The sequence below is a fragment of the Rhinatrema bivittatum genome, chromosome 2, assembly GCF_901001135.1.
Source record: "Rhinatrema bivittatum chromosome 2, aRhiBiv1.1, whole genome shotgun sequence".
NCBI classification, from domain to species: Eukaryota; Metazoa; Chordata; class Amphibia; order Gymnophiona; family Rhinatrematidae; genus Rhinatrema; species Rhinatrema bivittatum.
This window is the reverse complement of record NC_042616.1, coordinates 710,704,798-710,848,976: the sequence shown is the minus strand read 5'-3', so window position 1 is coordinate 710,848,976 and position 144,179 is coordinate 710,704,798. Positions and strand designations below refer to the sequence as shown.

Genomic DNA, 144,179 nt, shown 5'->3' with positions numbered 1-144,179 from the left:
AACAAGAGATCATTGGTTCCCAATAGTAACAGGAGAAGATGTTAACCTCTTATGAGCCTCAATAAAAGATTTCAACTGTTCTGGAGAAAAAAAAAGAAAACTTTCAGTACAATATTTTACAAAACATTTACAAGGGTAACGCAAAACAAATGAAACTCCTAAAGACAAAGGCCCAGATTTTCAAAAGCCTACACACGTAAATCCGGTGCATTAACACGCGTAGGAGGGCTTACGTGCACTGGGCCTATTTTAAAAAGGCCCAGCCACGGGACGCAAGTAATCCCCAGGGCTTCGGAAAAGTGGTGGGGAGGGGCAGGGCGGGGGCGGGGGCGGGGCGTGATTAGAGGCTCCCGGCACAGTGGCCATTTGCTGCTGTGCTGGGGGATCGCGTGCCGGCAGGCTGCCGGCAGACACAAAAGGTAAGACACAGGTCGGGGGGTCTAGGTTAGGGCTAGGAGGCTGGTAGGGCCTTTTCTCATGCGATAAACCTTTGATAAATGACCCCCTTAATTAGGTACAGATCACCCTAGGCACAGGGCTTTTCTATCAGGGTTTTGTTAAAATAGTGGAGACCCATTAATGAAGGAATTTGTAATTCGTGTTAACTTTCTTTTTCCACTCACTAATCTTCCTTTCACAAAATAATAAATAATCTGACTCAAATCACGGGGATCAGCTGCATTTAAGTTTATTTTTATTACTCTCAACCCTTACTTGTTGAGGAAATATCATTAATTAAATCACACTCATTCACTAGACATATTCACGCTAAAATGTGTTTTACTAGTTTTCCTGAATCAAAAGAAGCCTCAAACAGAGCTTAGAAGCAACTCTTCTGACAAAGCTTCTCCGCAGTATTTTAAAACTGTCTTTAGCCTTTCCCTGCAAGAGATATCCTTATATTAGTGATGTCAGAGATAAAATACTTCCTACCTTCAGTAGTTTCCTCATAAAGCAATAATTACCCAATTTCTAAACTCCCTTTTATAAGTAGGATGATAGCAGGACATTTTTAATAACTTGGTTTTGGAAAATTTATAAAGTTATTATCTAAACATTCTGTGCTTTGACTGAATACTATATAACTATGCAAATCTCTTAGCATGTTGTTTTCCCTGTAAACATTCTGTTGCTATGGTGTTACTATGGTAATGGATTTGGACTGTTGTCATTTCTGACATGTGCTGAGATGCACAGACCTCATTTTAAAGGGTTTAGCTAAGGAAAACCTGAAATAGACCACTAAAAATCACTGGATGGGAGTAAAATGTTGCAGGAAACTTTAATTTTAAAATCCAAAAATGTTCCTAACATGTTTCTACAATGATGAAAGATCGCCCAATGATATTTAAAGCCATTTTGAAACTTCTTAAGCACCCATAAAATCTATGGAAACCACCTCATAGTACCAATGCTCAAATTTTAAAATTTACAATATTTTTGCCCAAAATAAAAATTAAATAAAAATTATCAATCTCTCTTCTGATATTCTCATGCCTTAATTAACTTTTTCCCAAAATTACTTTGTGGAAATGGATTAATTTTCAGTTTTCAAACTGAATTTCTTTTTAGCAAGACATGGGCTTATTACAGATCCCCAGTCTCTTCTGATATGGCCCCACCCATATTTTAATCTAATTATATTTAATTTCAGTATTTTTAAACCCATTGGTGCTGGGATTACCAGGGTGTTTCCAAAACACTAGACTTTGATGGGAGCCTCCCGTAGGACCCCTCACCTCATATCAAGGCTTATTTTATTTTTATTTTGTATAATTCCCTTTTTAAACATTTTTTACTTGCTCTCAGCTGAGAGCCACAACCACCCTGCTGACCTTATCAATGACATCAGCAGTTCACAGCCTACAAATTTACATCATGCCGGTGTTTTCCCAAGTCTCCCAATGCCTTGGGATACTTTTCCCAACCTTCCAAAGCCTATGCACACTTTGATTTTTCACTGCTGTGAGCCCAAAAAATGGCAGCAGGCATAGCGGTAACAGTAGCTTCCCCAATGCTATTCTGTTTTCTCTACCCAGCTGGCCTGGATTTTCCATGCCTCAGGGAGCTCCCCATGCTCCCATGGCAACTCTCAACCACCACTGTGACACTCCAAAAGCCATGGAGAGCCTTTGATTTCTCCAGTGTTTCTCCCACACATGTGGCTCACAGCCTCAATTGGCAGCTCTGCTACTGCCCAGACCAGGTCTCCAGTGGAGCATTCTGGAAGGCCTTGCCACTTCCCCATGGCAGCTCCAGAACCTCAGCCCCACTTCTTTCCTGAACCCTGAGCCTTCCAGGCCCACCATTCCCAGCAGCCACCCCAGGGAACCAGGCAATTTTTATTTAATTTTTCAACCCCCTATTAGCACTTGTTTGTGTGTGAAAGGGAAAGAAATCGTGACTTATTTTTTCTGTTTTGCTTTTTTTTTTTTTTGCTGTGGAAGTGTACCTTTGGACTTTGTGTTTTGTCACCAGTTCATATAGAAATGATTTCATTTGGAACCAAAATAGGGATGTGCATTCGTTTTGAACAAATGCACAATCCGCAACGTATAGGTCCCATTTCGTTGCATTCGTGGAGTTCCAAAACGATTGGTGAACCCCCACGAATGCAACGTATCACTAACGAATAAAACCCCCACCCTCCTGATTCCCCCAAGACTTACCAAATGTCCCTGGTGATCCAGTGGGAATCCTGGAGCGATCTCTTGCACTTGTGCCGTCGGCTGCCAGTATTCAAAATGGCGCCAATAGCCTTTGCCCTTACTATGTCACAGGGGCTACCGGTGCCATTGGTCGTCCCCTGACACATGGTAGGAGCAATGGACGGCCAGTGCCATCTTGTGCTTCTACCATGTGACAGGGGCCGACCAATAGCACCGGTAGCCCCTGTGACATAGTAAGGACAAAGGCTATCAGCGCCATTTTGAATACTGGTAGCTGATGGCCCAAGTGCAAGAGATTGCTCCAGGACACCCGCTGGACCACCAGGGACTTTTGGCAAGTCTTGGGGGGGTCAAGAGGGTGGGGGGTTGTAGTTAATTAAATTTAAAGGGTTGGAATGGGGTTTTTTTTAACTTTAATGGGAAATGAATACCATACATAACTAATGGATGAATCGGGGTCCCCGAAAAATGGATGTAATGGATTTGGGTCCCGACGAATACAAATACCGAATCGAACGTATCTGTCCCTGCTGCACATCCCTAACAAAAGAGCTGAAGTGAAGAGAGATTTTTGGTGCGACTGACTGGTGTTCAGAAGAATCCCCGAGAGACAAAACCCTTGAAAAGTTATTTCTCCTGTATAGGAACCCCAGGATGGTCATGTGTCCTTGCGTGGTCTGTGTCCCTTCCCATGTGCCCAAGAGCTAACCAGTACAAGAGGATACATATACTTATAGGTGAACTTTAATAGCCCAGCGTGTGCCAAAATTGGGAGACACATGCACAAGAAAGGCCAGTGCACGCCAAACAGATTTTAAAAGATGCCCGAATATGCATGTATCTCCCACTACACACCCAAAAGTTTTTTTGAAAAATGGGGTGGGGCATGGACATTCCTGGATTTCTCAATGAAATTAGCACATAAATACTTATGCACCAAAGTGTACGCCAGGGTCCCTTGCCGCGTCACTTTACTTCTGCTATGGATGGCATGTAGGTCATAAAATAAAAATATCTAGGCATGTTAGCTGCGTTTTAAGGGTTGGGGCTAATGAGGGTGTTACAATTCGGCCTGTGGCAGGAGCCACAGACCGCCTCTCCACCTCTCTTCCTTCTTCTTCTCCATGGCTGGAGCCACGCTGTGCCCTCCACGTGGCCCGGAGGCCGCCGATGTACTTCTCTCGCAGCCGGAGCCGCGCTGCTGCCAGCAATGCGGCCAGGAGGCCACCGACACACTTCACAAGTGGCAGGAGCTGCGTTTCCGCTCCTCAAGTGGCCTGGAGGCCACCGACGCATTCCTCACACGGCCGGAGCCACGTTTCTACTACCTATGCGGCACGGAATCTGCCCTTGCTCAATCTTGCGGCAGGAGCCACACTGCTACTTCCCCTGCAGCTGGGGAGCCACCGACAGTGTCTCTCTGTGGCCTGGAGGCCACTGACCTTTACCTCAGGCCCTCCGTGGGAGAGGGCCATCATCCCTGGTCTTGTCTGGCGCCTGGAGCCGTCCTCGGTCCACCTTCAGCGACCTGGAGGCCGTCTTCCAACTCAGGGCCTGATTCGAGGGCTGGTTTCTGCTCCAGCTCAGCTTCAGTGTCTTCTTCACAGCAGGGCCGCTCTCCAGGGTCCTGCACTGCTTCCTGCTTCCTCCTAGGAGGCAAGGCCGGCTCTCTCTTCAGCATTTAAAGCTACAGCGAAGGAGTGGTCCACTTCTGATGTCATCGTGGGAGTCGTCTCTTCAGCCCTACAAAGGGGCTCGTCGTCATTCCTTCCTCGCCTTTGCAAGGAGCCAGTCCTCCTTAGGACTCTGTTATCCAGCTTCTTGTTGGTACTATATTTCCTGTGGCATTCCATGTCTTGTCCTCATCGTCCATGGTCTCATGTCTTCGTCTTCACGCATCCTGACCATCTTCGTCTTCAGATGTTGTCTCATCCCTTCATCGACTTCTCTACGTTGGACTCTTCTTACCCTGCACCTCGGCTGTCCCCTTGTCTTGCCTTCATTGGCCATGCAAGGCTCACCTCGGCCCAGGCTTCGTTCAAGCCTTCATGGACTTTTTCTATCAACCTGTTTGGGGAACCACTAACGTGGTCCGCGACCAGCCATGACAGTCTGTGTAGGGCGCGCCGGCTGGCATGTTCTGCGACCAGCTCTCATCGGTTGTTTAGGGCGCATGACATGGCAGTACCTATCCAGGATGGGTGACCATGTGACTCTTCATGAAGTCCTCACATACCTTGAGTCATCCTTTTTAATTCTTCACGCAACTCTGTCTCCGTGATGTCATGTATCCTATGTATCATCTCATCCCTTGAGTCTTCGTCTCAAGTCTTCAAGTAACTTCATCTGTGAAGCCCTCATGTATCTTGAGTGTTGTCTCATTCCTTTCGTCTTCATCTGATGTCTTCATCTTTCAACCACTATCTGCCCTGTCGCAGTTGCAGCTCCCTGCAGCAGGTCTGAAAGGGCTAGGAGTAGTCGAAGGACTACTCATGAGACCAAACATTGCGTTGTCTGGGTCTCTCTACTGTGCGCAGGTGCGGCAGTGGTCAAGGTCCATCCTCACCAGCCTACACTCGGATGCCTCTCACCTGCCTCGGCACTTGCTGGAGCTCCTCTGCAGCTGCATCATGGCCCAGGGGTACACATATACCACCAGAGATGGGTCCGCTACCCGCGTTCCCACAACAGGGGAAAGAAAGGCTATTAAACCTAAGGGGTTTAGAAGTCCTATCCCTTGCCGGGGTGAACTGGGAACAAACTGGGAAAACCTTTAATTGTATTGGCACATATGTCTACTAAACTCCCCTTACTTACATGGTAGAAATGGCATTTGAGTGCACATTCGCATGTCCTTTTAAAATTCTGCACACATGTGCATGCATTCGGCCTATTTTATATCATGCAGGCATATATGCGCATATGTTATAAAATGGATGCATTTCTGGACATGAGTTGCCATACGCGTGTATATGTGAGCCCACGTGGCTGTTTCAAAATTACCATCCCTGTCTCAGATAGCTTGTAGTCAGTGGAGGGTGGGGTAAAGAGCAGGACAATCACTACATGCTGTTTTCATATCCTGGCTTGTCTTTTTTTTTGTACTTGAAATTGACACAAAAAGTTAAGTTTGTCCAGACATGATTTTCAGTCAGTTATGGGATTTGGTTTTTAGATTTCATTACAAAACTTTTCCAAATCCAAGCGAGTTAGAATCCAGGTACTGCAGTTATTTTCCTGCCCAAGAGAATTCATAATCTAAATTGTACCTAAAGCAATGGAGAGTAAAGCAGGATTTAAACCCAGGGTTGCCTTGTTTTCAACCTGCTGCTCTGCTCACCAGGCTACTCTTCCACAAGCTACAAAGTTCTTTGCTTGAGAATTAAAAGTTCCAGGAAATCTTGTAAAAATGAAATGTTCATAAAAACGTGGAGCAATGCTCTACCCCCTTCCTACACTCTTCCCTAATTGTCAAAATCACCCCCTGCTCCAAGCACAACCCCCTCCCTTCCAATAATCCCTTCCAATAATCCCCTGGTCAAAATTAAAAAACAAACAAACCCTGGGGTCTAGTAGCCCCCTGCCTCTCTCCTCACCCACCAACCCGAAACAAAAGACTTTGGTGGTCTAGGAGGAGGATACCATACCCCTATCCCACCCATGCACCTCTGCAGCCCTTGTATCTAATAATAGCATTGGTGCATAGTGGGGACCTGGGCACCCCTAGCTCCAGGCCTGGTTGACACCATTTTCCAAAATGGCTTCGACCTGAATTTGCCCTTATTATGTGATAGGGTCAAAATCCAGGGACCAGCCATTGCAGGTGGCCTAAGGCCAGTACCTGGACTTTGACCCTATCATATTATAGGGGCATAGTTGGGTCGACACCATTCTGAAACAGGGTGTCATCGGACCTGGAGCTAGGGGGCACTCTGGGCCTCCACTATACACCAGTGCTACTTCTTGGGTGAGGGGGCAGAAGCATCCTGCCTTCTGAAAAGTTAATTACAAACCCACGCCCAAGATGGTGGCAACTGTTAAAGCACACCATGTCAATTTCCAGCATGGGGAAGCCAAAACCCACAACTACTGAAAATTACATCACTCTGCTCCCCTCTAAAAGAATTGGAGTAGTAGAGGATCCTCTATACTTGGATAGAAAGCAACAGAGTCAAAACTAGGATCCCTCCCTTACTTCCCCAATGGAAATGAAATAAACTACCTTACTTGTGAAACAAAATAACTGAAACAAACACAAAACGGCAAACAAAATGAAATAATGACACAAAAGAAAAGTTTTTTCTATGAACACCCCTAACAGAGATAGATGAAAGAGAAAGGAGACAAAAAGAGAAACTAAAGAAATGAGAAGTCAGAAAAATGCAAAACATTTGAAAAGGAATAAGGAAACTCAATAGAGAGGAAGAAGACACAAGAAAAGAAAAAACAGACAATGGATATTCCAAAGCCAAGACACAGAAAATTTGGAAAAGAATATATTTTCATTTTGGCCATGATTCCCTGCTGGGTTTTTTTTCCTGTGCTAATGAATTTGACTTGGCTCATGTTTGGCTCTTAGAGCCAAGCCAGACTCTTTGGTTTGGCTCTTTTTCTACTTGCCATAAAGATTTTCTTACGCCCCTATCAGCCTGCAGCAGTGACAGGTTAGCAATGGCAGTCATCAACCTGTATCCTTTGCAGCTCTTCTGCTGCTTCCAGAGCAGGAGGGAAAGTTGAGGGAGAGAGAAAAAGGAGGAAAAGTAAAGTGTCCCAGCTTCTGTCTTCATTATTAATGAAAGTGGACCAGAAGCAGTATTCTGGTATAACATTATCAACTAAATCAGTATATCAGTTTAAGGCTGCTTCAGCCTGAACCACTTCTGTTACTCTTTAAACTAGCTAGCACCGTCTACGAAGTCTGGGCCTCTGGCACTATACCCTCCCCTTCCCTCCACTCCCTGCAGTCAGGGCCGGTGTAAGAGTATTTGACACCCTAGGTGAACCTTCCACCATGCACCCCCTCTCCAACTTACCTACTGGTGGCAGCTCCAGCAGCAGCACTCCTTCCTAGCAGTAGCAATGGCTCCAGCACAGCACTCCTTCCTAGCAGTGGCAATGGCTCCAGAACAGCGCTCCCTCCCAGCAGTGTCAGTGGCTCCAGCAGCAGCACTCCTTCCTAGCAGTGGCAATGGCTCCAGAACAGCGCTCCCTCCTAGCAGTGGCAGTGGCTCCAGAACAGCGCTCCCTCCCAGCAGTGTCAGTGGCTCCAGCAGCAGCACTCCTTCCTAGCAGTGGCAATGGCTCCAGAACAGCGCTTCCTCCTAGCAGTGGCAGTGGCTCCAGCACAGCGCTCCCTCCTAGCAGTGGCAGTGGCTCCAGCACAGCACTCCCCCCCAGCAGTGGCAGTGGCTCCAGAACAGCGCTCCCTCCTAGCAGTGGCAGAGGCTCCAGCACAGTACTCCTTTTTTTTTTTTTAGAAGTATTAGATCTGGCACAACGCCCTTCTTGCCTTATGCTGGCATGATTTTGCCGCTCCTGAAATTTTGGCGCCCTAGGTGACAGCCTAGTTTGCCTAATGGAAGCCCTGGCCCTGCCTGTAGTAGCAGTAGTTGGAATCAGACAACGAAGCCGCAGGGACCGACTGTAAGAGAAGAGTTCCAACAAAACATCTGATTCACATTCATCATGGATGGTGCCTAATTTGTAGTCTTCCTTCCGTCCATTTCACTTCCTTTCCCCCCTTCATAAATAGTAAAAGATAGAATTATAGCAGATTCTGATTGGGCTAAGAGTCCTAGGAACTGGAAGAGACAGGCCAACTCAAAACAATAAATTAAGTTTAGAGAGGAAGGTATAGATTAGGGAACTTTGATAAATTTGAAGATGAGCCTTGAAAGATGTCCATAAACCAATTTGACAAATCTGTAGAAAATTTGCAGAGATGGAATGGAAAAGACAAACATTTAAAATATTCTTACTCTAGAAAGCTACTTTAAAAGCCATAATTTTATCTTACACACCCAAACCAAACATAGATTCAGTTATAACATCACAGAACTTGTGATTAAAGAATCTAATAATGCTACTTCTGAATGTACCACTTTGGAGATTTGGTTTCAAAATGGCTTCACATTTGATGGCCTTTTTCTTTCTCAGATTCATTTCAGCAAAAACAAAGCTCATCTCCTGCCCAAACAAAAATGTTTTCATAGCTTTGTTGTTGAAATCCTTAGAGCAGGGCAAACTTGGTTGCTCAGTGGCAAATGCTTCACATTGCCATACAGAGAACATGCACAAAAAAAAAGTATGTTATGCGCAGGGACAGTAACTTTCAAATGGGCATACAGGCACACATATATTTATTTATTTAAAACTAGCTGTACCCGTCCACGCGTTGCTGTGGCTCAGTCTGGTTTAATTTCACAATGCGCATTAGCTCTGCTCCGGCCGTCCCAACTCCCTCCCCCCCTTCCCCGGCGGTGGACGGACTGGCTCGGCGACTCTTTTACCCTTTCCTCTTCCTGTGTGTAACTGTCCGGCAGTCCCTACTCCCACCCCCCTTCCTCAGCGGCAGAGGAACGGGCTGAGCCGTTTCTCGGAGCGAGTTGTCGTGGCTCAGTCTGGTTTAATTTCACAATGCGCATTAGCTCTGCTCCGGCCGTCCCAACTCCCTCCCCCCCTTCCCCGGCGGTGGACGGACTGGCTCGGCGACTCTTTTACCCTTTCCTCCTCCTGTGTGTAACTGTCCAGCAGTCCCTACTCCCTCCCCCCTTCCCCAGCAGCGGAGGAACGGGCTGAGCCGTTTCTCGGAGTGGCGACTAGTCTGCCCTTTTCTCCTCCCCTCTGTGACACCCAGCACGTAGCGCAGAGCTCTATGGTCTGCACATGCGCGGTAGAGCTGCTCTCTATTGCGCATTTGCGGTCCGTCGGTCAGAGCCCATTTATATTGTAGATAGCGTGTGTTGCTTTTATGTCCAACAGATGGCGATGTTTTTCCCAAAACGCATGTTTTTACCTGTCACAGGTATGACATCTATATAATATAGGTATATAAAAACACGTGTAAATCGAATGCAACGTTGTGTCAAAATTTCAAAGCAATCGATGAAGAACTTTTGGAGATTTAAGATTTTGAACAAACGAACATTTACATTTTTATTTATATAGATTATTTCTAACCTGCACCCTCCAGAGTTTGGTTGGGTAACAGCATTACATATACATCTGTATATGGGCACAGGGGCAGATAAGCAGCAATTTTATATCCTATAAAATAGCCCTGGCACACATATGTGTGCTCCTAATTTTAGAAGTGTGCATGCCCAGCCGCATAATGTTGGCTTTGAGCTGTGCAAGTGAGGTAATTATCTAAAAGGCATACGTCCACACCATGACAAGTTTCACCAGTTAGTCCACCAGTTTGCCTAGTCTGCAGCTAGGTCCAGCAAGTTTATTAGCTTGCACTCCCTCCAGTTAACTCAGACCCCCTCAAACACTTCAAAGATGCCTGCAAATAGTTTTATTAAGATTTTCACCTCGCTTGAGGGGTGCTCTTGAGCAGAGACCAAGATGGCTGCCTTATCCATTTGCTCTTCAAGATCCTTCTTGAATATAACCGCGTCCTTTACCATTTTTTAGTTCCTCTTCAGAATTCTTTACTCTTCTAGTATCTGATCATGTCTAGCCCCAAATTAGGGAAGATTGAGGCAGCCTTCACATTCAAAACAGGACCCTCTGTCACCGGAAAAATCAACGCACTCAAAAAATATGGCATCTGCTGAGCTGGTCCTCAAGGAGCTTAAGCAATTGAAAGAAATGCTGCAGATTAATATTGAAACCACATCAGCAATCAGGATGGATTTGTCGGCAATGGCTCAGCATTTTTTTTTTTGTCAAATGTTTGTATGGGCATAGCCTCATTTTATTTATTTATTTATTTAAAACTTTTATATACCGACATTCATGAAAAAAGATCATATCATATCGGTTTACAGGGAATGAAATATTTTTCTGTTCCATATTTTTCTGTTCCAATTCTACTTGCTCAGGTTCTGGTTCTTTCCTGAGACTCATTCTATTCTTGTTGCCAATTTTTGGCTTTGTTGTTATCTCATGTCTTCTTTTTGCTATTTGCTCTTTTCTTACCATTGTATAATGTCTTGTTGGGCTGCCTTGATGATTCTTGTAATTTTCACTGTGTATAGTATGTCTCTCTACTGTGCAAATTGTGCATCTTTTTTCATTGTTAAGCTGTTCTATGGTGCTAGCTTCCTTACTGCAAGTAATTTCTTTTAATGCCAACGGTCTTTCACACCCTATAAAGGGCATGAAAATATTATCCTACCTACAATCTTTACCTGCCGATGTGACTATGCTTCAGGAGATATATCTCTGCCTCTGTGGAATCACTTAAATTGAAACAAGCTTGGGTTGGGAGGTGTTTTTTTAGTCCTGTGCAACATAAGAAGAATGGGGTGGCTATCTTGTTTCATAAAATGCTGGGAGTTCAGGTTTCTCAACACTCTGCAGACCAAGAGGGTAGAGGATCTCTGTACATGCCACTCTGGGATCTGAATGCTTTTTGTTTTTTAATCTTTATGCACCTAACACTGATGATCTTGGGGTTTTTTTCGGAATACCTTTTCTCAGATTTTGGGAATGGGTTCTTCCCAATGGGTTATAGGTGGCGATTTTGTTTTTAACCATTTTTTTTAGACAAGCAATCTAGTGCAAAAATTTCCTATACTAAGGCGTATAAAGTCCTGCATAATCAAATTGACACCTCTGGTTTAGCTGATCCGTGGAGACTATTATATCCCACTGATAAAGATTACGCCTTTTTTTTCCCCTCCTATCTCCACGTACTCTCATATTGATTATTTTTTCATTTCTAGTTCCCTAATTCCTGGTATTCATGCAGCTCATATACACCCCATTTTGGTTTCAGATCATGCTGCTGTTTCCTTGAGTATTACTCTTAATTCTCCCTCAATAGAAGACCACATTTGGCGGTTTAATTCTGTGTTACTGGAAGATCCCTCTTTTTCTAATTTTCTACAGGATAAAATAGCTGAATATTTTTTGCATAATGTTACTCCTGATGTCACTTCTCCCATAGTGTGGGCCTCCTTCAAGGCAACCAACAGAGTGAATTATTAGTTACAGTATTCGTTCTCGGGAGGCACAACTAGCTGTTCTCTTATCATTACAATCTTCTGTGGCCCAATTGGTATGGGAACACATATCTCGCCCATCTTCCTTGACTGACCTTAATGTGCTTACAGAAGGTGTGTTATGAGTGCAATAAGTTAATGAGCTCCCATGCTGATAAGTCTCTGTTTGCTAAACAGGCTGAATAATATGCGGAGAATAATAAATGTGGTCACCTTTTAGCTAATTATTTACAAAAGAAAAGAGAAAAGAAGTACATTCAAGTGATTAAGTCCCTGTCTGGTACTGTATTGTTGACTGATCTTGATATTTTGAATGCCTTTCTTGATTATTACTCTGTTTTGTATCAATCTAAATCCTCCTTCTCTGTATCTGATATTAATCAGTTCCTTTCACAGATTCCACATCTGTTTCTCTCTGTGGAACAATGAATGACTCTGGACAGTCCCATTACTTTTGCAGAAATAGTTAAAGCTTTGTCTATATTGTCCAGTTGGAAAACACCTGGACCGGATGGATACAATGTGGATTTATATCGAGCATTTCAGAAGTTACTTGTTCCGAGATTTCTCACCTTTTACGCTGACTTGGTGTCTTATCCCTCCTTCCTTTTTGACTGAAGCTTGTGTTGTAGTGCTTCCAAATCTAGGGAGGGATCCTCACCTACTGTCTAATTATCGCCCAATTTCTCTTTTGAATACTGATTACAAACTATTCACCAAGATTTTGGCATCTAGGATGGTAGACATGGGGATTCTCATTCACCCTCACCAATCTGGCTTTATTAAAAATAGGCTTATTTCCAATAATTCTTTTTTCTCTGCATTTTTGCAACTCAATAATAGGATGTTCCCCTTTTTTGTTTTACATAGGGGCACCCAGCAGGGTTGCCCCTTGTCACCCTTTCTCTTTAATCTGGCTTTGGAACCTTTACTTCTGGCCATAACACATGACTCCAGAATTGACGTTGTCCCCTGTGGTTCAGAAACTTACAAACTCTCGGCTTATGTAGATGATGTTATATTGCTTCTTGCAAATCCTGTTTCTTCCCTTCCTCATTTGTTTTCTCTCATTTCTAATAATTCTTCTTTTTCTGGCTATTGCATTAACTGGCATAAAACTGAGCTTCTTCCCTTGATTCAGAATCGGGAGGTGGTTGACATGTCTGGTTCTCCATTCATAAACCAGTTCAGGGTCTTAAATATTTGGGTATTCATTTCTATGCTACATTGTCTCTTATAATGACACACTGTGAAGTTTCTGTTCTGCAGATGGTGCAAGACTTTATACTGCAATGGAGGTGGCGGACCTCACGCGTCACCTAGATAGGATTTTAGACAGTGCTGGGGAGGAGCCGGCTGTCATGGTACATGTGGGCTTCAACAACATACGAAAATGTGGGAGGGAGGTTCTGGAAGCCAAATTTAGGCTCTTAGGTAGAAAGCTTAAATCCAGAACCTCCAGGGTAGCATTCTCTGAAATGCTCCCTGTTCCACGCGCAGGTCACCAGAGGCAGGCAGAGCTCCGGAGTCTCAATGCGTGGATGAGACGATGGTGCAAGGAAGAGGGATTCAGTTTTGTTAGGAACTGGGGAACCTTTTGGGAAAGGGGGAGTCTCTTCCGAAGGGATGGGATCCACCTTAACCAGGGTGGAACCAGACTACTGGCACTAACCTTTAAAAAGGAGATAGAGCAGCTTTTAAACTAGAACAAAGGGGAAAGCCGACAGTCGCTCAGCAGCGCATGCTTCGGAGAGAGGTATCTTTAAAGGATACTAATGATGCATTAGAATTAGGGCATCCCAACAGTGAGGTTCCAATAATTAGAAAAGTAGTCCAAGTGCTTGTAACTAAAACTCACCTGAGCTAAAAAATTCTAACTTATCCCTATCAATTAAAAAGCAGAATGAAAATACAAACAAAAAACAAACTTTGAAATGTTTGTATGCTAATCCAGAAGTCTAAGAAGTAAGATGGGAAAATTAGAATGTATAGCAGTGAATGATGACATAGACTTAATTGGCATCTCAGAGACATGGTGGAAAGAGGATAACCAATGGGACAGTGCTATACCGGGGTACAAATTATATCGCAATGACAGAGAGGAGCACTCGGGAGGAGGTGTGGTGCTTTATGTCCGGGATGGCATAGAGTCCAACAGGATAAACATCCTGCATGAGACTAAATACAAAATTGAATCTTTATGGGTAGAAATCCCTTGTGTGTCGGGGAAAACTATAGTGATAGGGGTATACTACCGTCCACCTGGTCAAGATGGTGAGACGGACAGTGAAATGCTAAGAGAAATTAGGGAAGCTAACCAAATTGGTAGTGTGGTAATAATGGGAAACTTCAATTACCCCAATATTGACTGGGTAAATGTATCATCGGGTCACGCTAGAGAGATAACGTTCCTGGATGGAATAAATGATAGCTTTATGGAGCAATTGGTTCAGGAACCGATGAGAGAGGGTGCAATTTTAGATCTAATTCTCAGTGGAGCACAGGACTTGGTGAGAGAGGTAATGGTGGTGGGGCTGCGTGGCAATAGTGATCATAATATGATCAAATTTGATTTAATGACTGGAAGAGGAACAGTGTACAAATCCAAGGCTCTCGTGCTAAACTTTCAAAAGGGAAACTTTGATAAAATGAGAAAAATTGTTAGAAAAAAACTGAAAGGAGCAGCTACAAAAGTAAAAAATGTCCAAGAGGCGTGGTCATTGTTAAAAAATACCATTCTAGAAGCACAGTCGAGATGTATTCCATGCATTAAGAAAGGTGGAAAGAAGGCAAAACGATTACCGGCATGGTTAAAAGGGGAGGTGAAAGAAGCTATTTTAGCCAAAAGATCTTCATTCAAAAATTGGAAGAAGGATCCAACAGAAGAAAATAGGATAAAGCATAAACATTGGCAAGTTAAATGTAAGACATTGATAAAACAGGCTAAGAGAGAATTTGAAAAGAAGTTGGCTGTAGAGGCAAAAACTCACAGTAAAAACTTTTTAAAATATATCCGAAGCAGAAAGCCTGTGAGGGAGTCAGTTGGACCATTAGATGATCGAGGGGTTAAAGGGGCACTTAGAGAAGATAAGGCCATTGCAGAAAGATTAAATGATTTCTTTGCTTTGGTGTTTACTGAAGAGGATGTTGGGGAAGTACCCGTAATGGAGAAGGTTTTCATGGGTAATGATTCAGATGGACTGAATCAAATCACAGTGAATCTAGAAGATGTGGTAGGCCTGATTGACAAACTGAAGAGTAGTAAATCACCCGGACTGGATGGTATACACCCCAGAGTTCTGAAGGAACTAAAAAATGAAATTTCAGACCTGATTATCTCACTCGTCGTATTTCTTTCCAGATCTGGAAAGAAATACGACGAGTGAGATAATCAAATTTGCAGATGACACAAAATTGTTCAGAGTAGTTAAATCACAAGCAGATTGTGATAAACTGCAGGAAGAACTTGTGAGACTGGAAAACTGGGCATCCAAATGGCAGATGAAATTTAATGTGGATAAGTGCAAGGTGATGCATATAGGGAAAAATAACCCATGCTATAATTACACAATGTTGGGTTCCATATTAGGTGCTACAACCCAAGAAAGAGATCTAGGTGTCATAGTGGATAACACATTGAAATCGTCGGTTCAGTGTGTGCGGCAGTCAAAAAAGCAAACCGAATGTTGGGAATTATTAGAAAGGGGATGGTGAATAAAACGGAAAATGTCATAATGCCTCTGTATCGCTCCATGGTGAGACCGCACCTTGAATACTGTGTACAATTCTGGTCGCCGCATCTCAAAAAAGATATAATTGCAATGGAGAAGGTACAGAGAAGGGCTACCAAAATGATAAGGGGAATGGAACAACTCCCCTATGAGGAAAGGCTAAAGAGGTTAGGACTTTTCAGCTTGGAGAAGAGATGGCTGAGGGGAATATGATAGAGGTGTTTAAAATCATGAGATGTCTAGAACAGGTAGATGTGAATCGGTTATTTACTCTTTTGGATAGTAGAAAGACTAGGGGGCACTTCATGAAGTTAGCATGGGGCACATTTAAAATTAATCGGAGAAAGTTCTTTTTTACTCAACGCACAATTAAACTCTGGAATTTGTTGCCAGAGGATGTGATTAGTGCAGTTAGTATAGCTGTGTTTAAAAAAGGATTGGATAAGTTCTTGGAGGAGAAATCCATTACCTGCTATTAAGTTCACTTAGAGAATAGCCACTGCCATTAGCAATGGTAACATAGAATACACTTAGTTTTTGGGTACTTGCCAGGTTCTTTTGGCCTGGATTGGCCACTGTTGGAAACAGGATGCTGGGCTTGATGGACCCTTGGTCTGACCCAGTATGACATTTTCTTATGTTCTTATGTTCCTAAAATTGGACACTATTAAGATAGTGTTGACATCTCATTTAAACTTCATATTTCCTATGATCCCGCTTTTTTTTATAAGCAAATTGATCGCTTGCTCTCTCAATTTTTATGGCGGTACAAAGCCCTTTGTATTGTTCTCACTAAATTAAAGGCCGACAAAAGTAGTGTGGGGCTTAAATTCCCTGATTTCTATAGTTACCACAAAGCATTTATTCTATAGCAAGGTTATCACTGTTGATCAAATTCCTTTGTTGTTCTGACAATCCCCAATGGGTCTCTATAGAACGGGATTTGTTTTTCCCTTACCCCCTAGAAGGAACTCCTGGTATATCTAGCCCAAGCTCTATTAAATCCAACCTGATCTTGTGTTCCACACTTCGAGCCTTTTCCGAATTTGAATGTTTCGCTGCTTCCTCAGACCCTCCTTGGAAGTTCTCATGATTGGCACCCATATGGCATCATAGGGCCATTTCTATTTGTGGCACCCCTATTAATTGAAAGAGTTGGCAAGCTTGTAATATTTGGTTTCTTTCCTCTCTCATACACGAAGCCTCTCTTCTTCCCTTTTCTGAAATACGAGATACATATTCCCTACCTAAATCCCAGTTTTATGCCTGGCTGCAACTTAGACATTGTTTAAAACCCTCTCTTCGCTCTCAATTTCGTCTTTCCTACTTTCCTCATCTATATATACTTTATCGAGATTTTGGCTCTCTTGGCCATATAGCTTCTAGAATTAACAAAATTTTAAAGGCTTCTCTTTAGCCAGTGCAGAGTGTGCTACAAAAGTTTTGGCTTGTGGAAACTAAGTTAAGTTGATGCATAACCTGTATTTACATTGCTTTACTGAACATAAGAACATAAGAAATACAATACTGGGTCAAACCAAGTGTCTATCAAGCCCAGAATCCTGTTTCCAACAGTGGCCAATCCAAGTCACAAGTGCCTGGCAAGTACCCAAACATTAGATAGATTACAAGCTACTATTGCTTATTAATTACTGTAATAGCAGTTTATGGATTTATCCTCTAGGAACCTATCCAAACCTTTTTTAAACCCAGTTACACTAACTGCTGTAACCACATCCTCTGGCAATGAATACCAGAGCTTAACTATGTGCCAAGTGAAAAAGAATTTTCTTCGATTTGTTTTAAATGAGCTACTTGCTAACTTCATGGCATACCCCCCGGTCCTTCTATTATATGAGAGAGTAAATAACCAATTTACATTAACTTGTTCAAGTCCTTTCATGATTTTGAAGACTTCTATCATATCCCCCCTCAGTTGTCTCTTCTCCAAACTGAACAGCCCTAACTTCTCACTTGTTTTTCATTTTGGCTAATCTGATTTTGTGGTCTTGTTACATACTTTCTTTTTCTTCTTTTTGTACTTTTGTTTATCAAACTCCTAATAAAAAATGTTGAACTATAAAAAAAAGACATAACTCATCCATAGCACAAGTAAATTTACGCTAAAATATACCTGGGAACACACCCAGGCATGTAGGTAGTTACGCACATCTCTTGGCTCCCATCCTGGAATGCCCACACCACTCATGCCCTGCCCACATTCCACCCTTTTTTCCCCTGATTTAAGATATTCGCATATCAGGACTTGCATGGACATGTGGGTGGCTTCTAAAATCAGGTGGACACCAGGATTGCCAACTGGCTCCATATTTTCAGGACAGACTGATCCAGTCCTGGTTTTACCCCATTGCATGCTGGGACTTGTTCTGATTTCCTTATTGCATTCCCAAGGAAAAGCAAGATTATAAGTACTTGCATGCAGAAGAGAAAAACGAGGACTGGATAAACCTGTCCTGAAAATCTGGAGCCAGTTGCTAACCCTATAGGACACATGCATGTGCTACATGCATGCATATCTCCCAATTTTGGCATGTACCCAACTTTTAGAATTCACATTTTAGTCTCTAAAATGCATGCTATACCCATCTAAGAAGACGCTAGTGGATATACATGGAAAATAAGCAAACCCATGTGTAGATAAAGGAATGTGATGTGCAAATTAATTTTTAGCAGGAGCAAACAAAATAACATCATGTACTCTTCTCTACTACAGTTAGTAGGAAGTAGGTAACAGGGGAGCGATGGAGGAGCTTGAGAGAAAAATAGAGACAGAAAAGGAAGTGACAAAGGAGAGACAAAAACACACATTTGAGCACTTCAGAAATAACTTTGCATTTGTTTACTCAATGCAACTTATTTTCTAATCCAAATCCTCACAAAGGACAATGGCTTTTTTTTTTTACATTGTTGTACATTTCTATATGTAAAGAACAATGCTGTTACAAATGCAAATAAAGGGCCATCCCACAAGTTTTTAGTCATTGCCGTGACTGGGCACAGACATTTCACTGCATGTGGTCTGCATGGCCTCAGATGATTCCCACACTCTGCAAGATAGGTGTCACAGCAGAGACAATGCTGTAGCTTGTGAAGGCTAAATCTGCCACTGAAACCATCAAGAGATATTAGAAGGGATGATCAAGGGGAAACTTCTTCCCACCAAACTTAGATGTCTTTTTGTAACTTTTCCACCTCTGATCAAGGGCCCTCTGAGATGGCCGTTCCTACGTGAAGCAAGGAGTTGCTTTGGTGGATGGGGCACATACAATGCCGGTGTTGATCTCTTGGAATCAGTTAGCTGTCAATGGTTATTCCTGTCATTCATTAGTTAGTCTGTGCAATGATTACAGCAGGCATTTGGACACTTCAGCATGAACAGCTCTCAGGACATCTATGGCTTCCTTCACTGGCGAAGTTGGGCACTCAACGTTCTTTTGAAAATTGGCCCCAAAGCTCTGAGATGACATGCCTGGCTAGTGAAAACCTAGCAGTCACTTCTTGGTGAGCTTTTCCAGATTCATTCTGGGTGAGTAGATTCTCCTCTGTGCTGCTTGGCATTGCTTCAGTCTTGTTTCCAAAATAAGGGTCAGTCACACAGTCAAACAAGGATCCATCTGGCAAATCAGAAGTAAGATGTGAGCAGATATTCATGAATATGCCTTTTCCATATTTTGGTCTTAATATGAACTCATTTTTAAAAAATGTTCCTGTACTCAGTCAGTCAAACATAGAAAACTGCCAAAAACATCAAAAGTGTGCTGGAAACCTGCATGTTCTGGCAAAGCCGCTTAAAGATAAATATAAATTAGTTGGAGGTAGCAGAAGATAAAAAATGTTTAAATAAATTAACAAACAAACAAACAAGAAAACATACCAGCCCTCCTGGGTTCCGAGATAACTTATAACTTTTACTGCCAGAATCTTGCTCCCATGCTGGGATTTCCAACAGATAACATATATAGAAAACATGCACAGCTTTTATACCTTTCTTTTAAACTGATCAAAGAATGACTTCATCAAGTCAGCATGTAGGTGGCCCCTCCCTCTCTTCCATTCCACCCCTCCCCCACAAACACAGCACCATCACAGGCAGAACTAGATTCAGTTTGATCACTTTGAAAGAAAAGCATAAAATTACAGAGGGAAGGAGCAGGCATTGTGTATACGTAACAACATGAAAATCTCTGCATGACAATAAATGTTACCACTTCGACCCTGACCTGAGGAACACTGATCTATTTTTATGTTTATGTGATAGGCAATAAAAAAAAGTATGAGTTAAATAAATAATTATCTGGGGCATCTGGAGGCTGGAGAAGGCCTGAGGAAATGGTGCTCAGGGGGGGACCTTGGGGCCTGTTATGCTGGGGTCTGGAGATGCCAAGTTGGAGGGGGCCTAGAGGAGAGCAGTAATGTCGAGTTGCTACAACAGTAGAAAGCCACCATCAATCAGTGAGCCGCAGGAGCCATGCCAATGCACCCCATAGCTGGCAGAAGGTAGCAGGAGTGAGTTAGAAGTGCCATAGGAACATGCCAACTCCTGCCACCCCAGCAGCATGGAGGCTGCTGGGGTGGCTGGAATTGGTAGTGGCAGTTTTAGGGAAGCTGCTGCTGTGGATTGGAGGCAAACAAAGGCATTAGGGGCCTTGGGAAAGCTCCTGGAATGATTACACTGTACAGGCCTAGTCATCATAAGAACATAAGAAATTGCCATGCTGGGTCAGATCAAGGGTCCATCAAGCCCAGCATCCTGTTTCCAACAGAGGCCAAACCAGGCCACAAGGACCTGGCAAGTACTCAAACACCAAGAAGATCCCATGCTACTGATGCAATTAATAGCAGTGGCTATGCCCTAAGTAAACTTGATTAATAGCAGTTAATAGACTTCTCCTCCAAGAACTTATCCAAACCTTTTTTGAACCCAGCTACACTAACTGCACTAACCACATCCTCTGGCAACAAATTCCAGAGCTTAATTCTGCTTTGAGTGAAAAAGAATTTTCTCCGATTAGTCAATGACATCAATGGGCACCTGCAATCCCAGCCCGAGGAAAATTTTAAAAGTATTTAAAAAATGGAAAAGTCAATAAATATAAATGTTTAAACCCCCAAATTTAGGTGGGGAGGCTCTGGAAAGACTTCCCATGAAGTTTTATCATCCAGGAAGCACCCTGGCATCCTGGCACCATTAAGTTTAACAACTATTAAAAGACCTTAAATTTAAACAAAATAAGCTTTGGGGGCATATAAGGAGAGGTTGAGGATCTATATTTAGTTTCTACTGTGACTTAAAAGTGAATTTTAAAAGCAAAGTCCTAGATGTATCATTTTGTTTTATAGCAAGCATAGCACCTGTGTTAAAAAAGGGGGTGTGGCTAGGAAAATGTCCTATCTATAGGTCACCGTTCCTTCTCACTGTTAGGGTAACTCTAATTATCCTTTGTTTTAATTAGATGCTAAAGTACAACAAACCGCTGTGACATATATTGAGAATGACAATAGTTGTCAGAAGATTATGTGGGTTGAGGGAGATAGTTTCTATATTTGGTTTATTAAAGATAGGATAGTAAGTAGTGTCTGAGTTCTGAGAGAGAGAGAGAGCATCAAGATTAAGAATATTTGATGTTACTGTCTCCACTATCAAGCTTCAAACTCAAGCTCCAATTACAAGCCACCAAAGCATCTAATCCTTGGTGTACATAGAATCCTCACACCCAACCGGTGCTAACAAGCTGCTGCATCTATGAAAAATTAAACTACCGGTAAGTGTAGACAAATACAAAAAGCAAATACAGTGAAAAGTAGTGATCAGGCAGTAAAATGTACTAGAGAAAAAAAAAATCTAGGTGGAGGAGAAGGAAACACCTAATAGAAAGACACACAAGAAAGTATAGTAAGAAAATACAGAATACTTATCTGTAGGAAGACAGTCCTTTATTATGTCTGAATATCTCAGAAGTACATGTAAACAAGAAAGCACAAAGAATCAATTCTTAAATCTGAAATAAAGATAATCAATCAGGTATAAACCCTAAGCCCTCCAGGATAGGGAAATATCTACAGTTCCTGAATGTAATCCACTTTGAAATGTCTAAAATAAAATAAATTAACATAGTTAAGATAATAGAGGAAAGGAAATTTTGGAAAATTTATTTATCTGATAATAGTATGCAAAGGAACCAGTTCCAAAGTAATAGTAACTGGAAAATAAAATACATAGCCCTAGATTCATCAAGTCACGGTATATATAGCAGAAATATGGCATGTTAGCATCCCATGATAAAAAGATGATCATGATTAGGGAAATTAACAAAATACTGCACTGTGTATGTCAGTGGCGTAGCCAGAATTGATTTTTTGGGTGGGCACAAGGTTAACATGGGTGGGCTGTAGGCATGCAGGTCTACTAGTTGTTTTGTTACTGATAAATAATGCCAAATTATGCAGCATAGCATTCACATCTACGCCTAAGTATGAGGTTTACTTAATGATACAAACATAATTCACGGTGATTTGTGGTACTTTAGCCTTCTTATTATTACGATTTTATACACGGCTCCTACCTGTCCATAAATTTTGAGAGAGCGGTTGTGTTGCTTATATTTAAATTGCTAACATCTCAAAATATAGATATATATTTTACCTTTGTTGTCTGATCTTTGTATTTTTCTAATCAGTTGGTCCTGGTCTCTTTTTCCCATTTTTTCCCTTATAGCTCATTTCCTAATTCCTTTTCAGTGTCTTTCTTCTATTACTGTCTTCTTCCCTTCCACACACACACACACACATACACGCTTTCTCTCACAGACTCCCTCTCACACACTCAAGCTGTCACTCTCATATGCTCTCCCCCACCCCCCCACAAGCTCACATTCAAGTTCTCACTTTCTCACCCCTCCCCAGGCTTATATTCTTATGCACACACAGACGCACATCCAGGCACCCATTCTCACCCACACACATAAACCCAGACTCCCATTCTCACCCACAAACCCATGCTCCCAGTCTCACCCACACATATTCAAGCTCCCATTCTCATCCATACATATACACATTTAAGGTACTATTCTCACCCACACATACACACATTCAAGCACCCATTCTGATCCACATATTCAAGCTTCCATTCTCACCCACCCACACAAACCCAGGCTCTCATTCTCACCCATATATACACACATTCAAGCTCCCATTCACCCACATATTCAAGCTTCCATTCTCACCCACATACACACCCAGGCTCCAGTTTTCACCCACACACACTCCCATTCTCATCCACACATACACATTCAAGCACGTGCACAGCTTCCGCTTCCTCCCCCCAATGCAGGAAGATCAGCTGCCTCTCCTGCTGCCACCCGTTCTCCTGCTATCTTCGGGTCAAACGGTGAGCCGAACTTCCTGTTTGGGGGTGGGGGAGCGCTGCGCAGAGCTTCCGCTTTCTCCCCCAAAGCAGGAAGATCAGCTGCCTCTCCTGCTGCCACCGGCCTCCTGCTATCTTCTTCGGGCGTCGGGCCCTATGGCCCGCCGACCTTCCTGTCGGGGGGGGGGGAGCGGAAGCGCAGCGCACAACGTCCGCTTCCTCCCTCCCCCCCCCAAGCAGGAAGATCGGCGGGCCATAGGGCCCGACGCCCGAAGAAGATAGCAGGAGGCCGGTGGCAGCAGGAGAGGCAGCTGATCTTCCTGCTTTGGGGGAGAAAGCGGAAGCTCTGCGCAGCGCTTCCGCTCCCCCAAACAGGAAGTTCGGCGGGCCGTTTGACCCGAAGATAGCAGGAGAACGGGTGGCAGCAGGAGAGGCAGCTGATCTTCCTGCATTGGGGGGAGGAAGCGGAAGCTGCGCGCGCGCTTCCGCTCCCCCCCCCCCCCCCCGAACAGGAAGACCGGTTGGCCATACGGCCGCAGCAGCGCTTCCCCACGTGTGCCGTGATGGCGCGCGAGGCGTGGGTTCTCTTGTTCGCTGTCGCGGGGATGGGATCCCGCGACAGCCTTGCAGTTCCGGTGCTAGTTGGGTGGGCCTGGGTCTAAGATGGGTGGGCACCTGCCCACCCAGGCCCACCCGTGGCTACGCCACTGGTGTATGTAAGAATCATACCATGCAATTCACAACTGCGTTGCGCTTCATTTTACATGTGGCACATTATTTTCTTTGTTTATATATACCGACTTCCTGCAGCAGCCTCTTTGAGGGTATGTCAAGCATTGGAGAGAAAGGAGAGGAGTTTAGTCGGTGGTTCGATGGAGTTTTGGAGGAGATTACCTGAGTGAGTTATCCTGGTGGGGGGTTTCTCATCTGTTTACCTTTACCTTTGTCTATTGTGTTTATCTGTATGTGAAAGTTTTTGTGCATTTTTCTTGTTTGTCTGTCTGCTCTTCTGTGTGTCAGAGTGATGGTGGTGGTGTGGAGGAGGAAGGGTGGTGGGGGAGTGGTGAGCAGTGATGGAGGAGAGGTGAGGAACAGGAAAAGATGGAGCATGGAAGGTTTGGGGGAGAGGAGGAGGGGAGGAGGAGGGCAGGGGTGGTAGGAGGAGGAGTAGGAGTAGGGACAGGAGTAGAGATAAGGAAGAGGGAAGGGTTAAGAGGAGGCAGGAGGGGGAAAGGGCTAGGCAGGTGTGTGGGAAGGGAGGAAGACAGCAAGATAGGGCTAGATAGAGAAAACAGAGGATGGGGAGTTGTCAGGGCAAGTGCAAGAGGGGAGGAGGAAAGGAGGAGAGCGAGGAGTAGAAGTGAGAGTCAGGAAAATGAGACCACCTCTCCAGAAGAGGAAGTGGCAACCCGATCCTCTGGCAGCCAAGAAGCAGCTCGTCCGCTCTACGCAGCTACAAGTTCAGCATGAAGGACAACAAACAGCTCATCGTTGGTGTCTTTGACAATTACCACCTGCTGTTCGGAAACTGGGCTGTGATGACCTCCAGGGCTTCCAAGGGCCAAATATGGCAGACCATCACATAGGCCATATCCCAACGCAGCAGCATCAAGAGGATCGGAGAGCAGGTGACCCACCACCACTGGGATATCAAGGCACAGTTAAAGAATAAGGTGGCAAGCTGGAACAAATACATGTGCCAGACTGGATGAGGAGCCCCTTGCCCAATCATCCTGACGCCAATGGAGGAGCAGCTGATTCAACAGCTGGGACCGGATGTGTTTGAGAGAATGGACGAGGTCCTAGAAATGACACAAGCCAAGGCCACGAAGTCACATCACTTGTTAATGTCTGCTACAGATGTCCACACATTTTTACATAGGATGATCACATTGAATGATCCAAAGTGCACATCTTTTACAAAACAGTACATGATTTGTTCTTAGCATTCATACTTATACAGGGCCAGCATTTATCCCTGTGATTGTAAGGACAATCCGTGGCTGATATCATGGCTTGACAGAGCACTACCAGGGCACACCTGACCTGGGAGTCCCTTCACTGTGGACACAAGAAGGTTTTGGTTGACAAGTGACATTTCAACAGCTCCAAGAGGGAGGATTTGAACAGCCACTTGCTTAAAGTTAGCAAGTTGAAACTCTATAGTGCTTGGTGACACACAGGGCTTTGTGGCAAGTGCATTGTTTGGGCATGCAACATTAGCAGGCCTCTATAGCATGGAGAGAGAATCCTGGGCCCTGGCACTATGGCTTGCAGACCGATCTGTGCAAAGCCACTTGTCATATAACTGACGCAGTCACATTTCTGACAGCTCCCCACGTCAATGTCGTTTGCTGTAAACAGTCACATAGCCAGAGAGGGACTATAGAGAGAAGCAGCGATCTTACTTTTAAGCCAAAATTTTCAAACAGGCCAGATTGGCTAAGTATAAAGGAATCATGCATAGCTCTCGTATACCTGTCAACCACGTCGAGGATGCAAAGTGGAGCTTAACAGACAACTTGCACATTGATGGAGTGAAAGCGTTTTCTGATGTGGTAGATCTCCTCCCTGCCGTGGGGTGGGATGATGGCTATATGAGTGTAGTCAATAGCTCCCAGAACATTAGGAAAGTTGGCAATGGCATAATAACCTCTCTTCAAGTCCAGCAAGTCCTGCCTTTCACGAGGGAATCTTATGTAATGATTAATGCAGCACAGACAGCGGGAGGGAAAGATGTTTGGGACATTCTCCCGACGTTCCACGACTGTTCTTTGGAAAGAGCCAGATGCCATAAAATGTAGGGTGCACAATATTTTGGTGAGGCCTGGTATAGAGTGGGACCAGGTCCTTTCTGAGTTATTGATGTAATTCCATGATACCCTGAAAGCTCTGGTGATACCTCTTAACCACCTAGTCCTCCAGAATCCCCACAAAATGTACCACCTGCATGCCCTCCTGCATGGCAATCCCTGACGGGGGCCATCCTGCTCCACCGGCAGGGCTTGCAGCTCTGGCTCTGGTGCGGGTACTTCCCTAGGAGGCGTTTGAAGCACCCTTCCCTGTTGTGGATGTGGTTGATGAGCAGCCAAAAGCAGCCAGTGTCCCACTACTAGTACACTTCCACCTGACATTCTGGCTATGGGAAGACAGGGCAGGGCAATTTATTAAAACTGCATTAACTAGGAAATGTATTAAAAACAATAAAACTCCTTAAACAGGGAGGGACATTGTCACATTTTTTCATACTGGAATATTTACACTTTCAATGTTTTGAGAAATGTTGTATTCTTCTGGTATTCATCTTTCATGGGGTTGGTGATGATCTGAGTAGAGAAAATTAAAGTTAAAGTTAGAATCCCGCACAATCCTACTTCCAAGGTAGTCAGCAACGACCTTGCGACGGACTTCTTCTCCCTTGCTTTGCTGTCTCTGTCTCTGGCAAGAGCAAACATTTCTTGCTCTGGTGCCAGGTCCGGATGAAGATCTTGATTGATACCATGCTGGAGGGCAATATTGTGCAGCATGCAGCCCACCACTACAATATCCTCCACTTTCTCTGGCGAATACTGCAGCGTATCTGCAGAATGCTCGAGGCAGCGGAGCCTGCTTTTCACAATCCCCAATGTCCGTTCAACAACCGCTCTGGTTTTCACATCTGCCTCATTGCAACAAATTTCCGCAGGTGTATATGGCGCAGACAAGGGAGGGAGCAGCCATAACCAGCATCTCCTATAAAGAGAAAGGAAAGTGAGTTCTATTGTTTTAGAATTTGAGTACTAATTTTCAGAAAATGTCCTGCCTTTGGTACCCTCCCCACGAGCTGACACGTGTAGCACCCACGTACCAGAAAGCACGTACTATTCTGCTTTTGGTACCCAGCCCAGTGAGTTCACCTTTTTACCTAATCTTTTGGTTGTTTTTTGTACCTGCCCCAACCCGCTTGATTCTATAGTGGAATAGTATGCACTTCTTGCACCTCAAAGTGCCCACTAATCTGTTTTGGGTACCTACTCCAGAGAGCTTATTGCAACTTTTAAGTATGCACATTATTTTGACTTGCATTTAAAACTTACCAAGCTACCAGCATTTGCAGTATTTCCCTTTAGTGAAATTTTGGGCCAGTGCCGACTGCGCGAGGATGAAGGAGTCATGATTGCTTCCAGCAAATTTGGAGACAATGCTGAGGATCTTCGTGTGCGCATTGCAGACAACTTGTATGTTCAGGGAGTGGAATTGCTTCCTATTCCGGTATGCCATTTCTTACCCATGTGGGGTGGGGGGTGGGGAGCTTGAGAGCAATAGGGGTTCAATGAATTGTGTCCATTACGCTCGGCATGCCAGTTATGTCATAGAAAGTTTGCTTCATCTCCTGCCACTTCATAAACTGTGGGTACTCGATGTACTTGCCTAACCTGTTTCATTATAGCCCCCAGTTAACTGGTCCATACCGGCCTCCTCAGCCACGGTGTTCTGGAATGAGCCTGTGGCAAGAAAACGCAAAGCACCGAGAAGCTTGACCAGGCCCGGAATTGCATGTCTATACTCTGTTAGAGGATCTATATCATCCTTGATTCCTTCATAGAAACCGAGAATAGCCCTGCAGCTCAATCTATAGGTATGCATCGCATCAGTCTCTGGCATCCCCAGAAGCATTGTCCTCAGGCAGAATATCTACTGCCTGTTGTCCCTTCTGCGAGCAGCTTGAACCAGGGCAACCTGCTCCTTTCGGGCCCTCCTCTCTTCTTCAGCAAGAAACCGGCTTAGCCTGTTCCCTCTCTCTTCTGTCATGCTGTAAGACTTCTGCCACTGTTATTCTTCAGCTGACCTGCAAAATGTACCAGAGCATCTGAAAAAAATTGCACGAAATCAATGATTACAGCAGAGCTGCATGGCCATACAACCACACAAATGCCAGCAATGGAATAAAATGGCCACCAGACGTGTGCTTTAACTTTTATTCCTGCCCTGACCCAGGCGATAAAAAACCCATGCAAAAACAACTGGTTTCTCTGCTAGCAGGGCTCTCTATATTGCCCATAGAAAGCTAATAGCCTTCTTTATATGTAATTTGCATGGGCCCATGCTAAACCAGCTGCAGGTTCTTGCGTAGGTGTTTTCAGCACTAAACGCTTTACTACATACAGGAGTAGGATTGGCACGGGGAAACCCGATCAAAAACCCATGGATGGTTTAGTGGGGCTTCTTAGATCAGCCCTATTGTGATTTCTTGTCTGTTAGCCACGAGTGTCATTCTTTAGTACCCCTATACATAGGTCAGTATTCAAAAAGATTTGTCCAGTTAAGTCCCAAACTTAGCTGGACAAACCTGGGTGTAAATATGTACACACACACACACACACACACACACACACACACACACACCCCCGCCTTCCCACTGACTGGCCAGTTTTAGCCGGATTGTCATTATCCTGCTAAAATTTAGCTTGATGGGAAAAAAAAGGCGGTCGAGATAAGTTAACCAAATAACCTCTAGAAATGCCTCAGAGTAGCCCTAAAGTTATCCGGCAGCATGTAGCGGGATAACTTCATATTGTAACTGACTGTCACAGCAACGTTATTATTGCATGTTTGTAATGTTGCTGCTGTCAGAGCAATATTGAAATGCTGCTGGAAGCGGGTATAAGACACGGCGACACTCCTGGCTGGGGTTTCAGGGATCCAGGGGCTGGGGAGGGTGGAATAGAGGTAATGGTAGGTGAGAAAGGTGGGGAAGTGAGATGGTTGGCAGGAAGGGCTCAAGATTTTCCAGAAAATATCAGGGAAGGGGGATGGGGGGGGTGGTAGTGGCTGGCCATGGGGCAGTAGTGCCCACTGCTTTTTTTTTGTAATTTGGTGGGTTGGGGTGGGAGTGGGAATCAAGTGTTTAATGGGAAACAGCCAGAAAGAATATATCCAAGGGACACCTTGCCTCACAAATCTGCTACATTGTTTAAAGGGGTGAATAAGTATGAGGATAAAGATGAGCCAGTAGATTTGGTATATTTGGATTTTCGGAAGGCGTTTGACAAAGTCTCCCATGAGAGATTCCTAAGAAGATTAAAAAGTCATGGGATAAAAAGCAATGTCCTTTTGTGAATTGCAAACTGGCTAAAAGACTGGAAACAGAGAGGAGGATTAAATGGTCAGTTTTCTCAGTGGAGAGAAGTAAACAGTGGAGTGCCTCAGGGATCTGTACTTGGACCGGTGCTTTTTAATATATTTATAAATATTCTGGAAAGGGTACGATGAGTGAGGTGATCAAATTTGCAGATGACCAAAAATTATTTAGAGTTGTTAAATCACAAGGGGATTGTGATAAATTGCAGGAGGAACTTACAAAACTGGAAGATTGGGCATCCAAATGGTAGATGAAATTTAATGTGGACAAGTGCAAGGTGATACACATAAGGAAAAGTAACCCATGCTGTAGTTACACGATGTTAGGTACCATATTAGGAGTTATCATCCAGGAAAAATATCTGAGCATCATAGTGGACAATACATTGAAATCATTGGCACAGTGTGCTGCAGTGATCAAAAAAGCAAACTGAACATTAGGAATTCTTAGGAAAGGAATGGTGAATAAAATGGAGTATGTCATAATGCCTTTGTATCACACCATGGTGAGACCTCACCTTGAGAACCATGTACAATTTTGGTCACTGCAACTCAAAAAAGATATAGTTGCACTGGAAAATATTCAAAGAAGGGTGACCAAAATGATAAAGGGAATGGAATGGCTCCCCCATGAAGAAAGGCTAAAGAGGTTAGGGCTGGTCTGCCTGGAGAAAAGACGACTGAAGGGGAGGGAGATATGATAGGGTCTATAAAATAACGAGAGGACTAAAATGGGTAAATGTGAATCAGTTATTTACTCTTTCAGATAATATAAGAAATAGAGGGCACTCCATGAAGTTAGCAAGTAGCACATTTAAAACAAATCAGAGAAAATTCTTTTCACTTGAAGCTCTGTAATTCATTTCTGGGGTGGGAATTTCTGGGGTGGGAAGCTGGAGGATCAGAGCTGAAAGCCCCTAAGTTTGTTTTTTTTTTTATGGTTTTATTTTACAGCCACTTTATTGGCTATATTTTGAATATAGCCAGTTAAGTAGCAAGTTAACCATCTACAGTCAGCCGGATAGTTTTCAAATTAACGTGTTCTATTCAAACATAATTGGTTAGGATTGAACATTATCTGGCTAAAGATATCAGAATAACTTTAGGTAGGTTTATTCAGTGGGACATTCATTATGCTGAATACTCGGACAAGATGGATAACGTCTGCTTGCTGGCTTTCTGAATATTACCCTCAAGATATTTGGAAGGTATTTATATGATCTCCACTAGATGTCCTCCTGTGTTTATATAACCTTTCTCAATGATAATAAACCAATGAAACTGCTGGATACTTTTTCATTTTTATAACAAAAAGTGTTTTCTCTTGTATATTCTTAGATTCTTATACCAACAGAAAGAAAAAGAGAAGAGAGATAATGAAATAGAAATAACAATTTGTTTCCTTGAAACTTTGTTTAAATATAGCTAATTCTATAACGTAAATATTTAGTTTGGAAATATATTCTATGCTCGTCATATAACTGAAACCAGAATTATGAAAACTACTGTTCCAGCTGGTTTCAAACATAACTGGTTCTTTAAGATTGTTTATAACAGCATGCTAACATACTAGAGCATAGAGAAAGGCCCCCAAATTGATCAACTCTAATAATTAAGAAATGTAAAACTTCTAGAAATTGTTTATAAAGCCTATAGTGAAAACGTGATGAATTTTTTTCTATGGCCTTTCCTTTTTTCCATTTCATTTCCATTTTAAGTCACAGAGCGTGTTGCTGTCTGAAGTCTAAAGTGTCTGTCAGTTACATCTGTGAAGACCTGGGATTCCCCAGATTTGGTTATTTTCCAGTTAAATTGAAAACTAATCAGGAATAGGATAACTGTAATTGCTTACCATGTCTATAAAGTACTATAATACTATGATGGGTCTCCCAATAAACTGCCATTTTCTGTCATAAATGAACCTCTGGAGAGGATTCTGGGTGGGATAGGCTACCTGGCCCCATTTTGGAATTGGAATTACTGTTGAGGAAAGTCAAGAGATTGTGAAGAAATTTAAGGGACAGCAGAAGCTGTTTGTCCTGCTAACTGCAGTCAGAGGGCGTGGTATTCTGAATGGCCACTAGTAGATAGCATTCATTTGGTAAATTTACACAATGCATTTGCTCTGTGTTAATGGGGGGAGTGATTGATGCTCTATATGGGAAGGTTCCCTTTAAGAGGAATGGGAAGCATGAGAGAGTGTTTCACCCTTTATGAGGGGTGGTTGAGGATTTGGGGGGCAGTAGTTGGAGTAAACTCATCTGGGTAGTGGGTTCTGCTGGGGATGGTCTCTCAATTGAGAGGCCTCTGAAGGGGCTTTTCCTCCTTAAGGGGGAAGGCCTGAGTCATGAGCTGTTTCTCCTAAGGGGAAGCAGCCAAAGGGACTGGGTTAATCCCAGTAAGTGAAGGAGAGTTGGGAGATCCCATAAGTGTGGGCCTTGGGAGTTGGACAGCCTCAGATGGGTGAGAGTCGAAGACACAATAGAATATGCTTGGCTATCTACTTGAACGGGAGCTGTGGAGAAATTATTTCTGAAACTGAACAGAGCGCGCTAGTTTACCAAGAGCTACAATGTGTCGAAAAGTGAGTACTGAAGTATGTATATGTGGCATTTTTGGTGTTGAGACTGTGATACCAAAGTCTTTTGAGGAAAAAGGGAACTAGAGTTGTAAAGGATTGGAAGTGGGATTCACGAAGTGCATTGACAAATCATTGGGGGTGGAAAAGGAATGATAAATAAATCTAATTAACTTCTCCTAACTTGTGGAAGGTGTAAACAACCTATTAGTGACTTAGTAGGTTTACATTTTTCTATATTGTTCTGTAACCATCTCAGCTTAACTGAGCAAGCCTATTTACCCTGATATAATCGGTGTTATTTCACTTTCTTCCGTTATACACTCTGATAGCTGGTACCACCAGAAAATCAAAGTTTGTTGTTTGAATTTATTACTAGAGTGAGCTCCATCTTTCCGGTGAGGTGGTATCTGGCTAAGGGAAAAAATGGTTAGGGGAGGGTCAGAGAGGGGATATTCTGGAGTTTGAGATTTCTATTCGTCTCAGGCCTATTTGTCACCTTCCTTACCCCTGGAACTCTGCTTGACCTGCATTCCCAGTGAATCCTTATCGAGAGATTAGCACTTGGCTCATTCAGGTTCTAAACCCTTTCACATTTTATGTGCCCCATCAAGGTTGTGGGTTACACTACTAATAAGAAGAAATAATTAGAAATTTCACTAGAGAGGATGTGAAAAGCTTGTTGATGCATTCATTTTAAGTTGTTGTGTCCCTGGACTGACAGAGGAACTGAATCACAGTTTTAGCACTTTCAATCCTGGTTGAAAATCAATAAAAATGAGTTCCACAATGAATAGGCATTACTTTGGCTACTCATGGAAGGTGGTAGACTGAGAAACCCACTTTTACTATTGTTAAAAGGAAAATAGATGCTTCATTTCTAATTTCTTAAGATTCTGAGAAAACTGGCATTAAAAATATTTATTTATTTATAGTTTTTATATACCGACATTAGTGTGCAACATCATACTGGTTTACATTAGACCTGACAGGTGGAAAATACAAAAAACCGGAGCAGGGAGTGGAATAAAAGGAACAACAGAGAAAGCCAGGCGAAGAAGAAAATAAATAAGAAACACAACTAATAAGTTATATATTGCAGTATAGGAACAACTTAGTAAAAATTATTTACAATATAATATACATAATTGAATGTAGCGGCTCATACTGGCATCGTCAACAAGGGTGGATAAGGGTTGCATGGGAGAGAGAGGCAGGGTCTAATCCGGGTAGAATAGGATGGCAGATTAGGACTGTAAGACCCATCTAGTCTGCTCCATTTAAGTCCTCCTGCATTGCCATGGGTCCCATTCGATCTCTGTTGTCATCTTCATGATTAAAGATCTTGTCTGCTTATCCCTTGCCTTCTCAATGTCAGTTACTATTTTTTATCTCCACCACCTCCACTGACAGACTGTTCCTTGCATCTACTGCCCTTTCTGTGAAGAAATATTTTCTAATGTTACTCCTGATTATTCCTGATTACTATTATTAGTACTATTATTTATCATTTCTGTATTGCTGTTAGATGCATGTAGAACTGCACTAGTTTGAGTCTACCCTTTTTGAGTCTCTATCATGTCTTCTTCTTGAAACTGAAAAATGTTTGTTCTTTGTACATTATTTGAGCCTTTGTGGTATTTAAATGTCTCCATCATATCCTCTCAGTCCTCTCCTTTAGGGTCTCATCTCATAAGGCTTTTAGGGGTTTATTTTGGTAGTCCTTTTTTGGACCATCTTTACTTTGTCTATATCCTTTCAAAGATAAGGCCTCCAGAGTCGGAGACAAAACTCTAAAAGGTGGTTACGGCCCGGGCGGTCCGGGGGCGTGGCCGCGCCCTCCAGACCCGCCCCCAGGTCGCGTCCCGGCGCGCTAGCGGCCCACTGGCGCGCGGGGATTTACGTCTCCCTCCGGGAGGCGTAAATCCCCCGACAAAGGTAAGGGGGGGTTTAGACAGAGCCGGGCGGGTGGGTTAGGTAGGGGAAGGGAGGGGAAGGTGAGGGGAGGGCAAAAGAAAGTTCCCTCCGAGGCCGCTCCGATTTCGGAGCAGCCTCGGAGGGAACGGGGGTAGGCTGCGCAGCTCGGCGCGCGCCAGCTATACGGAATTGATAGCCTTGCGCGCGCCGATCCAGGATTTTAGCGAATACGCGCGGCTACGCGCGTATCTACTAAAATCCCGCGTACTTTTGCTTGCGCCTGATGCGCCAGCAAAAGTACGCCAAATCGCGCGGTTTGAAAATCTACCCCTTAGGATTTTTTCACGTGAATGATACAAATCAAACAATTCATGAAATGAAATTCATAGGAAAAAAAACCTCCCAAAAATGAACCAAAAACAAAAACAACATTTTTTCCCCTGCACATCCCTAGCTAACTTAGCCGAATATTGCATATATCCGGCAAGGTTAGCTGGATAACTTTAGGCCTGTTTCAGAGCAACCTAAAGTTATCCTGCCTTGTGTGGCCAGATAACTTTCTACTTACCCAGATATCTTTAAATAATATCCTCTGTGTTTAACCCACACCTTTTTGAATTCCATTAGCATTCTTGTCTTCACCACTTCTTCTCGAAGAGCATTCCATGAAGAAGGAAGGCCACTTATACAACCTGACAATATATACATAAACCTATTGTAAGTCTTTGTGAAGTGGCCATTTACTTTTGTACCTGCTTTTCTCTGGACTGCTGATCAGAAGTAAAATAATACGTGTAGTTTTGAAAATTAAATGTTTGCTTGCTGTTTTCCCCTCATGACTTAAACACACCATGGGAATGTCTTTTTAATGTATAAAACTGTTTATTGAAGCAAAGCATAATGACAAACAGAAACTTAAGCTTCCAGTGCTTTTCTTATCAGATCAGCTCTGGAAGCGCCAGGAGAATATAGGATGTTAACTCGCTCTCGCTGGGTTTCTAAGGTCTAGGGGGATGGAAGTGGGTGGTAGATAATATTTTGATTACAGGTGGGGAGAGGGTGGGAAAGAGGAGACAGGAAAGCTTTTTTTATGCTTATCAAAACAGGAAAGGAGGGGGTAGGAACGCTCAGTGCCCCCTCCCAAAAGCACAGTATCTTGGTTAAGAGGGATTGAAGGGGTTTGCAGTAGTTTGGCCCAGTGCATTAGACAGACTTTACCTTCTATCCCCAGGTTGCTCACAAAGATATTGAAAATAATCGGTCCCAAAACCAATCCCTGTGGCACTCCACTTAACACCATTCTTTCATCAGAGTAGATTCCATTTACCATTACACACTTTCTCCTGTCAGTCAACCAGTTTGCAATCCATGCTACTACCTTGGCCCCCACTCCCAAACTTCTCATTTTGTTCACGAGTCTCCTATGTCGGTCTGTATCAAAAGTTTTACTAAAATCCAAGTAAATCACATCGAGCACTCTTTCCTGATCCAATTCTCTAGTCACCCAATCAAAAAAATCAATCAGATTTGTCTGACAGGACCTTCCCCTGGAGAATCCATGCTGCCTCAAGTCAAGCAACCCACCGGATTGTAGATATTTCACTATCCTTTCCTTTAGCAGAGTCTCCATTAATTTTCCCACCACCGAGGTGAGACTAACTGGCCTGTAGTTTCCAGCTTCCTCTCTGCTCCCACTTTTGTGAAGGGGGACCACCACTGCTCTTCTCCAATCTTGCAGTACCACTCCTGTTTCCAGGGATCTATTGAACAGGTCCTTCAACGGACCCACCAGCACATCTCTGAGCAACCTTAGTATCCTGGGATATACCTCATCTGGCCCCATGGCCTTGTCCGCTTTCGTTTTTCCTAGCTCTTCATATACATTCTCTTCTGTAAACCGAGTTTTGTCTACTCCAACCCCATCCACAGTCTTGTTAACTAGTAACAGTCCTTCTTCAGGGTCTTCTTTAGTGAACACCAAACTGAAGTATTTGTTTAATATTCCCACCATTTCTTCATCTCTCTCCACTCATTGATTTTTGTCACCTTTCATTTTCACTATACCACTTTGGACCTTTCTCCTTTCTCTGATATATCTGAAAAATGTTTTGCCATCTTGCTTTACCTCTTTGGCAATCCTTTCTTCTGCCTGACTTTTTGCTTTCTTGATTTCTTTCTTCATCTACATCAGTTTTACCAGATATTCTTTCCTATGTTCCTCTTTTGGGTTCCTTTATATTTCTTGAACGCTGCTCTTTTTGCTTTTATTTTATCAGCCACCCCCTTTGAGAACCAGATTGGTTTCTTATTTCTCTTACTTTTGTTTACTTTTCTAACATATAGATTTGTTGCCTTTGTAATTACTCCTTTTAGACTGGCCCACTCTTGTTCCACCTCTCTCATTTTCTTCCAATCTTCCAGTTCTTCCTCCAGATACGTCCCCATTTCAACAAAGTCCATATTTTAGAAATTCAAAACTCAGGTCTTCGTGTGACTTCTCTGTATCCTATTTGCAATATCAAACCATACTGTATGATGATCCCTGGTGCTGACGTGAGCACCGACCTGGATATTAGAGACTTTATCCTTGTTAGTAAGCACTAGCTCGAGTATAACTTCCTCCCTCGTGGGTTCCATTACCATTTGTTTGAACAAAGTCCCTTGCAGGACATCCACTGGTAGATTCTGCAGAAGGGATTCTCCAGTTTACGTCCGTCCGGTAGATTAAAAGCTCCAACAATCAACACTTCTCCCTTCTTTCCCACTTTTTGGATGTCTTTGACCAGATCTCTGTCTAGTTCTTCTGTTTGAGTTGGAGGCCTGTAAACCACTCCAGTAAAAGTGGATGCACCATCATCTTTTTTTAGGATGGCACATAATGCTACTTCTCTACCCCACCTTCCTTGCAGTTCAGTTGCTTGGATATTGTTTTTGACATAAAGAGCTACTCCTCCACCTTTTCTGTCCTCTCTGTTCTTCCTTAACAAATTATAGCCTGGTATGGCCATATCCCAATCATGAGAATTTGTGAACCATCTCTCTGTAATAGCAACAATGTCCAAGTCCGCCTCCTCCATTAGGGCCTGCAGGTCTGGGATTTTATTGCCCAAACTACGAGCATTTGTAGTCATAGCTTTCCAATTTTTCTCCCTTGATTTGTTGCATTTCCTAGATACCTTTTCTGCTTTTTTGAGCTGATTGATTTTGTTATTTTCTCCTTTCACTTCCTGTATTTGCTTGGGGGTGACATGTCAATGTCATTGGCCATCTCCTGCCACCCCCATTCTTTAGTTTAAATGTCTGATAATATATGATCTGATTTCTCACTTAGCATCCTCCTTTCTGCTACAGACAATTGTAGGCCATCCTTACTATGTAGCCTTTTAATGCTCCACACAAGACCCCAGCCTCCAAAGTATCCAAAACCACTTTCTGTACACCAGGTTTTGAGCCAGGAATTAAACTTATCTATATGGCATAGCTTCTCATTTCCCTTTCCATGAACAGGTAATACTTTAGAAAAGGCAATAGTCTTTGCAGTGTGTCTTATCATCTTTCCTAGATTTTGGAAATCTTTTTGTACTAATCTAGGCCCATTTCTGGAGAAATTCCAATAATCAACCGCTTATCCTTTTCTCCAGAGACTAGACCCCTACGCCTTCATTGGGAGCTTTGGGAAATCCTGTAGTTTCCGAATTCTCAACATTTTCCACTCTCCTGGAACTTCAAAAGGACTAAAATCTACCATATAACCCAGACGTTTGAGATCCCGAAGGCTTCTAGAAAGCAACTGACTAGATGATCCTTGCTGTTCATCCTCTGGGAGCCTGGGAACTTTAGATTGTTGGACATAATCCAGTCTGTTGGACTGGTCTGGCAAGATGAAGAGAGTATTAAATTCTCAAGCACTCTTTATCTCCCCTATTCCTAACAATAATACTCCCCACCCTCCCCCTCCCCCACTACCCATCCCTCTCTTCCCATCCCACCATCTCAAAATAGGAAAGGAAAGATCAAGTCTAACTTGGGCTTCCATTAATGGTTTACAAATTATTATTCAAAAACAGGTTCCCATAATGTCTTTCCTTTTCTGACTTCCCCCTAACAGATCCTCCATTTCCATCATCGCACTACCACATATCACTACTTCATCATAGGAGGATCTTTACATTTACAATTACCCCAAATAACCTTTCTACCCACCAAACATACCAGGTAATTTATCAAATTGCATTAGAGTCTGAACGCGCATTAAATGGGGATTAACACAAATTGTGCATGTGCTAAATAGCACACTGCAAGCTAGCAAGCAAATTTTAATTTTAGTATGCAAGTGGGAGGAGTTAATGCAAATTAAGGTGTCCTACCGCATTCTGCGATAGAATAATGTAGGTTATAATGTGAGAAATAACTGCACCTTTTTTTTAATGTGGTACCAGGAGAAACAATTTTTTATTGTGTGTCAGCGGCCGTTATCGCGGATCACGGCTATTAATGCGGCGATTATCACAGGCGATAAAAAGAGGTATTTTATCAGACACACCTACCTGGCCCTTCATGGGCCAATAAAAATAACTGTTCATAGCTGGCCTGTCTTCCTAAACCCATTATGTTTGTGGTACATTTAGTGGTTGGGGGTTATTGGATGCTTCAAGAGGCTCACCGCAGTCAACAAGAGGAATAACAACCACAAGAACAGGTAAGGGAATTTCCATGACCCCCCTCCTCAGGGAGAGGGTCATGGGCCACGGCAGCACCTGGCACACAAGCAGGCATGGCAGAGTAGATAGAGGGAGCGTATCTTTCCTCCACGAGCCTCATTGCAGGGCATGCCAGAGGATTATGTGGTTAGCAGGTATCACTTCAGCTCTTGGGCTATCCTGGAATTATATGAAGAAATCCAAGAGGTTCTGGCCACAAAAAGGTCCCACACTGTGCTGGGCCTCGTCAAACTATTGGCCATCCAGCATTTCATGGCAAGCGACTCCTTCCAAACAACAGTAAGGGTCATGGGGGAATGTCCAAAATCACTTTTTCCCACTGCTTGGACCAGATAATACCAGCTTTATCTGACCGTCTGAATCGCTACATAGCATTTCCTCAAGACAGGCAGGACATGATGGAATTGAAGAGAGGCTTTTATGCCATCACAAACCAATGTTCTGGGAGCTATCAACTTCACTCATGTAGCCATCATCCCACCCCATGACAGGGAAAAGATCTTCCGCAACAGAAAGCTCTTCCACTCAGTCAATGTGCAAGTGGTCTTGATGCTTGAATGCATATCCTCGACATGGCGGCCAGGTTCCCAGGAGCTGCTCATGATTCCTTTATACCTAGGAAATCGGGCCTCTTTGAAAATTTTGAGGATGGCCTTTATGGTTACAGTTGGCTCATAGGTAAGACAGATACTTCTTTCTCTATTCTATCTCTGGCTATGTGTTAGCAGCAAATGGCACAGACATGGGGTAGGGGGGCTGTGGGGGATATAACAGCATCGCTGACATGATAAGTGGCTTGCACCAGGGCCTGCCTTTTCAACCATATTCGAGAGGGCTGCTAATCTTGTGGGGCCAAACACTGCATTGGCCCTAACACTTAGGGGCGATGCAAAAAAAAGAACGCTGAAAGGGGATGCTGAGTATTCAGCACCTCTCCTGGGGCGCCATGCAGTATTTAAATTAGGGGGCGTGTTGTCAAGGAGGTGCTAGGGTCGATTGTGCATCCCTAGCGCCTCCTTGACAGTGGGAGCCCACGAGCGGTTGGCTGTCAGCAGCCGTCTGCCAGTTATGAAAACAGATGCTGAATTTATCGTTGTCAGTTTTCCTAACTGGCGCACAGCCATGGGTTCGGGAAATGGATGCTTGTTAACTGAGCGTCCGTTTCCCAAACCTGACCACCAACACTTTTTTTTTAAAATCTTTAGTTCCTCCTACTTAATATCACAATGATATCACAATGATATTAAATAGGAGGATGTACAGAAAAGCAGTATGTTCTACTTTTCAGTACAACTTTTGGGAGTGCTCAGAAATTAACGCCTGCTCTAGGACCCCCATTCTGTCTTTGCCACAGGAGATTTGGGATACAGTTGCAGGACCCAGCTTCTCACCCCCATTGCTATTCCTAACATGCCGATGGAGACGAGGTACATAGAGGCCTTATGTTCTACCTGCTTTGTCATAGAATGCATCTTCAGATTTCTCAAAAGTAGATTTTGCTGTTTGGAAAATGGGTGGAGCTTTAATGTATGCTCTTCCCAAAGTAGCAGATATAGTACTGCTCTGCTGTATATTCCTTAATCTCACTCTATGCCATGGCATACCAATGGAAATACTTCTGGATCTATCCCCAGATCCCCCATGTGCACCCCCCCCCCCCCCCCCAAGCTGAGGACATCACGCTCAGTGACAGCCAGCTTTGGCAAAGCCTCATGAAATGCTACTTTGCATGTTAGGCCTCAACTACCCCTTCCCCTTCTATGGAAGGGAGGCCAGTAGAGTGTTTGCAGCTGCTCTCCTCTCTTTCTTTCAGTCATTGCTTCTCTGTCTGGGTCAGTGTGGACTATACCTGAAAGATTGTATTCAAGAGTCAAGTGTCGCAAGACAGTTCATGTAGGACTGCCAACACAGTGTACGTAGCTTGGCCTAGCTTGTGACATTTGCTTGGTGGGCCTCCCCCTAGGACGTCACATGTGGGTGAGATAGTGGCATAGGTGTGATGGGCCTCCAGCTGGGCCTTGAATATGCAAAGCAACAGCTCTAGAAATCCTATACATTATATATATATAATTTCCTAAAATCCCTTTACTTTCCAGCTCTGTTTAACTCAGCTCAGTTAATCCTAAACGATAGTTCTGTTTTAAAAGATTCTACTTGTTTTATGTTCAAATATATATATTCTTACTTTTGTTAAATGTATAATGCTTATTTAATCCTGTTAAATGTATAACGCTCCGGCGTAAGTTCCTGTTCATTGTACACCGACGTGATATCTTTGATGAGCGGCGGGATAAAAAAAAAACTATAAATAAATAAATAAATAAATATACATCACAAGTAGCTCAGAAGCTTAATGGCCCAGCCTAAAGCTACAGGTAGATGGTTTAAGGTATCAGTCACAGAGTTTCCATTTTACTGCCTCATCTCATAGCTGACAAAAGTCTGCATTTCGAGTTATACACCTGTACTTAGGATGTTTTCTGTCACATAGGCGTGCAAAGACACTGCTGACAGCACTCTTCAGCTTTTTCAGAGGCACTGCTGATGTTAGAGTGATCGCCTAGCAGGCCTTCACTTTCAGCCTTTGGTAAAACACCTGTTCTACATTGTTGCATTCCCACAATGGTCACAGGCCCTTACAAGCTAGCATACCTCTTTGTGGTTGCATGCACTCATACACAGATGCTGCATGCTACATCTACCTCGGCTAATTGTCAACTATCATGTTTAGATGATGAGGTCCTTGGGCATTGGATGTCACGTAGATGAAGTAAGCTTCTCAGAGAGGTGACATAAGGATGCTGGGCAGACAGTGTGAAGGCAGGATTGGTAATCAGATGGTGTCATGCCTTTACTTGTATTTGCAAGTCCCCTCAGAAATGTCAACATCACATTATAGATTCTAATGACTTTAACAGCACCCACATGTCTGCTAAGAAAAGGTTCACGTCATAGAGGTGTGCATCCGTTTTCCACGTATTTGTAATCCGCAACTTATTTTTTGCTATCTGTTAAATACATGGGGAGGCGAAACGCATCGCGACTCCCCACATATTAAACAGATTTCTGTTTTATTCAGCCTAAATAAAAATTTAAAACCCCCCCACCCTCCTGACCCCCCCCCAGAGACTTACCAAAACTCCCTGGTGGTCCAGCAGTGGGGTCCGGGAACTCACTCACACCCTCAGTGCTAGTTTCATCATGGCGCCGATAGCCTTTGTCACAGGGGCTACCGGTGCCATTGGTCAGCCCCTGTCACATGGCCATCGGCGCCATCTTGTGCTCCTACCATGTGACAGGGGCTGACCAATGGCACCGGTAGCCCCTGTGACATAGTATGGGCAAAGGCTATCGGCGCCATTTTGAGTCCTGGCATCGGACGGCAGGTCGCTCCGGGACCCCCGTTGGACCCACAGGGACTTTTGGCCAGCTTGGGGGGGCCTCCTGACCCCCACAAGACTTGCCAAAACTCCAGCTGGGGTCCGGGAGCGACCTCCTTTCACGCCGGCCGTCCAATCCCAATACTCAAAATGGCGCCGATCGCCTTTGCCCTCACTATGACGGCAATCGGCGCCATTTTGAGTATTGGCGGGACGGCGATTTTGAGTCTCAAAATGGCGCCGATCGCCATCATAGTGAGGGCAAAGGCGATCGGCGCGATTTTGAGTATTGGGATTGGACGGCCAGCATGCGTGCTCTGATTGCCAATTCCTTTTGTTTAATGAACCTGAAGCACCAAGATGGACCAGCTGCAAAGCCAACCACATTTGTTTCTTTTTCTAGTATCTGGGCCTTCAGACGTATCTGTATCGCTGATAGCCCTCTACCTTCTGCTCACTGCTCCAGGACCCACCTGTGCAGACAATCCTCCAGCTGTGGCCAGCACGCTTTCTTTCCATGATCTGCTTTCTTTGTTTTCTTCATTCATCTGATCACGTTTTTAGCTTTGCGCTAGTCACAAATTATTTTCTCACTGATGTCGAAGTGCCTGCCTGCTTCCTGATTTCTGTTTTCTGCTGCAAATGCAATAGTGCGCATTTTTACGTGTTACAGTTTGTGGCATTCTTACAAAAGTAGCAATGCTTTAATTGCTAGTTTATATGATTATAAATGATTAGCAACATTGTTGCTAGAATTTCGGTATATTAAAAATGTTAAATAAATAAATAAATAAATATGAATAGCACTAACAACTTTTTCCCAAATGAGGTTAACACCACAGCCTTAAGGATCACTACAGCAGTGTGTATAAAGTTTTGACTTTTGAAGAAGCTGCAGTGACCACTATTGCCAAGTGAAGTTATCACCACAGTCTGAACAATCACTACTATGGTAGTATATATTAAGTATTATTTCTTGAAAATACTGCACTTACCAGTTTTTAGCAAGCGACTAATAACTACAGTGGTGAGAATTAAGTTTTGCTTCTCGCAGAAGCAGCTGATATCCAGAAGAACAGCCAGTGCGGTGAGCATGTGGAGGCACAGTTCTGGTGCAGATACCACGCAGTGAAGATGTCTGTGAAGAGAGAGAGATCCGAGTGGCGTGCGATGCCTCCGTAGTGAGCACTCCCACATATAGCACCTCTGAGAATGCCCCGGGCCGAGGTAAAGAACGAGCATGCGAGGGGGTCTCTGCTTTTCTTTATATTTATTTCATATCAGTACTCCTTCCGTTTTTACTTGGGGTGGCTGTGTGGTAATATGCAGCTTTGGATGTGGTGCATGCTGTCAGTTTTAAAGAGTACAACCAGAGCCGCCCACAGCAGTATCATTAGTAATGTAAACAACAACTTTTGAAAGGTCCAAATGTTATTGTTTATGTTTCCAATTGCTGCAACATTACAGTCAGGAGCTATGGCATGGGCTCCGGCTGCTTGGCTTTTGTTTTGTTTTTTATTTTGCTGGCGAGAATATGTCAATACATAGGTTGCACCGGTGTATAAGTCCCAGTCATTGAAATCGCTGAAAAAAGCGTGACTTATACACTGGAAAATTCAGTATCTGCAAATCTCCCCTAAATTGAGCTGCCAATGACTGGAAGGAAGACAATATGTAAATCTACAGTTCTAACTCTAAATTTTCAAAAGGAAAACTTTGATAAAATGAGGAAAATAATTAAAAAATAACTGAAAGGTGCAGCTGCAGAGGTTAAAAGTGTACAACAGGCATGGACATTGCTTAAAAATACAATCTTAGAAGCACAGTCCAGATGTATTCCACGCATTAAGAAAGGTGGAAGGAAGGCAAAACGACATGGTTAAAAGGTGTTGCGACCATTGCTGCCCAACGTCTCCACTCCGCCCTCCTTACCTCTTTGGCGACTCCCTCCTTGGTTGATGGAAGTTTGGCTGCCGCGGCGTCATCTTGCCGACCTCCTCCGGTGTCCCCGGTCTGGCTAGATGCTGCCTTCCGCCATGTTTTCCTGAGGCCTAAGGGCGCGCGCACGGCGCGGCCCCGACTCAAGTACCAGCTGTGGCACAAACGTCATCTTCAAGGTCTTCGTTTTTGCTAGCTATTCGAGTTAGCAAGGCGTAGATATTCCTCCAGGTATCGCTGCGGATGGGATTAGCTCTCTGCATACCTTGCTACTCTGCCTCCTCGGACTTTACCAGGGGTACCCGCTCCTCGGGGGCCTCGCTCTCTCTTTTGCTTTTCAGGTCACAGTCTGGAACCAGTACTCGCTCCTTGAGGGCCCACATTCCCGGACCTGCTACTGAATACTACTTCTGCCAGAAAGTCACCGCTGCCTACAACACCAGTGAGTTACCATCTCTCTCTCAGAGCTTTCCCTGGAACCAGGTACTCGCTCCTCGAGGGCCTACTTCATTCCAGCCTCTTGGCTGCCTCAAGAGTCTATTGTATGAGTGTTACCATCCAGGTTCTGTTCCTGAACTCTGCATACTCTGCCTACTCACTATATTTCAGTTTCTCTACAGCTCAGCCATCCTGGGATCGCTGTTCCAGTGCCTGAGGGATTACAGCCCAGCCAGGCCCTTCCAGCTCACTACTGCCACCTCTGGTGGTTCACTTCGCTCTAAGGTACATCGGACCTTTTTTGGTCACCCGACGCATTGGACCAGTTACATACCAGCTCCGGCTGCCACCTACGCTGGGAATACACAATATGTTTCATATTCATATTCAGTTATTCACATTGTTAATTGTAAACCGGGTTGATGTGATTCATATCATGAAACTCGGTATAATAAAAATAATTAATAAATAAATAAATAAATGTCTTTCCCTGACTAACTAATTTCTACCAGCTGATAATTCAATGGAGAATCTAAGAATGTGAATTCAAATAAGAACGCAGTTGTTCTGGTTGATTGAATATATATTTTACATCTTTGAAATATAACAATACATGGGCAAGGAAACCTCAAGAAAAGTTTAGCCCCTCTTTGTAATACCTCTGTTCTCATTTGTAGAAACTCCTTTCTTCTAACTTGGGTGTCTCGGGCAATGTCTGGAAATATCCTGACATTCTGACCATGAAAATTGATATTTTGATATCTAAAGTATGATCTTAGGACATGATCTCTCTCTCCGATACAAATGGAAATTTTACTATAAGGGTAGCGCATGTACTAATATTCACCTCAAAATATTTTTCTATTCATTCTGTAAGGTTCAGATTACTAACCAATTGACTTGCCTGTCCTTGATCTTGAATGTTATCTTCTTTCTGAAGTGGAGAAGTATAATATATTCTAGAGACTGCAGGTATTGCAGTCTCTGCATATCTTAATATATTTATCATATAACTTTTGAATAAATCCCTAGGGGAAATCAAATGTGACCTAGGAAAATTCAGTATCCTAAGATTAGGTTTCTTGATTTGATTTTCTAACTGTTCAATCTTATCTAAATGCAGTTTTTTCTGATCTGATTAAATTACCCTGTATTTTTTCTACTTCAACAATTTTAACCTCTAAGGTATTTACTGAATTATCTAATTTTTCAACCCTAGTCTGCAAAACCTTATTGTTATTCAAAAGCCTCTTGCACAATCGTTGTTAAATTATTAATAGACTTTTGCATTGATATTATCATGACTCCAAGTTCTTCCATAGAAAACTTCTTAGGTGTAATAAATGATAAATCTGTCATGGTTCTTACTTGATTTCTTTCACTTCTTTCCTCCATTGGAGCTTTCCCGGGTTCATCATATTGTAATAAAGACTCACCACCTTGTTCTCTGGAACCCAACCTTTCAGGGTTCTCCGAGGAGCAAGATGACCTTACTGCTCCCCTCTGATTACAAGGTGATGTGAAATCCATACTTAATTTGGGGTCCTCGAACAAAAGTTCCCCCTCTCTTTTTCCGGTTGGAGGCTCTGGTGTTGCTGGTGCACCAGGGCTTAAAGATGTTTCATATGTCTGGAGGTTTATCCCTTGCTCCTCGTTTAAACCTCCTGCAACATCACTTCCTGGTGTTATCAAGGGAGCCTTTGCAAAGCAGTCTTGAATAGTTGGCTGATTTGAATTTGCATTAGGAGCAATGGATGGCCGGCGCCATCTTGTGCTCCTACCATGTGACAGGGGTCAACCAATGGCACCGGTAGCCCCTGTGACATAGTAAGGGCAAAGGCTATCGGCGCCATTTTGATTACTGGCAACCGACGGTCCGAGTGCAGGAGGTTGCTCCCGGACCCCCGCTGGACTTTTGGCAAGTCTTGTGGGGGTCAGGAGGGTCCCCCAAGACTTGCCAAAAGTCCCTGGTGGTCCAGCGGGGGTCCGGGAGCAATCTCCTGCACTCGGACCGTCGGCTGCCAGTAATCAAAATGGCACCGATAGCCTTTGCCCATACTGTGTCACAGGGGCTACCGGTGCCATTGGTCAGCCCCTGTCACATGGCCATCGGTGCCATCTTGTGCTCCTACCATGTGACAGGGGCTGACTAATGGCACCGGTAGCCCCTGTGACATAGTATGGGCAAAGGCTATCGGCGCCATTTTGATCGAGGCAGGCCCGAAAGTCAGATGGCACGGAGAGAGAAATCCCTCGCGGGACCCCGCTGGACCACCAGGGATGTTAGTAAGTCTTGGGGAGGGATCGGGATGGTGGGGGGGGGGTGTATTTAATGTATTAAAGTAAATTTTAATGCTTGGGTTGGGTTTTTTTTTACCTTCGTTTTCCCGCGTCGTTTTTTGGGCCGGTTTCGTTTTTCCCCATTTAGTTTTTGTTCATTTTTTTCAAAAAACTAACCGAGGAAAAACGAACTTTACCCCGAAGCGTCCGACTCAAAAATCGACCCAGTAGAAAAAAACGAAGCTCATCTCTACATTGGACAAGTAATGAGGTGGTTTCTGGCACTCCAACCATTTGACTTTAAAGTTCGACACATGCTTCCAGCATAATTTCCAGCGTTGAAAGCTGTGGAATCTACATTTTAAGAATAAATAAATTTATTTTTGTGGCAGGGGACAGAAAATATAAAAACCAAACAAAGGCCTGGTCCTGGTAAAAAAAAGAAATCAGGTGGTGCTTCCAGATATTTCCAGCAAGAGAAAACAAATGCTGTCAATATCATTAATATTTGGAAGCGCACTAGTAGAGTCAAAAGAAGAACATTTTTTACCTGATCAGTTTGTACTGCCAATACAGTTAGATTCCTTTTGAGCAGACGCTGAAGCTGACTACTGTGTTCTCCTTCCTGCTCTACCTCCATGCCAATGACTATAGGATTCATAGGAGGAATATAAACTGAGAACACAGTGGTATAGCAGAGCAGAGCAGAGCTGCAGAAAACACAAATATATTTCATTTAAAAAGAGCTGTTTCTGCTGAGGGACCTGGTTCAATTTACAGTTCAAATCATCTGTTTATCTCTCACACACACAAAAAAAAACATTGAAAAAATTCTAGTATTGAAACCTCATTTTTCATTAAGGCTCTCCGCAGTAAACAGTGATGTCTTAAATACGGACTATAGCCAGCTTTGCTTTTTGTGAAACCTGCTGCAGATTTGCAGTTTATTTTATAGCGGTGGCACTGAACTGTGCTGGAGACAGTTCTATAAAAGGGACTGTACATCTGTGCAGAGGCTGGCCAAACACTTCAGATCCTGTCACATGCGAATCTGGGACCTCCAAGATGAAGAGAAGGAAACTATTTATTGATACTGTAGAAAGTGACAGAAGAAATAATGGAAGGTTGGGGTATACAGTATATATGTACTCAAAATCAAGAAGTATATTGAACATTTACCAATCAACTAACATTTTGTTAAACAAAAATTATATGTTGGCTAATAATACTATGATTAATAATATAATCATTTACTGGGACTATGATTAATTACTTAACCATTTACTGTGATGGAAAAGCCAGTTCATAACTTGTTGCATAAGACAGTGAACAAATGTCTTTTCTTATAATGCCTTCAGGCTTTGCAAATGATTGCAATCAGAGCTGAGATTAAAAAAAAACATCCCTTAGGATTTTATAAAGAAAGCATTTGTGAAAAAAACATGTGCAATTAAGATCATGTACTATGTGTCCATATCCAACCAACACAGATTTTTTGTTCATGTTAGCCCCAAGCTTTAACCCTATCTTCTGCAGGTCAAACAAACATAGTCAGTTGATCCTTTAAATTTGTATATCCTCGTTCAACCACCACAACTGTTTGTCTGTTTATATTTCCCTTACACGAAGCCTCAGCTTTACTACATAAATAGCTTCATCAGGGGTTTATATAAATTATTAAAAAGTGCATTGAGTATCTGCTCAAAGCTGCAACCTGTATAGAATAAATATGGAAAACAAAGTTATCGTTGGTCGATTTACTATTCTAAAAACAATAAGTGGCTCAAAATACTTTCTTTAACTTCAAATTGTGCAGATGTCATGAATGGATATTTTTAGATTCTTCTTGATGTCATAAATCTGAAAAAAGCCAAAAACAGAGTTAATGAGAGTGTCTTGAACCTTATAAATTAAAAATCCACACGCACATACCTGCCCCATCCTAGTGACGGCATTCAGCCGTTAAAGAGTAATGGCCACAAATCAATATTCTTTATATACATCTCCACTCTCTGAAATCAATCAACAGAAAATGCTGCAATGCTACCGCAAAATTCAAAACTGTCCATCATATAATGAAAACTTGAATGTGAATGGACTGGTTTATAGCCACTACATCTTGAATGGGAGGCCATATAATTGATCGCATGTCTAAAAAAAATGCTTCCCATTAGGCTACATGATTCAATCCATGTGGACTAATAGTATTCCATGAAAAAATAAACTGTTGTTCATGTCTATATAGAAGTAAGGAGATGTTGCCTCCACAAAATGAAGCCAGATGTTGAAGTACAAAAACCTGAAGTTGCTCAATTGAATGTTTGGCTTCCAACCAATGGTTCACCAACTGTGCTTCAGTCTTGTACATTCTAATGCAGCTTGTATGCTGGATAATGTGTATTTTTATTGGACTTTTGGTGTGTCCAATATATCATTTTCTGCATGGGCAAACAACTTCATAAATCACTTGATTTGTATTGCAATCAGATCTGCACTGTAATGAATAGTGAATGGACAGATTCATGGTTGATTCATGGGTTTAGTGGACCCTTGGCCCGAGGTGAGTGTTGTTACAGCCTGAGGGGAGGAGCCCCACAGGTCCTCACCATCTGGAGGCGTGGTCAGCAGTAGTAGGAGACACAACTGAAGTATAGCATAGTAACAGAGTCTCTGGTATGATGAAGTAGGGACTGCCCCGAGGAGCGGGGAAGCACAGAGTCAGGCCTAGCAGCAGCGACGTAGGCTGCCCCGAGGAGCGGGGAAATGCAGAGTCAGATTAGCAGTAGTAAAGGAGACTGCCCTGAGAAGCGGGGAAGCAGGAGCAAAGTCACTCGAGTAGAGATGTAGATGCTGCCCCGAGGAGCGGGGAGGCATGGAGCCAGTTGCTGCAGTAGCGATGTAGGCCCCACCCCGAGGAGAGGGGAAGCGTGGAGCAAGTCGCTGACGTGGAGTCGTAGGCACTACCCCAAGGAGTGGAGGAGTGCAGAGCCAGTTGCAGTGTAGAGATGTAGACACTGCCCCGAGGAGCAGGGAAGTGCGGAGCAAACAACTGGTGTAGAGATGTAGACATGGCCCCTAGGAGCGGGGAAGTGTGGAGCAAGAGTCTCTGTAAGGTAGTTTCAGGACGACCCCCAAGGAGCGAGGAGGCCAATAGGCAGGACCTCTGGAGAGGCGCAGGGATCACCCCAAGGAGCGGCGCAGTCTGGAGACAAGTCTCCCGAGAAGCGCACACAGGCCCCTGAGGAGCAGTTACCCGAGCCAGAGTCCAGGAACCGAAGTAGAGATCTAAGCAGGAACAGATGTCCAGGCAGACAGGCACAAGCACCAGTAGTGAAGGAACTCGTTGCCAAGTCGATTAGTGCAGGGTCAGGGCAGTGGTTATGAATCCCGGCTGGTGATGTCATCAATAGGAGACACCCCTGAGGTTCCCGCCATAGCGTCCTTAAAGGTAGACTTAATGGCGCACACACCTAGGCAGGCCCGGAGTAGGCATGGAGGTCGGCGGCGTCCCAGTTCCATGAGACGTCCTGGAAGAAAGATGGCATGCGTCGAGAGCAGCTGGCCACAGCTGCGAGTTTGCCTGGAGAGGAGAGCAGGGCAGCACAAGATGTGAGTTGGGCTGGCCGCGGGCGGCCACGACCGACAGTCATAACACCCAGCAATCAACTTTTATATGGTATAAGTATTGCACAAACCCTTGATGATTACTGTGATGTTTAACACTGGCATAAACACTCAAGTTGTTTAGTATATAAGCCCCTTAATTTCATCTTATTCATGCAAAGCTAGGATTCAAAGAAAATTGACTACCACACTAAATTATCAAAAAACATTCTCTATAGGGTGTAAAGCTACATCCAACTTTGAACTATTTGACTTTGTTACATCACACATGGTACCACTAATCCTACTGTTATGTTTCCCCTTAGCGAGGAATAGACCAAATCTACCTTTCCACCAAGGAGTAATATGTTTTCCCAACATTTGTTTTTAGTAATGGAAATATCTACAGGGCATTTGAAAGAGGTACCAATAAATGTTAAGGTACAGATGATGTCAAAGTTTGGCCATCATGCTGAAAGACACAGCAAAAATTACCCTCAAGACCTTAGTTACACAACAAACCAGCCTTGATCTTTATTTCATATGGGAAAACATAAAAAATAGATCAATAAGAAAATCTGTCTTAGAAATGTATTCAGAATAAAAGTTCCATTTTAATTTAACATGAATATGTTTTATTTTCACTTGCAACATTAAGTTCAGGTTTCCCAAGGAATTTACTCCAGCTGTCTTTATTTGTGAAAATGTGGACAGGGAATAGGCATTAAAAATCACATTTATTCATATTACAGAAACATTAGTGATTTGTCATCAAGTTTAGATGAAAAGATGCCCTCATTTTTTTAGAAATGTTGAAATATCTATTATGTTAATGTTATTTGATTTTGAAAGGTAAGGCAATAATAGATGTATTTGCTTAAGAACAGAGTTAATCATGCATACAACAAATGATGAAGTTCACATAGTCCCACAACAAACTTAAAATCATTGCAGAAGCATAAAGCTATTATTTTGTTTGGCATTCTGCGGGCCTACCCTGCAGACTGTAGTACTTACCACCAGCACAGAGCCATAATTGCCATTTCCCAATGCTGCCCCAGTTGCTCTAGGTCATGATCGGCAGGCTGCTGCACTCGGCCTGACGCCACACATGGCTGGACACCACCAACTCTTCTCTGTATGGCTCCCGACTTCCCACAAAAATCAAATTTTCATTTAGATCTCTTAGCAATTTGAAATGTTTTATGTGGCCCTTTTCCTTAGAAGTGTGGAGACCCTGCTTGTGCTATAGTATATTTGGAAGGCAATACAGAATCTGGAGCTCTCAATATTCTCTTAGAGTTAACAAATTTTGCATTCTTCTAACAATACAGAGGTCCATATTCACTGCCATTTGTTCAGCTAAGTTTGGACTTAGCTGGAGAAATGGCAGGATTAGTCAGATAAATCTTTCCTTATCTTTATCTTTATTAAGAATTATGCATCGCTTATACACCAAGGACTAAGCAAAGTACAATGGTAACATACATAGAATCAAATAAAAATAGTACAATATATCACTTTAAAATAATCAACTAAATGAATTTACAAAAGACATGCTTAAATAAAACAATAAAAATTAAAATAAAAAAAAATACATAAAATAAACCAAGCAGCTTAATTTTGATTTTAAAAGTAGTTAACATTAAAAATAATTAAAAATTGCTTAAATGACAATGTTAATGATAAACAGGCCGATACAGTACAGTGCGCGCCGACGGAGCGTACTGTTAGCCTGCTCTTGGATGCACGTTTTCCCTTACCCCTTATTCAGTAAGGGGAGGAAAACGCGTGTCCAACCTGCGGCACCTAATAGCGCCTTCAACATGCAAATGCATGTTGATGGCCCTATTAGGTATGCACGCGGGATACAGAAAGTAAAATGTGCAGCCAAGCCGTACATTTTACTTTCAGAAATTAGCGCCGACCCAAAGGTTGGCGCTAATTTCTTCCGGCACCGGGAAAGTGCACAGAAAAGCAGTAAAAACTGGTTTTCTGTGCACCCTCCGACTTAATATCATGGCGATATTAAGTCAGAGGTCCCGAAGAGTAAAAAAAGTTTAAAAAAAAAAATTTGAATTCAGCCCACGGCTTTCGGGCCGAAAACCGGACGCTCAATTTTGCTGGCGTCCGGTTCCCGAGCCCGTGGCTGTCAGCGGGCTCGAGAACCGATGCCGGCAAAATTGAGCGTCGGCTGTCAAACCCGCTGACAGCCGCCGCTCCAGGCTAAAAGAAAGTGCTATGGACGCGCTAGTGTCCCTAGCGCCTCCTTTTCCCCGTTTCTACCGCAACACCTAATTTGAATACTGAATCGCGTGCACCGGTGAGTGGCCGGTGCGCGCGCCGGAAGAGCGGGCGTTCGTCTGCTCTCCCGTGGACTTTACTGAATCGGCCTGAAAGAAATTCAATTTTTTTTTTTTTTTACTTTTTTTACTCTTCGGGATGGAGAAAGAAATTCAGGCCGATTTAGTAAAGTCCGCAGGCCGAATTCAATTTTTTTTTTTACTTTTTTTACTCTTTGGGACGGAGAAAGAAATTCAGGCCGATTCAGTAAAGTCCGCGGGAGAGCGGACGAATGCCCGCTCTCCCGGCGCGTGCACCGGCCTCTCGCCGGTGTGCACTGTACTGTATCGGCCTGAATGTTATTTGGCTAATATAGCTGGACAACTTTAGGACAGTCAAAGAGCTATCCGTAAGTTAGTTGGATAAACTTGTCCAGGTAACTTTAAGATAGCCAGAGATATTTAACAGCATCTCTGCAGATAAGATTATCTGGTTAACTTTGCTTGCCAGACAGTGGCTGAATGTGGATATATGGACTTTACAGAGTCCAAAGTTGCAATCCAGAAAGTTACATTACAGCAGTTCACATATAAAGTTGAGAATTTACAAAGTCGGGTTGCTGCTCCACAAACAGTGAATTTTTCTTTTCTTAACAAAATAAAGGTGCTGCATGACGAACCTGAAGCCCTGAAAAATTCTGTCAGGGATGGTTCTATAATAAGGCAGCATGAAACAGCCTCCTCAGGCAGCAAAATTATGCAGTGTCAGCAAATGTCCCCCAAAATATGCCCTATGGCAAAAAGTAACTCACTCTGTAGTTATACAATCCATATTAGAAGTTACTACTCAAGAAAAGGATCTGGGTATCATAGTGAACAATACTTTGAAATCCTTAGTTGAGTGTGTGACGGTGATCAAAAAAGGAAATAGAATGTAAGGAATTATTAGGAAAGCAATGTAGAATAAAATGGTGAATGTCAAAATGCCTTTGTATTGCTCCATGGTGAGGTAGCACCTGAAGTACTGTGCGCAGTACTGGCTGCCGCATCTCGAAAAAGATATAGTTCCATTGGAAAAGATACAGAGAAGGGCGACCAAAATAATAAAAGGGATGGAACCACTCCCCTATAAGGAAAGGCTAAAGAGGTTAGGGCTGTCCAGTTTGGAGAAAAGACAGCTGAAAGGGGATATGATAGAGGTTTATAAAATCATGAGAGGAATAGAATGGGTAAATGTAAATCTGTTATTTACTCTTTCAAAAAAATACAAAAATTAGGGGACATTCAATGAAGTTAGTAAGTAGCACATTCAAAACAAATTGTAGAAAATTCTTTTTCACCCAATACCAGTTCATTGCTGGAGGATGTGATTAAGGCAGTTAGTATAGCAGTGTTTTAAAAAAGTTTGGACAAGTTTCTGAAGAAGTCCATAATCTGTTATTAACCAAGTAGACAGGGACGGTAATTGTTAACAGTCATGCATGTGTACATGTATGTGTGTATGCCAGCTTGCGCAAAGGACGTAGTCATTTTATAACATATGCGCGTATATGCATGCATGGTATAAAATAACTGTATGCACGCACATGTGCGCGCAATTTTATATGGAGGCGCACATGAGCATGCAAATGCTGCTTCTACTTAGGAAATGGGGGGATTTCAATAGACACGCATGCCGACACAATTTCCAATTAAACCAGTTTGTTGCCAGTTCACCCAGATAAGGGATCGGACTTCCTAACACCCCCCCCCCCTTTTTTTAATTAGCCTCCCTTTTACTGTTAGCCCTGACCCTTAAAACTCTGCTCACCTCTTTAGTTTTTTTTGTTTTCTGACTTACACGCCATCCATTGCAGAAGTAAAGTTATGTGGTAGGGAACCCTGGTGCATGCTTCTGCACATAAGTATTTATGCACTGGATTCACTGAGAAATCCTAGAATGGCCATGCCCTACCCAGACCATACTTATGCTATGCCCTTTTTTGGTAAAAAAAAATGTTGTGCGCATTTCTTAAAATCCACACAGTGCACGCCAGCCCGACGTCTCTGCATATCTCCCGGCTTTGGTGCGCATTGAGCTTTGAACCTATTAGAGGATAACTTTCAAAACTGAACACATTCGCCCATTTAAACATGAATATGGGCGCATGCAAAGTTGCTACTGTATTTTATAACCTGCATGGATATGATATTCCAGATTATAAAATACAAGTACACGTGCACAATAGGAATGTGCAGCAGCGACGGATTCGTCCCATTTGGTATTCGTATTCATGGGGAGCCAAATCCGTTGCATCCATTCTTGGGGGACCCCGATCCGTTCATTAGTTACGTATGTATTCGTTTCCCAAAACAAAAACCCATCCCAACCCTTTACATTTAATTAACTACAACCCCCCACCCTCCTGACCCCCCCAAGACTTACCAAAAGTCCCTGGTGGTCCAGCAGGGGTTCTAGTGTGATCTCCTGCACTCGGGCTGTCGGCTGCCGGTATTCAAAATGGTGCCGATAGCCTTTGCCCTCACTATGTCACAGGGGTTACCGGTGCCATTGGTCGGCCCCTGGCACATAGTAGGAGCAATGGATGGCCGGTGCAATCTTGTGCTCCTACCATGTGACAGGGGCTGACTATTGGCATCGATAGCCCCTGTGACATAGTGAGGGCAAAGGCTAATGGCGCCATTTTGAATACCGGCAGCCGACAGCCCGAGTGCAGGAGATCGTGCCAGGACTCCCGCTGGACCACCAGGGACTTTTGGTAAGTCTTGGGGGGGTCAGGAGGGTGGGGGGTTTATTCGTTAGATACATTGTATTCGTGGGGGTTCGCCATACATTGCAAATTGCCAATACGTCAAAAACAAATGCACACCCCTAGTGTACAAATGCTCATGTATGTAAAAACCACGAGCCACGCAAGTTCGGATTTACATGAAAAAACACTGCACTCATCCGAATAAATTCTGATCTATCCAGCTAATTAATGTCACTTAGGTCAATAAGTGAAAAGCGGTACTTGTCCATCTAAGTAGTGCTTTTGAACTTATTTGAATATGTAAAATAAGTCTAAAAAAAAGCACTACTTATCCAGGTAAGTTAAAATTTGTCCATCTAAATAGCGGCAAAGGCGCTACTTAGCCAGATAAATCTGAATTTAAACGGATAAGTGTGTGCAAATGGTATAACCGTGTGTTTGTACTTCAAATCTTAAAGGGATACAAGAGTAGATTTTATTTGCATTTTTTTTTTTTGAATTCTTTATTTATCAAGTTTCACTATATATTACAATACACGTTTCTCATTACATAGTTATGGAAATGACAATGTATGGTTAATGCAATTCATTGATACTTATTACTAATTTTAAAAAAAAAAGAATTTAACCACCACATTTTTATTATCAACCATAATGGAGGGTTATTATTCCTATATAAATTGGGAGCATATCAAGAAACAAATTTATAAGAATATTTGCATATCCTATACCTTTTTTCCTTTTTTAACCTTAGTTTAACTAGAAAGTGGGGTAGAGGTCGGCACCCTAGCTTGATCTAAGAACATTTTTAATTGGTCAGGAACAAAAAATATATATGTATTCTCTTGTTTTTGTATTATACATTTACACGGATAGCGTAATGTATAGGAATAACCTAGCGAAATTACTTCTTGCCGAAACACCAAGAAAGCTTTGCGTCTCAATTGAGTAGAAGGAGCTAAATCAGGGAAAATTTTAATAGATTTTTCATAATAAGTAATTGGATACTTACTAAAATATTTCTTCATTATAATGTTAATATCTGTGGTGGCATAAAAGGTAACCAACAAAGTTCCCCAACTTATTATATTTGCTGTGGAGTCCTCCAAAAAATTGGTAAGGTCTCCTTGGAAATTCTCAACTCTAGGCAATTCATTTCTTGTGGGCAGAAAATAACAATTGTTAATAGTAGGGGACCTCTCTAAGGTAAATCCTAATTGTTCAACAAAAAACTTCTTTAAGGATATTATTGGTTCTTCCCCAACAATTCTGGGGAAGTTTAAGAATCTTAAGTTTAATCTTTTTGTATTATTTTCCAACATTTCTAGTCTCCTATTAATAGCAATCCTATCCTTCACCACAGCTACATTGAACTCCAATAACTTTTTTCCCTGATCTTCCAATTGTTTTACTCTTTCATTGGTATCTTTTATTTGCTTTTGGGTCTCTAGATGTTCCTGTTCTTGTTTTCCATTTAACAAATCCATTTTCCTTTCCAAATCTTTAATATTAGTTGACATGCCTGCCATCAAGTCCCACAATGTTTCTAGCGTCACTTGCGCTGGGCGGGTTGGTGGACCTGGTAACTGGACATTTGGCACGATGATTTTCCCCTCCATTTCTGGAGTTGCCAATGACAAACTTTCTTTCCCCCCTACAGCATGCCTCCAAAACGTAAAGGCAGAGTAAGAGTATTTCCTACTCTTCCTATGCCGACTCTGCTGCAACAAGATATTCCCAGCTTCATGGCTTCTCCTATTCCAGTAGATGGAGAGGCCAGGGACTTTGATGTGCCAGTGGGTCAGGGAGGGCCCACTGCGCCTACAGAGGAGGCCTCTCTTAGCCCCAACATCGGGCTACCACCGGAGCAAAGGGAAAAGGGAATTGCCCCTGGATTAACTGTGAAAGACCAAGAAGATCTTGGGCTTACTGTGGGGAATGTTCAACCCCACATTAATAATTATTTGCATTTTTAAGATACATTTATGCCCTGTAAGTCAGCTTTTACACATACAAATCAGGGGATTTTCTAACATGTGCACAGCAATAAAATAACCGGTTTTACCGATTAATCTACCAGTTCACCCAGTCCATCTGAGGCTCGTAAAAACCCTCTTGTTTCTTTAGCCAGAAGTGCTCCCATTTCACCCAAAACTCCCCACCCCGACATTTTTTCACTTTTAAGACGTTGGTGATGACTAACACCAGATAATGACCAGGTGTAATCATATACAAGTAAAAGAAAAACACGCATCACTTTGGCAGGGTGTAAAATAGCAACTTACTCATGCAAATGGTGGCCCCACCCTGGTACACCCCTGGCCCTCCCCTATTTTACACATGCAAATTTAATCACCCTGATTTAGACCAGTATGTAGCAGTTTTTAAAATAGTGTATTCTCGCGTATATGCTTGTGAATAAAATCAGAAGCTTGGGAGTGAGTGCCAAGGTGGTGACATAGATTACAAACTGCTTGACTGATAGCACACAGAGTGTAATGGTAAATGGAACCTACTCTGAAGAGAAAACTGTATTAGGTGGAATGCCACAGGGTTTGATTTTGGGACCGGTTCTGTTCAATATCTCTGTAAGCGACATTGCAGAAGGGAGAGAAGGTAAAATTTGTCTATTTGGAGATGATACTAAGACCAGCAATAAAGTGGACACACCTGAAGGAATAAAGAGAATGAAAAGAGATTTAAGAAAGTTGGAAGAGTGATCAAGGATTTGGCACCTGGGATTCAATGCCAAGAAGTGCAGAGTCATGCATCTGGAGTACAGTAATCCAAAAGAGCTGTATGTGACAGGGCATGAAAGACTGATATGCATAGACCAAGAGAAGGATCTTGTGGTACTAATGTCTGGAGATCTGAAGGTGGCAAAGCAATGTGACAAGGCAATAGCTAAAGCCAGAAGAATGCTGGGCTGCATAGAGAGAGGAATAACCAATAAAAAAAAGGAGGTGATAATGCCTTTGTATAGATCCTTGTTTGTATGCTAATGCCAGAAGTCTAAGAAGTAAGATGGGAGAGTTAGAATGTATAACAGTGAATGATGACATAGACTTAATTGGCATCTCAGAGACATGGTGGAAGAAGGACAACCAATGGGACAATACTATACCGAGGTACAAATTATATCACAATAACAGAGAGGAGCATCTGGAAGGTGGGGCGGCACTTTATGTCAGGGATGGCATAGAGTTCAACAGGATAAAGCTCCTGTATAAGAGTAAATACAAAATCAAATCTTTATGGGTAGAAATCCTTTGTGTGTTGGGGAAGAGTATATTGATAGGAGTATACTACCCTCTACCTGGCCAAGATGGTGAGATGGACAGTGAAATGCTAAGAGAAATTAGGGAAGCTAACCAAATTGGTAGTGCAGTAATAATGGGAGATTTCAAGTACTGTAACATATAAGGGAAACTGAATAGCAATTCAAATTATTGCCTATAGTGACGGTGTCAGCAAGCCTGACGTTGTGATTCAAACCCAAATCCAACCGGACTTCTAATCATTCACCGTCACTTAAAATTTCTTTAATTATGTTTTGAAAATTTTTTTTTGATTATTTTCTTTTTCTTTAAAACATGAGCTTTCACTCTATTGATGTTATTTTTCACTCCATTGATAATATTTTACACTCCGTTATTATTGTGAGAATAAGAGGTGACTAGCACTCTCTCAGAGTAGTACATAGATAAACGCCCAACATGGCCGATGTTTCGCTTGATAAAGCTTCCTCAGGGGCATGTAGACAAACATCATAGGAGTGTTTGCCTATAAATATTTAAAGAAACAGTCTTAGCAACTTTAAATTCGATAAATAGAAAAATAGTACTTATCTGACCGCCATAGGCTACCGTTTCAAAATGGACCTGGCGTCTCAACCATTCTTCCACGTCACAAGGAGGAAACGAGGCTAGCGTTTACGTCTTAATAAATATGCAATGAATGTGACGTCAATTGATGACGTGTTGATTGTCAGAAAATTAGAAAAGAAAGCACTAAATCCTGGGTCATTTTATCCTAAGAAAGTGTGCAATTCCAACTCGGCATTTAAACCTGCTGGACTCACTGTCCCCAGTCGGTATATCCACCGTTGTTCCAATTTTAAAAGTTGTTTTTCACGGTTGCCACCGCGCCAATGCACTGGTACATGATCGATGGCACAAAATTTGAGATCATTAAAGGAATGTTTGTGTGCTAAGCAATGTGCAACCAATGGCTCTTCGATGCGAGAGTTTTTTATGTTAGATCTGTGCTCTATCATCCGTGTTTTTAAAAGGCGTTTAGTTTTTACTACATATTGTAGATTACATGGACAACTAAACATGTAAATTACCATTATTGATGTGCAGGATGTTACATGTTTCAGATACATTTTATAACCTGTTGTCAAGGTAATACTTTCTGTTATTGACATTGACATCGGACATACTGAACAAGTATTACATGGTTGATGTGAGCCTGTAACATAATTGTCATTTGTCTTTATGGTGAAATCTGAACGTACCAAAAGGTTTTTCAAATTAGGTGCTCTTGAAAAAGTTATCCGAGGAGGAGATTGATTTCAAGTACCCCAATATTGACTGGGTAAATGTAACATCAGGATATGCTAGAGAGATAAAGTTCCTGGATGGAATAAATGACAGTTTTATGGAGCAATTGGTTCAGGAACCGATGAGAGAGAGAGCAATTTTAGATCTAATTCTCAGGGGAGCACAGGATTTGGTAAGAGAGGTAACGGTGGTGGGGCCGCTTGGCAATAGTGATCATAATATGATCAAATTTGAATTAATGACTGGAAGGGGGACAGTATGTAAATCCATGGCTCTAGTGCTAAACTTTCAAAAGGGAAACTTTGAGAAAATGAGAAAAATAGTTAGAAAAAACTGAAAGGTGCAGCTGCAAAGTTAAAAGTGTGCAACAGGCATGGACATTGTTAAAAAAAATACCATCCTAGAAGCACAGTGCAGATGTAGTCCACACATTAAGAAAGGTGGAAGGAAGGCAAAACAATTACCAGCATGGTTAAAAGGTGAAGTGAAAGAGACTATTTTAGCCAAAAGATCTTCATTCAAAAATTGGAAAAAGGATCCAGGAGAAGAAAATAGGATAAAGCATAAGCAATGGCAAGTTAAATGTAAGACATTGATAAGACAGGCTAAGAGAGAAATTGAAAAGAAGTTGTCCGTAGATGCAAAAACTCACCATATAAACTTTTTAAAATATATCCGAGGCAAAAAGCCTGCAAGGGAGTCAGTTGAACCATTGGATGTTCAAGGGATTAAAGGGGCATTTAGAGAAGATAAGGTTATCGTGGAAAGATTAAATGATTTCTTTGCTTCGGTATTTACTGAAGAGGATGTTGGGGAGATACCCGTTCCAGAAAAGGTTTTCATAGGTAATGATTCAGATGCACTGAACCAAATCATGGTGAACTTAGAAAATGAGGTAGGTAGGCCTGATTGACAAACTGAAGAGTAGCAAATCACCTGGACCAGATGGTATACATCCCAGGGTTCTGAAGGAACTAAATAAATTACATTTCAGATCTATGAATTAAAATTTGTAACCTATCATTAAAATCATCCATTGTACCTGAAGACTGGAAGGTGGCTAATGTAACCCCAATATTTAAAAAGGGCTCCAGGCGTGATCCGGGAAACTACAGACTAGTTAGCCTGACTTCAGTGCCAGGAAAAATAGTGGAAAGTGTTCTAAATATCAAACTCACAGAACCTTATAGAAAGTCATGGTTTAATGGAACAAAGTTAGTATGACTTTACTCAAGGCAAGTCTTGCCTCACAAATCTGCTTCACTTTTTTGAAGGGGTTAATAAACATGTAGGTAAAGTTGAACTGGTGGATGTAGTGTATTTGGATTTTCAGAAGGCATTTGACAAAGGTTCTCATGAGAGGCTTCTAAGAAAAGTAAAAAGTAATGGTGTAGGTGGCGATGTCCTTTTGTGGATTACAAACTGGTTAAAAGACAGGAAACAGAGAGTAGGATTAAATGGACAATTTTCTCAGTGGAAAAGGATAAAAGTGGAGTGCCTCAGGAATCTGTACTAGGACCTGTGCTTTTCAATATATTTATAAATGATCTGGAAGGGAATACGATGAGTGAGGTAATCAAATTTGCAGATATTACAAAATTATTCAGAGTAGTTAAATCACAAGCAGATTGTGATAAATTGCAGGAGGACCTTGTGAGGCTGGAAAATTGGGCATCCAAATAGAAGATTAAATTTAATGTGGATAAGTGCAAGGTGATGCATAAAGGGAAAAATAACCCATGCTGTAGTTACACGATGTTAGGTTCCATATTAGGAGCTACTACCCAGGAAAGAGATCTAGGTGTCATAGTGAATAATACATTGAAATTGTTGGCTCAGTGTGCTGCAGCAGTCAAAAAAGATAGCAGAATGTTAGGAATTATTAGAAAGGTAATGGTGAATAAAACAGAAAATGTCATAATACCTCTGTATCGCTCCATGGTGAGACTGTACCTTGAATAGTGAATACTGTGTACAATTCTAGTCACCGCATCTCATAAAAGATATAGTTGCGATGGAGAAGGTACAGAGAAGGGCGACCAAAATGATAAGGGGAATGGAACAGCTCCCCTATGAGGAAAGACTAAAGAGATTAGGGTTGTTCAGCTTGGAGAAGAGACGGCTGAGGAGGGATATAATAAAGGACTTTAAAATCATGAGAAGTCTAGTATGGGTAAATGTGAATCAGTTATTTACTCTTTCAGATAATAGAAAGACTAGGGGGCACTCCTTGATGTTAGCATGTGGCACATTTAAAACTAAATGGAGAAAATTCTTTTTCACTCAACGCACAATTAAACTCTGGAATATGTTGCCAGGGGATGTGGTTAGTGCTGATAGTGTAGCTGGGTTTAAAAAAGGTTTGGATAAGGTCTTGGAGGAGAAGTCCATTACCTGCTATTAATCAAGTTGACTTAGAAAATAGCCACTGCTATTACTAAGATCAGTAACATGGAATATATTTAGTTTTTGGGTCTTGCCAGGTACTTGTAACCTGGATTGGCCAATGTTGGAAACAGGATGCTGGGTTTGATGGATCCTTGGTTTGACCCAGTATGGTAATTTCTTATGTTTCTTATGGAGTACTGTGTTCAGTTCTGGAGTCTATATCTCAAAAGAGCCAAAGACAGAATGGAGTCAGTACAGAGAAGAGCAACCAAAATGGTATGCGAAATCCTATATAGAGAAGCTGAACGATCTGAATATGTGTACCCTGGAAGAGAGGAGGTACAGGGGAGATATGATACAGACCATCAGATGCCATCGACAAACCTTTTTTGTTGGAAAGAAATCAGTAGAACTAAGGGTCACAAAATGAAACCCAGGGAGGACAATTCAGAACCAATATCTAGAAATATTTCTTCATGGAGAGGGTGGTGTATGCCTGGTATGCCCCAGGAGGAAGTGATGAAGATGAAAACAGTGAAAGAATTCAAAGGTGCTTGGGATAAACACTGTGGATCCCTAAAGGCTAGAAGATGGAAATGAAGAAAAGCATCAATGGAGGTAACTTGCCGATGTGGAAGATATTACCCTTAACCAATAGCCTTCATACTATTGATACAACTCCATCATGGCTCTCTGCTTCAACAGCAAGGGGAAAGGGGGAATTAAATTTGAACTGCAACCCACAAGGGCTTTGACTTTTATGGTCTGGAGAAACAAATAAGCATGGGGGTAATTTGTTGATGCAGAGGTTATTACCCTTAGCCAATAAGCCTGATACTTTGATGCAACTCCAACATTGCTCTCTGCTTCAATGGCAAGGGGTAACTGGGAATTGGATTAAAACAGCAACTAACGAGGGCCCTGCCATTTGTGGTCTGGGAAACTGATAAGCATGGGGTTAACCTTCACGCCGGCAGATACTACCATAAGCTTGCTTGGCAGACTGGATGGACCATCTGGGCCTTTTCTGCCGTTATTCCTATGTTTCTATATTTTATGCACGCAGCTTTTGAAAATTCACCTTTTAAAGAATAACCACTAATCACTGCATGATAGCAGCATGAGATCTATTTACTGTTTGGGAGATTGCCAGGCACTTGTGACCTGGATCAGCCACTCTTGGAAACAGGATACTGGACTTGATAGGCCCTTGGTCTGACCCAGTAAGGCAAATCTTATGTTCTTATGTTTTTCTCACTTGCATCACATAGTTGCAGGGAATTTATACACTGTAAGACCCCCTCCCAATGGGGAGTGTTATACTTTCCTAACACACTGGCAATGCACTGATGTCACTTTAGGGCAAGATTTAGTGAGGCTTCAGACATGCACTGACCAGCTGAAGCCATAGAATGCATGTTTATGAGGGGCAGGACTACTGTTAACGAGCATAAAGGGATGCCTCCTTTACAATGTTCTCATACACATTCTTTTCATTTTTTTTAACCAAAAGAAATATTAGTGATCTAATTTAACTTATCAGGAATATGTCTTTCTGAACAGGAAAACAGAAACCAGAAAAAAATTAGACAATCAAATTCATTTTTTATCAGAACATAAATCCTCTATATTGGACATATATACAGACTATAGTGTTTTAAATTGGTTTCCTGGATTCTTTATATTATTTAATCTTCTCTTTCAAGGAAAAAAAATATTGTTTTTCAACCTTTTGGTTTCTCTGGTTTTATTTTCTGCTCTGCTTCTCCCTCTTTTTTCTCATCCCTGTTCCACTTCTCTCTGCCTGTAATCTCTATCTGGTATCTCATTTCTTCTTCCTTTTTATTTCCATTTCACTTTTATTTCTTCTTTGTCTCTTTCATTCAGTAAATTCTTCATTCTTTTCTCTCTTTTTATCATTTCTCTCCCTTCTCCTTTTTCCATCACTTTCTCCCTTTCTCCTCACTCTCATCTCTGCCTCTTCCTGCTCCCCTCCTTTTCTTTTGTCCTGCATTCTCATTCTGTCCTCCCTCCCAGAGGAGCAGTCTTACAACAACTCCAAAACATGTCAGGCCCTGATTGCCACACAAACAACAAATTATCCCACCACTGCTTAACTTTAAATCACTTTGCATCTGTACTGCACATAAATAAACAGCTATTGGCTTCCTGAATTGCTTTCCTCTAAAGCTCTGCACTGTTCCTGGGTTTAGGGAGCCATTTCACGGTCCCTCTGGAAAAGTAGACCATAAGAAAGTTATAGCTATATGGTACTACTGGGATTGAGGAGAAGATTGCATTGGGGTAAGGATTGGTATTTGAAAATTGGAATGACTGATTTATTCATTGCAACCCACACTGAGTTGATAAGACAGGAAATAAAATTGAAATAAACAAATAACCCCTTTTTCTTCCCTGGTCCCCTCACTCTTTCCCCCAACAACAAAAATCCTCAAAATAAAAAAAAACTGTACTGTGTTGTTGCCAAGGTAACAGATGGAACAGATCTCATCCACTTTCAAATTGCCAGGGATGCCAAACAGTAATTAAGTGCAACCAGAGATCTGGTTGCCAAGGAAACCAAGCAAACTACAAGAGAATGAGAAATGACTGAATTGACTTTCTGCTGAGGCAACACTTGTGGTGCAAGGGGAGTGGTTCTGAAGGGATCAGTCTGTCAGCCAATCAGGAAAAGGCAGAGCCTGGGAGAGGATGATACAGTGCGAGTTGAAGATGGGAAATGGCAGCCTAGTAGAAGGCAGAAGCTGTTCTTTAGAACAAAGCCTGCAGAAAAGATAAATCAGTTGATTACAGGTACAGCCTGCTTCACAGGTGACTCTACATCAGTTCCTTTCCTAAAGTGTTCAGCTGGGAATCCTGTTCAACCCAATCTCAGACAGGCTTAGGAGCCCCTGAATCTCTACAGAACTGTGCGACTCACAAAGAGTGAGAGAACACAGAATCAGCCTGTCAGCATATAGCTGGTGCGGAGATCCTCTACCGAAGGTAAATGCTCACTACCAACTTAACTCTGATTAGACAGATAGCCACACCTTTAAACTGTGAGTTCAATATTCAGAAAAGCAGCAAGTGGACAAGTTATCTGGCTAAACCTAACTGGATATTTTCTGATATATAGATGGGTGGTTTTAAATGTACAGTATCTGGGTAAGTTTACCAGAATATAGCTGGTTAAGTGTATTAAAAAAACAACTTCCTACAGACCCGATCTAGTCCCCCACCCCACCCTGCTCCCAAGTATGTGAGGGCTAGTGCCCTATCTTCCCCCTCTCCCAAAATTAAATTATAAAGATGCGAGCCATAGTGACCTGAGACAAGCACCTACCACTGCCACCACGATATTTCATTCAAACGCACCAAGCCCCCTCCTACAAAGCTTAACTGGGGAGTCTGGCATCACCCACAATTCTCTCTCTGGTCTTATGCAGTATGTAGAGGTTTCAATTCAGGAACAACTGAGGAAGCAGTACTATTAAGCATAATGATCCACAGTTTTACTATGGCACAGGAATTTTCATAGTGAGCTATTCAATATCTCTACTTCTGTAACTACAAGTAATAGCCAAGTAGGTATGAGCAGGAGAAAAAAAAATTTGTTTTTGTTTTCAGTTCATTTTCAGGAGGGGTTTTTCCATGAATTTCAGTTCGTGAATTGTTTGAATCATTTTCATTCATGAGAAAAAAAATGAATCAAATAAAAAAAAAGGCCAAAAAAACAAAAACGAGGCCTCCCAAGGCCTTCTGCTCACCCACTCAAAAAAATACCAGGGCCGGGTTCCCCCCAACCCCACTTACCTGGTCCGGTGGGGATCCGTTGGCTTCAGCTTAGGCCCAGACCGAAGCTTTGGCCTTGCATAGGCCGAGGTCACAGTAGGTCATCGCAACCTCGGCCTACTCAAAGCTGGGGCTTCAGCCTGACTGGAGGCCAGGTCCCAGACTCAGGCTCGATGCCGCAACTTGAACCGGAGGCTGGGTCCCGATGCCAAGGCCTAGACTTGGACCCAGGTCTGATGCCGGGCCTCAGCCAGGAGGCTGGGTCCCAACGCCAGGGCCTCGGCCCAGGCCTCGGAGCCTCTTCTTGATCCTCTTCATTCTGTGGTACTTACAAGCCAAATGACGCCTTCCACTGGGGTTGTGCTGGAATTATTTAACTCCAGCACATTCACCCCAGCGGACGGCGCCATTTCGATGTATGGCATTATTATGATGTACATCAAAATGGCAGTATAACAAGACAAATGCTGGATCAAGGTGACACAGTCCCAGATTCAAAAGGGTTTATACATCCAGAAAGGTTCTTTATTCAAAAACGGCAGCTCCACAGTATACAATCAGCGTGTTCTCAAAAACAAGGGGTCCCCCGACACGGACCCGTGTTTCGCCAAAGGCTGCGTCGGGAGGGATGCTATTCTTGATATCTCTCTTGGGCATCCCTCCCGACGCAGCCTTTGGCGAAACACGGGTCCGTGTCGGGGGACCCCTTGTTTTTGAGAACACGCTGATTGTATACTGTGGAGCTGCCGTTTTTGAATAAAGAACCTTTCTGGATGTATAAACCCTTTTGAATCTGGGACTATGTCACCTTGATCCAGCATTTGTCTTAAACTATCGTATGTTGAGTGCTGGTTAATGCTCGTCTGACTGTGGATCGTACATCAAAATGGCGCCATCTGCTGGGGTGAATGCGCTGGAGTTAATTCTGATGCAACTCCAGCAGAAGCCATCATATGGCTTACAAGGGCTGAAGAACAAAGAGGATAAAAAGAGGTTCCGAGGCCTGGACCTAATCCTGGCCAAGGCTCAGGTGTCGGGACCCAGCTTCCTGGCCAAGGTCCTGGCATTGGGCCTGGGCCCAGGCCTAGACCCCGGTGTCAGGACTCAGCCTGTGTGTCGGGTTGCAGCATCAGGCCTGGGCCTGGACCTTGGCCTAACCCGAGGCTCTATGTTGGGACCCAAGCTCCAGGTTGGAACTTGGCATCAGGACCTGTCTTCCGGGTCAGGTCACGGTGTCAGGCCTGTGCCGGGACCTGGCCTTGGCTGAGGCCCCAGCATCAGGACTCGGGCTGGGTTGTGACGTCAGGCCTGGGTCTCAGCCAAGGCCCTGGCATTGGGCCTTGGCCTCTGGGCTGGGTCTCGATGTCAGGCCTGGCTCTGGGCCGAGGCCCCAGCATCGGGATCTGGCCTCTGGGTAAGGTTGCGGCATCAGACCTGGGTCTGGGCCCTGGGCTATGCCTAGGCCCCCGATTTTGCTAACTGGTCGAATTTTGGCATCAGACCTTGGTCTGGGCTTATTCCTTGGCATCGGGACCTGGCCTTCATCAGATACCCGATGGATAAGGTAAGTTTTGGGGTTTTTTGTTTAATTTTTGGGGGCCTCGGCTAAGGCCCAACGTTGGCCCGAGCCTCCTCTGTGACCCCAGTGTCACACCCCTGTTTTGGGTCTCAGCCTATGCCATAGCTCTCGGTCCTGGCTTCGGGCCTAGACCTAGGCCCAAATCATTAATTTAAAATGAAACAAATTAATAAGATTCGTTTCATTTGGGGGGCTTCCAAATCATATGAATTAGCCTTATTCATTATGTTTTGCAGTTTTGTTTTAAATGAATGCACATCCCTATAGCCAAGTGCAATGTGCCTATCTTCTGAAACTGTCATATAAGGATACACTACTTTGTGCATCCAGGTACTGTTTCCTATTTGCTGTAACTTCAGTAATTTAACTTCCAAATTGTCAAAAGCAGGTATTCCAGATGAAGCAAATTTTCATTTCTCATCCTGCTTCAATTTCTCCTCCACTTTGTCATAGATCCAGTCCTCTTGGTATATTTCCACAATCTTCATGCACTATGTGTTATGTTCGGCGGCCCACAGGCTATTCGCATGGACCACCACGCTCACCTCCAGGCCTGGTCCAGCCAGGTTAACCCTGAAATGCAACGAGAAACCGCCTGCACATCTCGCAGCAGGACACCACCAACACAATTGTCAGAATGCCGCCAGCCTCTGAGCACCATGCCTCTTGCCACTACTTTAAGGGACCATGGCGGGGAATCCTTCATGGCCCCTGTTGATGACGTCAGCACCCAGGCCCTATAAAAGGGCAGCACTGAAACACAACTTGCCTCAGCCACATGTCCAACTACTTGCTAAGTAGTGTGTGTTGCTTCCCAGTGTCCCAGTCTTTGATCTAGCCTTGTATTTGATCTTCGTTCCAGCCTAGTCTCCGGACTTTATTTCAACCTGCCTCAGTCTCTGGTTTGTCTTATGATTTCGTCTACTCCATCCACATTGTCCTCCTGATTCTGTCCTCGCTTGCCCCCCCAGCTTATTCGTCCCTCTTCTCCTCCCTCGGATGGATACCTGGTTTGACCTCGCCCTGCATCCTGGATACAATTGACTGCTGCCTGCCTCTGACCATTGCCTGGAACTTGAATATGACTAACTACTTCCTGCCTCTAACCTTTGCCTGGGCCATGGTTACGTCTGACTGCCGCCCTCCATCAGTAGAGATCCCACCTAAGTCCTGCTAGCCCCGACACCCAAAGCTTCAACTGAGGGGAATGAGGGCTGGTATAGGTGAAGGTCCTGAAGGGTCTTGGCTTCACCTGGGTCCACCTGCCAGTGGTAGGACCGCTGCTTGCCTCTGACCATTGCCTGGATCTTGAATACAACTGACCGCTTCCTGCCTCTAACCATTGCCTGGACCCTGGATATGTCTGACTGCCACCTTCCATCAGTAGAGACCCCACCTAAGTCCTGCTTGCACTGGCACCCAGAGGCTCAACTGCAAGGAACGATGGCTGGTATAGGTGAAGATCCTGAAGGGACTCTGCTTCGCCTGGGTCCACCTGCCAATGGTGAGAATCTGCAGGGTTCCTCTCTGCAGGTAGTGTCAATCCTACCTCAGCCCAAGGGTCCACAGATACAACAGGTTACTGAGGCTATGGACTAGACAGACTTGACTTCGCTACAGGCCATTCCCAGCATAGCCCACAGACTGTAAGACCAACAAGTATCCTGGAACTCATGGCCACTGTCATAGACCGACCTTCCACTCACCTGGACGCACTGACTGCTAGTCTGTCAGTGCCATTCCTGCCTACACTGACTCTCTGTCTCCTGCCGCACTCAGTCACCCAGGTTTTCAGCTGCCAGGCCATCCCAGTATACTGGGGACCCCAAGCGGTGGGGATTCCTGAACCAGTGCAGAATGCACTTTCAATTACAGGGTCCACTATTCCCCGATGATCAGGCTAAAACCACTTATATCCTCTTGCTGCTTGATAGAATCCCAGAAGCATGAGAGTTTCCTCTCTGAGAGTGAGGAGATCGCCTTTTGCTTGACTTACAACAGCTCATGGAGCAGTTTTGCATTGTCTTTGAGAAGCCAGGTTGGGCAACTCCGATGGCCTCTGATCTGTTCCAGCTTCGCCAGGGCTCCGAAGCTTAGCAGAGTATGTCCTAAAATTTAGAATCTTGGTCTCCGAACTAAATTGGTGAGGGGGCAACTTGATTGCCACTATTTTTCACTTAGTGCATAGTTAAGCTCTGGAATTGATTGCCAGAGGATATGGTTATGGAAGTTAATGTAACTGGGTTTAAAAAACTTTTGGATACGTTCCTAGAGGAAAAATCCATAAACAGCTATTAATTAATAAGCAATAGTAGCTTGAGATCTATTTAATGTTTGGGTACTTGCTGTTATCGTTTTGAGGTGTTGGAGTGGATTCTTGGGTACTGCAGTGATGGCCACTCCCACGGGGAGGAGCCCCGTGAGGAACCGCAGTACTAGGCTAGACTCTATACACACAGACACAGAGAATTTGTGTTTATTATACAGCTTAATAGTACTGCCCAGAGTGGGCAACAGTGAAGTAGTCCAGGGGTCCTCAGCAGAGGAGACCAGTCTCACACTTGAATAGATGATAGGCAGCACAGGGTAGCAGAGGCAGATCCCGGATGTAGACTCCGAGCACTGAAGCTAAAGGTGAGACAGACTGAAAGAGTTAGTACTCACTGAGTAGTAAGCTGTATTGATGAAGATCCTGGCAGGCAGAAGTAGATCAGATGCAGGCACCAGAGTAGGGAGAGCAAGCCCTCGAGGAGCGAGTACCCGGTTTCCCAGATAGGTTCCTGAAAGAGAGCAGAAGGGCCCCCGAGGAGTGGGTATCCAGGTTAGCGATGAATTACCCCAAAGGGCAGAGAGAGAGCTTCCCGCGGCAGCTGGGAAGCGGCAGAGCAGCTTAGACCGGAGGCAATCCAATCCAGTCCTTGCTAACTCAGTTTGTTAGCAAATGAAGGGCAGGCTAAATACCAGGATGTGATGACGTCACTCAGAGGGGACGCCCCCGAGGTACCCGCCATGACGTGGATATAGACTTGGGTGGCATGCGCGCACGCACCCTAGGAAGCCCTCAGGAATTCATGGCGAACACCGTCGCCGTTGCAGATCCGGGGACGCCAGAGAGAGCGACATGAAGACGCGGCGGCAGCAGCCAACTTCCCAAGGCTTGAGGAGAGAGAAGGAAGAAAGGTGAGGGACAGAGGTCGAAGCCGTCTGAGACCGATGGACGCAATACTTGCCAGGTACTTGTGACTTGGATTGGCCACTGTTGGAAACAGAATACTGGGCTTGATGGACCTTTGATCTGACCCAGTATGGCATATCTTATGTTCTTATGTTCCTGGATGGTCTCTCCGGTAAGATGAAGGTTGAGCTCACACCCAGGAGCTCCCCACTTCATTGCATGACCTCATTGACCTCACAGGCAAAATAGATCAACACTTGCAAGAGAGAATCTACGAGACTCATCCAAAACGCAAAAGCATCACATGAGCACCATCCTTCCAATGTCTCCCTATGCCTACTATCACCACACCCACGACCTCTCCATCATCTGAAGAACCGATTCAATTGAGCCACTGTTGCTTGGCTCCCAAAGATAAGCTCCAACAAAGGCAATAAGGCCTTTGCCTTTACTGCACAGCTTGGGGCCATCTCTTGGCCCAGTATCCCGAGAGCGTGGGAGACCTAAGATGCTCAGGGCCATTTGGACAGATGACTCGGCCTCCCTGCTCTAGCTCCCCAGCTTCTCCTGCAGTCACACTGGAACTAAGTCCCATATGTTTCTCCACACAAGTCTTGGTGGACTCTGGTTCTGGGGGAAATTTCATAGTGCAGGATCTCGTCAACCAGCTTCAAATCCCTACTGTCCGGACAACTCCAATGCTGGTACTTTCTTCCATTTTTGGAGACCTCCTTCCTGGACAGGTGACAGTCCATGGTACCTTTCATTTTATGCACTGACCTTTTGCACACCAAAGAAATCAGCTTCCATGTCATTCAATGTGACATTGGTCTCGCTGCTGACAGTTAATTTGCTCCTGCGAATACATGGTTATTTATATTTTATTGTTTGATATTTAATGATGTATGCATATTATCTTTAAAACCCTTGTTTCTGTAAAGCCTGTTGCTGTTAAATGTTTTACTGTTTTTTTAAACTGTTACATGTAAAGCCTGTTGCTAATTTATTGTTTCACTGTAAACCGAGGTGATGTATGTCTATACGTACTGCGGTATAAAAGAATCTATAAATAAATAAAATAAATAAATAAATTCTAAGAGCTGTGAACCCTATTATACTAGGCACGCTGTGGCTGACAATACCAACTACTGTTTGATTGGTCTACTCTACAGCTCGCCAGCTGGGAACTTGAATGTACAGATGCATGCTTGATACCTGAAAGATCATCTCACTCGATGATTGTGGCTTCCATCTTCCCAGGTCTCTCACCTCCCTATACAAAATACAGGGAGACTCAGAATCCGCTATTGCGTCTCTGGAAAATAACCTTGGTACTGAAGTGGAAACCCAGTTACCCACTCATGCCCCCTTTGGTAGGGTGTATGATATGGCTCATGTTTCCATGCTGGAAGTTTCTGAAATCTGAAGATATTAGATACCTTTTAATATAACCTATAAGCAGTTACAGGAGCAATGGAAAACACTATTGCAAAGAGAAAAACAACATAGGTAATAACTGGAAAAAGAGATCAAAATGGAAGAGTCTGGAGAAAGAAAGCACTCTTATTAAGGAAAGACTTGAATCACTTATCAAAGGCAAAGATGAGAAAATATGGATCCTGCATATCAGACTTCAGGAAGAAAATATAAGAAAGAGAGAAAATAAGCTTGGTCCCAGTCTATGCTAAGTAGCAGAGGTCCTGGCAAACAACGCTTCATTCTCTGCTGCAAGTTCCTAAACAAAGGGTGAAAAGACCTCAGAGCTGTTGGGCGCACATCTGACCATATAACAGTGCACAGCCTACCACTGAGCCAGCCTCCCTGAAAGGAAGATTCTCTGAGACAAACTTGACTGAGTTCTTCAATGAGGTGAATAAAAAGATGCATCAAGAAGGTGGCAGTAGAGGGGTAGTTTCCCTTTGAGAATTAGCTACATGGTATGCATATATAAATTGGGCTATCCAAAATTGCCACTAGATAGACATAAGAACACAAGAACATAAGAAATATTATTGCTGGATCGTCAGACCAAGGTCCATCAAGCCCAACATCCTATTTCCAATTTTGGCCAGTATGGGTTACAAGTATTCAGCAGATCCCAAACGTAGATCTACTTCTTGTTACTCACTTCCAAGGATAGCAATAGCTTTTTTGAGTCTACCTAACTAATAATATTTAATATTTTATGGACTTTCCGCTAGGAACTTTTCCAAACTTCTTTTAAACCCTGCTATTCTAGTCACCTTGACTATGTTCTTTGACAAAATCTATAGATTAGTTGAGCGCTGACTGAAAAAGTACTTTCTACAATTTGGTTTAAGGTTGTTGATTTTAGTATCCCCTTGTTTTAGTATTAAGCAGTATCCCCTTGTAGTTTCATGAAGTATCCCATGTTTTAGTACCATTTTACCCATTCTACCCGACTCATGATTTTATAAACTTCTAGCATGTCCCTTCTCAGCCATCTCTTTTCCAAGTTCACAAGCCCTAATTTGTGTAGCCTCTCATCATAAGAGAACCGTTCCATCCCCGTTATCACTTTTGTCGGCCTCCTCTGCACCTTTTCTAGTTCTGCTATGATTTTCTTGAGTTAGGAGGACCAGAAGTGCACCCAGATTCAAAGTGTGGTCGCACCTTGGTTTGATACAGAGGCAATATATTTTCAGTTTTATTTTCCATTCTTTTTCAGAACATTCCTAATAATCTATTTATTCTTTTAACCTCCACCACTAAGGATTTCAGGGTATTGTCCACAAGGGCTCCAGAGTCCTTTTCTTGGGTGGTAACTCACAAAACTGAACCAGGCATTGTGTACCTGTAGTTGAGATTATTTTCCCTATGCGCACCACTTTGGACTTTTCTACATTAAATTTTAGGGATGTGAATCGTTTTCCATATCGTCTTAACGATAGAAATCGTGTGGCAGGGCAAGAAAATCGTCTTAGGCACGATTTTTTAGTTAAAAAATCGTTAAAAATCGTTTTTTCCGATTAGTGCGCACTAACTCGAGTTAGTGCGCACTAACGGGAGTTAGTGCGCACTAACTGGGAGTTAGTGCGCACTAACTGAAAATGATACAATTTGACACTTTTCAGGTCAGTTAAGGTCAGTTTAGGAATGAATATGTATTCCTATTGGCTGCCCTCTTATTTATTCATGTTACCAAGTTTCCTACTGACAGTATATGGGGGATGGGAAATGGAAACAGTTGGTAGCTTGACAAAACAAGTAATGTGATCAGTCAATGTGACTAGAACTTGTGCCCTAACCCTGATACCAGGGGTATTGTGATCTTCCTGCACACAGTGCCCTATCCCTATTAATACCAGGAGTGTTGTGATCTTCCTGCACACAGTGCCCTATCCCTAATACCAGGGGTGTTGTGATCTTCCTGCACACAGTGCCCTATTCCTGATACTGGGGGTGTTGTGATCTTCCTGCACACAGTGCCCTATTCCTGATACCGGGGGTGTTGTGATCTTCTTGCACACATCCCGGTATCAGGGATAGGGCACTGCATGCAGGAAGATCACAACACTCCTGGTATTAATAGGGATAGGGCACTGCATGCAGGAAGATCACAACACTCCTGGTATTAATAGGGATAGGGCACTGCATGCAGGAAGATCACAACACCCCTGGTATCAGGGATAGGGCACTGTGTGCAGGAAGATCACAATACCCCGGAGGAGTGAGGGTCAGGCAGCTCCCCCCTGTCTGTGAAGCCAGCCTCTCACTAGTAATGCAGGGAGGGAGCTGTCTCAGACTTCACCATCCTCCCCCCCCCTCACCCACACACCATTCACTAGCTGGGACATGGGGGAAGTCAGGAGTGAGGGCCAGGCAGCTCCCCCCTGTCTGTGAAGCCAGCCTCTCACTAGTAATGCAGGGAGGGAGCTGTCTCAGACTTCACCATCCTCCCCCCCCCCCTCACCCACACACCATTCACTAGCTGGGACATGGGGGAAGTCAGGAGTGAGGGTCAGGCAGCTCCCCCCTGTCTGTGAAGCCAGCCTCTCACTAGTAATGCAGGGAGGGAGCTGTCTCAGACTTCACCATCCTCCCCCCCCCCCCCCCCTCACCCACACACCATTCACTAGCTGGGACATGGGGGAAGTCAGGAGTGAGGGTCAGGCAGCTCCCCCCTGTCTGTGAAGCCAGCCTCTCACTAGTAATGCAGGGAGGGAGCTGTCTCAGACTTCACCATCCTCCCCCCCCCCCCCCCTCACCCACACACCATTCACTAGCTGGGACATGGGGGAAGTCAGGAGTGAGGGTCAGGCAGCTCCCCCCTGTCTGTGAAGCCAGCCTCTCACTAGTAATGCAGGGAGGGAGCTGTCTCAGACTGGTATCAGGGTTAGGGCACTGTGTGCAGGAAGATCACAACACTCCTGGTATTAATAGGGATAGGGCACTGTAAGAGATGACTGTAGTAGATTGAATAAAGATCTGATGTTTCTGCTCTCCTCACACCAAACAAAAACAACACACAAGCAGAGAAGCCCTTCTTACAAAGCTGAGCTAGTGAGTTAAGTAGGAGGAAAAGTAAACATACTTGTGCCAGTGTGGCTACTTAAAAAATACACTTGCCAACAATCAATTACATATATTTGAACTGTGTACAGTTCCAGCCAGGACCACCTTTCTAAAATGCACAGTGATTGGCAAATTCAACATGCACTAGCATTTCAGGTGCCTGCTAACAAAAATAATAAACAAACAAGTTCTAGTCACGTGAGTGCTGATCATTACATTACTTTTTTTGTCAAGCTTCCAACTGTTTCCATTTCACATCCCCCCAACCATTACCTCAGTATTAGCCTTGGTAACATCAATAGATAAGAGCACAGCCAGCCAATAGGAATACATACATACATATTCATTCCTAAGTGACCTTTACTGACCTGGGAAGTGTGAACACTTTGTTTCATTTTCTGTTGGTGTTCGTTAGTTTCCAGTTCCATTTCCCATCCCCCCAACCATCACCTCAGTGGTAACCTTGGTAACATCAATAGATAAGAGGGCAGCCAGCCAATAGGAACACATATTCATTCCTAACTGACCTTCAGTGACCTGGAAAGTGTTTATTTGTATCATTTTCAGTTAGTGCGCACTAAATCGAGTTAGTGCGCACTAACGGGGAGTTAGTGCGCACTAACTCGAGTTAGTGCGCACTAACACGATTTAACGATTTTTAACGATAAATCGTTAGAATTTCTATTGTATCGTGTTCTATAACGATTTAAGACGATATAAACATTATCGGACGATAATTTTAATCGTTGAAAAACGATTCACATCCCTATTAAATTTCATCTTCCATTCAGTTGCCCAGTCTCACAAGGTACTTCTGCAGTTCCTTACAATCTGCTACTGTTTTAACAACTTTGAATAATTTTGTGTTATCTACAAATAGGATCACCTCACATGTAATTCCTTTTTCCAAATTATTTATGACTATTTTAAACAGTACATGTCCCAGACAGATCCCTGCAGTACTCCACTAATGACTTTTTTTCATTTGGAAAACTGAATATTTAATCCTACCCTCTGTTTCCTGTCTTTTAACCAGTTACCAATCCACAATAGAACACTGCCTTCTGTCCCATGACTTTTTAAGTTCCTGAGGAGCCTTTCATGGGGACTTTGTCAACTATCTTCTAAAAATACAGATATACTATATCATTTGGTTCACCTTTATCTACATGTTCGTTACACCTTCAAAACATCTACAAGATCAGTAAAGCAAGAAAGTAAAGTAAAGTAAAGCAAGCAATAAAGGCACAACCCTCGGAGCATGGGGTGCAGGAGAAAGTAACTAGATCAGAACATAGGGGGGGTATACCCAGAGGGTATACCTCAGATGTGGAGATCCAGTTGTGGCCCGCGGAGTGGGGTACGCCAAAGAAGTCTCTTTGTAGTCGTGATATGGTAGTGGCCTGCAGCGCAGGGTACACCGAAAGATTCCTCGGGCTGGTATGGTTGTGACCCAAGGTACGAGATCACAATGAGGATCCTGTAGCGATGATGCAGTAGTGGCCTGCAGCACAGAGTACACCGGAGTAGTTCCTCACTTTAGAAATGACCCGGTACTGGCCCGATGTACGGGGTACACCGGAGAGGTCCCACAATAAGGCTGGTAGTAGTAGTAGTCCATGGAGTCGAGGTACTCACAGAGTGGTAGTTCCAGAAGAGGTCTTGGGATCAGGAACAGACAGCGGTCTAAGGCAGAAGGCCCTCTGAGGAGCAGATAGCCAGAGACGAGGAAAGGCTCCCGAGGAGCAGGTACCCAGAGCGTCTCACGCCAAATGCAGCAGCTGGAACAGGAAGTCCAAAAGGATGAAGCGGATTCAGCAACAAGGGAACTCCTTGCTAACTCGTCAATAGGCAGGACCAGTCAGCTTAAGTACAGCAGGGTGACCACGTCATCCGGAAGGGACACCCCCGAGGTTCCTGCCATGATGTGTTTAAGACTGGCCTGTGCGCGCGCATGCCTATGTGATCCTGAATGCAAGATGTCAGTCGGCAGTGCCCACGCTGTCCCGGGAATGTCAAGAAGGTGATAAGGCAGCAAAGAAAGAGGTAAGCATCAGTGGTCACAGCCGGCTGCGACCAATGGGCGTAACACACCTCTTTTACTCTGCCGTCATCTAGTGGTCCAACTGACTCCCTCACAGGATTTATACTTCAAATATACTTGAAAAAGTTGTTAGTTTTTGCCTCTCTAGCAAGCTTCTTCTCAAATTCTCTCTTGGCCTGTCTTATTACTGTTTACATTTAATTTACCAGTGTTTATGTTCTTGTCTATTTTCTTCATTTAGGTCTGCTTTCCATATTTGAATGATGCCCTTTTTGCTTGCACTGCCTTTCACCTCAACACTAAACCATGCCGGCAGTTGTTTGCTCTCCCTTCAACATTTTTAATATATGGATTATGTTTTATCTGGGCTTCCAAGATGGAAGACAAAACCATCTTCAAAGGGACACATGATCATTGAATGCATTGCTCAGATTTGATTAAAAAATAAGGCTTTACATGGCACTGCTGCTGTAAAATGTTTAGATAAATGATTCCCTCAGAACTTCAGATGTACTTTTTGGCTTTGCTTCGTTAGGTTCACTTCCCTTTAGAAAGTGCAAGTCAAATGGAAGTCATAGCTGCAGGCCAATTAGAAACTGCAAGAGGATCAGCATGACTATTATAGAAACATAGAAATGATGGCAGAAAAGGACCAAATGGTCCATCCACTCTGCCCAGCAAGCTTATGGTAGAATCTGATGTACCATTCAAGTCACCCCCATACTTATCACTTTCCTAGACCATCAAAGTCAGGGCTCTTGTTTGGTTGCTGTTTGAGTCCAATTTCCCGTTACCTCTTGCCATTGAAGCAAAGAGCAATGTTGGAGTTGCATCAAAAGTATCAGGCTTATTGGTTAAGAGTAGTAACAGCCGCATCAGCAAGCTACTCCCATGCTTATTTGTTTTCCCAGACTGTAAAATTCAATGTCCTTCTTGGCTGCTGTCTGAATCTAATTCCCCTTTTCTCCCTGCCTTGAAGCAGAGAACACTGCCTTTCAAACAGAGAGAGGAGAACCAGGTAGGGAATCAGGTAAAAGAACTCTCCAGACCCAGATGCAGATATGTTTTTATTAAAGCTTAAGTTCAGCAATTTTTTATTTTGCTTTATTTTGGTTTACTCTATTTGCTAATGACCTGAAATTAACCAATTATTTATTTAAATTTTAGTGAAGGTCAATTTTGCACTTATTTTATGTAAGGCACTAATTGATTCCTATCACGCAAAATCTTTCCCCAGTTTCTTAATTTTGGCAGGAGTCTTACATGTAAAGATTTGAGTCTAGTGTGTGCGGAAATTGGGATGTGTGGGAGTTAGGGAGTTGGTTGGCTGGAAAAGTAAACATCACTGAAACTGCTAACAGTTCAGTTTTGTACTTTAACTAATAAACAATTAATAAAATCAAAAGTTTTCCTAACATACTAAATAGCTATAATAAAGATGTTTTAATAGGGACTGCATTGTTGGCCTGATGGCTTGGTAGCAGTGATCTTCTCTCTTTTCAGGTCTGATTCACAGACTCACATTCTGATCCAAGGGCCAGCCTAACCTAGGAATACTACAGAGGCAGCATTCAGACTTTCCAAAGGGGACGCAATCTCAGCCATTGCACAACAGTGACATCTTAAGGGTGAGATCTGAGGTACATATATACCGGGTTCTGAAGGGAGTCACTATGATGGCTGGATCATAGAAGGAGGAGGAGGGTGAAAAATAAAACTGGAGCAAAATCCCCAGGTAGCTCTGATTGAAGGCTTCTAGCACCATGGTTACAGTTTTCAGTGGTTCCAATTAATCTGGAAACCCAAAGAAACTGGGCGAAGCTGCTGGGGCAAGAAAAATACAGTACAAATAAATATCTAAAATAATAAAAGGAATTAGCCACATCCTGTATGTTATAAAATATGGTAATACTTACACCGCATATGCTAACGTTTGAGGGATATCAGTTACTATTTTCTTTTCTTCTGAGCATTATTAAGCCCGCCTGAGTTCTCCGTTGTTACAAAAACACCAGTTATAAGACAATACAGTACTTATTTTTTTACTTTTACTTTTTTTATTTCATACAGAACATATACTACTAGCCAATATTAACACAAGTAAAAGATCAACTGCACAACTTTTCAGTCTATTTAGAACAGTTTTATGAAGTCCAGACTTAAAAAAAAAGTCTCCCCATAACAACCAATTTCCACAAACAACAAAAAGAAAATAAGATAACAATAGGAAGGTAGTGAACAGTGTCCATGTGGTTGCATTCACTTTTCTTGCATATTCATATCAAACCACAGCATTTAGCTATTTCACATGAGGAGTATCTGGGATATAAGCTTTTAATGTGTCAGTGCGTACATTAGTGTATGCGATATATGGTTTACAAACAGAACAGAACTGGCCATATCTGTTTGTATGAATCACTGTCATTTTTTCTATGCAATACATGTTCCAAACTCTTTGTAACCCTTCTTCTATACCCTGTGAAGAAATGTTCTACCTCATAGCTATTTCACTGCTTTCTATCACTGTTTCATGGAAGAAATGGAGGAAAAGGCAAGAAACCAACGCATGTAACATAGTAAAGACAGCAGATAAAGACCAAATGGTCCATCCAGTTTGCCCAACAAGCTGCTCATGGTAGTAAATCCTGTTCCATGCAGGATACCCCCATGCCTTCGGTTAAGGGTAGTAGCTGCCACTCCTTTGTAAAAGAACTCAGAAGCAATGAGGTGGAACCTTCGTGTGTAATTTGTCCTTTATCTACACTAACTGGAGCAATGTTTGTTGTTTTTATGTGGTTCAAAATTACAAAGTTAAATGCAGGTATACATAGCATATAATAAGAAAATGCCATACTGGGTCAGACCAAGGGTCCATCAAGCCCAGCATCCTGTTTCCAACAGTGGCCAATCCAGGCCATAAGAACCTGGCAAGTACCCAAAAACTAAGTCTATTCCATGTTACCATTGCTAATGGCAGTGGCTATTCTCTAAGTGAACTTAATAGCAGGTAATGGATCCATCAGCATCAATGGATTCGGATAGTGAAAGGATCGAGGACCATGCCATTCCTGTTGGGGGAGGAGAGCTGATCCTCCCTACATCTCAAGGAACTAGTCTCCCTGGGCAGGAGCCCTGGATGATGTTGCCTCCCCCTCCTGCTTGCCAGCCTTGGCAATGTAGTCTCCCTGGGAGAGAGAATGAGAACATCCTGGGCTAGCAGCTTGCTGTCGCGCCCATGCACGGCTGCCCGTGCATGGCTGTGATCAGCACACCGTTCATCCGACACATCGATGTCGGGATTGCGTCAGAGATTGGGCCCACCTTCGGGTACCATGGTCACCCTTGACGCCACTTTCCTTCTCTGTGCGCATCCACAATTCCAGTATGTATTGTTCCTTTCCCTATAACATTTCTAAAATCCTCTTTCCTTTCTGAGCATACCGCCAGAACCTTTATGTGCTGTCTTAACGTCTACCACTGAAAGATCTCTAATGTGGATCCTTCCTTAAGATTGCTTTGTTTTAACTTTGCTAGTAGTACAGTTTGGCTGCCGAATTAAAGGGCATGATGTATTTCCTCTTATTTGTTATTTGCACAGTACTACTGAAGAAAAAAATAGTGAAGTATGCCTACAGGTCTCAGTTACTGCTGCCAGCAATAACAGAAGTACTTGCACCAGTGCCCCATTACTGTATGGAAATAAGTTCCCCTAGGAAACCACAGGGTGTAAATACATTGAAAACATTTCAGTTTGCAAGTTACACAGGGGCCAAATTTAGCAAAACAGTAGTGACATAATACAGAATAATTACACAATATATAATTTCTGTATTGACAGACAAAATAAAGGTGTGCTGTTATAGAAATGCATTTTACTTATTTATTTATTTATTTATTTATTTATTTATTTACCCTTCATCTTTTTCTCTCACATATGCACTAGCATTCTAGATGAGTTACAATTAGTTAACCAGATTGAAACAACATCACATAGAATCAGACAAAACCAAACACAGGGAGGCTAATTTTCAAAGCTATTTCCAGGAATAAAACAGGGCTTTAGCTATGGAAATGGTTTTGTTATAAATTTGCCCACCCAATACGTGGGTAAACTTACTAGTGCTCCCCAGGACTGAGCAGCAGCTTTCCTAGGGGCAGGGTTAGGGAGGTGTTTGCACTTACACACATACGTTTTTGCATATTTTTTGTTGTTTATAAATTTAAAAAAAAAATCATGCAAAGAACTAATTTACATAAGAAAACAGATACTTGTTCTAGAAGAGACAGTCTCCATTATATAAAAAGTAAATATCAAACTAAACAAAGCAGCAGGCCAATCCTGCCAATCCTTCAAAATTAGGGGATGGGAGGGAAAGAAAATTACATTTGCGAAGGAAACAGAAAATAAAGGAAAATACTCCTATTATTGGCTCCAAACAGAGCTGTACTGGCAGTCGACACCCACATTTGGAGAGTAATTAGTAACTGGAGGTGTTTTATACTGTAAAAAAGTCTCCAACTGACAGAGATCCCAAAACACATGCGTGTTCCCACTATATTTCACCGACATTTGCAGGGAACCTACAATACCTGAATGTAATCCACTTTGAAGTTTCAAAAAAGGTGGTATATAAATAAATATAATAAAATATTAAAATAAATACTAAAATTTAAACAGAAATTGTACTGGCAGGAAAACCTCAGCACAATAATAAAAGCCTCTTACACTGTAATTGATGTGCCTGCAAATACCTGGGAATAGGTACATCTCGAAGTAGATATTCAGCGCCACTTAGCCAAATAAGTTTTGACTTATCCAGCTAAGTGGCAGCGGCTTGAATATCTGCCTGGGATTAGCGGCCACCACTTAGCCGGATTAACTATTTAACTGGCTAAATATTTAGCCAGTTAAGTGGTGGGCTGGGCATGGGCATAACTGGGAGGAGTCGAGTCAGCTGAATAAATACCCAGCAAACTCCGATATTCAGAGTTAGCCGAATAACTTATCCAGCTAACTCTGGTCAGGCCATAGAACTGTCCTATAGTTAGCCGGATAATCCGGCTAGCTTTTAAATAGCTGGGTATATTCAGCAGCGCAGTTGCACTGCTGAATATCTAGACTAAGGCCTGGATTTATCAAAATGCACTAAATATTGCATGCGATAGGAAAAGGGGTGTGTTTTATGGTAATAGGTTGTTTATTGCAAAGTGTGCTATCTTAGCACTTTGCATAGGTATTAGCACAAACTGTGATACCTTTTTCACACTTTACAATAAGGACCAGAATTGATGTATTTCCTACCTTCAATCACAGGGGGGGGGGAGGGAGAGGGAGAGGGAGAGAGAGAGAGAGAGAGAGAAAGAGAGAGAGAGAGAGAGAGAGAGAGAGAGAGAGAGAGAGAGACAGACTAGGTACAAGCCCCTCATACTAGGTAGGTATTTATACCTCTATATGAGGCCCACCTAGCTACTCGAGGTGAGGTTTAGGTATTAGTGTAGGGGTTAGGGGCCACTTTGACATGCAGAATGAGACATACGAACAGAACAGTGCACTCTTGTGAAGATTTGATGACCTTCGGAGTAAGGAAACTCACCCAAAGATGAGATTTGTGCAATGTTCTCTCAACCTAACTTGATGGACACTCTACCTGGGTAACATCAAGCTAGGTTGAGAGAACATTGCACAAATCTCATCTTTGGGTGAGATTCCTCACTCCAAAGGTCATCAAATCTTCACAAGAGTGCACTATGTCCATTTGTCGCATTCTGAATGTCAAAGTGGCCCCTAACCCCTACACTAATACCAAAACCTCACCTCGAGTAGCTAGGTGGGCCTCATATAGAGGTATAAACACCTACCTAGTATGAGTGCCTTATAGCTAATCTCAGTCTCTCTCTCTCTCTCTCTCTCTCTCTCTCTCTCTCTCTCTCTCTCTCTCTCGAGCTTGAAAACACTATTTGCAAAAACATCACAAAGTGCAATAAAGCCATATCACATGGCCTAACACAAATGAAAAAGGTGTAATTAAAGCTGGGCCAGAACACCTCCCCTTTTCCTAATTTGCATCGCACCATGCGTTATGATGTTTTCGCAGGCGTTAAAGGTGCTTTTCACATGCGAAAACCCCATATATCACTTTGATAAATGACCCCCTAAGTTAGCCAGATTGATTTATCAGCTAACTAGCACTGCCGCCTAGTGACTGAATATGAACCTCCATCAGCCTTAGAAACTGACATTCCCTGTTTTAGAAAAATAATCTCAAAATTGCATTCTTAACTTAATTCCAAAGCAAAACATAAAATTAAGGTACTCTATCCTATAGTAATTTCCCTCAAAGAATTTCAAAAACTAAGAGAAGTCCAAACTGTCTAAGGAGATCTGTCCCTCACCTTCACCTCTTGGGGCATCTTCCATATGGTTTCCTGAGGCAGATTATATGTCTTTGCCATAGGCAGAATGGCTGTCTCAGGGATTTTTTTAAATCTCCAATACATATAACTCTTGGACATAACAAGTGGTGTGCTGCTAGATGAATGTGGGAATTAAGGAGACAAAGGTTATTCTTTTTAACTGCATTTTACCCAACAATACAATTTCTAATTTAAGAAAATTAGCAGAAACGTTTTGAAGAGATACATACTACTCCTCCAAAACTTGTATATTAATAACAGTCTATAGACTTCTTCTCCAGAAACTTGTCCAAAACGTTATTACACTTGTATTATCTGAAAGAGTAAGTAACTGATTCATGTTTACCCAATCTATTGCTCTCATGATTTTATAGACCTCTACCATATTCTGCTTCAGTCATCTTTTCATCAGGCTGAACTGCCCTAATCTCTTTAGCCTTTCCTCATAGAGGAGCTGTTCCATCCCCTTTAACGTTTTGGTCGCCCTTCTCTGTATGTTTTCTAGTGCAACTATATCTTTTTTGAGATGCAGCAACCAGAATGCTACATAATACTCTAGGTGTAGTCTCACCATGCAGCAACATTCACTGTTTTATTCACTATTCCTTTCCTAATAATTCCTAACATTCTGTTTGCTTTTCTTGATTGTCACTGCACACTGAACCAAGGATTTCAATGTATTGTCCACTATGATGCCTAGATCTTTTTCCTGTGTGGTAACTTCTAATATGGAACTTATCATCATGTAACTACAGCGTGAGATATGTTTCCCTACGTATATCACCTTGCACTTGTACACATTAAATTTCATCTGCCATTTGGATGCTGTTACGCCTGTCGGTGGCAGTCGGCTGCGACCTCTCATGCTTACCTCTTTTTTCCCTGCTCCATCAAATCTGGGAAGAATGGCGGTCTCTGCTAATCCCCGCCGACCTCTCCAGCGTTCCCGAGACAGCGTGGGCGCTGCCGACTGCCATCTTGGACCTGGAATTACCTAGGCGCGTACACGCGCGCAAGGGCCTCCTTTGAACATATCATGGCGGGAACCTTGGGGGCGTCCCCTCCCGATGATGTCCACCCGCTAGTGTATTTAATCTGACCAGCCCTTGCCTTCTTTGAGTTAGCAAGGAGTTCCATCTTGCTGAATCCACCTCATTCAAGGACTTCCTGTTCCTGACTTGGTCTTGAAGCTCTGAGCACCAGCTCCTCGGGGGCTCCCCTGCATTCCCGGTTATCTTCTCCTTGGAGGGCCTACCTTCCTGACTGCTACTAGACCTGCTTCTCAGGTCTCTCTCTCTCTCCAGGAACCATCTACTGTGAGTACCTCTACTGACTTCTACTATACGAACTGTATTGAGGATTTCACGTGGTGAACCCCGAACCTCGGGCCACTACCGCCTTTCTTCAGTAGAAGCTATTCAGCTTACCTGCACTGCAGAGTATCGACACATCAACTACGGGAGCTACTTCAGGGTTCTGACATCTCTACCAGTTCTTCAACATCTACTGTACAGACATCCTTGGCATACCCCCCTTCGCCGGCCACTACCAGATCTGTATTCCTGAGGTGCCTGCACATGTCAGAGAGGATCCCCGGCGTACCCCACTTTGTGAACCGGTAGATGTAGTGTACTTGGATTTTCAGAAGGCGTTTGACAAAGTTCCTCATGAGAGGCTTCTAGAAAAAGTAAAAAGTCATGGGATAGGTGGCGATGTCCTTTCGTGGATTACAAACTGGCTAAAAGACAGGAAACAGAGAGTAGGATTAAATGGACAATTTTCTCAGTGGAAGGGAGTGGGCAGTGGAGTGCCTCAGGGATCTGTATTGGTACCCTTACTTTTCAATATATTAATAAATGATCTGGAAAGAAATACGACGAGTGAGGTAATAAAATTTGCAGATGATACAAAATTTTTCAGAGTAGTTAAATCACAAGAAGAATGTGATAAATTGCAGGATGACTGTGTGAGACTGGAAAATTGGGCATCAAAATGGCAGACGAAATTTAATATGGATAAGTGCAAGGTAATGCATATAGGAAAAAATAATCCATGCTATAGTTACACAATGTTAGGTTCCATATTAGGTGCTACCACCCAAGAAAGAGATCTAGGCGTCATAGTGGATTACACATTGAAATTGTCAGTTCAGTGTGCTGCGGCAATCAAAAAAGCAAAGAGAATGTTGGGAATTATTAGAAAAGGAATAGTGAATAAAACGGAAAATGTCATAATGCCTCTGTATCGCTCCATGGTGAGACCACACCTTGAATACTGTGTTCAATTCTGGTCGCCGCATCTCAAAAAAGATATAGTTGTGATGGAGAAGGTACAGAGAAGGGCAACCAAAATGATAAAGGGGATGGAACTGCTCCCCTATCAGGAAAGACTGCTCTTGACTGCTCTTGACTTTCCTGCTCTTGACTTTCCTGGCTAAGGTGGTTGATGTTTGAGTCCTAGGAGTTAGTGTTGTTTTGATATGGCAGATTTGCCCTTGGGGTAAACTGTATTCTTGGCAGGCTGTCATAGCTTTTATTGGACTGTGTAAGTATTATCTCAAAATGCTGTACATGAACTATTAAGACAATATAGGATCCGTCTTTAAATGTCAATCTCTGATCTGACATCTGAAGAAGATGACTATGTAATTTTAAAAGCTTTGGTACAATATTTTTATTTTGCAGATATTTTTTATTTTGCAGATATTTTTAGGTAGCTTGGCTTGTTCTGTTTACCTAATAGGTGGTGTATTGGTGTTTTAGGACCTGATTTAATATTTGCAGTGTTCAAAAAAAGAAAAAACAAAAAGGTATGAAAAGTAAAATAATTTATCCAAAGTTTATAGAATTACTAAAAGAAATTGGTATCGGAAATTTTTCTGTGTGCACAAACCTTGTGTGCACATTAAAAAAATCTCTGCTACCAGGTTTTTTTTTAGTAATTCTATAAACTTTGGGTGCATGATATTACTTTTCACACCTTTTTGTTTTTACTTTTTTGATTTGATTCAAGGTGTATGCTTACTATTTTTTTTTTTAGTTTGTACTACCATATTTGCAGTATTGCTTTTTTATAGATAGGGGTGTTACTGTTTGAGTGCTGGCGGTTAGTGCTGTTTTGAAATGGAAGGTTTACTATATTGTGATTGATTATTCATAGCTTTCTGAGGGCCAAGCCTACACCCAATTCATGTTACAAAATGCCTAATGCAATATGGGTTTCAACCATCTTTTGTATGTTGGGGAGGGAACAGAGGGTGTGAGACTGATGAAGACTTGCCAGGATGGTGGGAGGGGAGAAGGGGTTGAGGGAGCAAACCTGAATCCCCTACTATAAATGTCACCACGTCACTGCCAGAAAATGTGGTTTAAAACCCCACAGAGAAAATCCCTCCTTTTTATATGCCAAATTTGCCTTACCTGGCTGGAGAAAATTAGGTAGCTGCTCTCCATAAAGGTTTCCTTGCTCTGGTCTTTTCCTCCTTCTTTGAGAGGTGTTTTAAATAAGAGCTGAGTGTGGCTTTATGACTCAGCAGTTCTTCTCTGACTTTTCTGTTGATACTCTGGTTCAGGATAAGGGTTTTTTGGCTGAGTTGGTTAGAAGGGTCTATAGACTCCTTCACAAGGACAAATAATGAATTGGGAGTTTCATTTATTGTCAAAAATGGTTAATATCTTCAAGGGTATGATCAGGAAAACTATGAGTTAAGATTTAAAAGCAGCCTTGAAAAAGTGAGTTTTTAGGCTGAGTTTAAATAAAGCCAGAGAGGAAGCACGACACATTGACTCAGGAAGTCTTTTCTAAATATATGCTGCAGCAAGGTGGAAAGCATGGAGTCTGGACTATGAGTGACTTGTCCTGTGAATAGAGTTCACGAAGAGGGATATACAGAGAGGTAATGAGGAGCTGCAATTTGAATGTACTTGTAGGTACAAGAAATTTGAACTGTAAGCGGGAATGGATTGGAAGCCAATTAAGTGACTTGAGAAGAGAGGTTATATGGGTGTAGTGACACTGGTGGAAGATAATTTGCGTGACTAAATTTTGAATATATTATAGTGGAGAAAGCTGGTACAGTGGAAGACCTGGGAGGAACAGGTTGCAGTAGTCTAAGTGGAAGGTGATAAGATAGTGTGTTCAGAAAGGAAGGGATGGATTTTGGTGATGTTATAGAGAAAGAAACTATGAGCCCAATATTCAAGGCACATTCAACATTATTTAGCCAGATAAGCAGGACTTATGCAGCTAAGTATCAGCCGCTGAATATGCACCTACATTCAGTGGCTGCCGCGAAGTAGTGTGAATAGGCAATAGCTAAAGCCAGAAGAATGCTGGGCTGCATAGAGAGAGGAATAACCAGTAAGAAAAAGGAGGTGATAATCCCCTTGTACAAGTCCTTGGTGAGACATCACCTGGAGTACTGTGCTCAGTTCTGAAGACCATATCTGTTATACGCGCTGGCTGAGGCAGACCCGCAGCTCGGCCCCCTCACCTCTCTCAAAGTGATCCAGCACCTGGTCCCTTGTCTCTGGCGGCTGTTGGCCACCGGCTCCATCCTCGGGCTGCCCCTGGGGCCTCTGGCTCTGCTATAGTTCCTGATGCTCCATGTCGGCCTCTCTGCGTGACCCATGGAGAGACGCCATCCCGACCAATGCCGCACCCTTCCCTAGGCGTGCGCACAGCTGATCCTTTAATAGGGCCCGTGGCGGGAACCTGCCGCAGCCCCGGATGATGACGTCGGCTAAGCTCCGATACATAAGGCCAGGTTCCGCTCTCTCAAATTGCCTTTGCAACAGGTCCCCTCGCTAGTCGAGTGCTCGTTGCTTCTTCTGTTCCTGGTTCCTGATCCTGATTGCCTTCATTCCTGTTTCCTTGTTCCTTTTCCTTCATCTCTCCTTCGGATTGCTAACCTGGTTTGACCTCTATATCGCCTGACTACTCTGTTGCTGCTCTCCAGCCCCGGACCTCTGCATTGCCTGACTACTCCATTGCCTCTCTCCAACCCTGGACCTCTGCATTGCCTGACTACTCCGTTGCCTCTCTCCAACCCCGGACCTCTGTATTGCCTGACTACTCCGTTGCCTCTCTCCAACCCCGGACCTCTGCATTGCCTGACTACTCCATTGCCTCTCTCCAACCCTGGACCTCTGCATTGCCTGACTACTTCGTTGCCTCTCTCCAACCCCAGACCTCTGTATTGCCTGACTACTCCGTTGCCTCTCTCCAACCCCAGACCTCTGCATTGCCTGACTACTCCATTGCCTCTCTCCAGCCATGGACCTCTGCATCGCCTGACCATGCCGTTGCTTCTCTCCAGCCCTGGACTTCTGCTTTGTCTGACCATCCTTTGACTCTCTCCTCATCCAGACCTCAGCCTTGCTTGCCACTGCTTCCAGCCTGCCACCAGCCCTGAATCCAGCTTGCTTAAAGACGACTCTTGAGCCTTTATCCTGGATGTGGTTCATTCAGGCTTCAGCCTGCTGTTGCTCGGGCGCCTTCTGTCACACTGTGTTCTTATTGGTGCCCGGGTCTCCGGGACTCCAACTCGTCCAGTACAGACTGATATCTACACTGGTTGCTGCCTCTGGGCTGACTTCGATACACCCTTCGACAACCACTGACAGATGCCACCTAAGTCCAGCAGGCCCCGGCACCCAAAGGCTCAACCCATGGGGAACGAGGGCTGGTAATGGTGAAGCGCCAGCCGGCCTCCATCCGTCAGCGCTCTCTGCCTGCCAACAGTGGGGACCCATAGGATCCCTGCTATGGGTAGCTTCAACTCCACCTCGACCCAAGGGTCCATCTCTGGCGCAACAGTATCTCAAAAGGGACAGAGACAGAATGGAGGCGGTCCAGAGAAGGGTGACCAAAATGGTAGGGGGGCTCCATCAAATGACTTATGAGGAGAGGTTGAAGGACCTAAATATATATACCCTGGAGGAGAGGAGGTGCAGGGGAGATATGATACAGACATTCAGATACCTGAAAATTTTTAATGATGTACAATCGACAAACATTTTCTGTTGGAAAGAAATCATTAGAACTAGGGGTCATGAAATGAAAGTCCAGGGTGGACAACTCAGAAACAACATTAGGAAATATTTCTTTACGGAGAGGGTGAAGGTTGCCTGGAATGCCCTTCCAGAGGAAGTGGTGAAGACAAAAACAGTGAAAACATTCAAAGGGGCATGGGATAAACACTGTGGATCCCTAAAGAGTAGAGGATGGAAATGAGGAAAAGAGTGCATGGGGGTAATTTGCTGTTGTGGCAGTTACTGCCCTTAACCAATAAGTCTTCATACAGTTGATGCAACTCCATCATTGCTCTCTGCTTTAATGGCTGGGAGAAAAGAGGAACAGGGGAATTTGATTCAGACAGCAACCAACAAGGACCCTGACTTTTACGGTTTGGGGAAACAAATAAGCATGGGGGTAACTTGCTGATTTGGCTGTTACTACCCTTAACCAATAAGCTTGAACTTTTGATGCAACTCCAACATTGCTCTTTGCTTCAATGGCAAGAGGGAATGGGAAATTGGACTCAGACAGCAATCAACTAGGGCCCTGACTTTTACAGTCTAGGAAACTGATAAGTGTGGGGGTGACCTGCATGGTGCGGCAGATATTACTATAAGCTTCTGGGCAGACTGGATGGACAGTTTGGTCCTTTTCTACCATCATTTCTATGTTTCTACGTTTCTAAGTCCCTTATATGGCTAAAAGTTACATGCACAAAAAGAAGGCCTGTACTGGGTGGCTCAGGGATGGAGCGAGTTAGCCGTATTTATTTATTTATGTAAAAATGTCTTAGCCGCCCATCATCATTTCTATGTCATTTACAGTAAAGCATTCATAAAAGCAAAATATAAAAATATAAAGGATATAGCATTGACAGACATAAAAACAATATCAAATGATAAGAACTAATAGAAAAAACATCACTAAAAAAAAAAAAAAAGAAAGCCCTCATTCCACCTTGACTTGGATCTCAATAATCTCTGATTTCTTAGTTGTTCTTCTCTAACTCCTCTTCAACAAGTCCAATGATGTTAGCTCATTGAATCACCTTTACAAATGCCTGTCTTATCTGCCTTTCTAAACTTTAACAGAGAAGATTCAGTTTTGATCAAATCCTTGATTCCTTGAATTCATCCAATCGAATTTATTTAAAAGAAGGGAGTTGAAGTAAATTCTTTTTCTCTGATCTCATGGCTGGCTGGTACAATTTCAAAACAGAATTGAAAGAGGGAGGAGTAAAGCTATAAATTCCTTTAAACACCAGCATTAAAATCTTGAACTGGCTGCATAGCATGGATAGTGGAAATGGGCAGGCCCAAGTATAATGAATTGCAATAATCTAATGAGGATATGATCAAAGTATGCATCACCATTTTCAAATCGAATTCCCCTAGAAAAGGGTGCAATCTTCATAAAATACACAATTTAAAGAATGCTCCCTTGACTACTGTTATGGTTTTGAGGTGTTTGGGTGGATTCTTGGGTACTGTGGCAGATGACCACGCCCACGTGGAGGAGCCCCGTGGGGAGCCACAGTACTGGGCTAGACTCAGGACGTACAAACACAGAGGGCTAGATTTTAAAAGCCCTGCGCGCTGGCGCGCCTATTTTGCATAGGCCGCCGGCGCGCGCAAAGCCCCAGGACGCGCGTAAGTCCGGGGCTTTGTAAAAGGGGCGGGAGGGGGCGTGTCCAGGGGCGTGGTGACGGTTCGGGGGTGGGCCGGGAGGGCGGTCCCGAGTCCCCCGGCACTGCGGCCTGTGCCGGGGGATGCGAGGCGGCGGCGCAAGTTACGCCTGCTTGAAGCAGGCGTAACTTGCGCAACAAAGTGGGGGGGGATTTAGGTAGGGCTGGGGGGTGGGTTAGGTAGGGGAAGGGAGGGGAAGGTGGGGGGACGCGGAGGGAACGGAGGCAGGCTGCGAGGCTCGGCGCCCGCAGGCTGCCAATTTTGCACAGCCTTGCACGTGCCGACCCTGGATTTTATAAGATACGCGCGGCTATGTGTGTATCTTATAAAATCCGGCATACTTTTTAAAGATCTACCTCAGAGTTATGTCTTTTATTGTACAGCTGATGGTTACCACCAGAGGTGGCAGTAGTGAGGTGATCCAAGGTAGCAGTCCAGGGACCCTCGGAAGAGGGAACCCGTCTCACCAAGTTGGTATAGGGAGATCCAGGTGTAGGTTTCCCAGCATGGCAGAGCTGTAGATGAGACAGACTGAGAATTTGATTACTCACTAGATGGTAGCTGTAAGGTTGACGATTCCACCAGGCAGAAGTAGATGGTAATAGGCACCGAGGCAGGGAGAGCAGGCCCTCGAGGAGCAAGTACCAGATCCCAGTAAGGCACCTGAAAGGAAAGCAGAGGGCCCCCGAGGAGCGGGTACCCAGGTTAGAGAATACCCCGAAGGGCAGAGAGAGAGCTTCCAGCGGCAGCACGGAAGCGGCAGAGTAGCTTAGACGGACGAGTCCAATCCTTGCTAACTCACGGGCAGATACAGTAAAAAACGCGGGAGAGCGGGCAAGCGTGAACTCTCCCAGCGCGCGCACAGGACACTCTCCTATGCACGCAATACAGTAAATGCATTTATTTAAATTAGGCCCAGTGGTAAAAAGAGGCGCTAGAGACACTAGCGCGTCCCTAGCACCACATTTTGGACAGGAGCGGCGGCTGTCAGCGGGTTTGACAACAGACGCTCAATTTTGCCGGCGTCGGTTCTCGAGCCCGCTGACAGCCACGGGTTCAGAAACCGGACACCGGCAAAATTGAGCGTCTGGTTTTCAACCTGTGAGCTACGGGCCTATTTCAAATTTTTTTAACTTTTTTAAACTTTTGGGACCTCCGACTTAATATTGCCATGATATTAAGTCAGAGGGTACCCGGAGAAATTAAGTCAGAGGGTGCCCGGAGAAATTATCGCCTACCTTTGGGTAGGCGCTAGTTTCTGAAAGTAAAATGTGCAGCTTGGCTGCACATTTTACTTACTGAATCGCGCGGGAATACCTAATAGGGCCATCAACATGCATTTGCATGTTGTGGGTGCTATTATGTTCGGGGGGGTTGGACGCGCGTTTTGGACACGCTATTGCCCCTTACTGAATAAGGGGTAAAGCTAGCCCGTCGAAAACGCGCGTCCAAATGCCAGCTAACAGTGCGCTCTATTGGAGCACACTGTACTGTATCGGCCTGTCAATGAGCTAGCAAACACGTGTAGGCTAAATACCCGGATGGCGTGACGTCACTCGAGGGGGACGCCCCCGAGGTTCCCTCCATGACATGGATAAAGACGTGGGTGGCATGCACGCGTGCACCCTAGGAGGCCCTTAGGAAAAACACGGCATGAGGCTTTGCCATAGCCGTTCCAGGGATGCCTGTGCACGCGGCTTGCAGACGCAGCGGTGGCCATCTTCCCAAGGCTAGCGGGGAGAGCAGAGAAAAAGGTGAGGCACAAGGGTCGAAGCCGTCTGAGACCGACGGACGCAACAACTACTTTTGCAATTTGAGGCTTCGTCATACGTTTGGTGTCAAAAATGACTCCCAAGTTTCTAGCTTTTGAGACAATAGAGATGGAAAAATCCTCTGCCTGTATTAGTTTGGATACCTTGCTGGAAGGAATTCTAGCCAGATATATCACTTCTGTTTTTTTTAATTCAAAAATAGTTTGTTCTCAACCAGCCAGGATTTCAATTTTTTTAGACATTGAGGGGCAGATTTTAAAAGTCTATGCGCATAAATCCAGGTGGATTTATGCACATGGAGGGGGGGTTACGCGCACCGGGCCTATTTTCAAAAGGCCCGGCGGCGCGTATAAGTCCCAGGACTTGAAAAAATGGGCGGTCCAGGGGCAGGGCGTGGGCGGTCTGGGGCGGTCCAGGGGCAGGGTGGGGGCGTGCCCAGAGGCCTCTCTTCTGCCACTGGGCCTGGGTATCACTCGCCGGCACTTGGCCGGTGCGCGCAAGTTACGCCTGCCTCTGGCAGGCGTAACTTCTGGGATAAAGGTACGGGGGTATTTTTTTTCAGGCTGGGGGGCAGGACAGGTTGGGGAAGGGAGGGGAAGGTGGGGGGGGGGGGCGAAGGAAAGTTCCCTCCGAGGCCGCTCCGATTTCGGAGCGGCCTCGGAGGGAACGAGGAAAGCCATCAGGGCTCCCCTAGGGCTCAGCGCGCGCAAGGTGCACTAGTGTGCACCCCTTTGCGTGTGCTGACCCCGAATTTTATCACATGTGCGTGGCTGTACACGCATGTTATAAAATCGGGTGTACATTTGTGCGCGCCAGTTAGCCTGCACAAATGTACCCCACGCGCGTAGTTTTAAAAATCCAGCCCTGAATGATTTTATCAGTAGCTTTGGAGAATGAACCTCCAATTGGAATAAAAAACTGGATGTTGTCTGCATATAACCTGCAGCTGACATCCATATAACTTATACAACTAACTACCGATATTCAGAGTGATGAGCATAAGTATACATGTAAGTTTAGATGTGCCATAGAGCAAGTCTAACCTTAGCTAGGTAGACTTATCTGGCTAAGTGCATAAGTATATTTATTTGTATATTCAACTGCTTTGCCGTGTCGCTGAATATGCATTGTAACTTAGCCAAATAATTCTAAGTTACTTATATGGCCAACTTTGAATATCTACTCCTACATGTTTTAACAATATTTTGGATGTATAACTACAAAGAGAGAGGAGTTGAAGATGACCCCCATGGTTATGGGATGAGGGGACCCGGAGGATAAAATCCACAGAGACAGAGAAAGGGGAAAAGGAATAGGTAGGTTGGGGGAAAAAGATGTTCTGTCTTGGTCATGCCATCTTTAAGGAGGCAAAGTGAAATCCAGATAAGCAGGCTAAGATATTTGACTAAATTCCTGGAGATATTTATGATTTAAAGAGGTATATCTGGGAGTCATCAGCATAAAGATGGTACTAAAAGCCATGGGAGATCAGACCACTGAATATCGAGAGAGAAGAGAAGAGATTGTAAGACAGTCTTGAAGCACACCAATTAATAGTGGAATAGCAGTCGGTGGAGGAGGATCCAACAGAGTATATACTAAAAGTGTGTGATAGGAGAGGTACGAATAAAACTAAGACAGAACAAAGTCCCAAAATCCAAGTGAGCAAAAGTATCAAGGAATTGGTGATGATCAACAGTATGAAAAGAGCAGATAGGCCAAGGATGATGAGGATTGAGAAAAGGCCCTTGGAACTGGCCAGATCACTGAATACTTTGGAAAGAACTGTTTTTGTAGAATGTAGAGAGCAAAATCCATATTGGTGTGGATCGAGAAAGGTTTGATATGAAAGAAAGTCAAGACAACAGAGGTTAATGTCACATTTGAGTAGTCTGAATGCAAAGGGAGGAGGGAGATTAGAAAATACAAGGGAAGGTAGGATCCAGTGAGGGTTTATGAAGAGTAGGGTGAATATAGCAGGTTTGAAGCCAGCGGGAGCATTAGCAGTGGAAAGTGATAGCTTGAGGATGTGACAGATGAAGGATATGATGGTAAGGGAGATAGACCCTGAGAATCTGGGTGGGAATGGAGTCAGGAGACCAGGTAGTGGGTTTGGAGCAGGAGACAACATTATTTTTTTTATTTAGTGCTTTTCTATACCCGCATTCAAGATAAAAATCTCATCATGCTGGTTTACATTTAACAGGGGGTGAAAAAAAAAATAAATGAATAAATTAACAAATTGTAGCAAGTGAAAAGAAAAAACTCTGCAGTTACAATAAAACAGGGAAGATTCGAAACTGGGAGGAGGAAAGTCTAAAGGAATTTAACATAGAGAGCAATTATTTACAAAGTTCTAGGAATGTCTGATTGTGGATGTACATGTACAGTTGCATCCTCTTATTTCAGAAAGAGAAGAAAGGGTGAAAGGAGCCAAAGGAAGAGGATAGTAATTCCACTAATGACCTTCTTCCATTTGGAAAACTGACCATTTAGTTCTACTTTATGTTTATGGTCTATTAACCAGTTACCAATACACAACAGAACACTGCTTCTTATTCCATGATTTTTGAAAATCCAAATATACTATGTTAACTGGATTACCTTTATTTACATATTTGTTTACACCTTCAAAACAATTCTAAAAGATTGGTAAAAACAATTCTTTCCCTTGCATAAATCATATTGACTCTTTCTCATTAAGAGATTATATGCCCAGTGATTTTTGTTTTTAAGAATGGCTTCTACCATTTTATCTTGCACTGACTTCAGGCTTAACAGTCTGTAGTTTTCCAGACCATCCCTGGAGCCATTTTTAAATTTGGCATCACATTAGCTACCTTCCAGTCTTCAGGAATTGGGACTGTTTTAAATGATAGATTACAGATTGCTAGTAACAAGTTAGCATTTTCATGTTTTATTTCTTTTTGAACTCTGGGAAGGATACCATCCCATCCCAGTGATTTGTTACTTTTTAGTTTGTCAATCTGATCTATTACATCCTCTATTACAACAGATATTTACATTGCACAGAATCTCTACCATTAAAGAATGTTTCGGGTGTGGGCATGTTCCCAATATCCTATTCCATGAAGGCCAAGGCAAAGAGTTCATTCAGTTTTTCTGCTTTTTCCTTTTCTTCCATAAGCAGCCCTTTTGTCCCTCAGTCATTTAGTAGCCCAACTAACTCACTCACAAGTCTGGGATTTGGCACCATAAGCTTTTATTTACAACTAACCAGAGATTTTATTTATTTACATCATTTATAACCAGCCTCTCCGAACAAATGACCAAGACAATGTACAACAGTAAAATGAATTACAGCAATAAATAAATAGTGAAAAGTTGAAACAGTAAAAATATATACATTAAAATAATAATCAATATGTAATATATCATTATCAGAGTCACAATTAACTAGAGCATTATCAAAAAGTCATAATTAATGTTGTTTGTTGATTACATGCTCAATTTATCAGCCAGAGTTACATTTAAAAAAATACATCTTTATCACATTAGAAACATTAAAAACTATACCCCAACCCACTCTACAAAATCTCCTGTCATAACCAGCTTTCCCAAGATCAGTTATCATAATCCTCATTCCCCAAATTTTATTATTTATAATTAAATACAATATATCCATGTTAACTAATACAAGATAAAATAGCAAGTAAAACCTGTACCATAAATGCTAACCAGTACAGCATGTCCCTATTAAATAAATCAACTCTTTACAGGGTGTTAGAGACAAGACAGTCATACAGAACTCTTAAAATATTTAAATAAAAGCTTGGTTATAAAGCCATGCTTTTAATACTTTCAGGAATAACAAATAATTCTGTTATTCTCTCACTGAATTAGGTAACATGTTCCATAAAGAAGGATTGATCTCTTAAAAGACTTTGTTGCGTGCCTTTGATAGTCTCATTTCTTTTGGACCTCAGATTACAAAACAATCTTTTGGACCACAGATTACAAACCAATCTTTTGGACCACAGATTACAAACCAATTTACAGATCGCAGTTCACAGCTGACCTTCTATTTACAGATAAAATATGCAAAATATGCAAGTATGATAGTGCAAACCATTTCAAACTTTTTAAAAAATCAACATTTTTAATTTTGCTTGCCAAGCTTTAGGGAACTACCTGCATAACTTGAAAAAAGCAGAGGAGGTCCTATCTTTGAGAATATAATCTAATATAAGATGTGCTTCCTGATTCTGGATCAGCTGAAGTTTCCAAATTAAGCATGCAGGCAGACCTGTGTAAAAAACAATTGCAAAATCAAAGTGGGATAGCACTACTACTGGCATTATTGTTTGAAGGGCTGAGAGAGAAAAGTAAAGTTTTAACAACCTCACTGTACAGTTTCGGAAAAGCGCTTTTGGTTCTTGCCATAACCTGGGGTTCCATTTTGAGTTTAGAATTAAGGATTTCACCCAGGCTATGCATTTCAATTTTAAAGACAAGAGGAACATTGTCTAATTATTCTAAGGGTATAATCTGATAGTAGTCTTTGACTGATCCACAGCACTTCAGTATTGATGGATTCAGACTGAGTTTGTTCTGTCTCATCCAAAAACTTACTGGCTAAAGCAAGAGTTAATAGTTTTCTCTGGAGTTTACATATATAGATAGCTGTACATCATTGTCGTAAAGGCAACACTGAACCCCAAAACACCTCAGAATGTCATCAAGAGGTCACAAGTAAATATTAAATAAGAGAGGAGAGAATATTAACCCCTGTGAGACACCATACTTTAGTGGACATGGAGCTAAGTAGACATTATGTAATGACTCACAGTGAGCCCTCTCTAAAAAAAAAAAAAAAAGGAGCCAGACTACTTTAATATTCACCCACCTAAACCAATGTTGCTGAGTCTTTTTTAAGGAGAATTGAATAATCAACTATATCAAATATGGCAGTCATATCAAGCAGTATTAGTATTGCTGCATCCCACTTCGCCATCACTCAACACATGCTATTGCACAGGGACTATAAAGTAGATTCCATGCTGTGATGTGGTTGAAAACCTGATTGAAAGGAGTCTAATATTTATTGTTTCTTCAAAAAAGATGCAACTACAACATAGTGCACTCCGTGAGTTTGCTGAAATACAGATTTTAGAGATTGGTCTATAGTTCTGTAACAGATCCTGATCTAATAAATGAATCTTTAGAATGGGCTGTAAGGACTGGCAGATCTCAAACCAGCAACCTTTGGAGCACAAGGCCAGCTGATCTTGGTACACCTAGGCAGTAATTATCTAGCCTATCTGACAAGGGCAGTGCACAACCCTGAAAGCTCCCAATTGGACCAACCTAGAGTGTGCCCCAAGGTTGGAAGCTGTATATAAGGAGACCTTGCTTGACACACCTTTGCTGGTCCAAATAGTCTTCTTAGGTCTTATCTGTGAAAAAGCTGTCTAATTGGTCCTTGATTCCTGATCAATGCCTGATTCCTGTTCCTTGCTAGATTCTTGATCTATGCCAGATTCCTGCTCCATCCCAGTTATTGGTCACACCAAGGCCCCCAATGCCCTCAGCCTGTCTGGCACTTCAGGTATTCTCTGGAAACATCAAGTCCCAGCTGCAGCCTGCACTCTTGGGCTCAACCAATGGGAAATGGCTATGGCGTCAGGTGGAGACCCCAATTGGGTGTCTTGCATGGTATGTTGCTTTCCTCAACACAACTTCTGTCCATAGACTGCTGCTTACTAAGGCCTCTGGTCTCTTGTGGGCTGGGCTCCTATCTTATTTCCCCTGGAAAGGAACCCATGAGACATGGGCTTTATAATAGCTTGCTTCTTTGATTTAGGAAGAACACCCTCTTCCAGTGAAGCACTGATAATTTGAATTAACCATGCCACAAGATCCTTCGCATTCTTTATCAGTCATGAGTAACAAGAATCTGTTAAGCAGTAAGTAGATTTGGTAGTTAAGAACATAAGAACATAAGAAAATGCCATACTGGGTTAGACCAAGGGTCCATCAAGCCCAGCATCCTGTTTCCAACAGTGGCCAATCCAGGCCATATGAACCTGGCAAGTACCCAAAAACTAAGTCTATTCCATGTTACCATTGCTAATGGGAGTGGCTATTCTCTAACAGGTCAATACAGTAAAGTGCGGCCGCGGTTACCCTGCTCCTAACCCACTTTCTACCCACTTTTCGGCCGCGTTAGCCCTTCCTGCGATACACAATCCCCTTTAACCTACTTTTACCGCGTCCTTAAATCACCAGGTAACCCCTTCCGCCCGCGGCATGTATATTACATGTAAACGATCGAAATAGCTATTCCCTCCCATACAGTAACGCGCGCCCCATCTATCGCTTTTTTACCCTGCCGTTTTGCCGTGCGTTTAACCTGCTAATTTACCGCCTACCCTTACCCCTGCGTTAGAGGCAGGGGTAAGGGTAGGCGGCAAACTTTCCCCCAGCCCCCGCTCCCCTGCCCTGGCCGCGTCAATGGGTGCTGGTCTCCACGGCAGCCCCAGTCCTCTCCCCTCCTCCCGAAGTAACAAAAGCGGAAAAAAGCGAAAAAGCGAAAAAGCAAAAAAAAAGTTGCAAGAGAGAGAGGGGAGAGAGGACGAGCAATCCTAAGCTCAGGATTGCCAGTCCTCTCTCCCCTCCTCCCGAAGCAATGCGCGAAAAGCAGCCTTGCTTTTCAGGAGGAGGGGAGAGAGGACTGGCAGTGAAAAGCAACGAAGCGACTTACTTTTTTTGCAGCCCCCCATCCGGAGACGGACATCGGCGACGAGGGACCGCGGCTCCCCTGCCTCCAGCTGCCCGCGAAGATAGATGCATCGCACGGGCGAAAGCGGCCCCTGTGCATGCAATTGGGCCGCTCAAGACGTGACGTCATGACGTTTGGCATCACGGCATGTGACGTCACGTCTTGAGCGGCTAATTGCACGCACAGGGGCCGCTTTCGCCCGTGCGATGCGTCTATCTTCGTGGGCAGCTGGAGGCAGGGGAGTCGCGGTCCCTCGTCGCCGATGTCCATCTCCGGAGGGGGGCTGCAAAAAAAGTAAGTCGCTTCGTTGCTTTTCACTGTCAGTCCTCTCTCCCCTCCTCCCGAAAAGCAAGGCTGCTTTTCGCGCCTTGTTTCGGGAGGAGGGGAGAGAGGACTGGCAATCCCGAGCGTAGGATTGCCCGTCCTCTCTCCCCTCTCTCTCTTGATACTTTTTTTTTTTTCATTTTTTCCACTTTCGTTGCTTGCTTCGGGAGGAGAGGAAAGAGGACTGGCAATCCCGAGCGTAGGAGAACCGTCCACTTCCTGGTACCTGTCATTTCAAATGTCATTTGAAATGACATTTGAAATGACAGATACCAGCGTGTCCATGAAGCGTTAGGCCAGCGCACCCAGGATACTGTATAGCGCTCTATACAGTAAAATGGGTTGCGCGGGCCTAACGCTTCACGGACGCTTCTTAGACGCAGCTTGCATTTGCAAGCTATTTACATACAGTATCGGGCGGTAGGTGAGCTGGACTGTGCGTGCAGCAACCGCAGGTGCGCCCGGCACTAACGCAGCTCTCCCTACCCCTCCTTACTGTATCGGCCTGTAAGTGAACTTAATAGCAGGTAATGGACTTCTCCTCCAAGAACTTATCCAATCCTTTTTTAAACACAGCTATACTAACTGCACTAACCACATCCTCTGGCAACAAATTCCAGAGTTTAATTGTGCGTTGAGTAAAAAAGAACTTTCTCCGATTAGTTTTAAATGTGCCCCATGCTAACTTCATGGAGTGCCCCCTAGTCTTTCTATTATCTGAAAGAGTAAATAACCGATTCACATCTACCCCTTCTAGACCTCTCATAATTTTAAACATCTCTATCATATCCCCCCTCAGCTGTCTCTTCTCCAAGCTGAAAAGTCCTAACCTCTTTAGTCTTTCCTCATAGGGGAGCTGTTCCATTCCCCTTATCATTTTGGTGGCCCTTCTCTGTACCTTCTCCATCGCAATTATATCTTTTTTGAGATGCGGCAACCAGAATTGTACACAGTATTCAAAGTGCGGTCTCACCATGGAGCGATACAGAGTCATTATGACATTTTCCGTTTTATTCACCATTCCCTTTCTAATAATTCCCAACATTCTGTTTGCTTTTTTGACTGCCGTAGCACACTGAACCGACAATTTCAATGTGTTATCCACTATGACGCCTAGATCTCTTTCTTGGTTTGTAGCACCTAATATGGAACCCAACATTGTGTAATTATAGCATGGGTTATTTTTCCCTATATGCATCACCTTGCTCTTATCCACATTAAATTTCATCTGCCATTTGGATGCCCAATTTTCCAGTCTCACAAGGTCTTCCTGCAATTTATCACAATCTGCTTGTGATTTAACTACTCTGAACAATTTTGTGTCATCTGTAAATTTGATTATCTCACTCGTCGTATTTCTTTCCAGATCATTTATAAATATATTGAAAAGTAAGGGTCCCAATACAGATCCCTGAGGCACTCCACTGTTCACACCCTTCCACTGAGAAAATTGTCCATTTAATCCTACTCTCTGTTTCCTGTCTTTTAGCCAGTTTGCAATCCACGAAAGGACATCGCCACCTATCCCATGACTTTTTACTTTTCCTAGAAGCCTCTCATGAGGAACTTTGTCAAACGCCTTCTGAAAATCCAAGTATACTACATCTACCGGTTCACCTTTATCCACATGTTTATTAACTCCTTCAAAAAAAGTGAAGCAGATTTGTGAGGCAAGACTTGCCCTGGGTAAAGCCACGCTGACTTTGTTCCATTAAACCATGTCTTTCTACATGTTCTGTGATTTTGATGTTTAGAACACTTTCCACTATTTTTCCTGGCACTGAAGTCAGGTTAACCAGTCTGTAGTTTCCCAGATCGCCCCTGGAGCCCTTTTTAAATATTGGGGTTACATTTGCTATCCTCCAGCCTTCAGGTACAATGGAAGATTTTAATGATATGTTACAAATTTTTACTAATAGGTCTGAAATTTCATTTTTTAGTTCCTTCAGAACTCTGGGGTGTATACTATCCGGTCCAGGTGATTTACTACTCTTCAGTTTGTCAATCAAGCCTACCACATCTTCTAGGTTCACCGTGATTTCATTCAGTCCATCTGAATCATTACCATGAAAACCTTCTCCATTACGGGTGCCTCCCCAACATCCTCTTCAGTAAACACCGAAGCAAAGAAATCATTTAATCTTTCTGCGATGGTCTTATCTTCTCTAAGTGCCTTTTTAACCCCTCGATCATCTAACGGTCCAACTGACTCCCTCACAGGCTTTCTGCTTCGGATATATTTTAAAACGTTTTTACTGTGAGTTTTTGCCTCTACAACCAACTTCTTTTCAAATTCTTTCTTAGCCTGTCTTATCAATGTCTTACATTTAACTTGCCAATGTTTATGCTTTATCCTATTTTCTTCTGTTGGATCCTTCTTCCAATTTTTGAATGAAGATCTTTTGGCTAAAATAGCTTCTTTCACCTCCCCTTTTAACCATGCAAGACTGAGCTTCTAGAATGGTATTTTTTAACAATGACCACGGCTCTTGGACATTTTTTACTTTTGTAGCTGCTCCTTTCAGTTTTTTTCTAACAATTTTTCTCATTTATCAAAGTTTCCCTTTTGAAAGTTTAGCATGAGAGCCTTGGATTTGCACACTGTTCCTCTTCCAGTCATTAAATCAAATTTGATCATATTATGATCACTATTGCCAAGCGGCCCCACCACCGTTGCCTCTCTCACCAAGTCCTGTGCTCCATTGAGAATTAGATCTAAAATTGCTCCCTCTCTCGTCGGTTCCTGAACCAATTGCTCCTATATAGCTATAATTTATTCCATCCAGGAACGTTATCTCTCTAGCGTGTCCCGATGATACATTTACCCTGGCAATATTGGGGTAATTGAAGTCTACTAAAGAAAGAACAGTTAATTGCTGAAGTGCAACGAGCTCCACTTATCTATACACAAAAGACGTCGCTAGCTATGGTTTTTTTTAATTTTCTGTGCAATGAACTTATTAAAGGTGATGGACCATCATACCACCCTGGGTTGATTTAGGCAGTAAGCCAAGCTGTCAACCACAGCGGGTCATATTTAATCATCGGTCCCTTGTAGTTTTTAATTCCTCAAACTGTCGCTTTATTATTAAATCAATTTTTTCTTTTTCTTTTTGATATTTTTCTTGTTGTATTTTCTTCTTTTTATTAAAATAATTTTGAATATGACGGTGTTAACTGTAATAAAGGACGGTATTTGTCTTACTTGTTTTGAGCGCCACCGCGCTTCCAAAAGATGGTGTTTCCTTACTTGTGCTGAGCGCCTCCGCGCTTCCGATTTCGTCTGCAGCGCTACCGCGCTTTGCAGGTGAAGGTTGTTCAGGAAAGGCTTTGAAGAGATGAACTTTCGATGTTAAAGATGCTTGCGCAGTCCGACGTACGTTTCGCTTTGCAGAACGTTCTGCCGTCGGGAGGACTAGGCGGTTGAATGCGGGTATTAATTACCATGAGAACCGGACGGGTGTCAAACCAAGATATTGAGTATCAAGTAAACCTTCAACGGGCATTAAACCTTCCAATTTTTGAGTTCAGGTATAACAACCTTTTGATGTGGATACAGTCCCTGAAGCAGCGCAAAGCGAAACGTACGTCGGACTGCGCAAGCATCTTTAACATCGAAAGTTCATCCCTTCAAAGCCTTTCCTGAACAACCTTCACCTGCAAAGCGCGGTAGCGCTGCAGACGAAATCGGAAGCGCGGAGGCGCTCAGCACAAGTAAGGAAACACCATCTTTTGGAAGCGCGGTGGCGCTCAAAACAAGTAAGACAAATACCGTCCTTTATTACAGTTAACACCGTCATATTCAAAATTATTTTAATAAAAAGAAGAAAATACAACAAGAAAAATATCAAAAAGAAAAAGAAAAAATTGATTTAATAATAAAGCGACAGTTTGAGGAATTAAAAACTACAAGGGACCGATGATTAAATATGACCCGCTGTGGTTGACAGCTTGGCTTACTGCCTAAATCAACCCAGGGTGGTATGATGGTCCATCACCTTTAATAAGTTCATTGCACAGAAAATTAAAAAAAACCATAGCTAGCGACGTCTTTTGTGTATAGGTAATTGAAGTCTCCCATTATTACTGCACTACCAATTTGGTTAGCTTCCCTAATTTCTCTTAGCATTTCACTGTCAGTCTCATCATCTTGACCAGGTGGACGGTAGTATACTCCTAGTCTTCCCCAACATACAAGGGATTTCTACCCATAAAGATTCAATTTTGTATTTAGTCTCATGCAGGATGTTTATCCTGTTGGACTCTTTGCCATCCCGGACATAAAGCGCCACACCTCCTCCCGGGTGCTCCTCTCTGTCATTGCGATATAATTTGTACCCCAGTATAGCACTGTCCCATTGGTTATCCTCTTTCCACCATGTCTCTGAGATGCCAATTAAGTCTATGTCATCATTCACTGCTATACATTCTAATTCTCCCATCTTACTTCTTAGACTTTTGGCATTAGCATACAAACATTTCAAAGTTTGTTTTTTGTTTGTATTTTCATTCTGCTTTTTAATTGATAGGGATAAGTTAGAATTTTTTTAGCTCAGGTGAGTTTTTCGTTACAGGCACTTGGACTATTTTTTTAATTATTGGAACCTCACTGTCGGGATGCCCTAATTCTAATGCATCATTAGTATCCTTTGAAGATACCTCTCTTCGAACCATGCGCTGCTGAGCAACTGACGGCCTTCCCCTTTGTTCTAGTTTAAAAGCTGCTCTATCTCCTTTTTAAAGGTTAGTGCCAGCAGTCTGGTTCCAGAGAAGATGGAAAACCATCTATTGATTTATTAATTGGAAAGAGGACAATTATATAACTGGGCAAGAAAACTGATTGTCACTTATCAAGGGAGGAACAAAAGGATTTGTTATTGAATTTCAGATTGTTTCAATTTTATCCTCAAAAAAAGGTGGTGAAGATGTCAGGATCAGAAAAAATAGCTATTCATCTATTGTTTTTTTGCAGGTTTAAATAAGCTATTTGCTATTAGAAAAAAATTTCTAGTGGTGCTTTTTACCTTTAAAATTTTTGTGGCAAAATAATTTCATTTTGCTGTCTCAGTAGCTGTTTTATAGATCCTCAAATGATCCATATAACTTTGAACACGCCCTGCCCCCAGAGGGCAGCCAAAACAATACATTTTGAGTCATCTCTAGAACCAGAAGCATAAGTTTGATTGGAATACTTGGTGTTATGCAAGTTAATCCCTTATGGAAAAAAGGATATGATTGGATTCCCTGAAGGAGTTCGTTTGCACCCCGCCAGTTTTTCAAATTCAGGGCTAAAGAATACATAGTATTTAAATGGATCATGGTAGTATTGTATATTGGGGAGTTAGTTTCACATATGTAAAAGGGACAACATTTCAGAAACAAAATCAAACCATTTATTCACCTTTTTATTTCTTATTTTATTTATTTATTTAAAAATAAAATTGGAAACCACATTCTACAATCTTCTGTGGGGTCTGAATGTCCCTATAACCAGCAATTGTGGTTTATGAGATATATTTATGAGACATTTTTCATCGATTTCTCATTCATTCACAGGGGCCAAATTTCCAAAGCATACGCAGATTTTTCAATTTCCTGCTATGATGGAACATATGTCAGCAAGATGTGATGAAACTCAACAGAATTAGAAGATCAGTGCTGCAAGCACATGAAGAATGTGGTCACCGCTAATGTAAGTGAGAAGAAATCTGGTCCCTGGAATTTTCTCACGAAAGATTTTTCCAGTACACTTGTTGTAACAATTCACTGATGTTTGCAGCCTAAAATATATCAGTTCTCTAATTCATTCTGTAATACTTTTAGCCCTCCTACAGTTTATAGTGGGAATATTCTGTTTTGCTCAGTTCTGATTTGGCATGGTGAATGACAGTTGGTTGGATGGACCTGTGAAAAAAACTCACAGTTCCTGATGATAGCAAGGCATTTTATTTTCTGAGATGAAGAATGTTTTCAGCATCAAGACAGATGCAGGATTTTTTTTTTTTCCTCTGTGGCAGGCGTTAGTGATAACCAAGCGTGGGTTGCTATAGATCACCAGTTGTTAGCAGTGAACTTCAACAAAATGCATAACTCTTTCAGTTTTTCCATTCTTACTGTGTAAATGTGAAAGGTACCGTAAATCTTGTTGACAATTATCTGTATCCATTGGCAGGCGGTCAGCAGTTTGAGCAGCATGGGAACAATATGTTCTGCCCACACCCCTTAATTGTTTCCATGGTCTCTCCTGTAACTTTTAGAACGCACATATTTCTTCATAAACATAATATAGTGTAATTTGACATCCCATTTAAATGTATTAGTTAGATTGCACTTTTCACTAATATTTACAGTGAGGTTGATATTCAAAGTGTTTGTCCATCTAACATGCAGAACTTTGTCTTATCCTTCTGATTATGCAACCATTGCCTTTAATGACTGTACTCTCCGTGTTGTCCATTTTGCTAGTTATTAGTTAATGCACAGTCAATCTAAAAAAAACTACCTATAATATTTTATCTTCTTCAAGACAAATCCCCAGACTGCTTATATATCTCTGAAATTTGGTTAACTAACTCAGACTCTATTTTTACTAATCAGTTATGCCCCTGGACTAGATTTGTTTTGCACCCAACAATGATAGGCATGGTGAAAGGTTACTAGCTGCTTTTAGAAAAACCTTGCAATTATTGCCTGTAGCCTCTGAGATTGCTCCTCCCTATGAATTTTTGTTTCCCGTCGATAGCAGGGCTGAATTAGCCATGCTGTCATGGGAACTGTCCATCAGGCTTCGGAGGCAGAGCTTTACCAAGCTGTTACAGAGCTTAGCTCTGTGCGGCTGCACGTGTGTTCCCGCGCAGAAATGCAGAATCTCCTTAGTCTGTCCTTTCTGCGAGCGGGAACGCAGGTGGAGCTGCTGTCTCCTCAGCCAGACCACAAAAAAAAAGAAAAAAGAAATAGTAGAGAGAGCAAAGATATCGGATCAACACCATCTCCGCCTCACACCATGATGCCCCAACTGTCGGGATTTAAGCCGTGTGCATGCGGCAAAATAATGTCCATTACTGATGGACATGAGGCCTGTTATGTTTGTTTAGGCCCTGTGTATGACCAGATGACATTGCGGCCGCATGTCACCTCGAGCGCAATGCCAAAGGGCTGCTAAAATCGAGAAACTAAAAGTTTCCCTCATGGGCTCATATGCCTCCCCCTCGGAGGCCCATTCCTCCCTGGGACTGATGCCGATGCATGCCCCCTCGCAGAAGCGAGCAGCCTCCTTGGAACCCAGCACCTCTCAGTCAAGTTGGGAAAAATCCAAAGGAAAACACCGTGATGCATCGATGCATAAAACTCAAAAATCAGAGCAAAAATCTCAATGCCACCACCGAACCTCAGAGGACTCAGTGCCTACGTCGACGCAAAGGCCCGCAGCATCCAGGATCGTCGATTCCGCCTCAACCACACCATTGATGCATGTCTGACCGACGCATCCTTCAATGCCCTTGACGCATTCGAAGAAGAGGACACCGAAGCATCCATCGATGCAGCCACCGAAGCGTCCATCGATGCAGCCACCGACACATCCATCAACGCAGGCACCGGCGCATCAGTCAAAGCACTCATCGAAGCATCCGTCAACACACTCGTCGATGCATGCATCAGCGCACCCACTGAAGAATAGGTCGCCAAAGTCAACATCGATGCAACCTATAACGGAGTATCCTTCGACGCATTCGACTCAGACCCGGCCCCCAACTTCTAAGCAGGCATCGAAAGAGTCTAATACGAAAAGCTCTAGTTCACAAATTCTAAATCCACAGGAACCAACTGGACTAGAAGAGCATACTCCGCCCTCGGGCTCAGGCACATCACTGTACATGCCCGACTCTGGCAGACCGGAGTCCCTGCTTGAGTCAGAAGAAGATTCGGTGGCAGTTTCATTGTATTCCCCCTCATCTTCATCATCCATGCAGGTCTTCTCGGACCTTTCTTCTCTTTCGAGAAGGAAATGTGCTTCTACGCAATTACAGGAACCATTGCCTAAATATCAACGAGTTCTGGAAGGCATGGGGCTACATAAACATCAACCTAGAGCCCCAGACTCTGATATACTCCTGGCGGCAGTTCCATGCCACCCCCAGCGACCCACACCACAACCCACTCAATCACAGCTACCTGACATGGCAGAACAAGCCATTGCCCAATTATCAACAGCTTTATATGGTTTCCTTGCCTCTCTGCAATTAGGCTGCACTCACTCACAACCTGTCCAAACCAGCCCTCATGTGGTATCTCCGCAATCGCCAGATCCTTTACCGGACATGTCAACAGTGATACTACTGCCTACGCCATCAAAGGTATCCTTGCTGGTATCACATAACTCACCAGAGCATACGCCTCACACTCCTATGCCCAGAACCTTTCCACAATTACCTCGACAACCAGACTCCTCACCATCGTCGCTGAGCTCCTGCACGGGGTACCCCTCTGACCCACTAGAGGGTCCACAGGAGCCTTATTCTCCACTGGAGGATCTTTCATACCTGAAATTTATAGACAAAGTTGGCTCTGCCCTCATTGTCGAAGACCACAAATTGCCAGACCGCAGATCAGAAACGATGGGAATATAAATGTTCGATCTTCCATCTGAACCAACAGCACTCTCATCACAACGGATTTTAGATGCAGTGCTTGAGAAATCCTGAGAGACACCATTCTCTATCACCCCAGTATCCATAAAACAGATCTGAAATTTCAGATGCAGCAATCTACGTTTTATTCATCTCCACAACTGCCACAAACTTCTAATGTGGTGGAATTTGCAATGCAACATGCCAAGAAAACAAGACTGCATTCCAGCACACCACCAGGTAAAGACAATAGGTATCTCGATGAATTTGGCAAAGTCTTTCCAGTCAGCGATGTTAGAAGCTCGGATTCACCAACATCAGTTCTATATCATCCAATACCTTTATGAGTCCCTACTCAAGGGACTACTACCAGATGCGGATCCCACGACTCCCCCACCACAGCCAGTTCAAGACATGGAGGAAGGCATAAGACACCTCCTCCAAACAGTTTATAAAGGTTTTGAAACGTCTTCTGTGTCAGCTATTGTGGCCAGACGTATGGCTTGGCTGCATGCTAGTGCCATAAGAGAAGACGTCCATGAGAAACTGGCCAACCTTCCTTGCTGAGGGGATAATCTGTTTGGTAACCGTCTCCAAGAAACAGTCGCTGTTAAAGTTGCAGAACATGGCAGTGGAATCTGCACACATCAAATACCTCACATGGAAGGTGGTTTTTCTCGTTACTGTAACATCAGCTCGTTGAATCAGCAAATTACAAGCACTGGTGCACTACACTCCTTACCTTCAGTTTTTCCACCACAAGACAGTGCTATGAACTCATACTTCCTTCCTCCCAAAGGTGGTCTCAGCCTTTCATATCAACCAGTCTATCTAACTCCCTATGTTCTTTCCCAAACCACATTAGGACGAACGGGAAAGATTACTACACACTCTGGACTGTAAATGGACGCTGGCCTACTAAAAGACTAGAACTCCTCACATATACCGTGCCTTCTCTTGCCACTATTTTGCACCTATTCGTTGCGTACCATATCAAAGACATCCGTTCCGGGCTATCCGTCCTATCGCCCGGCTCCCTATCTGCAGCCACCTCGACAGCCGTCACAACAGCATCAGCAACATCGAGGTAGGTCACGGTCGCAGTGACAACAGGGCCAAAAACCCTCCACCAGCTCAAAAGCCCCACCATCTTTTTAACTCCAGCAAGGCCACCACCCCCCATGGCTGTGGAAGGAAGAGTAACGGCCTTCAGTCGAGCCTGATCCCAGATCACAACAGCTCGCTGGGTTTAGAAATAATCCACCAGGGCTATCAACTAAACTTCACGTCCAGACCCCCTCTACCAAATCTCGTTCTGTTCAAGAGAGTGGGAACCAACTATCTTCAACTAGCTGAAGAAATGTCAGCTCTTCAACATCAACAGGCAATTCGTGTCCTACCCCCACAGTTCCAGAATATGGGATTTTACTACCCCTACTTCTTAATCCCCAAAAAATCAAGGGGTCTATGCCTGATTTTGGACCTACGCGAGTTGAACAAACATCTGGTCCAGGAAAAATTCAAAATGGTCTCCTTGAAAATAATTCTTCCCCTTCTTCAACCCAACGTTTGGATGTGCTCGCTGGACTTGAAAGATGCCTACACACATATTCCAATGCACACTTCTTCATGGCCGTACCTCTATTTCCAATATAGGGGGCATCATTACCAATACAAGTTTCTCCCCTTTGGCCTATCGGCCACCCCCTGAGTATTCACAAAGTGCATGGAAGTGGTGGTGGCCCACCTTCGACAACTGGGGATCCAGTTATTCCCGTACCTGGATGATTGGCTCTTAGTAGCCTCGGATCTGGAAAGTCTTCAATCCCACCTTCTAAAGACCATCTCCTGTCTTCATAACTACTAAAAGTCAAACTTCCAACCCTCCCGAATACTTCAGTTCATAGGAGCTCAGTTGGACACGACCAGAAACAGAGCCTTCCTTCCCAAGGAACGACGATTAATACTACAGAGCCTAACAAGAGATCTACGTTCCACAACAAGGCCAATGGCCCGCCAGATTCTGACAGTTTTGGGTCATATGGCAGCATCCATTCATGTGGTCCCAAACACCCGTCTTCACATACACCGACTACAATGGGGCCTAAAACGTCAATTGTCACAACACTCTCAACCGTTATCTCGGACAGTCTCCTTGACACCAGACATGATCCTAGACCTGGACTGGTGGCTAAACCCGCATGTGCTTCTCAAGGGAGCACTATTCAATGTACCACCTCACAATGTGGTTCTAACAATAGACGCTTCCCACAAAGGATGGGGAGCCTATCTCGACCACCTACAAACGCAGGGCCTATGGTCCCCTCTGGAACAGTCGTATCAGATCAATCTTCTCGAACTGAGAGCCATTCGATATGCCTTCAAGACCTTTGTCTCAAACTTACAGGGGAAGCATGTCATGATATACACAAACAACCAAGTGGCCATGTTCTATATCAACAAACAAGGAGGGTCAGGTTCATGGATCCTCTGCAGGGAAGCACTCCTCATCTTGCATTGGGTGACTCGTCATGCAATCCACCTTCAAGCGACATACCTTCCGGGAATAGCCAACAGCTGGGTGAACAGGTTAAGTCATATATTTTATCCCCTAGAGTGGTCATTAAACCAGCAGGTGGCCGACGACATTTTCACTCGATGGGGAATACCGACCATAGACCTCTTCGCCACAGAGCAGAACAGGAAGGTGCTTCATTTCTGCTCAGTATTTCCAAGTCATCTCCGCACGGCGCAGGATGCCTTTCTACTCCTGTGGTCAAAAGGACTAATGTACACATTCCCACCAATTCTGCTCATCACACGCACAACTCAGAAATGCATAGCCGAGACTGCGGACCTGATCCTCATTGCTCCAGCATGGCCCAGGCAAACTTGGTATGCTTACCTTCTCCACTTATCAGTCGACACTCCCATTCCACTGGGAGACAAGAACGGCCTCTTATCCCAGGAGCAGGGTGCCGTTCTACACCCAATGCAGAGCTCGCTCCACCTGATGGTGTGGAGATTGAACGGTCAATGCTAACAGAACAGGGAATACCACAGATGACTCAGGATATTCTACTTGCGGCCAGAAAACCCTCTACCAGAAGAACATACCAATTAAAATAGAGGTGTTATGCCTCCTGGTGTACCATCCATCACTGCAATCCCTTTGACTGTGCTCCGACAACCCTTCCGGACTATCTATTCACGCTATATACAGCTGGACTAGCGACTACTTCGATTCGAGTACACCTGAGTGCCATTGCGGCCTACCACAAACCATTCCAGGGACACCCAATATCTCATCACCCACTTATTACCAGATTCATTAGAGGCCTCTACCATCTCCAGCCCCCAATATCCAAGCCTCCAGTGGCCTGGGATTGCAACCTCGTCTTGGAGCAACTAATGCTACCTCCATTCGAGCCACTGGAATCTGCACACATCAAATACCTCACATGGAAGGTGGCTTTTCTAGTTGCTGTAACATCAGCTCATTGAATCAGCGAATTACAAGCACTGGTGCACTACACTCCTTACCTTCAGTTTTTCCACCACAAGACAGTGCTATGAACTCATACCTCCTTCCTCCCGAAGGTGGTCTCAGCCTTCCACATCAACCAGTCCATCGAACTCCCTATGTTCTTTCCCAAACCACATTAGAACGAACGGGAAAGATTACTACACACTCTGGACTGTAAACGGGCACTGGCCTACTAAAAGACTAGAACCCAGTCGAACACGAGGCCATAACAAGTTTTTCCCTCCTTTAACCCAAATGCCTCTGGCCTGTCAGTGGCAAAACGGACAATTTCCAGTTGGCTAGCGCAATGTATTCAATTCTGTTACAACAAAAGAAACATTCCACTGCACAAAAGGTCGAATGCTCATCAATTGCGAGCAGTCTCCATCTTTATTTATTTTATTTATTTAAAAACTTTTCTATACCGTTGCTAAGTTAAATACTATCGCAACAGTTTACATGTAGGCACATATTTAATGTAGGTGAAAGTGTACTATAGTACATTCTAACAGGTGCCGTCAAAGGTTCGGTTACAATAAATCATTAGTCATTTAGCGAAGTAGTTCAAGCCCAATTGTACCAAGGTACGTACACGGGTAGTTTTATCACACATAGTATTATAGTTATGCTTACTGTGTAGAGTTCATATACTAATCTACTGTAAAGTCCTGAGTGTCGGTGCCTTTCTGTCTTTTCCTGAATAATTTCTCTCTATTCTCTCGTCTCTTTGTAAAATGCTTGTTTAAAAAGCCATGTTTTTAAACTTTTCTTAAATGCCTTGAGATCACTTTGTAGTCTGATCTCTGGAGGCATTGTGTTCCAGATTATGGGTCCTGCTAGTGATAGGGCTCTTTCTCTCACTTGGGTCAGTCTTGCTGTTTTAACTGATGGAATGGTTAAGAGCGCTTTATTTGCTGATCGGAGGTTCCTGTGTGGAGTGTGTACCCATAATGCTGTGTTTAGCCAATCTGCTTTCTCATCATATATTAGTTTGTGAATGATACATAGGGTTTTGTATTTAATTCTGTGTTCAATTGGTAGCCAATGTAACTCTGCTAGGGTTTCAGTTATATGGTCCCTCCTTCTTTTTCCGGTTAGTATTCTAGCTGCTGTGTTCTGAAGTATTTGCAGTGGTCTTAATGTCGTATTAGGTAGTCCTAGCATAAGGGCATTGCAGTAGTCCATGCTGGAGAAAATTAGTGCCTGTAGTATAGTTCAGAAGTCATTTTGAGTTAGTAGTGGTTTAAGTTTTCTGAGTACCATGAGCTTTGCATAACCTTCCTTTACTTTTAGTGATATGTGTTGTTTCAGATTGATTTCAGGGTCTATAATTATTCCCGGGTTACGTACTTTTCCAGTTATTTCAATTTTCTGGTTGTCTTTGAGTATTATTGAGGTTTGACTGATTTCAGAATTTTTTCTTTCTAAGTGTAGAAATTCTGTTTTATCAATATTTATTACAAGTTCCATTTGTGTCAGTAGTTGTTTTATGATGCTTAGGTACATGTTGGCTAGGTTTAATGCTTTTTCTAAAGTGTCCTCTATGGGTCCTTTAGACATTTGCAAAGCGGCCACCTGGTCATCTCTCCATACTTTCACGTCCCATTACTGTTTAGACCAGCAAACATCTGAGGATGCCAAGCTGGGACAAGCGGTCTTGAATAATTTCACCAGATAAACAATCCAACAGGCTGTCCACAGAAACAAGGTCATGCTACAAAAAATGACAACACCAAATGCTACATAGCGTGACCGGGAGCTAGCAACTCCCATGACAGCATGGCTAATTCAGCCTTGCTATCGACGGGAAAAAGCAAGTTTGCTTACCGTAAACGGTGTTTCTGTAGATAACAGGATGAATTAGCCATGCTGACCTACCCACCTCCCTGGACAACCTTCATTATTAGAGATGTGAATTGTGTGATCGATCGTCTTAACGATCGATTTTGGCTGGGGGGGAGGGAATCTGATCGTCGCGGTTTTTGGTTTTGGTTTTTTTTTAAATCGTTTAAATCGTAAATCGGGGGAGGGCGGGAAAACTGGCACACTAAAACAACCCTAAAACCCACCCCGACCCTTTAAAATAAATCCCCCACCCTCCCGAACCCCCCCAAAATGTTTTAAATTACCTGGGGTCCAGTGGGGGGGTCCCGGTGTGATCTTCCACTCTCAGGCCACGGCTGCGTTAATAGAAATGGTGCCGGCGCTACCTTTGCCCTGTCATATGACAGTGGAAGATCACACCAGGACCCCCCCACTGGACCCCAGGTAATTTAAAACATTTTTAAATTACAACTCCCCTCCCCCTCCCCCGATTTACGATTTTTGACGATGTTTTGTAATTTAAAACATTTTTAAATTACAACTCCCCTCCCCCCTCCCCCGATTTACGATTTTTGACGATAAATCGGGGGAATTCCTATTGTATCGCGCCTCTAACGATTTTTGACGATTTAAAATATATCGGACGATATTTTAAATCGTCAAAAACGATTCACATCCCTATTCATTATTGCTATGATACAGACTGAGGAGATTCTGCCTTCCTGCGCGGGAACACATGCGCAGCCGCACAGAAGTAAGCTGTGTAACAGCTTGGTAAAGCTCCGCATCCAAAGCCTGATGGACAGGTTCCATGACAGCATGGCTAATTCATTCTGCTATCTACGGAAACACCATTTACAGTAAGCAAACTTGCTTTTATTGACCTCTTCAATTATTACTCTGTGTTTAGTATTTTGTTCATCTGGTTTATTAACATATTATTTTTCTCCATTGGTTGAATTTCTAATTAGCACAAACATGAAAGAGTCAACAGTTGTAATGGGGGACTTTATTCTGCATGTCGATCTACCAGCTGCTTTTACCACCTTGAATGGCCCACCTGGACACCATATCTGCCCTAGGCTGGAAACAGATTATACAGCATTCTACTCATAAACTAGGTTATATATTAGCTTTAATATTTCTTTTTTTTTAAATTTAAAGTTTTTTATTGCATTTTATAATAAGTATACAAACAATTTCCTTATCAAACCAAACTGTCCCTCCCCCCCACCCCCCCATGCTTTAATATTTCTTAATCCTTCCTATTTTCTTTATGGATCTTGGGATACTGTAATTAAAAATATTCCCTGATCTGACCACTTTCTTTTATCATTAAGTTTCAAACTACCTCCCAATAGTGTAAATGCCCATTCTGAGCCTTAACTATCCATTGCTGAGATCATATTAACCTGCCAATTAAGAACTTGCCTTCTTCCCAACTAGCTTCCCTCTCCACTACTAACATATATCTAGCAGTGAATGATTGGGACCTCACCCTTTAGATAACTTTAGATAAACTAGCTCCCCAAAGGCATTTCCACTATCACCATCCAAAATCTGTGCCATGGTTTATATCAACCTTGGTGCGTGGCTGGATAACAAGCTGCCTGCAGGATCGTCGGATGGCTCCAAGCTGCACCTGGAATCATAATAACGTAAGGAACATAAGACATAGTGTCACAGCAAGGGTCCATAAGGTGTTTTCTAACAGTTAGACCAACCACATCCTCAGCTTACAAAAGAACAGTTGCAAACAGACCCGGAACTAAAGGACTGTAGAATTATTTAAAGATGCAAAATTAATGAACGTTCAACTATAAACCGTTGATGTAACCAACGTCCAACCCTAGGGTATCCTAATGGCCCAAAAATTGGATATGAATTCAACAGATTTCAATGAAAATTTAAAATGAAAGAGTCATTTCCTAACCTCTGCCTGCTCGAGCAGTCTGCATGATCTTCCGGTCTTCCTCTGTTGTTGGCAGGGTTATTTGCTATTGCCCATGTAGTTGCCTTAATTCTTGCTCGCAGATGCAAGAAAAAACAGTCAACATGACAAGGAAATAAACAATATCCATTACTGAAACAGAAAACACCATAAACCGGCAGCTATCAGCACAATAACGCCAGTGTAAAGCAGGCGCAAAATTTCGATCCCTAAAAAACTCGCTAAAGACGCACAAAATTTCACTTAGCCTTGATATATATAGCGAGGCTCATCCCCCAGTTCCTCGCCTTGGGAAACGGGTTGTCTCATCATTGAGAAGCTAGTTGCCGTCCTGTGTTCCTGCATTCCTTGTTCCTTGCCTGTTCCAGTGTTCCTGTTCCAGTACTTGTTCCTGTGTTTCTGCATTCCTGTGTTCCCATGGTCCTTCTGTGCTCCAGCATCTGTTCCTGTTCCTGCTCCGCTTCCCAGTTAGTACCTTCAGACTGATACTCGGTACTGACCTCGGTTTGCCTCTGATTACATTTAGACTGACTCACGGTATTGACCTCTGCTTGACTTTGACCATGTTTTGACCGCTGCCTGGAACTGACCTCTGCTTGCCTCTGACCACATTTGGACTGCTGCCTGGAACTGATCTCTGCTTGCTTCTGACCACGTTGGACCGTTACCTGGAACTGACCTCTGCTTGCTACTGACCCAGCTTGGATTGATACCTGGAACTGACCTTTGCTTTGGCTGACCACCCTCAGACGGATACCCTAGCTTTGACCCTTGCACTCCACTCGGACACTCTCTTTGCCTTTCCCTTGACCACCAGGTCTGCCTGCTTTGACGCTAACCGCAGCCTTCTCCAAGCTAGACCACTAGGCATTGCCTATCCTGTCCGGAGGACCTTCGGTTCCTGTTACCTTCCAGTGGTCTCCGGAACACTCTGTTCTGGTCTAGCTCACCTATTCTCCATTAGCCATGCACCCTTGCTCATGGTGGGCACACCTCTCCGCTACCTCTCCGGGAGACCCTTTGAGGCCCACCTAAGCCCAGGCAGTCCGGGTAACCAAGGGCCCAACCTGCGGAAACCCCGGACTGTTATTGGTGAAGCTCCAGCTTGCCTCTGTCTCCTCGTGTGCTCTTCCTCCTGGCAGCAGGCGCCCTCTGGGACCTCCTTGAGGGCCGTACCAGTCCTGCGCCAGGCCAAGGGTCCACTTCCAGCGCAACAGCTATGCTCAGAAACAGCACTCAGATTGCTATCTACAAAAATAACATTGTTCCAGGTATGTGAAAATATGTCATTTGCACTTATAGCAGGTGGTAGTAACCTTAGCTAACCAAGGCTTTACAGTGAAGCAGCAGTACTCTGGCGTTATCTGCTGTATCTTCATCTGGTCCTAATAGCTAACTGCAATACATTTCCTGGTAGCAGAAGCAGGGCCCTTCTTTATGTAGTGGATCCCCTGTTTTGGTGCTTTATCCTCAACTAGGGGTGCTACGGGTCTGGGTTCAGGTCTGGACAGGAAGGAATATTTCTCTTCTGTGGCCCCTTGTGCTGTCAATCACTAGCTCAGTCACCACATCAAACTCTAGATCAAATGGTTCAGGAGGTGCCAGACAGTGAAAAATAAGAGCAGGCAAGCCAAAATTAACACCACAGGAAGAAACCAGGAATCACAAAAGTGCCCATCCATCTAGAAAGTCCACACTGGAATACACACAAAGAAAACACTGGAGTCTGTTGTTGATGTTCAAAGAAAATATAGTTTTTACTGTTACTTAAAGAAGAATATCCAGGTCAATATGACAAAAATAAGGATCAACAAACATCCAATGATCAATAAAAACCAAATGATTTCTCTGACCATCCTTCTTCTATTCACTCCCCTTCCCACTCTTGCACCTTCATGCTGATTGAAAATATCCTTAGCAATAAGAGTGGGATAACTAGGGGGTAGTTCCAGTTCTGTCTTCTAAAAAATCTCTTCATCAGGACCTCTTTGCCAAATGCTTGAATTGCCTTCTGTGAGATCTCGTGAAATCTCCAGCTCTCCAATCCGTTTCCTATTGAAACCCAGGGAAGGTTTTAGCCCCTAACTCATTATCTAGCTCTCTCAGATTCATTCTCCAATTCACCAACCCTACTCCTCGCCCACTGAAGAGCGGGTATGCTCCATGGGTCTTTATACCCCAAAAAGCCTATCCCCCAAAAAGGTGGAGTTATAGCACTGGAGGGAATCAAAATCATCAAAACCCCTCCTACTGCCCCTAGAAAGAAAAATTCACATAGGGATAATGTTAGTGACTGGAGTAACCTCGACACATTTAGTCACCATGTCAAATGCGTTAAGCAAGGCACAATAAATTTCTTCCATATTTTCTTTTGACCTGATTTTTGCTTAACTCTATGCTAGCCTGCTGAAGGCAATGCAGAATTTCTAGTAGAAAAAGTATAAACCTTCAAAGCACTTTCTCTTCACTGGGGTTCAGAGAGAGATGAAATCCCCCACGCTAATTGGCCCAAAATGAAAGGAATGGTTAGTACTAGAGATTTTAGGCTACAGCTAACATGAATCTTAACAGGTTAATATTCAGCAAGCCAGCCGACTGCAAAGTTATATAGATAACATTTTCCTGAATAAGGTTAGCCAAATATTCAGTGGGACAAATCTCCTGGTGAATATACCTTGTTAAAGTTACACAGATACAGCTGGGTAACTTTCTCCTTGGCCAGCTGACTGAATATTGGCTTTAAAAAAAACAAACAAACATTAGTGCATAGCAGCTGTGATCTCTTTCCATTTCTCCCCTAATTCTCAGAAGAAAAATATGTAATGGTGGAGGGGGGGCCTCCTCCTGATCCCCTGAAATATATAAAATGCTCCAGGTAGCCACCCCCTCCATCTCCCCAAATCCATATCCTTCCCACTGCTAACCTCAACTCCCAAAATTGCAGCATAAGCCAGTGAGAGAAGGATATTCTGTCTCCTGCTGGCTTGAATAGTAAATGCTGGAAGGGTGAGAGCTATGCAGACCTTTAATATTTATTTATTTATTCACTTCACTGGACTCTGATTGGACCCTTCACTGACCATACAAGCCAGTGAGAAAAGGAAAAGTTCTCTCCTCCTGATGGCTTTGGGAATAAAGGGGGAGGGATAGGAGGTTTGTGATGGAGTGGATGTGGATTTGGGAAATGGGGGGGGGGCTGCCCGCCTGGAACATTAAAAATATTTCAGGGGATCGGGAGGGATAGGGGTACTGCTGCGATTACTCAACCACTTGTGTTGTGGCTTCATTTATTTTTCTATTATCCAATATCCAGCTATCTTTAGGGAGGTTTTTTACTGCCAACCAAAGTTAGCCTGATAACTCTACCATGCTAGCGCTGATATTCAGCCCCCATTCTGCCCCTTTTTTTATCCAAGTTTTAGCTAGGTAATGACTTACCCAGATAAACTAAGATGTTCAGCAGCATGTGGATGTTTAATAGTGGAAGTTTGTCCAGTTAAAGTCATGAACTTAGCTGGACAAACCCTTTTGAATATAGACCTCTACATTTTTTTCTTGTATTACTATCCACATTAATTCTGAGGCCATAGTATTAATGGGAAGTATTACCGTGTAACTGGTAAAATCTTGTGCATATTACATAAAGGCCCAATTTAATGTGCATAGAAAAATGTTACCAAGGTGCACAGTGTAATTTTTTAACCCTGAATTTTCTTGCAGAGGCTCCTTAGACTTTGAAAACAATGTAAACTCCAAATACACAAAAACTCAGATGTGCACCATAATATTATTTTTGAACATGAATATTTTATTTGAAAGAAAAATTCCTTCTCCAAACACATCAAGCCAAAATATATTCAGACCTCTATGAAATTTCACAGAATCAAGTCCCTTCAGAAGTTTATAGCAGCTCTATCATTAAGCAATTTTGTCAGTTTGTAATAATATTAGTCATACAGCTGTCCAGAATCAATATGCAGCAGTTATTCAGTAGTAGTATTACAGCATGCCAAGAAATGAAAAGGCTGGAAAATGTGATATATAGCACATATCTACTGATGAGTGATGATGACGCTGAATAAACATGCTAATGAGTGTTGGGATTTTCTAAGACTCTCTGCAGTCTTCCACGCTGTGGGTTAGAAAAGTATGCTTGGATGTCCTTGGGTACTTTTTCAACTAGTGTCAAATGTTGTTGTATGCCAATGAAGGGATCCCCTGTACTTCATCAAAATAGTCACAATTTTCATAGAAGCCAATAATCAGTAGGCCGTTTAGTGGACAAGTTAGCCGGGTAACTTGTCCCGAATATTCAGCGGGATACACGTCCCATGAATATATTCTTGTTGAAAGTTATCCGGCTATATATAGCCAGATAACTTTAACCCTAACCGAGCATTGATTGAATATTGATATCTTCACAGATATCCAGGTAAATAGCGCATCTTTGGAAAAAAAAAAAAAAAACGAAGTCGTGGGCCTCCCGACCCCACCACCACCACATGTATCTCCCCCTTCCCCCTCGGATGTCCCAGGTTTAAAGAACTGAGCCAACTTTTTGGGGCATCCGAGGGGGAAGGGGGAGATACATGTGGTGGTGGTGGGGTGGGCATGGGGCCGGGAGGCCCACGACTTACTTTATATTTTCCTAAGATGAGCTGCTTTCCTGGAAACTACTGAAGATATCCGGCTAAGTAGCGAGTTATCTGGCCACATGAAGCTGGCTAACTTTAGGCCTGCTCTGAAGCCTGCCTAAATGGCTTTTGAATATGGACCTCATAATGTTTTGTACAACCTGGATCTTATATTCCGAGTAATTGCTGACTTTGTGCCTAAAATTCATGACAGTGCAGAGATATTATGGAGCTGAACACCATCTGAACAGGTGTATTGGGGAAGAAAAACTGCTGGGTATGAAACAGAGCAGCTTAACTACAATTTTAAAACAAGCAGTAAAACTGTTGCACATTTGAATGGATTTAAGGTGGGAGTAATGCTCCTACTTCCCTTACCCCCTTCCCTGTGCTAATGATCCTTCTCTCCTCCCCTGGCCCCTCCCATTCCAAAAGTGATGCCTCTTCTCTTCCTCCCAGTCCTCCCAATCCTTGGCAGTGATGCTCCTCATCCCTTCCCCACCCCATCCCAACAGTGACATTCATAGGGAAATTCCTCTATTTCTCCCTTACTCCCCTCCCCAGTGGCAATTCCTACTCGTTTGCAGTGATACTGTCCTCTGCAACATTCCTCATGTACCTTATTTTAATTTTCAAATTTTTATATCACCTTTACCATCCTACAATTAATCAAAGTGGTTTACAATAAAGGCGTCAAACAAGCATTAGGGAGGGCAATTTTCAAAGGGACTTCTGTGGGCATGGGGAGAAGCGTTCCAGGTGGTGAATTCTGGGAGAGACTGGAACTAGCTTGTATGTAATGCCCCCATGCTCAATTACCTTGTCGGGGGTTGCAGGGGTTCCTGGGTCCGGGAGCAACCTAGTAGGAGCCCCCCTTAGGCAGATTCTGTTGGTTCTTGTGTGCTGGCACCTGGTGCCTCCACCTAGGGATAGAGGTATTAGTGGGTAGAGATTTCCCTCTCTTCATCCCAAAAAAATCTGATAAGAAACAGATGGGACTGTAAGTGGGCTGGCAGTATTTATTTACAAGTGTTTTTGGTACTTCCAAAGTGTGGAGGGAAATTGCAAAATATGTACAAGTTTTATTAGATTATATAAATGTAACACCGGTGATTGGCACAGCCTAGTGAGCGAACCCAGTGATTGGCGCAGCCTAGCGAGCAAACCCAGTAGGCCCACTCCATCAGCTGGCAGACTCACCTTGTAGTGAGATAGACTGGAGCATCGCCTATACCAGCCACCTTGCTCACAGTTTGAGCCCTTGGGTTCTGGGTCCCTAGGGCAGTGGCGAGAACTAAAGTCCAATATCCGGAGGAGGTCAGGGAAGGCAGCAGACAAGAAGAATCAGGTCAGGGCAGGTAGCAGACAAGGATGTGTTGCAGAAGTGGACCCTTTGGCTGAGGTGGAGTTGATACAACCTGCAGGGAGGAGCCCTTCAGGTCCTTACCATTGGCAGATAAAGCTGACTGGAGCAGAGGTTCAACTGGAGCTTGTTGTGTTTGAGGCATTGTGGACCCTTGGTCACAGTGGAGATGACTCCGCCCACAGGGAGGAGCCCCTTGGGGAACCTACTGCGATAGGCTGACACAGTTAGCAGACACAGAATGGATAGAGTCTTTATTGTACTGCTGTGATGAGATGGTAATGCAGGAAGGTAAGGCACTGATCCACGAGGTGCCAATAAGCTCAACAGGCTCAGAAGTATAGTCTCACCCAGATGTTCACGATAGGCAGGAGCCCGCAGTGCGGGTAATGCCGCGGCTGGTGGGTGGAGTTGGAGCGCCGGTTTATAGAGGTACTCACAGAGTGAAGGCGTCTTCCTGATGGTAGAATAATAAGACCGAAGGTCCATGGTGCAGGATGTGAAGTAGATAGGCCCTCGAGGAGCGAGTACCCAATGGTCCAATATCCTGGAATGAATAAGAGAAAAGACCCCCGAGGAGCAGTTGTCTAGGTTAGTGAAGACCCTGAAGGGAAGTTGGAAGTGAGAGACCCCCGAGGAGCGGGTGTCTAGAGCTTCTGCTGCAGCGAGGCCCTTAGCGAAGGAGGCGTCTAAGCTGGCAGCTTAGAGCAGGCAGAGTAGCGAAGCGAAGTCTTTGCTAACTCAGTTTGGTAGCGGAAACAGAAGCTAGTTATTCCCAGAGGAACTGACGTCATGCGGTGGGGCCGCCCCCGAGGTTCCCGCCATGACGTGTACTTGAGCGTCAGAGCTGTGCGCGCGTGCGCCCTAGGAGGCCACGGGAGTGAGCATAGCGGATGGGGACGCCCATGCTGATCTGAGAACGCCGAGGCCGCAGCACTCGGCACCAGAGACAACCATCTTGCCCAAAGAGAGGGAAAGGGGAGCAAAAGAGGTAAGGCAGAGCGGTCGCAGCCGTCTGCGACCGACGGACGCAACAGAGCTTCACTAATACCAGCCCTCATTCCCCTTAGGTTAAGCCCTCGGGTGCCAGGGCGGCTATGGATGTGAAGATCCATCACGGGAAGGCTTTATAGTCTAGCCCAGAGAAAGCAGAGTCAGGAGAAGCAGAGTTTGGGACAGGCAGCAGGCAAACGGAGACAGGTAAGGGCTGTGATCAGAGACAGGCGGAGTTCACGCAATGACGTGTTTCAGGCAGAGGTCAGGGCAGGCAGAGTTCAATCAGTAATGGTAAGTAGGCAGTGTTCAGAGACAGGTGGAGGTTAAGCAGTGTCGAGGTCAAGGTTAAGCAGTGTCGAGGTTCTTGTGGCGTGGTTTGGCCTCTGTTGGAAACAGGATGCTGGGCTTGAGTGAAAAAGAATTGTCTTTGATTAGTATTAAATGTGCTACTTGCTAACTTTATGGAGTGCCCCCTAGTCCTTCTATTATCTGAAAGTGTAAATAACCGATTCACATCTACTCATTCAAGACCTCTCATGATTTTAAACACCTCTATCATATCCCCCCTCAGCCGTCTCTTCTCCAAGCTAAACAGCCCTAACCTCTTTAGCCTTTCCTCATAGGGGAGTTGTTCCATCCCCTTTATCATTTTGGTTGCCCTTCTCTGTACCTTCTCCAGTGCAATTATATCTTTTTTGAGATGCAGTGACAAGAACTGTACACACAGTACTCAAGGTGCAGCCTCACCATGGTGTGATACAGAAGCATTATGACATTTTCTATTTTATTCACCATTCCCTTCCTAATAATCCCTAACATTCTGTTTGCTTCTTTGACTGCTGCAGCACACTGAGCTGATGATTTCAATATATTGTCCAGTGCCACTATGATGCTTAGATCTTTTTCCTGGGTGGTAGCTCCTAATATAGAACCTAATATCATTATCGTGAAACTACTGCATGAGTTATTGTTCCCTATATGCAACACCTTGCACTTGTCCACATTAAATTTCATTTTCCATTTGGATGCCCAATTTTCCAGTCTTGTAAGATCCTCCTGCAATTTATCACAATCCGCTTATGATTTAACAACTCTGAATACTTTTCTATCATCTGCAAATTTGATAACCTCACTCCTTTCCAGATCATTTATAAATATATTGCAAAGCACTGGTCCAAGTACAGATCCCTGAGGCATTCCACTGTTTACCTTTTTCCACTGAGAAAATTGACCATTTAATCCTACTCTCTGTTTCCTGTCTTTTAACCAGTTTGTAATCCACGAAAGGACATCACCTCTATCCCATGACTTTTTAGTTTTCTTAGAAGCCTCTCATGAGGACATTGTCAAATGCCTTCTGAAAGTCCAAATATACCTCATCTACCGGTTCACCTTTATCCACATGTTTATTAACCCCTTCAAAAAAATGAAGCAGATTTGTAAGGCAAGACTTCCCTTGGGTAAATCCATGTTGACTGTATTCCATTAAACCATGTCTTTCTATATGCTCTGTGATTTTTCCCAGCACTGCTAAATAGCTACATAAGTTGTTATTTATCTGACTATGTGGCAGCGGCAGCTGCCACCTCTTGTGGAGGTAGTTCTACCATCCCTGCATTAAAATGTGCATTCATCCTGTGCCAAATGCACATTTTATAGTTTTTACACATTTTTAACTCCTGATGCATTAGCATATCATTAGCTTAATGCAACAGGAGTAAAAAAAAATTGGAAACCAGTGAACAGTTTTTTAAATGCTTAGATTATTGCATTGGCCCCATTATGTGCATGCATGATCTTGTGTGCACTTACCGGGAGGCTGGCTGCAGCAGCATGGAGGCTGGATCCAGTGGCATTTCTGCTGCGTGAGAGCGGGTGAGTACCATGAATCCTAACAACAAATATATATATTTCTACAAGGTAACAAACAGCACATTTATCTACTTAGGAGTACAAGTCCGCAAAAAGGTATCACCGTATAGAAAAGAAAGAACCTTTTACATTCCACTTGATCCAGTACAGTTCCCTCCCCCTTCTTTCTTTCCCACTATACCCAACGACTCACCCATGTTAAGAAATACAACTAGGTGGTGGGTAATACCAATCATAAGTAGAGGACCGTTGTGTTCAGACTGCTGCTGCCATCTCCCTTGCTCCACCTCCACTCTACTGCTGGGTCTGTTCCATTCTGAAGGACCAAATTCCATTTCTTGATTCACTAATGGGGTTCATGGACTACTGGGGGACTTGACTCCATTTCCCAATCTACCACTGGAGTCCACACCCTCCTGGGGAACCTGACTCCACCTCACTGTCTGTGGAGTACACGTCCTCCTGAGAGACCTGACTCCACCTCCCAATCCACCTCTGGGTTCCACAGCCTCCTGAAGAACCCAAGTCCACCTCCCAATCTGTTACTGGGATCTACGTGCTCTTTGGAGATCCAATTCTACCTCTGGATCAGCTGCTGGGGTTCCTTTCTTCCTTGGGGAGCCTTCTCTATCTCCCAATCAGCTACTGGAGTCCACATCTTCCTGAGGGACCTGACTCCAGCTCTGTATATCCAGCATCCTGAAACTTTCTCCTTTCATAGGAGGGGTTTCCGTTGCTAGGGTTTACAGCTCAGATAAGATCATGGCTTGTTGTTGTTCAGTGATAAGAACAAAAGAAATCGCCATGCTGTGTCAGACCAAAGGTCCATCAAGCCCAGCATCCTGTTTCCAATAGAGGCTAAACCAGCCCTCAAGAACTTGCCAAGCAATAGATGCTCATTACCAATAGTGGTCTTAGTTAAACTATCTTAGCTAGTGCAGTGAAGGATAGATGAGGGTGAAGCACCATTCGTGTACTGCCCCTCTTTTTGAGGGTGCTGGAGAGGCCATCCTACTGTACAATAGTTTATAAGCAGCTCTCTATATTTTATTTATTTATTTTAAAATATTTCTAGACTGCCCTTCTTATATTCAGGGTGGATTACAAAAGTACATTCATAATATTTCACAATATAAAATAATAAATGTCCAATTATAGCTAACATAAAATACAAACACAAAATATAAAATCAAGTAAACTGTAAAATAAGAACACAAAATATAAAATCAAATAATCTCTAAAGCAAAAAAGTCAAATTAAGACAGCTTAGTCACTGAAAGCTATCTTACAAAGGTGGGTTTTCAGGTAATTTTTAAATAATTTGGGTTCTTTCCAACTTCTACAGAGAGACTGTGGACAGTGCTTTTAATTTTTGGAAAGCAAGGTGGCAGTGAAGAGCTTTGTTTTTCATTGTATTTTCAAGCCTACTTGGAGGAACCAGGCAAATCCTGCCTGGGGATCTTAAGCAAGGTCAGGAGGGGGGTTCCTACCAGTCCATTTTCTGGCTGGCTGGAGCTTCACTCTTAATTGTTTTGGGATTTTTACATTTTTGTGATAGGAGCCTTGCGAGACCTCACTTGGACTTGGAGCATGGGGAATCCTGTGTCTGGGGTGCCTTTGTAGGGATGACCTGCCCCTCTGTACCCTCACTGAGGAAGGAGGAATGGTGGTGACCTGCAGCTGGGAGGAACTCCGGTGATCTTTGGTTTGAGGGAAATGGACTTTGGTTGTAAGATCCAGGAGTAAGAGTTTTAGCTGTCCTGTCCTTCCTGCCTTGGAACAGTGGGGGCTATCTGTTCCAAAGAAGATCCCTCCCATCGTGGGATCCATGAGATATAAAATAAAGAACTGAACAATCACCTAACTGTGAATACGAATACTTTGATAACTCTCAGGACATTCTAAAGGAGTCTTCGCTCCTGGGGAGAGAGAGGATTTCAGGCTCTCTGTGCATTAGACTGTTGCTAATTTTTGCCAGTATTGGAGGTTTTTTTTCTCATCCCAGCAAGGTTCCCACTTGGGGAACCTCACTTAGCCAAGCTTTGGAGGATGAGTGTTTCTCCATGCCCTGGTATGTTTGTCACCTGCACAGATAGAGGCAAGAGACGCTGAGGATTGAGTTAATTTGTGCCACTGAAACAAAGGTCTCAAGTGCATTTATTTGACATCCACAGCATACACACTGAAGGAAAACTATCTCTCTCCCAAGGGAAAGAAAGTATTACAAAAAGTCACCCCAGTCACTCTGGGCCCTGAAAGGAGTGTCCTTTCACCCCAACAACAAAGAATCTAGGCCCTGGGAAAGAGACTGAAAAAAAAGAGTTAGCCAGCTTGCTCCTAGCCCTGAAGAGACACTAAATACTTTTATGGCCCCATTGGTGGTTAGTGGCCACCCAAAGATGGGGTTACATTAGTAAAAATTTGTAACCTATCATTAAAATCATCCCATGTACATGAAGATTGGAAAATGGCCAATGTAACCCCTATATTTAAAAAGGGATCCACTCCTTTCCAGATCATTTATAAATATATTGAAAAGCACCAATCCAAGTACAGATCCCTGAGGCGCTTTCATGTTTTCCCTTTTCCACTGATAAAATTGACCATTTAATCGTACTCTCTGTTTCCTGTCTTTTAACCAGTTTGTAATCCATGAAAGGACACCGCCTCCTATCCCATGACTTTTACTTTTCTTAGAAGCCTCTCATGAAGTAATTTGTCAAACGCCTTCTGAAAATCCAAATACATTACATCTACTGGTTCACCTTTATCCATATGTTTATTAGCCCCTTCAAAAAAAATGAAGCAGATTTGTGAGGCAAGACCTGTCTTGGGTAAATCCATGTTGACTATGTTCCATTAAATCATGTCTTTCTATCTGATCTGTGATTTTGATCTTTAGAATAGTTTCCACTATGTTTCCTGGCACTGAAGTCAGGCTCACTGGTCTATAGTTTCCTGGATCACCCCTGGAGCCCTTTTTAAATTTTGGGGTTACATTGGCCACCCTCCAATCTTCAGGTACAATGGATGATTTTAATGATAGGTTACAAATTTTAACTAATAGATCTGAAATTTCATTTTTAGTTCCTTCAGAAACCTGGGGTGCATACCATCCAGTCCAAGTAATTTGCTACTCTTTAGTTTGTAAATCTGGCCTACTACATCTTCCAGGTTCACAGTGATTTGGTTCAGTTCATCTGACTCATCACTCTTGAAAATCATTTCCGGAACCGGTATCTCCCCAACATCCTTATTAGTAAATATAGAAGCAAAGAATGTATTTACCTTTTCTTCAATGGCCTTATGTTCTCTAAGAGCCCCTTTAACCCCTCGGTCATCTAACAGTCCAACCAACTCCCTCACATGTTTCTTGCTTTGGATATATTTTTTAAAGTTATTATTATGAGTTTTTGCCTCTATGGGCAACTTCATTTCAAATTCTCTCTTCTGAGGCAGCAAGCCACTTTTTCCACTGTTTTCTCTGGCGTTAAGTGTTTGTATGTGTTTCAGAGCATACTTAATATAAAGCTGATCTTTAATTGAGTAGGCACTTAAAAATACAGTTATGTCCTAGCTTACAGTCTACAGGATTTAAACAAAGGCACATGTGCCCCCCATTCCCTGAGGTATTGTGATTATCGGGTGCTAGGGGAGAGGGGCCACATCCTAGAAGAAATAAATCACCCAGATCTCCAGTGACTATAAAAGACACAAACCCTGATATCATACTTGGTGCTCCTCAGACCTCTTTCAAACTGCTCCAAACACCCTAGGCCACCCAAAAAAAATCTATTCCCAGAGTTTGAATGCACCTTACGTTTCCACACAACAGAAACAGTTTAGCTTTTTTATTCTTTTACTTCTGGACACAAAATGAACAGACAAAATAACTACATATATAACAGAATACTCTCACAAACACTATACCTACCTGGGTACCCAGTATATTTCAACACCAAATGTGATAATTGGGAATGTATTTAACCTAGCCAAACCCCAAAGGATGGAGAAAGTACAGAGAAGAAAAGGGGGGAAAACACTCCTTCCATTAAAGGTTTTCTTTCATCATTGGGCAATGTTCCTCAATGCCTTTGAGTATCTTTGAAACCAAAGGGAAAAAAAAGAAACTTAGCAGTTCTGTCTGGTACACCAAGATGAAATAATTTGTTGGAGGCCCCTTAAAAAGTATTGCAAAAATGGTTGCTTTTTTTTTTTTTTTGGAGGGCGATACACTGATTTTCTCAGGTGCACTGATAGGAGATGTTTTCAGTTCTGGAGTAAATTATTTGTAAATCATAACAAAAGAATGTAAAAATACTAAATGGAGGAGTCCTCCCAGTTTGTAGACATCACCTCTCATAACTTCTCACCACTCCCTGGAGACGATTATCTGGAATTCCCAGCATCCTCCTCTCATCCGATTATTATCCAGATCCCCCCCCCCCCCCCCCCCTCCCCAGTGTGTGCACAGCAGTTCTGGATTAGGGCAGCAGGGAAAATGACAGACACTTCTGTCCACAGCTCCAAAATAAAAGAATACAGGAAAATGGAGATCCACACTCCCATGCCATGCTTCTGTCTTTGAGTAGTGATGTCTAAGTTTCTCAGAGTGCTGTCCTTGGCAAATACAGTAGTAACAGATTGTTTCTCTCTCTCTCTCTCTCTCTGATCTGTCTGCATCCTGAGCTGGGGTGCTGAGCCTCTGTGCTAAACACCTCTTCAGCTCTGATATCTTTTGGTGGGGCCAGCTTGCAACTGCTCTCCAAAATCCAGGAGAATAGAGAAAAACAAACAAAGTGGAGGCTTTACTGGCTAACAAAGTCAACTGGGCTCCTATGAAAACAGAGCAAACTGTGGAGCATGCATTACACCACCAGCTGTTAAACAAGTTAACCCTGTGTGATCTGGTTTTTCTTCTGTCCTGGAGTACATACATATTTCAGTCAAACAGCACAGTGCAGTCCAAACAAATGGCTCTTACATTCAGATCGGCATGTTGCAAAAAGCACAGGCTCCTTTCTTTCCAGTCCTTGAGAAAGTAGAGCAATGGTACAGTTCAACTAGAGATTAAAGCCCCCCTATCACAAACAAGATCCCTTTCCTTAGGGACAACCAGTAGTTTAGATTCAAACACTCTCAGTCCAGTCTAGGGTTTGATTATTCAGTTATAAGTTAATCCAATACTGAAGGCATAAATACACTTACTTCCAGGTTCAAGACTTCATGGATCTCCTCTGGTTTCTCACAGCTTGACTCTCTAGCCCTCGAATTACCAGAACACCTTCCTGGAGTCCAGCATCCCTTTAGAAGTCCTGAGGAGCAATCCAGTCTTCAGGGGCATGGTTGCAGATCTTATCTACAGGCTGTACATTCCATCTTCTCAACCTGCCAGTTTGAGGCCAGTCAGAACATTTTTGCCCTTACAATGAGGTAATTTGATTATAAATGTGGGTAGGTGTTAACTTCTTGTCCTAAGTTCAAGCCAATGTCATGGCTTGAGCATGTCCTGTATGCTCCTTCTACCCTGTTCCAGATGTTGGTGAAATCAGGATAACCTTGCATGAAAATGGATAAGAAGTGTCTTAAATATTGTAAAGAGCTTGATAATGCATTAAGCACTGGAGATCAGGTGTTGGCCTAAAAATCTGAGTATATAGGATTTATTCAGCTTCTCTAAGAAGTGTTGGGCCTCTCTACTGCCTTTTTCAAATATAACATATGAATATTTTTATTCATTCAATGCAACAAATAGTTTTTTTTATTAGACATTTTTCTGTGTCCCAAATGGCTATACTTTTTGGGCAATCGACTAGATGTGACTGGAAGATTTTGATCCACTGTGAGCATCCATTATAATAAAAGTGCATTTTATTACTTTTGAAGTTTTGTTGGAGATGTTCTATTTTAAAAACACACACACACACACATTAAACCTGTTCATATGCATGTAGTTCAGTATAATTTACTATGCAATACAATTCGGTGTGTTGAAATGAAATACATTCTACCTCTCACCATAAAAGTATTAAGTTTCAGACATGTTCCATGTTTTAACATCTGGTCTTCATTGAGTGTGTTCATTATCTAAATAAAGGATGAGAAAAATGTGGTAAGGCCTATGTGTTGCACAATTCTGAAGATGCATAAGCATAGCAGAATTTAGATTAGATTTAAAATTCATTGCCTCCTTCAGTTAGTTTGGAAATTGGATAGTTGTCCAAATGTGTGAAAATGCCAGAGAGTGGCAAAACCTTATAAAAGCCCTTATTTTCTAACAATTGAAATGTCTGGGAAAAACATGTAGTACTCAGAGTAGAACAAATGGCAAACCTTAAATCTGCCAGCATATTCAATGACCATTCAAAGAGCTTAGTCTGAAATAAAATCTCTGGCAGGAGCTAGTTGAGCAGTAGCACTGACTGCATTTAATTAAAACTTCTAGCAGGCTGGTGACTTCCTGCTAGATCTTAGATGCAGGAGCATATACAAATTGTTTCCATTCAGAAAGGGGATATCCTAGGTAGCATACCTTAGTCCCTAGAAGGAGGAACATGAGGAACCAGTTTTAGCAGTTACAATACAAACTGGGACTCTTTTATTGAGATTTGAGGAACACTATTTTGGTTAGGGGGGTGCGGGTCTTCTCCTTCCCCACTCCCTGCCTCTCTCCCCACTGCCCCCATACCCCTCCTCTCTCGCTTCTCCTGTCCCCACCTCGTCTCTTTTTCCTACCTCCTCTCACTTTTTCTTCCTTTCTATCACCGACCATCCCCCTTCCCCTCTCCTGGCACCCTCCTCATCCTTTACCACCTGTGAACTAAGCAGCTGTACAGAGTCGTACGCTGTCCAAGGCAGCAGTTGGGTCCAAAGCTGGAAAGGTGGAGGAGTTAGCTAATGTACCTCTGCACTTCTTCTCCTGCTATTGAACATCTGCTGTCTGCCCAGTCCAGTCCCAGATCTCCTGCAGCAATTCTGCGGGAAGGGCCAGATTTTGGTCAGGACATGGCCCCTGTGGCCCACCCAATGCCAATGCCTATGACTAATATTACTATCTACTCCAGAGCCATCCCTGGGTAGGCAGTTGAAGGAATGCTACTGTCTATGCTGTCATTTAGAAGTTCTCTGTTCAGTCTATTTCTGCCTGTGAAATGTGCACTTGGGAGCATTTTATCAGCATACCTGGCTACCAAGATAGATTGGTCCAATAAGTTAGGGTGTACATAAATGAAAAACAAGACCATATTTCCATAAAAAAATAAAAATGCATAGCCTGTGCTGAACCTAATTGACAGGATTCACTATAAATACATATTTGGATAGCTTTTCCATTGACACAAGCTTGAATTACACCAGCTGCGTTGTTAAAGGATTTGTCGGCACCCTGGAAAAGACATTTCCATTTATATCTGATGAATACATTCTGAATAAGTATAGAAACAAAAATAACTGTGACGTATACCACACCACTACAGTTGAAAGGATCAAATTAACGTTTCATCCAGCCAAACTTGTTTAAAATAATACATATAGAGATCTTTATTATGAATCTGAGGAGAAACAGTCAGCTATCTCATGGCTTAAAGCGACTGAAGCTATCAGTGAACTGCCCAGTGATAAATATTATTTGGGAGCTTCTCAAGATGTTGTTTTCATTACTCCAATAAATACTGTAAAAGTCCAAATTAGAAAGTACTATGAGTTCTGGAATGTCTATATGACCTGGAAATGTTTAGCTGGAGAGTTAGGTAATTCAAAACAAATCTACTTTAGGGAAATATCAAACTATTAATTACATATGAACTGCATATCTTTAAAATATATAAGACAAAATATAATTCCATCAGCTGTTTAGCTGTCTCTGCAACTAAACCCACATGTTTTCCAATATGATCATTTTTACATAGACAAGTTCAAACAAGGTTAGCCTTTAGAACACAAGCATGTTAAGGTAAAAAAAAAAGTGTGATTTTTATTTGGGTTTTTTTTAGTCTATGAAATACCATATACCATACATTCAGATTTTCCAGTAATAAATTAAATTCAAAGACTAGCAAATATGTATAGCTGTTCTTCTAAACCAGTGGGCCATTGCACATTAGTGTGTGTGCCAGAAGACCTGATCAGGTGTGGCACAAAAAAATTACCACTGCCTGAGGCTCCAATCCAGATCAGCTCCCAAGCTCTGCAATCAGCAACTCACAGTTACAAGACAGACCAGTGGTGACTCTTAAATGTGCAGGTGCTCATTTCTGAGAACAAGAGCAGGCAAGCAAGCCTCTCCTACCTAGTCACAGCATGAGCCCTGGAGTGTGGAAATTAATAGGTTATCCAGACCTCACTTTGAGCAGCACACACAATGCAGACAGGGCCAGCATTTCCATTAGGCAAACTATGTGGTCGCCTAGAGTGCCAAAATTTTTGGGGTGGCAAAATCCCAGAGCCAATACCACCAAAGAAAGGAGTGCTGTGCTGGAGCCACTGCCACTGGTAAGAGGATGCACTGTGCTGGAGGTTAGTTGATGGAGGGGGGTGGGGGATGAATAAATGACTGAAATTTCACCTAGGGTACCAAATACTCTTACACCAGCCCTGACTGCACACAGTATCTACTCCTCCCTCCTGAGCCTCCTTTTTTGAGATCTTCCAGCCTCTGTCTTATACCCAGGCTGAGGGATATAGGAAGAGTGCCCTGAGCAATTGGTGCAGCAGCAGCAGCAGCAGCAGCAGTGGAGGAGCTCTGTCAGCCACATGCAGAAGCCAATATAACTAACCAAGCCGGTTGACTACACACCACCAACCTCTCCCTTCTCTTGCACTTTATGTGGAGGTAACTGGTCATTGCTATGGGTGTATTCATGTGTGTTGCCACCTTTCCCTTTTAAAAAAAATTTTTGAAGGATAAACTGGTGAGGCTTGCAGTGCTTTCCTAGTTCTTTAAGCATACAGTATGAGTCCTCTCCATGACCAAACTGCCTGCTCCATAAAGGTCAATGTGCCACATATTTTTGTTAATGTAGATGTGCCTTGGGCTTGAAAAAATTGGGAAAACTGATGTAACCACACACAAAGAGATTCATTTTTCTTATTTACTGTAGATTCACCTTGTTTTTTTTCCTTGAAATGTTAATACTGTGATAGAAGTATAGACAAATATTTGTCTACAAAAGTAGACTTTTGCTTTAAAAAGGTTTGTGAGGCAATATTGCATCCAAAGTACAGACCATCTCAGTTCACTTTTTACCATTAGAGCCTGAAAGAGAGGACTTGCCCTTGCCATTATGATATGTCTAAGATGCATTATAAGGTGCAAGGCCAAGGCCAAGGGCCTCAGCAGAAATGCCATACTGGGACAGACCAAAGATCCATCAAGACTAGCATTCTGTCTCCAACAATGGCCAATCCAGGTCACAATTATCCAGTAGGATTCCAAAGAATAGGTTCAATCCTTCTTGCTTATAACCAGGGATAAGCAGTGACTTTCCCAGGTCTACATGGCTAAAAGTGTATATTATTATAGAAAAGTTTTTTCACTGATTCATTTGGTTCTAAAGATTAGTGAAACAGTATCCCAGCAGTGCTATTATATGAATAGATTGCTACAAAGTAATCTTACAAGCTTCTTTTTGACTAAATTCATAAGCCACATAAGTGACTGAATATGTATTTGTTTGTTTAGACTTATCTGTTTTTATCAACAGCACAAAGCATTTACAATAAAATTAAAATCATATTAGGAGATATGTTATTTTGACATTATTTTTTAGTGAAATACTTTGCTTCTTGACTCTTCTGAGTTAGGCCTCTCCATATCTTGCTCTTATAATTGTCTAACTACTCAACAGAAAGATAAACCCCTAATTGGAGTCTTTGCTATTTGGCATGTGGAGGGTCAACTGAACTATCTATAAATATGCTTGCAGCATGAGTTCCAAGCTGACACTTTTCAGCTCTGGACCATTGTACTGTGTTCCACAATAATTCAGACAAATTAGGGCCACACCAAAGTTCATTGAATAAATTTCAACCCCCTCTTGCTTTCTAGTATGCCACCAATTGGCTATCCTCTAAGTCTAATCATAGAACAACTTAGCTTGCCGTTGATGACAGACAGTCTCCAGGAGTTTGAACCACTAAAGAAAGGAGCTGTGTGCTAAGTTGAAAAAGTAGTTGTTCGAACATACGAGTTGGGCTTTGTTATCAAGGGGAGTTTTGGGACAGTGACTTTTGACTAATTTGTTTTTACTATTCGAAGAGTAAAGTGCTTCACAATGAAAACAAATGTTGAAAATGTAGAATAATTGAACAAAATATCATGGACACAAATTTATATGTTTAAGAACAAAAACAGTCTCTGTCCCTGTTGGAGTTCTAACCTATACACAGTTGTTACCCCGCGAAGGGATACCGGACACCAGAGTTTGTTCAGTAAGACATAAGATCCTCCGATATTTGTTATTTGCTCTTTAAAAGACTAACCAAACTGAAACAAATAAATAATTCTAACACCATCTTTAGGTATAAACCTGCCTTAGCAAGACAGCATAGCACCTCTTATAAGATTTTGGATAACTTTTGATTCAGCAACAATCAAGATGTTATGAAAGTACAGAAAGCCTCCTTATCCATCTAGAATTAAGTCTACGACACTGCAACACTTTCATACACATGTTGATCCCTCTACTTGAATTGAAATATCTGATCAATTTCCAATGGCCTTTAGACAAATCTACTTTCAGCATAGATATAGTTTGATCATACAATTTATGTATAGTTGATAGCAAAGATGCTTGTGAATGTGTTCCCACAGTATTCATTAAAGCAGCAATCTTTCACATTTTTATCCACGACAGTTTTTACTTGGATAGAGAGAGAAACATTGTTTGGCTACATGTCCCATTTTGCCAGGTTAGATTAATCAAATTCTTCAAAATGGTGTAATTGACATCTCAAATTCTAGAAATATCAATTTGCTCAAGAAAAGACTTCTTACTATGTTATGATGAAAATCATATCAGTCATATGGTGATTTGAATGAGTCTAAACCTTGGGGCCCTTTTCAGATGCATGCCCATCTGTCTTCATGAAGTTATTTGTAGGTTTCAGTTCTTCCTCTTGCTGCTGTCTTTGTGTTGTCAATTTTATTTACCAACTTCATGAAGGGTGGGGAATCTTTTAAAAAAGCTCAGAAAGATATTGGTTTTAAGATTTAAAATAATAGTCTTATCTTGGTATATTTAAGAGAATGATGACAAGCAACTATTAGTACAAAATGCACAGGAAAATGGCCATAAAGATATATGAGTGATACTATACTCCAGTGAGATCAAAAAGGATGGGAATGAGGTCATATAATGAATGCCCGAGTATGGAGAAAGGGGCATATTTTTTCATACGTGGTGGCAATGTCCTTTATGGTCAGATCTTGAATCATGAAGTTACTGGTTTTAAGGATCCATCAGATCCTATTGTCTACTGAAGAGGATGTTGGGGAGGTACCCGTAATGGAGAGGGTTTTCATGGGTAATGATTCAGATGGACTGAATCAAATCACGGGGAACCTAGAAGATGTGGTAGGCCTGATTGACAAACTGAAGAGTAGTAAATCACCCGGACTGGATGGTATACATCCCAGAGTTCTGAAGGAACTAAAAAATGAAATTTCAGACCTATTAGTAAACATTTGTAACTTATCATTAAAATCATCCATTGTGCCTGAAGACTGGAGGATAGCAAATGTAACCCCAATATTTAAAAAGGGCTCCAGGGGCGATCCGGGAAACTACAGACCGGTTAGCCTGACTTCAGTGCCAGGAAAAATAGTGGAAAGTGTTCTAAACATCAAAATCACAGAACATATAGAAAGACATGGTTTAATGGAACAAAGTCACCATGGCTTTACCCAGGGCAAGTCTTGCCTCACAAATCTGCTTCACTTTTTTGAAGGAGTTATTAAACATGTGGATAAAGGTGAACCGGTAGATATAGTATACTTGGATTTTCAGAAGGCGTTTGACAAAGTTCCTCATGAGAGGCTTCTAGGAAAAGTAAAAAGTCATGGGATAGGTGGCGATGTCCTTTCGTGGATTGCAAACTGGCTAAAAGACAGGAAACAGAGAGTAGGATTAAATGGACAATTTTCTCAGTGGAAGGGAGTGGACAGTGGAGTGCCTCAGGGATCTGTATTGGGACCCTTACTTTTCAATATATTTATAAATGATCTGGAAAGAAATACAAGTGAGATAATCAAATTTGCAGATGACACAAAATTGTTCAGAGTAGTTAAATCACAAGCAGATTGTGATAAATTGCAGGAAGACCTTGTGAGACTGGAAAATTGGGCATTTAAATGGCAGATGAAATTTAATGTGGATAAGTGCAAGGTGATGCATATAGGGAAAAATAACCCATGCTATAATTACACAATGTTGGGTTCCATATTAGGTGCTACAACCCAAGAAAGAGATCATAGAAACATAGAAATGACGGCAGAAGAAGACCAATCTGCCCATCCAGTCTGCCCAGCAAGCTTCACACTTCTTTCCTTTCATACTTATCTGTTTCTCTTGGCTCTTAGCAACCCTTGGTTCTATTTCCCTTTCACCCCCACCATTAATGCAGAGAGCAGTGATGGAGCTGCATCCAAGTGAAATATCAAGCTTGATTAGTTAGGGGTAGTAACCGCCGCAACAAGCAAGCTACACCCATACTTATTTGTTTACCCAGACTATGTTATTCAGCCCTTATTGGTTGTTTTTCTTCTCCCCTGCCATTGAAGCAGAGAGCTATGCTGGATATGCGTGAAGTATCAGTTTGTCTTCTCCCCTGCCGTTGAAGCAGAGAGCTATGCTGGATATGCGTGAAGTATCAGTTTTTCTTCTCCCTTGCCGTTGAAGCAGAGAGATTTGCTGGATAGGGATGTGAATCGTTTTTTCACGATTTAAAAAAATCGTCAGATATTTTTTAAATCGTCAAAAATCGTTAGAGTCGCGATACAATAGAAATTCCCCCGATTTATCGTGAAAAATCGTAAATCGGGGGAGGGGGGGAAAACCGGCACACCAAAACAACCCCTAAACCCACCCCAACCCTTTAAAACAAATCCCCCACCCTCCCGAACCCCCCCAAAATGTTTTAAATTACCTGGTGGTCCAGTGGGGGGGTCCCGGCGCGATCTCCCGCTCTCGGGCCATCGGCGCCATTTTGGCTGCCACTAATATAAATGGTGCCGATGGCCCGATAAAAAAAACCCCACCCGACCCTTTAAAATTACCTCCTTAGCCTCCCCCACTCTCCCGACCCTCCCCCCAAACGTTTTACACATACCTGGTGGTCCAGGGGGGCCGCGGGGACCGATCTCCCATTCCCACACTATCAGCTGTGCTAAAAAAAAATGGCGCCGATGGCCCTTTGCCCTTACCATGTGACAGGGCAAAGGTAGTGCCGGCGCCATTTTGAATATTGGCAATACGGCCCGAGTGAGGGGATCGCTTCCGGACCCCCGCTGGACCCCCAGGGACTTTTGGCCAGCTTGGGAGGCCTCCTGACCCCCACAAGACTTGCCAAAAGTCCAGCGGGGGTCTGGGAGCGACCTCCTGCACTCCGGCCGTATTGCCAGTATTCAAAATGGCGCCGGCGCTAACTTTGCTCTCACAATGTCATTGGGGCAACCGTCGGCCCCTATGACATGTGAGGGCAAAGGTAGCGCCGGCGCCATTTTCAGTACTGGCAATACGGCCGGAGTGCAGGGAGGTCGCTCCCGGACCCCCGCTGGACTTTTGGCAAGTCTTGTGGGGGTCAGGAGGCCCCCCCCCAAGCTGGCCAAAAGTCCCTGGGGGTCCAGCGGGGGTGCGGAAGCGATCCCCTCACTCGGGCCGTATTGCCAATATTCAAAATGGCGCCAGCGCTACCTTTGCCCTGTCACATGGTAAGGGCAAAGGGCCATCGGCACCATTTTTTTTAGCGCAGCTGATAGCATGGGAACAGGAGATCGGTCCCCGCGGCCCCCCTGGATCACCAGGTATGTGTAAAAAGTTTTGGGGGGGGCGGGAGAGTGGGGGAGGCTAAGGGGGTAATTTTAAAGGGTCGGGGTGGGTTTTTTTTTATCGGCGCGGGCCTCACTAAATATTAGTGATGTGAATTGGAATCGGAAACCGATTCCAATTCACATCTCGTAACGATCAGCTTCCCCCCCCCCCCCCCCAGCCGAACCCGATCGTTAAAACAATCGGGCTCACGATTCACATCTCTAATGCTGGATATGTGTGAAGTATTAGTTTTACTTCTCCCCTGCCGTTGAAGCAGAGAGCTATGCTGGAATGCATTGAAAGTGAAGTATGCATTGAAAGCCACATTAACTATCAACAAATATTGAATAAGCCTAATAATTGGTAATACCTATAGCCTATGAACTCTCCGTTAATTTTACATACTCTTACCCACCCCTGTCTTTTTTTTTTTGTTTGTTTGGGGTTTTTTTTTAATTTGGAGGTGGCAGCCCTCCATCCTTTCCACTCCGTTGAAGTGGAACACCAACCACTGGCCACTGGCATCCCGCTCCGTGAATGCCTCGTGGCTACTGCCGCTCCGTGCAGTGTTTTTGCTGCCTCCTCTTATACACGTCCTCTAGACCTGATGGATCCACAGTGTTTATCCCACGCCCTTTGAAGTCCTTCACAGTTTTGGACTTCACCACTTTCCTCCGGAAGGGCATTCCAGGCATCCACCACTCTCTCCGTGAAGAAATACTTCCTGACATTGGTTCTAGTCTTCCTCCCTGGCACGCTCAGCCCTCATGACCTCCTGGTCATGTGATTTTTTCTCGACGGAAGAGGTTTGTCGTTGCTTTGGATGTTTAACTTAAGTTTTCAGTATCTGAAGGTCTGAATTCTATCACCCCTGCTCATCCTCTCTCCAGGTGTACTATTTAAGATTTTCAATCTCTCCTCATATGAAACGAGAAGACCCTCCACTTTTGGGTCCAACCTCTCTGCTACGCCTTCATCTTGTTCTGTCTCTTGTCGATACTGGTCTCCAGAACTGAACACAGTACTCCAGGGTGTGGGACGGACTCACAAAAGGACATGTTAAAAGGGGGAAAATCATTCCCTTTTCTTACTCGATATTCCTTCTCTATATGTGCATCCCAGCATTCTTCTTGGCTTTTGCACCTATCGCTTGTAGCTGTTTCGCAGCTTCACTAAATTAGACCTCTATAACCCCTAGGCCTCTCTCTGCTCGGTGCACATCGCCTTCCCCCCCCCCCCCCGACCCCCCCCCCCCCCCCCCCAAGCCCCCCCCCCCCCCCCTCCCCCCCCCCCCCCCCCCCCCCCCATCGAATACAGTTCATTCGGATTTCCACTCCCCATATGCATGACTTTGCACTTCTTGGCATTGAATCTCAGCTGCCATATCTTTGACCACTCTTCCAGTTTCCTTAAATCCCATCTCATTCTCTCCGCTCCTTCCGGCGTGTCCACTCTGTTGCAGATCTTAGTGTCGTCCGCAAAAAGACAAATCTTACCTTCTATCCCATCTGCAATGTCGCTCACAAAGATATTGAACAGGACCGGTCCCAACACCGATCCTTGTGGTACACCACTTAAAACCGCTCTCTCTTCAGAGAAAGTTCCATTTACCATCACACATTGTCTTCTGTCCGTCAACCAGTTTGCAATCCAGGTCACCAACTCGGCACTCACTCCTAAGCTTCGCGTTTTATTTACCAGTCTCCTGTGCGGAACCGTATCAAAAGCTTTGCTGAAATCTAAGTAGATGACATCGAGCTCTCTTCCTTGATCCAATTCCTTGGTTACCCAGTCAAAAAAGTCGATCAGATTTGTCTGACAGGATCTTCCCCTGGTGAATCCATGCTGCCTCTGGTCCAGCAATTCTCCGGACTGTAGATAGTTCACTATTCTCTCTTACAACAGTGACTCCATTACTTTTCCCACCACCAAAGTGAGGCTAACCGGTCTGTAGTTAACAGCCTCCTCTCTGTTCCCACTCTTGTGAAGCGGGACCACCACCGCTCTTCTCCAATCACTCGGCATAGTGGGTGTCATAGTGGATAACACATTGAAATCGTCAGTTCAGTGTGCTGCGGCAGTCAAAAAAGCAAACAGAATGTTGGGAATTATTAGAAAGGGAATGGTGAATAAAACGGAAAATGTCATAATGCCTCTGTATCGCTCCATGGTGAGACCGCACCTTGAATACTGTGTACAATTCTGGTCGCCGCATCTCAAAAAAGATATAATTGCAGTGGAGAAGGTACAGACAAGGGCTACCAAAATGATAAGGGGAATGGAACAACTCCCCTACGAGGAAAGACTAAAGAGGTTAGGACTTTTCAGCTTGGAGAAGAGAGGACTGAGGGGGGATATGATAGAGGTGTTTTAAAATCATGAGAGGTCTAGAACAGGTAGATGGAATCGGTAATTTACTCTTTCGGATAGTAGAAAGACTAGGGGGCACTCCATGAAGTTAGCATGTGGCACATTTAAAACTAATCGGAGAAAGTTCTTTTTTACTCAACGCACAATTAAACTCTGGAATTTGTTGCCAGAGGATGTGCTAGTGCAGTTAGTATAGCTGTGTTTAAAAAAGGATCGGATAAGTTCTTGGAGGAGAAGTCCATTACCTGCTATTAATTTCACTTAGAGAATAGCCACTGCCATTAGCAATGGTTACATGGAATAGACTTAGTTTTTGGGTACATGCCAGGTTCTTATGGCCTGGATTGGCCACTGTTGGAAACAGGATGCTGGGCTTGATGGATCCTTGGTCTGACCCAGTATGGCATGTTCTTATGTTCTTATGTTCTTTATCTATGGGAGTTTCCGCAACCGTTCTCTCATGGTTCACCTCTTTTTTATCAGACCATTCTTTAAGAGTCATGACTAGTATCATGTCATCTGGTTTGTATACACTATCTACTGGAGTCTCTCAAGGATCCTCAATTTTTTAGCTGTGCTATTCAATCTCTATCTGATTCCACTTTGTGAAGTTTTGGCAGGCCTAGATATTTCACTTAAAGTGTACGCTGATGATTTTCATGTTTTTTTTCCCTATTACTTTCACCGTGGATCAGGCTCTACAAAAACTGGCCTTTTGCATGGGGCAAATTAAGAAGTGGCTGACATCTAATAAACTTGCCCTTAATATCAGTAAAATTGATACTGTTTTACTATCGCACGTTCCTCCTGAGAGCTACCCTACTAATCTCATCTTTGATAATAACGTTATTCTTATTAAATTTTAGGCTCATGATTTAAATATCATAATACATTCATCACTATCATTTCATCCGCACAATAATTCTGTGGTTGTTACATTCCGCGGCCATGGGACATCCATGCAAGCCGCCTTGTTCACCTGACTCCAGGCTCCTCTTCATGCTGCCAATGCATGTCCCCGTGACATCTCCTCCGGCACCTGCTTTAGATGCACGTGCGCCTGTGCACGCATAACAAAGGCGCCTTGGCAGGAAACGAGGAGAGTCTCAGCCTGATGACATCACTGTTTCTGTGAACTTAAGGCCATTGGACCCTGCATTCCTTGCCTCAGCCACAGGTCTCCTTGTGTGCCTCCTGGTCCCAGTGCGTGTTGCCATTGTTCTTCATTCCTGTCTCTCCGTATTCTTCCCATGGTCCGGTATTCCTGTCTTCCTTCCTTACCCTTGCCTTGCTCTCTCCTTGCTCTCTCCTTGTCCTTCTTGCCTGCCTTATCCTCACTGTTTTCTTGTTTTTCCTTGTTCCTCATCTTTATCCTGTCTCGCTCAGTTTGACTTCCTGGATTTTGACCTCGACTGGGGCCTTTATCTTCCTTGATCACTTCCTGGGCCTGACCTTCTGCTTGAACTCAACCTTTCCTTGCTGTGGACTGCCCCAACCTTTACCCTACCTTCTGATATCTGCAGTATGCTGCCTGCCCAGATCTTGTCTGGCCTCGGACATTTGTTCCATTGACTGCCCCGAGATCCATCTAAGACCTGCTGGCCACCAGAACCCAAAAGCTCAACCTGCAGGGGAGGCAGCTGGTATATGCAAAGCTCCAGCCTGTCCCACTGCAGGGCGTGTCCACCAGCTGTCAGTGTGGGCCTAGCAGATCCAACTGCTAGGAGCGGCCAACCACGTTACAGCACCAAGGATCCCCATTCACTGGATACATTGCAATGGTCCAATCTTCATACTTGAAATTGCATATTCTGCGTTCTTTTTTCTTGACTGAGCCAACTTTTATACAGTGACCCAAGCTATGATACTCTCATCCATTAACTATTGTAATATGTTGTTCCTCAATCAACCCTAGGCTCACTTAAAAGTATTACAACTCATCCAAAATTCTGCTGCATATTTAATCTCTGGTGTCTCCTCTAGCCATCATATAACTCCAGTCTTAATTAGCCTTCATCGGCTTCCAATAGAATGGAGAGTGCAGTTTAAAATTATCTCCCTCATTTTTAAGGCTTATCATAATCTTGCTCCTTCTAGTGTCCAAGGGTTAATTCAAAAATATCTCCCTTCTCAGCACCTACGCTCTTGAGCAAAATTCTTATTAGAAATACCAGCTCTCAAGATAGCCCAGAGACCAGATGTTTAGCATAGCAAGTCCCAGACTCTGGAATGCTCTTCCAGAGGCAAATAGACTAGAAATGACTATGTTCGCTTCAAAAAGCTTTTGAAAGCCAACTTCTTTAGCCCCGCTTTCCCTATTTAGGTACTTTTTGGGTTCCCTCCCCAGATGGTTTTTATGCTTTTGCTGTTTCCTTTGTTTTGTGATTTTTGTAAGGTTATTTTTACTTTGAATGTCATCCACTGAGATTGGTTGATCAGTGGGCTATAAATGATGTAAATAAATAAATAAACCATGTATTAATTCTTTTAGGAGCTCTGAATGGTATAATTTCACTATCAGAAGTAGTATTCCGTTGGCTTTTCGTGCCATTTTTTCAGCATTAAATGGATGACTGTTTTGCTTTACCTGTGCACTCTCAGCCATCTTTCATGTAGAAAATAACACAGGTATGTTTTTGTTTCTTTAGTTATATAAGTGACTCATCGCTATTATGTTCCACACTGTGTGTTTTTTCTAAATTTGTATTTTCAGACTTGACAAGCTGATTTCTGTCCCTCCCGATGCAGCCTCGCTGCAAAACATGGGTTCCGTGTCGGGGGATCTGCTTTAATATGATGCTATATTTTCTAGAAATAGTGGAGTTGCTGAACCAAGTAAATTTCTATGAAAACCATTGAAACTTGTGTGGACTTTCAGTTTTTTCTACACTATTCTCTTTAATTTGTTTAGCACTGGAATAACCCAGATAAACCACCCATTAAGGCTTGGATTAATTTGATGTTGTTAGCCTCTTCTTTACAGAA

The 144,179-nt window shown here is 43.2% G+C and overlaps 1 long non-coding RNA gene across 2 annotated transcripts; it reads left to right on the top strand.

Annotated features, from left to right (window-relative positions):
• The first annotated feature begins 64,535 nt into the window (after positions 1-64,535).
• On the top strand, positions 64,536-130,567 carry LOC115086264. 2 transcript variants are annotated; one of them, XR_003855194.1, is made up of 4 exons: positions 64,536-64,926; positions 78,553-78,677; positions 105,561-105,696; positions 130,012-130,567. It is a non-coding gene; the product is annotated as an uncharacterized LOC115086264 (long non-coding RNA). The 2 variants fall into 2 exon arrangements; XR_003855195.1 differs by lacking the exon at positions 78,553-78,677.
• Positions 130,568-144,179: the final 13,612 nt, after the last annotated feature.